This window comes from Elgaria multicarinata, chromosome 1 (genome assembly GCF_023053635.1).
Source record: "Elgaria multicarinata webbii isolate HBS135686 ecotype San Diego chromosome 1, rElgMul1.1.pri, whole genome shotgun sequence".
Taxonomy (NCBI): domain Eukaryota; kingdom Metazoa; phylum Chordata; class Lepidosauria; order Squamata; family Anguidae; genus Elgaria; species Elgaria multicarinata.
Window position 1 is genome coordinate 174,821,391 of NC_086171.1, and position 144,179 is coordinate 174,965,569.

At 41.8% G+C, this 144,179-nt stretch overlaps 1 protein-coding gene across 4 annotated transcripts; it reads right to left on the minus strand.

Annotated features, from left to right (window-relative positions):
- Positions 1-10,923: 10,923 nt before the first annotated feature.
- On the minus strand, positions 10,924-85,260 carry SLC16A1 (solute carrier family 16 member 1). 4 transcript variants are annotated; one of them, XM_063143338.1, is made up of 5 exons: positions 85,090-85,260; positions 43,527-43,783; positions 18,668-18,811; positions 16,168-17,034; positions 10,924-14,816 (listed from the first exon to the last, which is right to left on the minus strand). In XM_063143338.1, the coding sequence occupies exons 2-5, from the start codon at positions 43,741-43,743 to the stop codon at positions 14,539-14,541; spliced, it is 1,506 nt and encodes a 501-aa protein (XP_062999408.1). In that variant the 5' UTR covers positions 43,744-43,783; positions 85,090-85,260; the 3' UTR covers positions 10,924-14,538. The 4 variants fall into 4 exon arrangements, with proteins under 4 accessions (XP_062999408.1, XP_062999382.1, XP_062999390.1 ...); XM_063143312.1 differs by lacking the exon at positions 85,090-85,260 and adding an exon at positions 71,350-71,467; XM_063143320.1 differs by lacking the exon at positions 85,090-85,260 and adding an exon at positions 71,247-71,337.
- Between the last annotated feature and the right edge of the window lie 58,919 nt (positions 85,261-144,179).

Sequence of the window (144,179 nt, forward strand, 5' to 3'; positions counted from 1 at the left end):
TACCCTGAAGCTTCTTTCAGGTGTGCAACATTACCCAGAAAAGAATGCTCATGGCTGCCCTACACAGTTATATACACACACACACACACACACACACACACTGTTTACCTTTTCCAGGAAACTTTTCCCAGGACAATGTATAATATATATATATATATATATATATATATATATATATATATATATATCGTGTTTCCCCGAAAATAAGACAGTGTCTTATATTAATTTTTGCTCCCAAAGATGCGCTAGGTCTTATTTTCAGGGGATGTCTTATTTTTCCATGAAGAAGAATACGGTACACATTTATTGTTGAACAAAAAAAAAGGTCTTATTTTCGGGGGATGTCTTACTTTCGGGGAAACAGGGTGTGTATGTGTATATATATATATATATATATATATATATATATATATATATATATATATATATATATTTATATTTTTTGGAGGGGAAACAGGACAAAAAAGCAATATACTGAAGGGATAGGTAATCTAAAGCAAGGAAATGAATAAGCCCTGTTGACGTAGGAGCTTAATGACCAGCTGGTTCTTATTTGTCCTGCTTTCCTGCAGCTCCCTGTAGACCTAATTTTCCCAAGACACAGGGCTTTGGGTAAGCGGCTTTCTCATCCTTCATTTTCTCTGGGCTCAGTCAGGCTCATTCGCCTAACACCCCACACCACCTTCATGCAGAACACACTTTGGATGCAAAAGATTGTTTGAAGAGCAGCAGCCCAGGGTTTCAACAAAGAGCTCCTGACTCAGCAGAGGTCATACCTTATGGAAAGTCTAAACCAACGGCCTCCCGGCTCAAGAGAAAGGCGGCCAGGCAAGAATGCCAATCCCTTCCTTATGGCCATCACATGCATGAGCTCAGTGCTCCTGTCTTGGAAGGGGATTGAAGTGCATTATGGTAATGATTAAGCTGATTTACAATTGTTTGAATGCCTGCCGGGGTGTGTGTGTGTGTGTGTGTGTGTGTGTGTGTGTGTGTGTGTGTGTGAAGGGATTGGTTGGGAAAAGGTCACAAGGACAAGTTTCTTCTACGTATGCCAGAAAATGGAGCAAGAAAAGTGATGCCATCTTCAAACCAAGCTTTTGTTTGAACAGAATGCAATGAATATGACAGGCTGGCAAGAATTAGTGACAGGAATCAGTTGCAGAGAGATGGAGATAACAGTCAGGTGTGGTTACAGCAACTCCAGCAATGCATGTGTGTCATCTTGGTAAATGAGACGTTGCCTGAGCACGTGTTACAGAGAAAGCTTCAATTTCAGCATAGGCAGTCAGACAGGCCAAGCTGCATGTTCGGCATGACCTAGCAACCACAGAGGGGAGCTCCCATTGCCAAAATGAGCACCAACTATAGGAAAGCACATTGAGAATGCATGTTGTTTGAAAACTCACACACACACACACACACACACACACACACACACAGAGAGAGAGAGAGAGAGAGAGAGAGAGAGAGAGAGAGAGAGACCTTTTAAAAAACCTACCTAATTTATATGAAGAGAAAGATGAAGATCAAGGACAATTCCAATACCAAGCTAAGCAACGAGGTGATATAGAGGCCCACTTTCCCCTAAAATCCAAAACAATTCTCCCCAAAACCTGTACGTCAGTTTAAATTCTGCTAGGAGACATATTCTCCAAATTTTACCATGCAAAACAAAGGATGGTAATTTGGCATAGAGAGCTACCTCGGAAACCCATAAAATGAGCCACTGTACTTCATCCTGTTTTTGTAAGTTTACATTCATTTTATTTATTTTATTTTTTACTTAAAAACATTTTTATAGTGCCACCTTGCTATTTCTGGCATCGTGGCACTTTACAATAACACATAAAACAATTTCCATTAAAAACCCTCAACCCACATTAAAATTTAAACCACCCTCCCCCCAAACTCTTGTGAAAGTAAAAACGCCTTACAGAGGCGTTTAAAACAATTGATAGTAGGAGCCTGTCTAATCTCTGGTGGCAAATTGTTCCACAACCAGGGACCAACCACTGAAAAAGCCCTGGCCCCCACACATTCCAAATTGTAGCGGGGGACCATCAGGGCACCCTGTTCCTGAGAGCAAGTATGCCAATGGTGGGACACAAGAGTGAAGTGAGCACTCAAGTAACCAGGGCCCAGGCAGTCCAGAGCTTTATACATAGTTAATAAAATCTTGTAGCGCACCCTAGCAGCCACCAACAGACAGTGTAGCTCTTGAAGCACTTAAGTGATAGAAGACCACTTCGAAAGCCCCTTGGCCAATATTCATCAATATTTACTTTAGATTGTTATCCTGCCAGTTCATAGAAATTTGCATGGAGACATGGATCAACAGGAGACCTTCAAGCTCAGTGAAGTTTCTAATGTTTGCTTGTTTGGCTTTGTTCTGAAAAGTCCCAGTACGATAGTGTAACCAATGCCCTCCTCCTGTATTATGTATTTAAGAAATGGATCTTAAAAATTATTAGGGGGTGGAGGATATGGTATCAGTTTTATTTGTCTCAGAAGCCTTTCCAGTACTATCCTTCACATTTTGAAGAACTTCTCTCTGTAATTATGAAATAGGAACTGAACGCTTAAGTTAAGGTTCTAACAACATTTAGCAGAGATACGTAAATCCAATAAACACTTCTCAGATTTGACCGAGTTATTCTGAAGGCCTAAAGAGGGATATGTAATGAGAAATCAAGAATTAGCAAGGTTCTAAGGGCCATTCTTCACCTTATGGCTCCTGTATACAGTTTCAAACAGCACCCGCATGGTAGCTCTTCCATGTGGCAAGCTATTTGTGTGTGCCGGCTTGCCCAGCCACATGGTTCATCTCCATACGAAACCAGGCTCCTTGCAGCAATGTGAAGATAAACAATGTGTTGGAAGTAGCATTTCATTTCCACTCAGAAAACACTCAAATGTGAACAAAAATGTGTTTGCATTTTCCGCGGGGGGTGGGGGTGGGGAGAGAAATGTCACTTGTTTCTGAACTTGCAAGCCCTTTTGAAAAATGCACATTTTTATGCTTTCCTGAATGTGGGGAAAGTGTACATTTTGGGTGCACACTTCTCCCAACTGAAAATGCTTTTTAACTGCAGCTGGTAAAATGGTCTATGACTGATAATGCATCTCCTCAAACTAGGCTAAGTTGAATCCAGGAACTGGAGGAAGAGGGCTCTTTATAATGTCACAAAGGACAAAGCAGGAGAGGAAGAATGGAAACTTATGTCCTTTCCTGTCATTTTATAAGGCCAGAGGAACAATGTGACCTGGCCATCAACTGCAGTTCAACTAGCTTTAGACAGGAAGATGTTTTAAGGACATGCCACTTCTTGCATGCACAGAAGTAAAAGGCAATGTTGTGAAGAGCGCCCTTTTGCAACAGATCTAAACTTTACAGGAAGAAATAATAAATATTAAAACAGTGAAGGGGCTTGCTTGAAAACTGCATGTGTCAGAAAAGGGTTCTAGGCCAGTAGGAATCCACACTAGAATTTCACAAGCCTGCAGCAAAGCCACAGATTGGGGGATATGGTTTCCACCCTTTCATTGCACCCATACATCAGATAACCCTCACCACATGACTAATGGGCTGACTACTGCCCGGGGAGAGGTCAGGCCTAGCAAAGTTCTCTTCACCAAGTTCTCTTCACATGGACCAGCCCAAAATCAATTTAATCTGGAGGCGTTGAAGAAAGATGACTGTGGAAAGAGCATGCTAGTTGTAAAGCTACAAACCATGTATACCACATTCCAGCATTTTGTTTTTAGCTCTAAGTAAGAGGAGGAAATAACTGATGATAATTTCACCAGGGCGAGCGGTTATTGCCCTTTGTGGTCTATTGATTAGTTGTCCGAGTAACAAGTTGCTAGTGCTGGCTTTACCAATCTTTCCCCCAGACCTGTGAGCTCCTGAAACAAGACTGCATGCCAAATTAAGTACAGGAACAAATAAATAAATAAATAATATTTCTTACCCTCTTCTCCGATTGGATCGAGGCAGGGAACAACAGCAAGCATAAAATACATAAAATACTAATTAAAAACATAGTATACACTATTAAAAAATATCCTGAAAGCATACTAAAAGTATCCTAAAACTCTACTGGATAGGCCTGCCGGAAGAGATCAGTCTTAATAGCTTTCTTGAATGCTAAACGGTTGTTCCTTAATCTAGTTCATTCTAACCAAAGATCTTAAGGTAGGTGGATATGAAGTGAGTTTGCGCACCTGTGGGTTTTTTTTAATGAATGTTTTAATTTAAAAAGGGGGGATCCTGGAGTTCTGCAAGTTAAGACTCCGTACTTTCCATCTCCCGCCTTTGCAATAACCACATTCAAAGCTTTAGCCATCTGCCCAGTTTCTCCCTTCACCTTCACCAAATTATAAAAAGGAAATTCATATTATAATATCAGCCCATTGACAATTATTTCAGGGCAAACACCCACAAGTTTGTGCCTGGATGGAATAGTGCTGTAGAGGGTATTAGCCATAATGTACAGTGACTTGGTGGGAATCTACACTGGTGTTATTCTAACGTTTTGAATGGGTTACTGTGACGCACGTGACCCTGGGTCTCCAACGTTGTAAATGAGTTGTACTTACAGGTTCTGTTTCTTAGTTCCAGCGTGGCTGCAGATTCATGTGCCTCCTTATACCGGTAATTCTCCTCTCCTTTTCTCAGAGCTGCTGGGTTTGCTCTGCCCACTTCCTGTTCTCCTTCGTTCACCCGGTTTGCTATCTTATCTGCTACAGCAGATAAATCACACCAGCCTTATACTGTGCAATCACTGACAATTGCATGCAAAGGACTCAGAAGTTTTCCACCTTAGAATCTGCTTTTATTTTGAAGTACTCCCATGCATCCTGCCTTAAAATTTGAATCAAATTGGGTCATCGGTTGTTTTTTTATGATTTTTTTTAAACATTTCCCCCCTCTTTGCAAAGGAGCTGAGGAGCGCTCAAAGGATCGCTGTAGCTCCCTGCAGGAAAATTAACAAGGGTTCCAAAGTCCAAAACTCATGACCAGCGGGGCTAAAATAAGGCTGCTGCTAAAACTTTTCAATTTGGTCTCCCATCCCAACCCTGACCAGACCAGACCCTGCTTATTTATTTATTTATTTATTTATTACATTTTTATACCGCCCAATAGCCGAAGCTCTCTGGGCGGTTCACAAAAATCAAAACCACAAAAAACATCCAACAGGTTAAAAACACAATTACGAAATACAGTATAAAAAGCGCAACCAGGATAAAACCACACAGCAAAGTTGATTATAAGATTAAAATACAGAGTTAAAACAGTAAATTTTAAATTTAAGTTAAAATTAAGTGTTAAAATACTGAGTGAATAAAAAGGTCTTCAGCTGGCGACGAAAGCAGTACAGTGTAGGCGCCAGGCGGACCTCTCTGCTTAGCTTCAGCAAAGTGGCTGACTCCTATGCGTTCAGGCAATTCCCTGGGACTTGTGTTAAGATGTTTTGGGAGGGAGGGAGTTTGTGTGTGCTTATGACTATTGCCCTGCCCTGCTCTGCTGGTTAGGAATGAGGCAGGCAGTGGGCGGAGCAAACCCAGCAGCTCTCAGAGAAGAGGGAGGGAGAACAACGGAAGGCTTGAACCATGTGCCCTGCAGTAACATTATAGCTACAGAGAACCGATACAGAGAACAACGTTAGAAAGGGACACTAGCAACGGTATAAGACTAGTGTAGATCTGGCCAAGTGGCTTGCCTCTGAATGGGCTGCTTAGCTTTAGAAACTTCATACATTCAGTGTTTTTTTCCTCCTTCTTCAGAGACTTCAGCCCAAATTAACCATGTGATTCAAGAAGTCCATGATTGCATCTCCCACTATTTTGTTTTTAATGAAATGTAAACAAGAAGTTAGAGAATATTTTAGCCATATAGCCCCTTCCCCCTGCAATTTTGATCAAATTGGCAGCCTACTGCAACTGTACTTTAGTCTTTTTTAAAAATGGAAGGGAATCCAGTCTCATCTGTTGTATTATAGATAGCAGATGATGGATAGGAGCTTCAAACACAATAGAAATGAAAGTTTTGTTTAAACCAGAGTTCTGTAAATGGCCTTAGCCTTCATATAACACTTGAGACTGTAGCAGCACCCAAGGCTGGCATTCAACATGCATAGGTCACACCAAGCCAGAAGTGGCCATGATATCAAGCCAGACAAACAAGCTATGTAATTACTCTTTCTACAAGCATAAGGAAGTCTCCTAGATAGATGGGGGAAAGGAGGGAGGTAGAAAATAGAGAAGTATTTGTGAACTAGCCTCAGCTTTAAGAATAGCCTAGAAATAAATGTGGACAATGCTGGTGAAAAAGAATGTTTATATGATAGTTGCACAGGATATGCAATAATTTTCCATTGCTATTAAAAGACCTATCAAAATGCATTCCTCCCATTTGTTAGAAACTTGTCCTAAAGACATGAACACTTAATCCTCGCTGCTCTGCTGTCCTCAGCTCTCCTAGTACAGAGGCCACTGGGGTTGTTTCTCTTTTGCATCTTTATACTGCAGAGTAATGGAATGGCACAGAATAGTTCCTGCACACCTCCATCACTTGCAAACTTTTCTGGGGGCAGGGTTGGCAGTGGGAGGAGAAAGAAAATCCTATGATCCACTTTATGGAAAGGATTTGATAGGACAGCAACAAAAGGAATTTCTGGCAGCAGCCCTGGAAAGGGTTTAATAGGACAAGCTGCAAGGAATTCCTTTCCAGTGGTTTCATCTGTGCAGCTATGGAAGGAATCTTAGTGGCATCTTTTCTCTCTTTACCTCTGTAAGCATCAGTAAAACAGTTAACAAAATTATGTGAAACTTTCTGCCCTTTGATACTCTGGTTTCTTAAGATACTCTGGTTTCTCAAGTCATCTAGGTTTTTCTAAAGCATCAAGCTAGGAAATCTGTTCTGCTAAGTCGTATATCAGCACTTCTTAGCTTAATACAGTTAAAGAATCACTCAGTGGTGAGAGCTGTAACTACAGGAACGTGACAGGAAACAGGCCGGAAATGCAACCACTACAAATTTATAAATAATAATGTACTAGGAGTATTCAAGAGCCTCACAACTGTCTTACAACCACCTTGAGTTACTTTGCCATCTAGAGAAGATAAGGAGAAAGCAAATAAAGACTTATTTTAGTGAGGGAGGGACTTTTTCAAATGCTGAAAATAAAAAATTCCAAGTATCATTTATTATTGCTGTCAGCGCAAAATACTGAAAAATCAGCTAAGGAAAACAGCTAGTCAGAACCAACATCCTTCTAGGTTTAAATAACTACATTTGAAAGGACTTCTCTATCTACGTAGCCATGAGAATCTGATCAGGAACTGCTATTGTGCTCTTTAACCATCTTTGGCAATGGAGAGGTTGTTAGCTTTTCAATGTTACATTACTCTCTGTTCATTCTTTCAGTCTAGAGCTGTAGAGTTGGATTCCTGCCCGGCAGCATGGCCTAAAGAAGCAAAGGAGGACAGATGTACTCAGTTACTAAGCCTCCCAGTCTCAACAGATCAGAGACCAAGATAAAGGTATGCTCTTTCCACACCTCCTCTCTCCACTACATTTGCTAGCAGAATGTTATCTGTTGGGACAGTCAACTACCAGGGTCAATACAGATGGGTTTTGCTTGAAGCTCCATAATCGACATCTCTATTACCAGCACAAAATGCCCACCAATGGAGAAAGCTGCCCATTGCATCACTCTAAATCATATAATAGTATAGTTGGAAGGGACCTATAGGCCATCTGAGTCACTGGAAGGGGCGTATAAGGCCTCCAAGTCACTGCTCCAAGCATGCCTCATTCCAGTTAGATTCATTCACTCTAGATAAAGAGGTGTAGAACCACCCAACTCCATAGAAGAGGCTACCCAATGCAACTCTGCTTGAGTCACTGCTCCAAGCATGCCTTCTTCCAATCAGGAGGCATGACCAGAACAGTACCTTGTAGAAAAACATAACAGTGGGTTCAACTGAAAGTAAATCTCCATTTTATAAATTGTATTTAAAAAGGGGGAAAAGCACAACTCAACTACAATTTTGGAAACATTTTAGATTATGTAATTATCCAGGCAGAATTCAAGTATTTTCCTTATTACCTGATTCCCCAACCATTTTCATGAAAAACATGAAAATCTTTTAAGAAAAATAAAATTCTGTATTTCCTGAGCCCACACTGTTCCAGTTGGCCTCCTCTAAAGGAAATTTTATATTTTTAAAAATCTTCTTAACTTTAACAGCACCTACGCTCTGTGTTCTTACCCAATGAAACCATTAATTCCAGGCAAATAAGTGGGAAAGTAGTGTTACAGTATTATGTACTTTAAAAAATCCACACATATATAGTGGCAAAAAGTTTGGACTGGGAAATTATATGCATTCGTTAGAACATGTGTTGCAGCAATGAAGTTCTGTGCAGTAGCCAATCCCCCCACCCTAAAAGAGACTCTTCCTGTGCCTTAAGATGCGATATAGTGAACCAAAGTAAGTCACTTTGACTTCAGTGGGGCTTACTCCCAAGTAAATAGGTACATGATTGCTGCCTCAGAGGAAAGGGATGAGAATTATAACTCTCAAATGGAAGAGTTTATACACAATGATCAGCTTTTTATAAAAGTATGAGTTGGCGAAATGAAGACTATCCATCATCTTGCCCTTGTTACCACAGTCCATATCCTACCAGTACGAACAAGAACAACGTTACGATTTTTAGTGAAGACAGCAATTAGATGTGCTACATACTTAGTGGCGTCAATTAATGCAGTTCCCATGACTCCTTGGCTCTAGAATACCAAAAAAGTTTGTCAGAGACAGCTGGTATTATCCTCCCTTCAAAGAACTTATCCCTTTAATACAGACACAAAAACAGGATATGGGAGGCAATCATACTGATACTTAAGATTTAGAATAAGGCATAGATGGATCACTGTCTGGAACATTAACCTGGGTCTTGGAAGCCTGGAAAGAAGTTTCCCATCTCATCTTGACAGTATTAAAAACAAAGGGCCGGTTCACACAATCAAAAGAATCCACCGTGGCTTGTTATGAGCTGTGAATCACTGCCCAGCCTTATCGTGTCATTTGAAGCTGGGTGGCATGGCTCATTGGGAGGGTTAAACAACTATCAAATAACTTTACAACAGGCTGTGGGTTATTTGAGGGTTGCCACCTGGTTCAGACAAGACGATAAGCTAAGTGGTGATTATGGACATGCATTGGCACACTCCACAGCTCAGAACACAGCATGACTAATTTAATCCACGGTGGCTTCTTTTGATTGTGCAAACCAGGTCAAAGATTCCACTATACACATAAGGTTGATTAAACATACTTGATCCTCTCTTCTCCTTTATCATTTGTGGCACATGCTAGGGATTGTACCCCAATAGCTATTGTAACATTCCATGTGTGGTAAGCAGAGTATAGTTAAGATAGTTTCATTTAGAGATCTATGAGAATTTTGTTTCAGTTTGAATGGGATCACGTTTCTCCGAAAATATTTGCAAATTCCCAAACTTGAATTCATGTAAAAAATTCACATTTTCATGCTATGGTCAATGCAGAGAAAGCCTGTACTTTCCATGTTTGAAATTTGTACTTTTCCTTTTCAAACAAACTCAAAAAACAGATTGCAAACAAGAATGGGAACAACCTGAACCAAGCTTTTTACTGAAGTTCAGAGAATTTCAGCAAGCTGGAGCATCCCTGGTTCTTCCATCCCATTTACCTTTAAAACATTACACATTGCAAAACCATTCCCAAGGCCTTACCTTGAATTCTCTTAGGATGTAGCATCATGAGCCAATAGTAGCTCCATCCTAATCTCTCCACTGAAAAATGTTCATGGTTACACACACACACACACACACACACACACACACACACACACACGCTGCAGTAACAGCAGCAGTTGTTTCAACCTTAGGTCATGCTAATTCCCAGCCCTGGAACATGTAAACAAGGGTTCTCTTGTGTCATCACAGGGAGCCCTATCCTATACATTGCAAAGCACAGGATCAGGGTCTGATAGAACACTTTTTACAATAATCTTGGTTTATCCTCACAGGTTTGTGATATAGGTCATTATTATCCCGACATAATAGAACAATAACAAAGACAGGGCTTCTTTAAAATCCTTGACACAATGAGTCAATGGCTATGCAGCACTTGGAATTGGCAATTTGTTCAAAATTCAGTATTCTCCAGTGGACCATATCTGCTCTCAGTTTATCAGGTACTTTCATTGCAAACTGGATATCTAGTTGAGGCCCTAGTAGATGGTTAAAATTAAATAGAGCTTCGTGATTAAGGAAAAGTAGTTATTTTAAATGCCCAGTCAATGGGGGTGCCTACCCCCTGCCAATTCCTTTCTGTCCTATTGATTCTCTTCCACAAATGGTGAGTCCCACCAATTCATGGCACAAGTGGCATCCACCGCTTATGCAAGCGCTTATTTAGCGCTTCCTAGTTGAAACTCCAAACGAGCTCCTCTTATGCAAGCTCTGCCGACTTGCCTCTTTTCCGAAATGAGTGTTTCCACTCGTTTCAAGTTGACTCAGAAGCACTAAACCGCAGTTGCACAAGCAGTGGTAGCTGCTTGTGTGATGGAATTGGTGGTGTGTAAGAGAATCGACAGGGCCATAAGTGCCCCATTGCATTCTACTCAGAAGCAGAAAAACTGCCTTTGGAAACAGCATGTTCCCTACATTATTATTTATTATCAATTTATTATTACAATTAATTTTATTATAGGCACTTTTACCCCCCTCTTCAAACCTGACCCCAGGGTGGCTGTAACTGCAATGCTTCTAACTTTCCCAGTAAACATAGAGTTGAGACCAAATGCATTTAGATGCAGCTGCTATCTTCATGACTACTTGTACTTATAAAAACATGGACCACACTGGAAGCTTTTCGAGGTTAGTTTATTGCAATGCGAACCAGTTATTATGAACTCTTGACACATGAACATATAACAACTTGGTTTTACACTGTCACAGCTCAATACAGTACAATAAAATCTGTTTATACAAAATACTCTATTGGCTTTATAAACTTACTCTAAAGTATGAAAATACCCTGACCTTTTCCTTTTTTGTACAATTTAGAGCAAAATGAAATTGCAAAATTAAAACAAAAACAAACCAATAGCAAATTCAGCAGCCAAGACAACAGAACAGAGGATTTCACAGTGCATTGTTTAATACTGTCAAGGGACTTCCAGAAACTTCTTTAACAAAGGAAAAGTCATTTGTCAGAATCTAAGTATTTGGGGTGGAGGAACAGCAACTGCAAAATCAAATTTGTTCAGCTTTATTTATAAACCTTAAGTCTGGACCAATTATCAGCACTATCATTTGCACAGCACTGTAAGCAAGTAGACGGAATTTCCAGGAAACTGTTGGAATTCTCTCTTCAGTATGGGCTCAGATATGGCCATTTTACTTCTATTAAAAATGTCAAGGTTACACAGCAAAGGAAGATCAGTAGTTTAAACTTACTGAATTCCGATCCTTTAAAATAAACATAATCTTTTCAGTGGCAGGGGGAGGGGGGAGGCCAGATCATCATGTTACAATTAATTTTTTAAATATGTTGTATGGGACTTTTGTGGGGAGTGAAGCGTTCTTAATAAGACAATAAGTTTTATTAGCCATTACTTACTTCGACATTCGTAACAGCAAAATACCAAGGACACACTCCTACTGCTAAATATTTGTAATTGTATTTCTATCCATTATTTTCCTATAACCTACTAGCTTCCATAGAGTGAATGGCTCATGAGATCACAACATATCTTACATGCTACAGGGATAATTCCTGTTGCTATCTCCTTGCAGAACACACACAAGCCTGTGCTATTCCTCTAGGTTCTCTCAAGATCCCCACACTATAATCTGCAAAGGGGAATGGAAATGATGGCATGAGAAAATGTTGAATCACAATGAACCTACTTTTACCTGGAACAAAATGGTCCCTACAAAGGAACATCCTGTGTTCCTGACATACTGCTAAAGTGCTAAACACACAGGAAGTTCCTGTGCAGATGTCAGCCACTACCTGAGAGAGGGAAACCAAGAGAACTGGAACAATCAGTGTTTAAGCCTTTGTTTAAGAACCATCTTCTCTAAATTATCAGGCCAAAGAAAATCTTAGGAATATTAAGAAAATTTATTAGCATTTCAGCAGCCACTGTCTAGAATGGAACAGCAGTTTGTAGGGAAATAAAAGTCAATTACAAAACACCACTGCACAATTTGACCCATATCAGGCCAGGTCCAGATTCCCAAAACATGCTCCAAACCTTGAAAAAGTTTTAATTTTTCCATATCCCAAATAGACAAATTAAATACGACAACATGTTACTTGCTTTATACATTGCCAGAACTAGACATTACAGAGCTCCCAGTAAAAACAGTACATCTTCTCTTCATCTAGTACTTCAAATCACACAATACTATGTCATTGTGCTATATGTTTCTTGACTACTGCAAACAATAACCAATGAAATGGAACAGTGTGGGGTAACTGGAAGCACAATGACATCACATCATGGATTTTGTGTTACTAGATTTTACTAGAGGAGGAGATATTGAGATTCAGTTTTCAGCATTAGCTATACATCCTCCATAATGTCTGGTTTTGGCATAAGCGTGTCTGAATTTTAAACAGTTAACCCTCTTAAAGGTAGTATGCAAGCAAGGCACATCAGCAGTCACATCAACATACACCATTCACACAAGTGAGCATCAGGTACATTCCAAGAGGAGACCTGGAATTGTTTTTCTGTCAAATTATTCTCTTTGCAGCCTAACTTTCATAGGATTAAATTACTCATGACGTCACATCTTCCTGGAACATAACTTTGTATCTACCTCCTTGCAAGACCCATGAGATACATGTCAATGTACTCATGCACTTTGGAATGTGGCTGTGAAAAGTTAAGTGCTATATAAATAGTTAAGTAGGAAAAAGGCCATCAGCATTTGGTGGATGTGTTATACAAAAGAGTTTATTTGAAAAAGTCAACGTCTTACAGAAATATTGATTAGGCTTCAGTAGATTTGGCCTGTGACCAGAAAACTGTTCTCTCCTTATCCTCAGATGTAAAGTATGATTTTCACCAATACTAATAAAAAATAAATACATACATACAAAGGATTACCTGACAAAGTGTTTTGCAGCTGAGCACCCTACATATCATTTTAAATCCTAAGCTCATTTGAAATGAGGGCAAAAATGGAAAACATTAGGAACTGAAAACAAGTAATATATCTGTCTGATTCAGTTTAGCGTATACATGCTGCTGTTCAACAAATCTATCTAAGCATAGTTAGAAAGAGGTAACTGCTCTGGCAGTGTAGCTAATGATAAGACGGTGCTCTCTGGGCACCATTTTCTCCAAGCAAGGCGCTAGATTTTTTCCCCCTTAGACAGATCAATACTGAGAGGAACGTGAATATGAAAATGCATCCCTTTGGAAGCAGTGAAGTTGGTAAGATGCAGTCATTGGCAATGATGAAGACCACAAGTCTGATCTTAAATACGCTTACCCACTTCTAAGATGCATTTATTTCACTGAGTCCTATTTCCAAGATAGCATGCTTACGATGACATCCTTAATCTTTCCTGTTCCAATGCACAGAATGAGTCAAACAGATAATGAAAAAGGTATACATTTATATTATCTCAATTATAGTAATGACATGCATTCTGTAATCAGCTCACACTCTTGCACTGATGCCTGTTTCATTTCATAATACATTCTCTCAAGATAGACCTTCGGCAGATGACAATCAGAAAAATAATGATTAAAATGTAGGCTCAACTCAATAGTAAGTCAAGTGAAGACAGTATGAAAATGTCTCTGCATATTTTATTCAATTTTGAGACCTCAAATTTAACCAAGGGATTTAAACAAACCAACCCTGCAACAATTAGAAAAAGTTTTCAACAGCTGGCATCCAAAACATTAGGACTGCAATACTATTTATTAAAGATCCACCAACTTTTTCCTCAGCTGTGTCCGACAGATATTTGTATTTCTATCACAAGTCTGTCAGCAACAGAATTTAGAAGCATGTGAAGCAGTGTTCATTTAACACTCAACTTTGAAACCTACTGAATAAAAAAGTCAGATATCCTTTACAGATATAGCCCTATCAGACTACAAGTCTACAGTAAGAACAGAATGTAAAACGGAATTAAGGCTTTGCCAGAATAGCCTAAATGTGGAAGCTCTAAGGCACATATTAGTACATTCACATTACTGTTGTTAAAAAAAAAAGCCAGAGTACAAAAAATTCCCTCCCTCCCCACCAACCCCCAATAAAAAGATGGCACGGCCCACTGAGCTCTGTTACTCCTGTCAAATGCTGATAAAAAGACAATTTGCAGCTGTTCTTTTTTAAAAAATATATCACCTGATTTATACTTCTCACCACTGTTCACCACCAGCAGTGCTTCCCCCACCCACGTTGATAACTTTTTAACATAACCTCCTGGATTTAAGATACCAGTCCCTCACATGCGGCTATCTTCCTCTTTTATACCATCTTCTGCAGTTTTCTGGGACAGATTAGCCACATCATTACTTGGATCCTTTTGCTTTTCAGCCTCGTCAATGTTAGTTTCCTCCTCTTTCCCTTCAGGCTTCTGCTTATCCTCAGCCTTCTGTTCCTTTGCCAACAGCCGGTAATTGATTCCCATCCCAATAAAAAGGAAGATCCCAGAGACAATCAGGATGATGCCACATGCCCAGTAGGTATACTTGTAATCGTCATAGATGTCATTCAGTTTACCTAATAGGCAAAAAAAAAAAAAAAAGGAACATTATTAGACTGTCCACTTTTTAATTATTCAGAGTAAAGTTAATGCTAAGCAGTATGGCAACTACTTCCTCTCCCCTTTAGTTGGTTCCTTAAAATCCATACAGGTACATGCATGGTTAATGCAAGCTACATAATGATGGATCAACTTCACCATGGATCAACTTCACCATGGATGCATAATACATGGTTGTCGAAACTCCCATGGGCTGATGAGATCACTTTTCTGATATTTGTATAGTGGCAGAAGAAGCATAATTGTCGGATAATCCTGACCATTTCTAAATTAGTATGTGGTGTCAGTAACGAGCTGGATGAGGGTGAACAAATTGAAGTTTAATCCAGACAAGACAGAGGTGTTTATAATTAGATGAAACACGGATTAGGAAATAAGAATTCAACCTGTGCTGGATGGGGTTACACACACTCCCTGAATACTCAGGCTAGCAATCTGGATATAATCTTGGATTCAGCCCTGATCCTGAATGCCCAGGTTTCAGCAGTTGCCACAAGTACATTTGCGCAGATGAGGCTAGTGTGCCAACTGCACCCACTCCTAGAGATGTCTGATCTGACCACAGTCACGCTTACTTTAGTTACATCCCACTTAGACTACTGCAATGCACTCTACATGGTTTTCTTTGAAAACTGTTTAGAAGTTTCAGCTGGTCCCGAATGAGGTGGCCAGACTTTTGACTTTTTACAGGGAGTACGGGACTCCCTTGGTACAAACAGCTTCACTGGCTAATGGGTCTGTTTCTAGGTATAATTCAAAGTGCTGCTTATAATCTATAAAACCCTGTATGGCTTAGGAACAGGCTACCTGAAAGTCTGGATTCTCCCATTCAAGCCTGCCTGGGTTTTATGATCTTTTGGAGAGGCCCTTCTCTTGGTACTGCAACCATCAATGGGGAGAGATGTAGGGGCTCTGGACCTCCCTGCCAGGAGAGGCTAGGTTGTTGTCATCCACTGGAAGGCAAAGTCATTTTTATTCATGCAGGCCTTTAGCGTACAAGATGATTTGTTGCAGAAAGGAGTTTTGAATTGTTTATTGCTGCTTATTTCTGTTATTGTTGTGTTCTTAATTGTTTTTAGTTTATTTGTTTTTATGTTATGCTTTAAATAAGATTTTGATTTTAATCTGGATTTTATTGTTAGCTGCTTTGAGCACCATTTTTTGGCAGAAAGGTGGGATAAATAAATAAATATTTTTTTTGAAGTTAGAAGTACAATTCATCTTTCTAACTACCTCTTCTCATGTCATACCAGTAGACACAGTCTCACCCAGAGCACCCCACAATTGTAATACAGAAAATATTCTTACCTAGGAGAGGTGGTCCCAAAAGCACAGGGCAACATTCCACAATAGTCACCAATCCAACAGCACTGGAGAACCGTTGAGTCCCAACTAAATCCATCAGTGTTTCGAACAAGACGGAGCTGAGCCAGCCAAAAGCAAATCCAAAGAAGCCAGCATAGATGCAAAAGCCGGCATAGGTGGTGGATAAAGGGGCCATAAGGTGGCACACTCCATTATAGACCACAGACACAGCAAAGAAATACTGGATCCTGGGCCTCACCCACTTGGTGTTTGCTACCAAGCCCATGGACGGCCTGGCAACCATGTCTACAAAGGCCAGGATGGATAGCAAGAAGGCAGAAGATTCTTTAGAGAAATGCATACTCTTTCCATAATTACTGAGAAAAACTAAAGGAGTAAATAGTCCAAAAAACATGACTACATTGCCAAACAGGTAGAGTAAGAAGCCACGATGTGTAAAAAGAGAAATATCCAAAAATTTGTTAATAGTCTGGAAGGCTGTGCTTTTCTGCTTTTTAGTCTTCCCAGCAATAAGGTCTACACTGACATCTCCTGCTCCTTCTTCTCTTTTCACTTTGCCAGCCTCCTGCAACGCTTCCTTATTAACATCTTTCTTCTGCTGCTCTGGCTTGGGACCAATTGGTCTCATCAGAGACCCAGCAACACAACAGTTCAACAGGAGGCCACCAAGGATTAAGAAGCTCCCTCTCCACCCAAAAATGCTGTAGAAATATTGGTTCAGGGGAGCCAGTGTAGACAAGAACACAGGGCTCCCTGCCATAGCTAGTCCATTAGCCAATGGACGCTTTTTGTAGAAATATTTGCCAATCATGGTCAAAGCTGGGTTTAAATTAAATGCAAGTCCAAGACCTAGGAACAGAAATAAATACATGATTAAATTAAAGGCAAGAGAACTGCAGCTTTGCAAACTTTGTTTTAGAGAATATATTTATACTAGAGTAGGCTGAGCAAGAGGAACTGGGTTATGCTCTTACTGGGATTATAACAGCCTTCTGTAACTTGGTACCTTCCATATGTCTTTGGACTACTACTCCCGGCAGTCCTGAACATTGGCCAGGCTAGCTCGGGCTGATGGGAGCTGAAGTCTAAAACATCCTGGAAGTGCCAAGTTGGGAAAGGCTGGACTACAGTATTATTTATTTATTTATTACATTTTTATACCGCCCAACAGCCAAAGCTCTTGGCTATTGGGCAGTATAAACTCTTAGCTACTATCTACTCTATCTATGCACTCTATCTACTGCCTTTAACTATTAGGAGGTTGGGGTAGAAATTTCTGACCCTGCTGCTGCTCCCTTGTCACATTTATGAAATCAATACCATTTCAAAGGCTTCACAGTACAAGAGGTCATGGTTACTTCTACATAGTGTAGGGACACTCTGGGAGCTCCCCACACTCTCTGAACTTTCCCCGCTCCCACCACTCATCCCTGATCAGTTCGCAAATGTAGAGTGCATCAGTTCTTCTTATCGAACAAGTGTCCTTCTCATTTCCTAGGAGGGGTGTCTGCAAGGTAAGAACCAGTGCAATTAGTCAGAATCCAGTGTTAAAAGGGGTGGCAAGGCCTGGGAGCCATGCCTGCTTCTCCCATTGCAGGAGCTCCTCCCACTAGGAAATGAGAAGCCACTACAGAGGCTTCTATGTCACTGGTGCAACGCCTTGTTTCTCAAAAGAGGGCAGTTAATGGGTGACCTTTCATTTCCTAACAAGAGAGGTTCTTTAATTTCAATTTATTTATATTCCTCTCTTCAACCCTGAATAGTTTCCATGGCAGCTCACAATTCAAAACCATTTAAACAGTCAGCAATATTAAAATACAAAAACAACCAAACATTAAATACAGGTAATTTTTGAAACCACATAAACAGAGAACCATTTTTATCTGTAAAAAGCAGATAAAATGCCTAAACACAAAAGGTCTTCATCTTATGCTAAAACGACAACAAAATTGACACCAGATGAGCCATTCCAAAGCTGGGGTGCCACCATAGAGAAAGATCACCATCCACCTCTCCTCAGATAGCAGAGAGGTCTGAAAAAGGTCTTCTGAGGAAAATCTAGTTTCAGGTGGGATCAAGTGGTCCTTGAGGTAGACAAGTCTCTCCCAAACTATTCGGCTGAGCCAGGGTGTGTGGGTGGGAGGGAGAGTAGAATTGTGAACTTTCCTTGGCCAAGATGTGGTATCATTGCAGCAAGGAAGGAGACGTGCCTTCCCTGCAAAAGCAAATCCAGGGAGAAACTGGTCCTCCAAAGTCAAGACACTGGGCAAACTGGAAATCGAGCATGGACTTCACTTATCAACTCCCTAAACTGGCTTCTGGCCTCCAAAGGTCTATGCAATTATATGCTATAATATAACTGGATTTATTTTTCCATAGGCTACACTAGATTTCTTGTATCATAATCAAATCCAGCATCATTCCTTCAGTGTTATGACCATTAGCCAATAAGAGGGACATGACCAATAGCTGTGTCACTTACCTCCCACAACCCCAACACAAAAGTAAAGCTCTTCCACAGTATTACAGAAAGAAGCTGCAATCAAACCACATCCCGACAGGCAGCCCCCTGCCATCATGACTGGCCGACTGCCATATTTGTTCACCAGGATGCTGCTGATGGGACCTAGGAGAAATTTAGAAGATAATTATCCAGATGTGAAATATGTTTCTATTTTTTTCATTTCTTGCACACTGGAACAGGTATATGCCAAGCAAAGTATGAACCGGATACTACTATACATGGATCATTATACTGATTAGCTAGTTCATACTGGGATGATTCACATATTGCATTGGATCCTAAGAATTGCAATTGGAGGTTTGCTTGTGGAACTAGGCTTTCCCACGGCAACCCACTGTAAAGCTACTCCTGAGGTTTGGATGACTTTTGGGGATGGCATGGGATGTGTTGTGGAGGGACAGAGCTGAAGGGGAGGAAGTCAGGAGATACTGAGGAGCCTATTACTTTGCAAGCAGCTCTTTGGGCCCAGCCTGTTATGTACATAAGTGTACACTTGAAATGTAGAGTGTGAAAAGCATGTCCAGACAAGCTGTGCAAATCTGAATTTATTTTTATATTGCACATTTCACACACTCACCAGAGATGAAGTGTGGCTCTCTTTTAAGTGTACCTTCAGTGGCAACTGAGGTTTGTCACTGAGGATTTTTTGAAAAAGTTTATAGATGCAAATGTTTATCCAAAGCTAGTTTCCTGCGGTCTTTTTTGGTCTATAAAGCCACTTCAGCCTATGACCCAGTTTGCAAAATTAAAACATTTATTTTATGTTTAAGCCATGGTGGTGTGTTTAAATTGGCAGCACATAACCATGACTTGTTTGATCATCTGAACAGGTCCTATGTCTGCATTTCTGGCTATGTCAACTCTTCAGAAACAGAAGAAAACTAATGGAAGAATAAGATGTCACAGAAAAATCCAGGATCAAAGCCACTCCTAATGCAGTGCACATGTCGATAATCCACCCACACCACCTGCAAACTGTGAATGCCCACTGTATTCAAACTGTAACTGTGCAATGGATAAGTTATACAGTGTACGTGCACCAGTGTGCAACTGATCCAGGGACTGGTGCTAGTGTTGACATGCCACTAGCAATTGGAGAGGGGGGGGTTAAACAGCCTTCTACGTCAGGCCATTATGATGTATTAAAATGTTTCAGCACACCCAAGGTATAGAGCAACACAATTCAAGTGTTTTACAGTGCATGATCTGTGGCTGGCAGGCCAGTGTGGCCCATGGAAGCCCCACCCACTTTCTCTACATCCTAGCTAATTAGGGAAAAAGAAGTGACCTGAAGCAGCCAAGATCGCAACTTCCTAATTGGATTTGCTGGGGTGAGATTAGGAAGCCCTAGGGTGGGATCAGGACAAAGCAGCCATGAGCATTTACTCACCTGTCACTAATAGTGGCAGGGAAGCAGCCACAATAGCTGTCGGAGAGGAAGCTCTAGCCTCCTTGTCCTTCAGTGACCCCACAGCAGCCTCTCTCTCTCAACCCAGCAATCTTGAGCAGGATTACTATGATGATACCAAGATAAGTGTTTGTATGTGTACGTGTATGGATATATATGTATGGTGCCCGAGCTGCCACCCAGCATTGCATACTGACCTCAGGACAAGAAAGGGTGTGCAACCCTGTAGTGAAGCTTTAACTTTCACAACACTATTTTTGATCATTTAGGACAGATTGTTGCCCCACTTCAGAAACAGTAATCCTTGTGTCAAGTAGGCTTTGCATTCACATCAGTAAGTGTAAACTTAAACTAGATATGGGTCCACACATGCATCTAATGCAGAAAGCAAGGGAATTGGGACACTGTTTCCCAGACCCAGAAATCTGGGGAGAGTGGTGGTGGCTAGGCTTCCAATTACTATGGAGAAAATCTTAAGACCATACTTGAAGATACTTATGTAAACTTATTTCCCCGTATCTACATGGAACGTCCAGACTGTTTGAGAGTGCTGGAGCAAATCATAAGCAGTATTGGCATAGATCAAGCAACTATGAATAGCGAGTTGATCTAGGCCCTCATCTAGATGAGAGAGAGAGAATGAAAATGAGAATGTTTGTATCAGAAACTCGGTCTTGTAATATGAGACAGAAAGTAGTGCATCATCCTATGTGATACGCTCTCTCAAGAATTACAAGTTCCTGAATTCCTTAGTCCCTGCTGGCAATTCCTATGCATAGGCTAGAAGAGCCGGAGTCTGGCATGCAAATGGCAACAGGAAGGCAGGACATGCACCAGAATAATTGGGAACATTAATATTCCAAAGGCAATGAGTGGCAGTGTTGCCAATAGAATTTACAGGTCTCAGAACACATATGAGTAAATGTACATCTCTCTGATCTCTAGAGTGTATAGAACTGACACTATATTCCAGAAATAGGGAATGGTCTTTAGAACATATTTGTCAGTGCACTCATGTATAATTAAAATTAGGGATGTGCTCCGCTCCGATTAGGAGCGTAGAAGCAGTAGCGGATTGGCCTGCTCCGCCTTACCCAGAGGCGGAGTAGGAGCGGACCGCGGACCCCCTAGAAGCAAGGCGAAGAGAAGCGACCATTTTTCGGAGCTCCGAGTTCAGTCGGAGCGCTCCGGTCGCCATCTTGAAAACATTTCGCCATAGGATTGCATTGCGGCAAATAATCGCGCATAACTACGTTGTTTTTGAAGCTATCGTTCTGGAAATTCTTGTGCACAGAGAGTCGTGGATGGGGGTCATTTTGAGACCACTCTCACCTCTCTGCGTGCTGTGGTTCACGTGCAATATTTTTTTTAAAATCGGGTCAACCGCGGGGCTCAAACTGCGTTTCGGCTTTTCGCCCATAGGATTGCATTGAGGGAAAGAATCGGGGATAACTGGGGGGGGTTTAAGCTATCGTTCTGAAAATTCTTGTGCACAGAGAGTCGTGGATGGGGGTCATTTTGAGACCACTCTCAACTTTCTGCATCGTACGGGTCGCGGGCTAGAAGTTTTTTAAAAATAGGGTCAACCGCGGGGCTCCGTTTCGGCTTTTCGCCCATAGGATTGCATTGAGGGAAAGAATCGGGGATAACTGGGGGGGGGTTTAAGCTATCGTTCTGAAAATTCTTGTGCACAGAGAGTCGTGGATGGGGGTCATTTTGAGACCACTCTCAACTTTCTGCGTGCTGTGGTTCACGTGCAATATTTTTTTAAAAATCGGGGTTTGGGTTTTTTTTTTTTATTATTATTATTTTTTTGGAAGCGATGACAGGCACATTCAACTCCCAATCCTGATGAGAATTCATCTCCTCAGAAAGCATCCTCCTCCAATCCCAGCGTTGGAGGGGGGACTAAGGCAGACCCACCCTGAGAACTTTCTGTTTTGTGTCTCTTTGTGGGTTGGCGTTCGTGGAGGGAACACTTACTTAGCTAGTGCTCCTGCTTTGGAGATAGATTAATTTAATATAGGTTTAGTTTGGCGCGTGTGTGTGTTTGTTTGCTTCTTTCTGACTTGTAGCTTAGTTTGCCCTGTGTTTTCCCCTTACTTTGATTTAATATAAACTTTATTTTTGAATTTTGGAGTGTGTGGTTGGGTTGGTTGCCCCCCCCCCTTCCCTGTATTAAAGCCTGACTGTTCTGCTTTTGTGAAAGCTTTCTTTTGAAAGCATACACACACTTTTTGTCCCATTTCCCTACATTTATATTCTTAAACATATTTTATTATATTCTTTCACATAGTCCATTAGTATATATTCTCATACATATTATATTAGTATTCATATTTTGTTCTTCTTATAGTAGTGGTTGGTTCTTTTTCCCCCTCCCCTCTCTTAAATCCTGATTGTGTTTCCTTCTATCTTCTATATACCAAATATACCAAAAAAATTGGATTCTCTTTTTCTTCTCTGTGTAACTTCGACGGAGTGGGCTGCTTTTGTCAAGTTCAACAGGCAGCCACAGATTGAGCATTTTGGGGAAAGCATACGCACACCATTTCCCTATTCTTAAACATATTATTATTATATTCTTTGACATAGTCTTAGTAGTCTATTAGTATACATTCTCATACATATTAGTAGTAGTATTCATATTTTGTTCTTCTTATAGTAGTGGTTGTCCCATTTCTTGTCCCATTTCCCTACATTTATTAGTAATATTCTAAAACATATTATTATATTCTTGTAGATATTCTTAGTAGTATATTCTCATACATATTAGTAGTAGTATATTTTATTGTTCTTGTCCCATTTCCCTACATTTAAACATATTATATTCTTCTTATACATATTCTTAGTAGTACCTTATACATAGTATTAGTAGTATTAATATTTTGTTAGTCATCATGAAAAGAGAAAGCAGGCGTGCTGAAAGCAGCAAGGCTCAGTCTGCCAGCAGGGCTTCCTCTCCTCCTGTGAAACTCAAACGGGCAACTCCTTGGCTGACTGCTCCAAAACAGAAGCAGGACAAGCAGCAGGCAGAGCCACTCTCTTCTGCAACTTGTGCCCGGCGTTCTCTTTTTGAGGGTGGGAATGGGAAAAGTGCCCGTTTGCAAGAGGCACGTGGCAGCAGTGCCATTAGAGGAGGAGGAGTATCCCCAACTCCTTCATTCTCCTTTCAGCCCACGAGCCCGCTGATGGACCTAGACGAGGTCCTCAGCACAGTGGAGGGGGGGGAGGAGGAGGAGGCGGTGGGCCTCCAGGATGTGGGGGCTGAGGAGGAGCAGCAGCAGGCCGAGGCTCTCTCCCCAGTCTCATCCCACACCCCTGTTTCTGTGGCAACACCAGAGAGCTCAGGCGGGCAATTGGTGGTGTCACCACAGAAACGAAAGACAAGCATCGTGTGGGACCACTTTGAGTTGGGAGCGGATCCCCGCTTTGCTGTCTGTCGCCACTGCAAACTCAGCCTAAGCAGGGGTTCATCGACAGGGCATTATGGAACCAGCAGCATGAAGATGCATCTTCATAGGCAGCACCAGGCGATCTTGCTGGGGAAAGAGGCGGGCAAGGCGACTGGTTCCAGGGGAAAGCCGAAGGCTGCTGCTGGCACTGCCACTCTAAGCTCTCCATCTCCCATCCCCACAAGGGTTAGGCAGGCAACCCTGCAGGACATGGGGTGGGGGAAGTATTGACCCACAAGATGGCGTTTTCCAATGCCCACCCAGGGTGCTACTGTGTTGGGGCATCTGCCGGGACTGACTCCTCCCCAATACTAGATCTATGACATGTCACTCTGCCTGCCCCTCTGCTAGCCTGTCCTCCTCGGTGACCGACTCGCTGGGATGGTTTGCGTTTGCAATGCGTGACTAACTGCAATGCTGGCTTAGAAACCAGCCATCACTTCCTTGTGCCCCCAGAAATGCCCGCAGCCTGCCTGCCTGCCTGCCCGCCTCCCCCGGGGTGCTGCTGTGGTGGGGCATCTGCCAGGACTGACTCCTCGCCTACTCTGCCTGCCTCTCTGCCCGCCTGGTGCCTGGTTTGCTCCCAATCGTCCTCCTCTGTGCCCCTCAAGGCGTAACTGCTGGCTTAGAAAGAAACAACCAGCCATCTTTGCCTCACTTTGCGCCCACTTATGGGTTGGTTTGCTATGCGTTAGTGCTCAAGCCATCCTTGCGGCACTACAATGCATGCTGCCTGCCTGCTTTCCATTGATGGTGCTATATAAATAAATAATAATAATAATAATAATTCTCCCCTTCCCGCCTTGCAGCGATGGTGTATGTGTCTTGCTTTGACTAAGGGGAGAAGTCCTTCCTGCGCTCACTTAGACTTTATCAAATTCAATAATCCCTTTTTCAAATGTGCCAGAAGATTTAGGGTTATCTCGTGGCATGTTGGGATTGCCTTGGAACTGGCCCCATTGAGCTGTCTGCAATTGCAACTTTAAATCCCTGACATACTGGAGTGTTCAAATTTCAAAAGTTCCCCTAACATCAGGGGATGATGGGATTGCCTTGAAACTTGGTGTCCATGGGGACACATGGGTAAGCTGTCATGGGACCAAAGGATAGGTTTCTAACGTGCAAATTGACGTAGTTGTAGAATGGGACTTGATTTGGGGTGAGTTAAAAAGTTTAAGCCGCGCCAAAAATCAGGGGATGATGGGATTTGCTTGCAACTTGGCGTGCATGTGGACACATGGATAAGCTCTCCTGGTGCCGAGTTTGAGGTTTCTAACATGCAAATTGACGGAGCTATCCCAAGGGGTGTGAATGGGGTGCCCGATTTTCATAAATTCCCCAAAAATCAGGGGATGATGGGATTGCCTTGAAACTTGGCGTGCATGTGGACACGTGGATAAGCTATCATGGTGCTGAGTTTGAGGTTTCTAACGTGCAAATTGACGTAGTTGTAGAATGGGACAATTTGGGGTGAGTTAAGCCATGCCAAAAATCAGGGGATGATGGGATTTGCTTGCAACTTGGCGTGCATGTGGACACATGGATAAGCTCTCCTGGTGCCGAGTTTGAGGTTTCTAACATGCAAATTGACGGAGCTATCCCAAGGGGTGTGAATGGGGTGCCCGATTTTCATAAATTCCCCAAAAATCAGGGGATGATGGGATTGCCTTGAAACTTGGCGTGCATGTGGACACGTGGATAAGCTATCATGGTGCTGAGTTTGAGGTTTCTAACGTGCAAATTGACGGAGCTATCTAAAGGGGTGTGAATTAGGGTTATGGGAGGTGCGTTAGAGGGTAGAGCCGCGCCAAAAATCAGGGGATGATGGGATTTGCTTGCAACTTGGCGTGCATGTGGACACATGGATAAGCTGCCCTGGTGCCGAGTTTGAGGTTTGTAACATGCAAATTGACGGAGCTATCCCAAGGGGTGTGAATGGGGTGCCCGATTTTCAAAAATTCGCCAAAAATCAGGGGATGATGGGATTGCCTTGAAACTTGGCGTGTGTGTGTATACGCCCATGAGGTGTCATGGTGCCAAACGTGAGGTTTCTAACTTCAACGGAAAAAAAGTTGTTTACTTTTTTAGCTTTCAATGCAAGCCTATGGGGGGGCAAAAACGGAGCTCCGGATCCGATCCGGAGCTCCGGGCGGAGCGGAGCGGAAGTGGGCGGAGCGGGGGCGGGGCGGAGCGACCCGCTCCGAAAAATGGCGGATCTGCAAGTGAAGCGGAGCGGGGGGTCCGTGCACACCCCTAATTAAAATATACATGCCATACTGACATGTTTGGTAAGAGGACACAAATCTTCCAGTTTTTTCAGAACAGACAAAGCTTTTGATGGAGAGGGATTGGCTCCTGTTAAAAGTATGTACCATGCCCAGAGAAATGATCCTTGGGCACTGCTCAGATGTACATCCAATTTATGGTTGTGATTCTTAATCTATGCCCTAATACAGGGAAGGTTATGTTCCTAACACTTGCTACACTCTTCCTGCTGATGAAATAATGTTTTGCTGGCATATTTGTAAAGAATAGATGAGTAGAAGCATAGCAATTATTTAAATCCCATCCTACTACATTTAGAATATATTTGGTCTGGTAGATGGGGTGGAGACTTTTTCTAATTTAAATCATCAACAGCAAAAAAATATTCACATATTTTGGAACCGTAGTTCAATTGAAGTGCCCCAAATATATTGTGCACAGGATAGCTATAGCTGTTTGGCAAGTGAGATTTTATTCTATATAGCTTTGATTCTAAACCAAGAGTTTTTAAATCTGGTTGACAGCAGAGTTCCTAATCTAAAATCAAAGGAAGAGAGAGTGGGGTGGAGGGGAAGAAGAAATCCTTCTTCTTACACTCTCAATTTTGGAAAAAGAGCCATACACACATATACTAAACAGATGTTATGTTTAAATATACATCGCCAATAAATGAGATTAGCAGGACAGGGAATAAATAGGACAGTTTCTGATCCAGGTGGGCATCAACTGTTCCTTAAAGACAAATTGCCTAACATCTGGACTGCTTTACCATGCCAGCTGTGATCAAGTTTAGTTCTTGAGGCTTTCAGTAACAGCAGCAGCCAAATTAAAGTCAGAACTTCATTTGATAAGACTCCAGAGGGAGCTTTTCTATCCTGGGAATTCCATGCTTACCCAAGTACTATGTATGTTCCTGGAGAAAATTCTCTATAAGAGGTATTTTCTCTCTCATTCTCTTTCAGTATAAAAGAAAGGTTGCTACTACCCAGTTTAAGTTTCATAGGGTTTTCTTCAGCTCACAGAAAAAATATGTTTACTTATGCCAGTGTCCAAACAGAGGCTAGACAAGGTTGGGTTACGATGTATATTAAGAACGTATCCACATAGCTGAAATACCACCAGATCACTCAAACAGTCTGCTCTAGAACTGGCTTAATCACATTAGCATTCAGTGAACAAATTGCAAAATGAAGATCAGGTAGCAGAATGGTGCAGATACACATGAACCACTTACCATAAGCTAACTCAGCTAGTAGCAGGGTTATTCCTATGGCAACTCCACACTGAAGTGCCTGTGTGGGTAAAACCCCTTGCAGTAAACTTTCTTGTTCACTGAATGCATAAATGTATTATGTTAGCTCCAGGGCAGCTCCAGGAATGGTGAATGAAGAGCAGTTAGACAATGTCCATAGCAGATGAACAAAACAATTGTAATTAGTGTATAAAATAGTGGTTTCGAGGTGGGGTTATTTTAGTTCTGCTTCTGTACTCCAAAGCAAAACAAACTAACAATGATAGCACATCCAGTTTATTAATTTATAGATTTTTAAAATTCCTGATTGGTTCCTGTTCCTGATTGATTCTGGCTCAGTCTATAAGTGGTATAGTAGCATACTCTTAATAACAACTGAAGCTGATGTTTTATATTAAAATGTTTCAAATGTTTTAAAATCTGTTTACATATTTTTTAAAAAATCTATACATTTATAAACTGGCCGTGCTATTGTTCATCAATTGCTTTATTTTGGAGTGTTGTGTCATCTGCATCTCATCACCTATATATCAGTTTTACTTGAGTATCCAGCTCTTAGCCAGTCAGTAGCTGTAATCACAACTCAAATCTTCACAATCTCTAGCCAAATTCTTTTATGTACAAATTGTATTTTTTAATTACCATCCAAAGGTTTTAATCTGTTTAATCTACATGGCAGTATTTAAAATACTTCATTACAGAAAGGCCCTAAATCCAAAATAAACAGTGATTAAGGGCAGACCAAATGTTCTACAGACACTAAAGCTTGTTTACATAAAACTGAATGGGCATGTCCTGAATATTAACTGATCAGGTTTCTCCATTAACAGATAGCAAGATTGTCAACACACATTGGTACTCGGCCCCATTGTGACCCTTTAACCAGGATAACTAAGACAAAGCTGGTCAGCTTTGTAAATAGCATCTTAGTGGGAAAACAAGGCATTCTATAATCTCAGCAAAGTTTCAACTGGATGTCACCTGTCCCATCAGATGCCCTTCTGGCTGCTTTCAGGAAAGCATGCAAAAAACACAGAAACAGCTTCACAGCATTGAAAACATTTATTCTCATAAATGACTCAATTTTAAAAAATCAATATAAAGTCTTTGATTTGATTTTACAGAACAGTTACCATTGGGAAAGCTTAGAATTAAATCTAGGTCTCTCAGATTCCAAGCCTGAACAACATGAAGCTGCCGGTTATCAAATCAGACTGTTGATCCATCCAGTATTGTCTACTCTGGCAGCAGTTCATCAAGGGCACAAAGACCTATCCAGGTCCTGCTACCTAATTCCCTTTAAGAGAGAAATCCTATGGTCATGGGCTAAGTGGCCCACCTAGCTCAAATTAGCACAAAAGGAAGAACTAGAGGCAAAAATGTCTCCGTCACTCCTCCCTTCCTGCCTGGCTCTTATTGGGAGGACTCTGACTGAGCAGAGGGATCTGATATCAGAGCCCTCCGTCTAAAGAGCGTCAAGCCCATAAAGCTCTTAACTAGAGATTCCAGGGACTCAGCATGGAGCTTTCTGCATGCAAAGCATGTTCTCTTCCATTGAGCCATGGCACTTTCCCCAACTCCTTTTCTCATGACAAATGGTACCCAAATTCTTTCTTGAAAAGCTATTTTTGACATTGTGCTACAGAAATGGTGGTTAAAGATTTAGGCAATGGATGTGCTGCAACTACTATTTTCTGTATAGTCGACTAGTATCAAGACTTATTTCTTTATCGAGTACTACAGTCACCAAACACCTAGTCTCTCCCCCTTCCCTCACTACAGTATGCAAATGTCTAGTTGAGCCAGTGTGTAGCCAAAATCACTTGATTCAAACCTTGTTTTAAACAACAAAGCAACACTGGGACAGTTCCAGCAGCTGTGATACACCTGCACACAGCACACAACAGCTTATGGTGTCACATGAATATTAAAGTTCTGTGTCTGTTCAGAGGACACTACTGAATTGTACCATATTATAAAGCAGTTAATTGACATAATTCAAGGCCAGCTGACATAGAATGAATATATGGCCAAATTATATTTGGCTTCACAGTCAAATCTCACCACTCCAAGGAGTGGCTTGTGTAAAATTTTACAGAACATGAACTTTGACATATTGTGATTATACAAAGCTCTTAATACCGCAGAGATTCCACCATGCTTTTAGTCACTGCTAAAGCATCTTGGAAAAAAGCCTTGTCGTTTTCTGTGCAAATGTCTAAGTTTAAGAACAAGCTTTCAGTTAACTAGAGCATGAATGGAGAAACAGTTAGTGCTAACGAGCATATAAAGTATGTTACACTTCATCAAGGACACTCACAAGCAAATACAGGTCAAGAACCAATTCAGTGAATGGTTAAGCATTGGCCTATGGAAATTTTGAAAGTATAAACTGGCTTTGCTACTGAACACCATTCTGTCCCTACTTTAGAACAGAGTTCTCATTTGCCCTGTAATTCCAAGCAGATTGGTGGTGATTCCTTCACCCTATAGAGTATAAAGAAGACGTGTCACATGGGCAGGCAGGGAAGGATAGCAAACGTTACTGCTGCAGCAGCACAACAACACCCCAGCAGTAACAAATACTGTTTAACCCTATTGAACATCTTGTCAGAAACAAGCCAGATCTATATTACCATGTGCAGCCTTAGCCACTTCCTAAAGAATATTACCCCAATTCTGTGCAACACAATGTGAGCAGGAGTATGCCTAGAGGCCCTTAAGATGTTTTGGCCTACAACTCCCATTAACACATGCTAGCATAGCCAATAGTGAAGCACGATGGGAGTCACAGACCAAAACATCTGGAGGGCCACAAGTTGCTCACCCCTGCTAGAGATGGAGACCTCTCAAAGTTCACTGCAAGCTTCTAACATGATGAAGGCAACTGCATAATGGTTAGGGTTATCAGGTAGTTCTTGTGTGGCCTTGGCTCATAAATGCAGTTTGCTTACCTGTAACTGTAGTCCTTTGAGTGGTCATCTATGCATTCACACATATGGGGCTCTGCGCCTGCTCTGAGCTCGTTTTGGGAAACTTCCATAGTGGAGACATTTGTTTTTGGTGGTAACCCCTATGTGTGATGCACAGAGACCATGAAGAAGAACTTTTTTCTTATCACAACAATAAGCAACAGTAGTAGTACTTTTGAATGGCAAAGAGGTGATTGTTGTGTGTATGTGTTTTTAAATGGTGATTCTGCACCCAGAACATTTTTGTTATAGCATTTCTTGTTTCATCCCTTGTAGATCTAGTATTTACCACAGATTTCCTCTGAATGGAACTGTAGGCGTCTAGCTTAATTTATATTTTTTCTAAAAGAGTGCTCAGAAAGCTAGAGTACTATCCTGGCTGAGCAGGAGGATTGTAAAGTGAGGAGGTGCAAGGATGGAAAAAATAAGCTATTCGCGGTAGCTTATCTGTCCAATCATGTAGGAGATACTTGTAAAACATCATGGCTTAAAGTGACATGCGACCCCACCCACTGCTTGGCAAAAAGGTGCATATACCCAGGTTTGGGTGGGGGAGAGACAGACACCTTGAGGTGGGTTCATGTTCCAGGATTCTAGAACAATTGGGTCTAGTTTCTGCTTTCAAAGAAATTAATTGGCCTGGGGAATATCAGAGATTCAACATCAGAAGAAGGGGAAGCTCTTAATAGTGAAGAAAAAGAGGTAGGACAACAGCTGAAAAGAAAGACTGTGCAAGGCTTCAAGAAAAATCATGGAATTAGTTATAGCATTTCTTCAAATGCAAGCATTTTCACACAAAATTCTGGAAATGGAATACTAACCCAGAACAAAAGACAGAAGACAGTGAATGCAACATGTTCTTTGCCTTTTTCTTGTGTGAAAATCAATAGTAGACAATGTGAACCATTTTGTCTGGATGAATTTAAAAGACAGTAGAGCTTCCAATAGTACAGACATGGAGGAAAAGAATTCTTTGATGGATTTATTTTTTACCGGATCCATTAGTGCTCAAAGAGGTAACACTGCTTGCATTGTAGCTATACAAGAGAGACTTTATCAACCGTTTAGCATTCTTGTTGGTTGGCTGCAGATTCATGAATATGAACTCAAGCAAGGTCACAGGCTATTGGGAGTAAGTAGTCAGGAATCTCCCTTTTGCAGACAGAGATTTAATTTAGTCTGAAAAAAGCAAGTTTTAAGGCAAAGTGTCCCTATTTCCTAAAATAAGAACAAACAAAATCCCTAAGAACAGTTTAGTTTTTCAGTCTGTCCTTAAAGAACCTCAGAACTACATGATATTGAGGTCAAATTGGTTACCACCGGAGTTTTTTTTATATACTACTTTGTGACCTAGATTATTGCTTAATTCTTCCTTCACAAGGAATAATGAAGCACACACACACACACCCGGGGGGGGGGGACCCTGGAGAAACTGTAATAGGAAGCTGACCTTACCACTGGTTCCTATAACAGCAATGAGAAGCTTTTCTTCCCATGTACTGGTTAGGTAATCACTAAAGTCATTTCCTGCTGTCATACTGCACAGTTAAAAGAGTTGTGTTACTTTATCACCACCTGTGGAAATTAAACAGTTGTATAAAAGCACTTGTGTGCTCTCTGTCTTGGACAAGTATTTCCTCTTATGGCACCTGAAACCAAGATCTTCGCTATGCTCTTCCATACTCCAGAACAGATTGTCTCTACTAACAGGGATAGTACTAATCCTTTCTTACTATTTTTCTTTCTTTCCTCTCCTCCCATTGTTTAAATTTATATTGTATGCTACTTGAGACAAAGGCCTATCTTTCCTATAAATTGCCATATAAACTCAATATAAAGAAAGTAGTTTACAGGTGGGATTGCTCCAGCTTTGTCCCTGGAGGCCCAAGTTGACTTGGGCCTCCAGCCCAAAGCACCTTGCATCAGCTAAGGCTTGTACACCACCTCCTATCCCTCCTGTGGGGGATAGCTTAGCCGGTTATCCCTGTTTTGGTTAACCTCCAGAATAGATAACTGCAATGTATTATACATGGCGACTTTGAAGAATGTTCCAAAACTGCAGTCAGATCACAATATGATCATTAGGCTGGTAAGTGGGACTAGTCAAAGGGAACACTGATATCTTGTCAGTGCTTAAACAGCTCCATTTGCTTCTGCTCCATTTCTGGATACAGTTAAAAGTGCTGGAACTTAGTTTTAAAGTCCAGTATGACTTGTAACTAGGTACATGAAGGTTGCCTGTACTAATAAGAGCCTGTACGTACACTTTGACCATCTTCAGAGTCCCTCCCTCTGGGTGCTCCTGCCTCCTGGATTGATCTGAGTGTGCCTGGGAAGAGGTTTTATGCCATTGCAGTGCCTCCATTTGTGTAATGTTCTCCCCAGGAAGGCTCGCCTGGCATCTATATTATTGTATTTTTGGCACTAAGCAAATACTTTATTTTCCCAAGTTTTTATTCTGTGAAGAAATAATTTTAACTGCTGCCATTTATCTTGGTTGTTCTTGATGATACAAGCTCTTTGACAGTGGAGCAGACTGCCTCAGAAGGTGATGGCCTCTCCATCATAGAGGTTTTTGAGCAGAGACTGGATAGTCACATATCAGTGGTTCTGTAGTAATGGATTTCCAGCATAAGCAGGTAATTGTCAAAAAATAAAAACAGACACATCCAAGTGCTGTATTTTGCTAATGTAACTCTATACCCAGAGAGGCTTCTTTACAAGATAGGAGTGTGAAGCTCCAATCCTCAGGCTAATCACTGTTGTACAAACCACCTCTTGCAATAGACCACTGGTGAAGCAATGCTCCAGCCATAATTTTACAGGGACCATTCTGCAGTAAAGGGGGATAGTTATATAAGATGTCTCATTCTGGGGACCAATGAGCATTGTTGGTCAATTTACTTATTTTTTAAAAAATGAATTCCTCCTTTCAGACTTCTGCAAATGAACACTCAAGGAACAATTTCTCTGAACTTTTAGAAACAAACAATTACAGACGTCTCATTAAGGCAGTTACAGTTTGCATGCTTGTTATAACATTGAAGCAGGGAAGTAAGCTTCTTGCTTCGCTAGCTGAGTGAAGACAAAGCAGAGACTGTTCCCTTCAAAGGAAATGTCTCATGCTCAACCCACAAACGTCACTTGCTTTTGAGGCAAAAATGCAAAATGAAGTCTGCCTGTTTACCCACCAATGTTGCAGCAGCACTGAAGCTACAAACAGTCAGTTCAGCTTCCAAAGAACGCCTGAAGGGAAAGCACCAGTATAAGCAATGAAGGGAAGAGGAAATTACATGAAGAGAAATGTTTTCCCATGTTGGAGTACTTTTATGAAATTCATTATAAGAGTTTTGCTTTATAAAACAAGGGCTAATTTTAAAATATGAGGAAGTTATCATTGCTTACTACAAGCTATGTACCAACTTATATATTTTTCATTACAGACTATGACATATATGTATGGAGAAGAGTGCTGTCTACTTTTTAAATTGATACCAAGTGTTCCTGAAGATAAAGAAGACTGTGCTTCATATACTGTTTTCCAACAGTTAATATACGATTCGGTTTGTCCCATGAACCTACCCGTACACTATGCTCAACATCTAAGTTCCTCCTCCAGGGGGTGCCTACTCCAAGGGAAGCTCAGAGGATGGCAACAAGGGAGAGGAGAGGGCCTTCTCAGTGGTGCCCCCCCCCAAAAAAATATGGAATGATCTCCCAGACAAGGCCCGCCTAGCACCAACATTGTTATCTTTTCAGCACCATGTCAAGACTATTCTTTTCTCCCTGGCATTTAACAGCATACACTGAGTTTTTTAATTGACTTCAGATCTACATTTAGGCCTGGCTGAGAGTACACAGTTGCTTTAAATATATATTGTCTTTGTATGTTGTCTGTTTTTAAGCTTTTGTGGTTTTAAATTTTGGATATCAATTTTTAATCTTCAACATTTTAAAATCTGTAAACTGCCCAGAGAGCTTCGGCTATGGGGCAGTATGTAAATGTAATAAATAATAATAATTTTACAGATCATGTTATATTACTCTTTGAACTAAGTAATATGCAATGTTGATTTTTATCAACTACTTTAGTGTTTTAAAGATATGAATTCATTCGTTTTATAAAACCAAATGGATTGTTTTCTACTTGCCCTGAGGAACTCTCCGAACTCAATAGAGTGGACCTTAATAAGTGACTGATTCCTACACATCATTGAGGCTTCTTTTTTCTTCTTCATGCCATGCATCAGTTTTGTAGCTAAATTGCCAGGATTAAAACTCTATTAGCAGTAGTTTGGGGGGTGGGGCGGTCTTACTGGTAAGCTCTCTACTGTCCAAGTAGAAGACCATATCCAGGGCCTGGCAAATGGTATATCCCAGATTTTACATTGTACAATAGGAAATGAATAGTTTGAATATTCTGATTGCATGATCTAACTTTTTAGGGGTTTCAGATCAATAAAGGAAACAGCTGAATTGGCAGAGAGAGAGAAAGGGAATGATACAAGCAAGAAGACCGGGAATAGGAGTCATGAAGAAAAAATGCAGGTTGCTTACCTGTAACTGTAGTTCTTCGAGTGGTCATCTATGCATTCACACATATGGGCTCTGCGCCTGCGCTGAGACCTAGATCGGAACCTCCAATAGCTAAGCGAAACGCTTTTGGGCGGGAACCCCTCCCCCACGCCACTGCGCATGTACCGTGGGTTCCCGCCCTTACCTCAGTTCATAGGAGTCTGACATCGTGCTCCCATAAACATGAATGTAATTAATCAGTTTCAGATGTATCATAACACATATATACAGTGCTCTAATAAAGAATAACATATGCCACCAAGCGGGGTTGGTGGGTGGGTTGTGTGAATGCATAGATGACCACTCGAAGAACTATAGTTACAGGTAAGCAACCTGCATTTCTTCATCGTGGTCTCTATGCAACACACATATGGGCGAGTAGCAAGCTGTCATACCTTGGAGGTGGGTTGGTGCATCATGTCCCCGCCTCAGAGCTCCTCATGTTAGCTATCATCTCAGGACTTCCGAGAGCACAGCTCTCCCGAAGGTGCAGTCCTGACGGGCTCAAGTGTCCACACTGTAGTGCCTAATAAACGTGGATGGAGTAGACCATGTTGCGGCCTTGCAGACATCTGTCAGAGAGACTCCTCTGCTGAATGCAACAGACGTCGCTACAGCTCTAGTGGAGTGAGCTTTAACTGACTGTTGCAGTTCTAATTTCGATAGGGAGTAGGCAAGATTAATTGTCTCTACAATCCACTTTGATAGTCTCTGGCATGAGACAGACAAACCTTTAGATGGCTCTCCGTAACAAACAAATAACTGCTTAGTTTTCCTAAAACTTTCAGTCCTAGCTTTGTAAAAGGCGAGAGCCCTCCTTACATCGAGTGTATGGAGCGATGCCTCGATTGCCGTCGTTGGGTTCGGGAAGAACGCTGGGAGAATAATGTCCTGGGAGACATGAAAATTCGATACCACCTTAGGTAGAAATGAAGGATCTGTGCTTATAACGACTTTGTCCCTATGAAACTCTGTAAAAGGTGGATCAATTCTGAGAGCTCTAAGCTCGCTTGCACGTCTCGCCGAAGTGATGGCTATCAAGAAAACTGTCTTGAATGATAAGAGCCTTAGGTCAGCTGTAGCCATAGGTTCAAAGGGTTTAGCAGTCAGAGACTGTAAGACCACAGATAAGCTCCATGATGATACGACGTTTTTAACGGTCGGTATCGTATTCTTCAACCCCTTTAAGAATGTTTTCGAGAGGGGGTGTGAGAAGGGCGAGTATCCCTCGACACCGTCATGAAACGCTGCTATCGAAGCTAGGTGAACCCTGATCGAAGACAGCCTTAGACCTTGTCGGTAAAGTGACAATAAGTATTCCAGTATTGTAGAAATAGGGCATGAGTTTGCTGTCTGATTGTTCTGCGAAGCAAATGTCAGGAATCTTTGCCACTTCTTAGCATAAGATTTCCTCGTCGATGGCTTCCTTGATGCCATCAGTATTTGATCAACTGTTATATTTACGGTACCGAGGGAGGCGTTGGAATTATCCTCCACGCCGTCATTTTCAGTGTTGATAAGTCTGGATGCCGAACCTTGCCCTGGTGTCGAGACAAGAGTTTCGGTATCGACGGAAGCCTGACATAGTTGTGTCCTGATAGTCGAAGAGCATGTGGAAACCAGGCCTGTCTTGGCCACCACGGCGTTATCAGGATGCAGTCTGAATTGTCCATCCTGATCTTTGCTAGGACTCTTGTTAAGAGAGGGAATGGAGGAAAGATGTATAGGAGTTCTCCTTTCCACGTTCTTGTGAAAGCGTCTCCTAGTGAGTTTTCTCCTTTTCCAGCTCTGCTGCAGAACCTGGAGCAGACTGCGTTTCCCTCGGTGGCGAAGACATCGACAGTTGGATACCCCCAGCATCGAAAGAGGTGTTCCCTGGTATCGACGTCGAGCTCCCACTCGTGGTCGGTGTGGAAGGACCTGCTGAGTGAGTCTGCGATGACATTGTCCTTCCCTGCGACATGAACCGCCACAAGGTAAGTATCCCTCTTTATACACCAATTCCATATTCTGGTTGCAGATCGAGTCAACGGGTACGACCTGGTTCCACCCTGTCTGTTGATATAACAGACTACCGTGGTGTTGTCTGTGGCAATTAGGACATTTTGGCCCTCGATGATCTGGGCAAAAGCCTTTATCGCATTCTCCACTGCCAAAAGTTCCAGGTGGTTGATATGTTCTTCCTTCAATGAGGGGGGCCATTGCCCTTGTGCAGTAAGGTTGTTGCAATGAGCTCCCCACCCATCCATGGAGGCATCGGTAGTGATCGTTACCGAGGGCGACGGTCGTTGAAATGGGACGCCTTCTAACAGTTTTCCCATTAAGCGCCACCATTTCAGAGATGCTCGTACTTGTCTCGGGATGGAAAGAAAGGTTCTGTGAGCGTTGCGGCGAAGGTCGAACGTTCTCAGGAACCATCCTTGTAAAACTCTCATGCGAAGCCTCGCAAACGTGATGACAGACGTGGTGGCTGCCATCAAGCCAAGCAGCCTTTGAATTGTCCAGGCTGAGAGTCTTATTTGCTTCTCGATATCGACGATGAGGTCGTGAAGCGTCTTTGCTCTGGCCACGGGAAGGAAGGCTTTGCCATCCAGGGACGATAAGGTCACCCCTATAAAGTCTATCTTCCTTTGAGGGGTTAGGATGGATTTCTCCTCGTTGACCCAGAGGCCTAACGAGCTCAATAAATTGAGGGTCGTGGATATGTTGTCTTGTAGCGTGGGACTGCTCTCCGCTACCAGCAGCCAGTCGTCTAGATACGGGTAGATGAAGATTTGTTTTTGTCGTAGGTGGGCGCAGACGACTGCCATCGTCTTCGTGAAGACCCTCGGCGCCGTCGAGAGTCCGAAAGGCAGGACGGTGAATTGGAATTGTTGAGTTCCAATGGCGAATCGCAGGTAAGTTTGATGCGACTTCCTGATCGCTATATGGAAGTAAGCATCCCTCAAATCTACCACCGCGAACCAAAGACCTGCATGAAGGAGTTGGAGAACCGAGGAAACCGTTGTCATACGGAATTTCTTGGGGCTGATATAGTTGTTTAGATTTCTTAGATCCACGATAGGTCGAAGACCACCATCCTTCTTCGGGACCGTGAATTAGCGGGAGAAGAATCCCTGGTTGATTTGATGTGGTGGCACCGGAGAGATAGCTCCCTTCGATAGGAGGGTCTGAGCTTCGAGAAGAAGAGGTGCGGACGGTGCCGTTACTTTCGGTCCCGAAGGAGGAGGAAGGACATCGAATTCGATGGCGTAGCCCTCTTTGATGATAGTGAGCACCCAGGAGTCGGTTGTTATTGACTCCCATTGATGGAAATGGGGTGCTAAGCGGTTCAAAAATGGTGGTAGATTTGGGGTACAGAAGTCAAACCCGCTGTTTTTTGCTAAAGTCAGGTTGACGTTTATCTCCTTGAAATCGGCTCTGAAAAGGCCTCTTTTTCTGTAACTGTTGTTGTTGTTGCCTAGGTTGAGGTTGGTAGTATGGCCTCTGCTGGTATTGTTGAGCAGGTGGTTTTGTCCAACGACGTGGTTTGTACTGTTGGGATGGTGCATTGAAACCCATCCTTTTAGCTGTTGTATGGGCCTTATAGATGGTATCTAATGCCTCATCTGTCTTGGAATTAAAGAGTCCTTCCCCGTCAAAGGGCAGGCTCTCAATTCTGTTTTTGGTTTCAGTCGTCAAGTTAGCAGATCTCAGCCAGGCGTGCCTTCTTAAGGCTATGGCGCCCATCATGGCCTTGGAGTGGCAATCAGTCTGGTGTCTCGACAAGTTGCTGCCTAGCTATGGCTGATGCTTCCGACTGAAAGACTCTGGCTAACTCCCTTTTGTCTTCTGGAAGGTGATCGCACAGTGCTCCTATTTTTTGCCAAAGAAATAATTGGTATCGGGCCATCGTTGCCTCATAAGTGGCTGCCCTGATACCAAGTGATGAAGAGGAGTAAATTTTTCTCCCTGTTACATCCAGTTTCCTACCCTCCTTATCAGTTGGTGCCGAGTGGGTTCTCTGTGATCGTCCTTGTGCCGATTCTACCACTATGGAGTTGGGTTTTGGATGTTGCAATAGGAAACCCGCATCCTTGTCCTGAATCCTATACATAGACTCTAACTTTCTAGAATTGGGCTGAGTCGATGTTGGGGTTTTCCATGCTAGCTGGGCAGTTTGTATCAAAGTCTGTGGCAATGGAATGGCGATCAGTGTATTATCGTCTGTATGGAAGACATCGTAAATTTTGTCTTGCACTTGTTCTTCCGGTTTCTGGATATCCAATCCCAAGGACTGAGCCATTCTTAGGATGTGCTCGGCAAATCTCCCTGTGTCATCCGATGGAGAGGCTGGATCAGTTGTGTAGACCGCGTCTTCGGGTGATGGGATCGACGGAGCAATCAAAACTGCAGATTCCGAGTCGGAAGGGTAGTCATTTTCCGGTGAAGAGGGTGCTTCGGCTTGTAAGTGCTGTTGAATAGGCTGCAATGCTTGGTCTTTTTTTATTATTTTATTTAAGGATTTTTATGCCGCCATTCAGCCAAAAAAGGCTCTCACGGCGGCTTACAAAAGTATTTCTTGACAGTCCCTGCCCACAGGCTTACAATCTAAAAGACATGACACAAAAGGAAAGGGGATTGGGAGGGAGGAGGAGGAGGGGGAAAAGGAAAGCAAACTCAGGCACTACAATCTTAGTTGGAAAGTTCAGCAGTTACATTTGGTAGCAGGAGGGAGGGGGCTCTGAGCTGGAGCTGGACCCAGGCACGGTGGAGAGGTGCCTGGCTGCTGCTTCCTCCCTCACTGGTGGCCTCTGCAGAGGCAGTTGGTAGCAGGAGGAAGGGGGCTCTCAGCTGGAGCTGGACCCAGGCATGGTGGAGAGGTGCCTGGCTGCTGCTTCCTCCCTCACTGGTGGCCTCTGCAGAGACAGTTGGTAGCAGGAGGGATGGGGCTCTCAGCTGGAGCTGGACCCACGCACGGTGGAGAGGTGCCTGGCTGCTGCTTCTTCCCTCACTGGTGGCCTCTGCAGAGACAGTTGGTGGCAGGAGGGAGGGGGCTCTCAGCTGGAGCTGGACCCAAGCACGGTGGAGAGGTGCCTGTCTGCTGCTTCCTCTCTCACTGGTGGCCTCTGCAGAGATGTGGTGCTGGTCGATGCAGAGACGTATCGTCTCGACGTCGAAGAGTAGATGCTGATGATGAGTGGTGAGATAATGGTGGAGCCTCTGGGATTCGACAGACCCTGGTTGGGGGCGGTGGATAGGCAAAATATGCGTCCGGAGGGTATTGGGGCCTTCTTCCATCGGGGAAATAGTCATACGGTCGATAGCCCTCCCAGTCGTAGTACCGGTGTTCGGGTCTATAGTAGGCAACTTGAGATGATCTATCCCATTCTGATCTGGGGGACTGATGTCCTTCTATTGCGGCTACTGGTCTGGGAGTTAAAGGCCTAGGTATTTCGGCAGGCTCATCTGTTGTTGTGAGGCGTGCCGGGTCTCGTGTTGAGGCCGCTGAGGCTGAGTCCCTAATCTCCCCCTCCGAGAGGCTTGGAAGTTCGTGCTGTCTCTGTACGGTAGGTGTCGGTACCGTAGTCGGTACCGAACGTTGGGTCGGCACCGAGGGAGTTGCCGTCGCTGTCGGTAGCGAGGTCAGCATGGTACGACTCGTTTTGGGTGTTCCCAAATGCCTCGGGGAGGACTTGTCCAGCCTTTTCTTCTTTTTCTTTCTTCTCTCCGTTTCGGAGGATCTAGGAGTCCGGGCTTTTATGGCAAGATTTTTAGCCGCGGAACTCGCTAGCGACCGTCCTGGCGTGAGGGGTATCTTAGCCCTATAGTCAGCCACGGTCTCATCTCCCACGACGAATGAGCATACTTCGTGTTCGGTTTCAGAGGTCTTGGTAGATGGTTTGTCCATTTTGGCCTTCTTTGGCTCGGTGGCCCGAAGTGCCTTTTCCCACAGGATAGAGCGAAGTCTGTCTGCCCTATTCTTGCGCGTCTGTTTTGTAAACGCCATACAGTGGTGGCATGATTGTACTTTGTGGCTCTCTCCTAAGCAAAGTACACACAGCGAATGCCCGTCCGTGGGCGGGAGTTTAGCTCCGCAGGACACACATTTTCGAAATGGGGCCTTTACTGCCATTCGCCTCAGGCTGAAGCGCCGAGCTAGCTGAGAAACTATACTACTATCTAATAATTTATTTATTTTTATGGTGAAAAGGATGAATAAACTTGGAGAAGAAATAGAAATAGAAGAAATACAAGGTAAGTTTTTTCTGGAGGTATTGATTCTAGCGTCTAGCACGATGGCGGACGGAAAAAAACTGAGGTAAGGGCGGGAACCCACGGTACATGCGCAGTGGCGTGGGGGAGGGGTTCCCGCCCAAAAGCGTTTCGCTTAGCTATTGGAGGTTCCGATCTAGGTCTCAGCGCAGGCGCAGAGCCCATATGTGTGATGCATAGAGACCACGATGAAGAACAAGAGAATATGTGGAGGGGAAAGAGGGGGGAGGAAATAAAAAAATCCCATCCTCTGACACTTTGGGTTGGAGACTGTAATTAGGGCACTGCACCCTAGGTCCTGACAGTTATTGATTTCTCTGCTTTTGAACACTGCCCTCTACTCCCTTCTTCCCACTGACCACTTCTGAAATAAATGGGGGAGCAGAATCATTCATGAGAATTTGGTGAAGCTTATACAGAAAGACACAAAGCTCCAAGGGACAGCAAATGCTATACAGGCATTTTGGGTTTAGGAACAATCAGTAGGAGTGTTCAACATTCCACTGCTGGATCTTTACCCAAGGATTCATTATTTATTGCATTTATATCCAGCCTTCTTTCTTCCAAGGAACCCAAGGTAGCATATATAATCCTCCTCCTTTCCATTTTATCCACACAACAACCCTGTGAGGTAGGTTGGGCTGAGAGTCTGTGACTAATCCAAGGTTACCCGTGAGCTTCCATGGATGAGTCAAGACTAGAACCCAGATCTCCCGACAACCAGCCCAACACTCTAACCACTACATCACACTGGCTCTCCCAGTGCTAAAGCCAGGTCTTTGGCTTCTCTTCGGGAGACATGTAGATGCACAAGGCTACAAACTTGTCCTAAAACAAGACCAATTCCGTGACTGCCCCATATTGCATTCAAAAAATTCTAAGATTCTTTGTTTGGGTGTCTATGTTGAATGAACTATCACTTTGTCTCAAAACTTGCAAACAGGCTGGAATTGTGTCTGTTAGGTAACATTTAAATTACATATTGTGTCACCTTATTAATTTCTATACCAAGACTTTTCTAAAGAAGGGCTTTTCCCCAGTTTGATACAGCCAATGAAATGCTGACAAAATACATGCAGGCCTGGTTCAGAACCACATTCCCAGTCAAATAAACATGGTTTGCCAGAGTGCAAACAAGCAACGAGTTTGAGCACTTTCTCCTCCCTTGTGTGCTGCTACATCTGAACTAGGAAACTGTGGTTTAAGTGTGCCTTCCAACTCAAGATCAGTTTGATCTCGGTTTGTAGGAAGTGCTTTCCTGATTCAGTTATTGTAGCTTCTATGAAGCTAGTCACACAAGGGGAGGCAGCAAGAGAAGAGAGAAATGCTTGTTTCTAACCAAATAAACCATGGTTTACTGGACTGGGTATGTAACATCTGAACCACACTACTGCCTTAATGATACAGTATATATCAGCAAACCTTATTGGCCACACTGGCTGGGGATGATAGGAGTTGTAGCCCAGCACATCCTGGTCACCAGGACAGGGAATATTATATACCTTTGCAGGGTAATGCACAATTCATACACTCAATTTCTCCATCTCTCAGACTCTTTTTTTATCGTGCTTTATTTGAGCCTCTTAAAGTGGCTAACAGTATCTCACACACATACTTGGTCACACATGTATTTCATGCTAAGCCTAATGATAGGAATACACAGCCTATGAATAAGTTTCTCTGAAGAACAAAGTATGAAATTTATAGTGAACTATTAGAAGAGCAAACTAATTGTTTATTCTCAACCAACCTCTGCAAATTAGAAGCCCCATCCTGCCTCTCCATTTACTCATTGTATAACAAAGTAGATTTTCTTTAAACTCAAATTTGATCAAGCTTTGTTCTGACTTCATCATATCTTCTATTTAAATAGCTGATACTGTAGTAAAAGTTGTGCTTTGAGATAAACACACATAAAATGATATTACCAATAGCTTAAATTTTCACAAAAAATATTAATTAAATTACTGTAAATCACTCTCATAGTGAAAAGCAGCAAAAAGAAGAGAGATATCTGAATCTTGTACTTTAAGGCAGAAACTTTCACAAAACTCAGTTCTGCTCCAGTTGCCAGAAGCCAGAGTGGAGAAAATACATATAGCCATAGCTAGTGTACTCTATACCAGGTCATGTTTCTCACACTAAACTTGAAAGAAGAACTAATAATTCTGAAAGCCAATGCTTTATTTATCCTGCACATATTCTCCTTTGATTTTCAAAGCTGAGCAACCATTTTCTTTCTTATCCAAGTTAACTTAGAAAGTAGTCATGCGCTTGCCTTAAGTACTCACAATAGCCTTCTGGAAGATGGTGTCAGTGTGTGCACGGACACTCTTGACACTGCAAAGATTGTAAGTTCAGAATTTTGAAATAATAATTCCCTGGAAATATTTCATTTAGAGCTTTGCAAAAAAGCAGGACAGATTAGCCTCAAGGTTTGTTTGTTCTTTCATTTGGTTATTACAATAAAGTTTATCCCACCAATGTGAAACGAAATTTAAGGTACCTAAAACAAATCTATTAACAATGTCTTCTTTCCTCTGGCTAAAGCAGACTAAAACAGAAACATCAATTAAGTCAATCCTCCACATATGGTGCAGTAAAAGCAAGCAGCCTTTTCAATTTACAAACTTACCTCCAGCATACATAACTGCCAGCATAATGGAAGAGATCCAGGACACTTTACTGCTAGATGCATCAAAGATTACTTCTATCTCTTTAAAGAATACTGTAATGGATTTTGGGAATGCATAGGAAAAGCCAATAGAGATAAAGGCACCAACAACTACAGCCCAGCCCCACCCTCCTTCTGGTGGTGTGTATCCCACGGGGCCTCCAATTGCTGGTGGCATCTTGATTGAAGTGGTAGTAATTCAATTAGTAATCGATGATCTGCAAAAAAAAAAAAACACAGAGCAAATTAGTTAGCATGCTGATGAAGAAGACGTAGCATTCTAAAAACTCCTATCACTATCCAAAAGCATCTAGGAAAACTGGCTCATCTAAATGAAATCCAACATTTGAATTCTAGCCCCAGTACTGGTTTTTAGACTACTAGAAAGCAGACAGAAAGTCTTCTGAAAAGTATTAAAATTCATTGAAATAAAATACTAGCTTTTAGGCTGCTTTGGAATGTAAAACTACAAGAACACTCCTAGCCTTCTGCAGACTTGTGCACATCCTTTTCTCTCAATGTGGCCATAAGGAGGTTTAGAGCCTGTTCACACATAATAACAACCCATTGTTTTAAAAACTAATGGTTGTCATGCATGAGTGGACAGGCTGTCTGCAGTACACCTGATTTTTGTTTTACACCACAACCCATGAAAGGCTCTTTCATAGGCTGTGGAGCATGATGTGTGAACCTGGACCACTAGGCTTTCAGAGGCTAAACAACCCAGCGATTAATCAACAACAAACCATGGGTTAACTCCTGGGTTGTTTAGGGGCTAAGCAACCTGGTGGTCTAGGTTCGTATGCGATATTCAACAACCTATGAAGAAGCTGATCATGAGTTGTGCAATAAAAGTGGAAGAAGCGGTGACTCATCTGTTTTTAAACCAGTGGGTTGTTGTTATGTGGAAACCAGGTCCTCTTAAGTGTCATTCAAACCCTAAACTATGGTTAATCTTAACTATAATTAGAGGAAAACAAACCAGCTTCAAAAACTATAGTTTGAAGTTGATTTGTTCCTAACTACAGTTAAGATCAACTAATTTGCCTAGGCTCAGTTCTCACAGTGCCGGGCCTAGCCCAAGCACTGTGGGCCCTATGGTTTTGGTGCCACAGTCTGGTTCAGAGTTAGATAACGATGATTTAGAACCCAGTCCAGTCATTGGAAGACTGGGGCCTGGGAGCTCAGCATTGCCTAGCTTCCCATCTGACTGCAGGCTGAAGGAGGGTGACTCTCTATCAGCCACAATTGCAAAATTCAGCCTTGAGTGAGGCCTCTGATTTATAGGCTAGGAGGACTTGCTCTCCATGGTAACATCTCTCAGGATTTTCCAAAACACCACACACAGATACCCGATGCTCATCTATTGCCAATAGCTCTCAATGTTGCTATTGCTCACCGATTCCTGTACACCTTTTAGAGTCAGAGGGATCACATTACACCAGATTACTGTTCCTCTGTACTTGTACACAGAGAGGTTTTTCCAGCTGCATTTGAAGAAGACTACTACTGACAGAACTAGGAAGCATTATGATGATTAATAAAGATAATTCCTCAAGCTATAGAGTGTAACATGATTATGAGCAACAGTCTGAGAAGTTTAAATTAATAAAATTACTGCACCGGTTAGCTCTATACTATTTCCTGAAAGAGAGACAAGGAATCCTGTAGCATTAAACTCCATTCTTGATGTCAAAAGAATGTTGATTAACAAATGGCTGATGGAGACTTAAAAGGCATTATCAATCCAGAAAGAAAGGCTTAAATAGTAATAAAGAATCTGAGGGGACAGTCAGGAACAACCTCCCTTGTGTAGAAAGATCAAAATGCCCCAATAACACAACCTTTACACTCACTCTTGAAAAGAATTCTGAAGGTCAGTAAATGAGTTAAATTTATCAGTGACTGATAATAATGGAAAATTTCAATAGGTGCTTACGTGCCTTGCACAGGCTTCAAGAGATCTAAATTCCAGTCTACTTGGAATGTAGCCCATGCTGCAGATTTCCCACCAACATAGTGCCAACACTGGCACTTTGAGGGACACTAAAGATGTTCATGGATGCCGCAGTACATTCTCACATGACCTGCTAGCAAGATTAGAGGCCTTTATTGTATAATACTCTAAATATCATTAGTTATAAGCACTCATGGCCCATTTTAAAGTCCAGCATCCAAGACCTCATTTTGGAGTGATCCCAAAGTACTTAATCATGCTGAAGATTTATCAGTTGCCATTGTTTTAAAAATGGGGCAGGTGGAGAGTGAACAAGTCCATAGTAAATGTAGGCAAACTTGTTTTCTGGAAGAAAAAAGAGGCATAAGTTGACAGAAATAAAAACTAAAGGAGAACTCTATAGCCCCAAATTGCATATGTACGTGTGGATCCCCAGAAGATCAGCCTGGCGTGTTTTAACTTCAGGACCAAAGACAGTTTATTAACAAATGACACTGTACAAAAATCAATATACAAAATCCCACTATGCTAGTACCCTAGTATTTATTATTTATTTGTAACGTTTATATGCAGCTAAATATAATAGAATCTCCCAGCGTTTCACAATGTTAATATACATGCAAGCTACATTCCCTTGCATGGAGTCTGCACAAACCAGGCCAAACAAAAAGAAAACACTGTTTTATGGTTGTGTGACCAAGGACTTATGTAAGCAGCATTAGAAAAAAGAGGGTACAAAAGGATAGTTCATGAAAATAACATACATAGCAACATGATGTAGACTGAATGGTTTTCTGAAGTTACAATAACAGTGTTGAATGTTTGGCTGTTGTTTTGCTGTTGCTCCATATCGGTTTCTCCATTATGCAGAAACACCTAGCACTATTTGACATATTGTGGCAGCCATACTCATATCACATTTATGACATGTTGGAAGTGAGCTTTTCTTAAAATAACCCTCTCATTTCAACAGATATTACGACTAACAGCAGACTTCAACAACATAAGCCAAAAGTAAGCTGCAATACAGAAGGAGCACACAGACATATCCCGTGCTATTTTCACTTCCTCACTCTTACTATCTGTCATTAATACTGAAAGGCCTAGTAGTTTAAGAAATTATCAAAATCAAAAGGCAAGCTTTAAAGAAGACTCTTGACAATACAGATATGAGGATCAAAGCTCACTCTGCTTTATAATCATACCAAGAAACAAGGATTCCACTTTCAGTCAGCTCCATATATAGACTCTGGTTAGTGTTGTAGTACAGAGATATCATTATTTATTTATTAATTTATTAAAGCATTTGTATCACGCCTTGTATCACAAGGTTCTCAGGGCTGCCTACAGATAAAATTATACAACAATATAAAACAATAAATATACACAGCTAAAAACAAATTAAACCATTAATCAAGCTAAAACCAGTATAGAATTTAAAAGCAATTAAACCAATTAAAACAGTTAAAACAATGTGCAAGCTTGGTGAATTTAGCCATCAAAGGCTTTGCTAAAAAGCCATGCCTTTACTTGGCGTCAGGCCTCTAAGGGGAGGGTATTCTACAGTTAGGGTGCCACAACAGAGTCCCACAATAGTGTATGTCTTATGTTGGTGGGATGCAGAGGAAGGCTCCTCCAACATATCTCAAGTCTTGGGGTAGGCATATATAGGGAGAGGTGCTCTCAAGTATTGAGGTCCCAAGCCGTTTAGGGCTTTAAATGTCATTACCAATACCTCAAATTCTGACTGAAAGCATACAGTAAGTGTTATATGGGCTTTGTGGGATGTACCAGTCAGCAGTCTAGCTGCTGCATTTTGCACTAGCTGCAACTTCCAAGTCATCTTCAAGGGCAACCCCATGTAGAATGCATTGCAGTAGTCTAATTGGGAAGTTACCAGTACATGCACTACTGTGGCTAGGTTATCCCTGTCCAGGAAAGGCCATAGCTGGCAGATCAGTTGAAGCTGGCCCTGAGTACTCTGGGCCACAGAATCCACCTAGGCCTCCAATGACAAAGATGGATCTAGGAGTACTCCCAAGCTATGCACCTGCTCCTTCAGAGGGAGTGTAACCCCATCCAGAACAGGTCGTTTACCCAGTTCCCAGACTCAGGAACCACAAATCCACAGAGCTTCCATCTTATCAGGATTCAGCTTCAGTTTATTGGCCCTCATCCAGCCCATTTCAGCCTCCAGACACTGGCCCAGCACCTTCACCACCCCAGCTGACTCCAACGACAAGGAGAAGTAGAGTGGAGTATCATCAGCACACTGATAACCCTCAAACCCCAAATGACCTCACCCAGCAGCTTTATATAGATGTTGAACAGTATGGGGAATAGAATAGAGCCCTGTGGCACCCCACAGCTTAATAGCCATGGGGTGGAACAGTAATCCCCCAAAACCATTCTTTGGAATCGGCCGTGCAAGTAGGAGCGGAATCACTGTAACACAGTGCCTACTACTCTCATCTCGCTGAGCCGATCCAGTAAGATACCATGATCAATGGTATCAAAAGCCGCTGGGAGATCCAGGAAGATCAACAGGGTAGCACTCCCCCTATCTTTCAGCCAGAGTAGATTGTCAGTCAGAGCAACCAAGGCTGTTTCAGTGCCGTGCCCTGGCCTGAAACTAGACTGAAATAGGTCCAGATAATCAGTTTCTTCCAAGAACATCTGAAGCTGCCCAGCTACCACATGCTCAAGCATCTTACCCAAAAAGGGAATATTAGCGATGGGGTGGTAGTTCTCACATACCTCTGGGTCCAGGGTGATCCTCTTCAGGAGAAGATGCACAACAGCCTCTTTCAAGGTAGCAGGCACCACCCCCTGACAAAGTGAGGCATTTACCACCCGCTGGACCCACCCAATCAGACCACCACAGCTGGATCGTATTAGCCAAGATGGACAAGGTGGGACAGACTGATTCCAGCTGATCCCAGAAAGCATGACCAGACGTGGCACTGGACACCTCCCCAGGCTCTGCGATAACTGTGGCATCAAATTCTGAGTGAATACGAGCAACTTTCTCCTCAAAGTGCCTAGTGAATTTATTACAGCAGATGACCGAGGGTTCCAATCCTGGTTTCTCTGAGCAGCCTTTTCCCAACAGGCTCTTCACCACTTGGAATAGTTCTGCTGGGCGGCATTTTGAGAATGAAATTGAGGAGGCATAATAAGATGCTTTTTGCCATCCTCACTGCCACACAATGAAGAGTCTTTGCTAACCTTCTATCGTACTCGCTCTGAGACCTGCTCCACCTGCATTCTAGCTGTCGTCCATCCTGTTTCATTACCTGTAGATCTTCTGTAAACCAAGGTGAGTTACAGGCTCCTCAGCATCGGAGTGGGTGCTCGAGAGCGATTGTTTCAATAGCCTTTCCCATCTTACCAATCCATAGTGAGACCAAGGCCTCAACCGAATCGCCAGCCATATCAGACGTAAAATCCCTCAGAGCATTCAGGAATCCTTTGGATTCCAGAAGTCTCTGTGGGTGGACCATCTTAATTGGTCCCCCACCCCTGCAGCCAGGCTCTGCTACCAGCAAACCAAATTTCACAAGCAAATGATCTGTCCATGACAACGGGGTTGTTGAAAGTCCCCTCCCCCCAAAAAACAGATGATTCCCCCATCCAACCAACAGTAAAAACCAGATCTAGGGTATGTCCTACCACATGTCTTGGGCCAACAATGTACTGAGACAGCCCCATAGTTGTCATGGTAGCCACGAAGTCCCAAGTGAGCCCTGGCAGGACAGCCTTGGTGAGGGGGGTGTTATTAGGCATTCTAGAAGTTGCCAAATTTAAGATCTATCTGATACCCTTACTGGGAACATTGAAGAGGAAGAATACCCTCCCACTTAAGGCTATTTTACACATTAGTTTTCCTACAGAAATGTGTATAGAAATATTTGTTTATTTATTTATTTTATTTGTATCTTTCTACCAAGAAAAATGACACTCATGGGGGAATAAATAATGTCTAAATGTTCACTTACGTGAACATCCTACACCCAGCACCCTTCCGTATTCCTATAGCAAAAAAATAACATTACATCACTGTATATTGACATATTGCTCAGATAGGATACTTCTACACTAAGAACTTAGTGTGCAGTCGTCATGCTTTGCCCTATCGCTTTTTATGGGTGCTTATATAACACAAGCATTAAATTATAAAGTGGGTTTTCCTTTCTTCTTTCTTCAGACTGAAGAAAATTCAACTTGTAACATTTCCCACTCTGTCTGGAAAACATGCTACGTGTCAGATGTGCTTGGCAGTTGAATTAACAATTGCCAGACATGTGTAGGTATTAAAGAAGCCACATTCACAGTAATTAAGACTGACAAGTCAGAAGTGACACTGCAAACATCATATCTACCAGACTTCGGGAATTAACAGCCAGAGGCAAACACAGACTAGATATTGGAACAAAGAAAGGGAGATTAAATATTTAAGCAAGGAAGCAGTAGCACAAGTCCAGCTGGGGAAAATAAGGAATGCCCAGCACGTTACATAATATCACTAACTGGCCATGTTTACTCATCATGCTAAACCAGCCTTTCCCAACCTGGGGCCTGCCAGATGTTTTGGACTACAACTCCCAGCTTTTCTGACCACTGGCCATGCTGGTTGGAGCTGATGGGAATTTAGGTCCAAAAACTCCTGGAGAGCACCAGGTTGGAGAAGCCTGTGTGGAACCATAGCTTAGATGACATGAATGAGCAGGAATGAGTTGCAGAAAGTCTTTTGTTTTGACACCCCCTCTCCACACACAGCCGTAAAGAGTTTGGAATCTCTCACTTCTGCTATTGCTTAATTATAGTGCCATCTGGACTGATAAGCTGTGGTTAACATTACATATGATTAGTTTCAAATAAGCCATCCCCAATTCATAGTTACTTAAAGTGACTTACTTGAAATTAACCATTGCTAAAATTAGCCACACTTCTGAGTCCAAACATGACAAGCCGTAGTTAATCAAAAACAGACCAGGAATCTTCCAAACTCCTCCTTACTGCCACATTAATATTTGAGAAGAAGCATGTGAACCTGAGACTTCTTGTGGCTCATTCATATCATACTAAATTATTCTTTAACATGACATCCAAACCAGGCCACTATGTCTATTTAAGAACTGAACTTTTCAGAATTGCACAGAAACTGTCATTTCCAAAGTATTGCAAATACAACTGAAATAATTATTTGGCACAGCAGTCTCTTTACAATGCTCTTTATGTAGGCCACAGTACTCAAAACTAAGTCTGGGAGGGAACATTCAGCGTTTAAATAACAAGGAATAAAGTGCAGCAGATTTACATCTTGGAAATACTCATTTTGGTTTCCCACTAGGTTAACTGATTGAAAACCACACCACATATATATATACTGCTCTAGAAAGTTACTCCTTGAATTGATTCACATTCAAGATAGTTTTGCACCATCCTAGTTAGAAATATAAGCACATAATTATTTGGAGGAACAAGCTTTTTGTTCCTCCAAATAATTATGAGATAGTATAATGTTATACATGAAGGTTTTAATTAGTGCTGTCACCTAGTAAGAGAAAATGTGCAGAACAGCTCTATGCACATTTACTCAGAAGGAAGCATCATGTGAACCGCCCAGGGAGCTTTGGCTATTGGGCAATTCAGAAATGAAATAAATAAAATGTGTTCAATTGGCTTACTTTTAGAAACGTGTATGGAATAGCCATAGTCAAGTCAATGTACACATTTTAATACACTAAGATTTTGGGGATAAGAAAGTATACTTTGTTTCCAGAAAATCAGTATGTGTTGCAGCAAGCACTATATTGGAAGTCCTATCTAAGAGAAGAGGGAATACCTCTTCTAAGATGGGCAACTACCACTCACAGGTTGCTTAAAATGTAATAAATTACAGTATATAATAATTTAATATAATTTATATAATTTATAATTTTTATAATTTATATAATTTATAAAAAAAACCTGTTGCATAATAGATTTTAAAAGACGTCCCCAATTAGTCTAACTAAAAATCCCTGAGTTTTTAAATGAAAAGATTTGTAATCAATTAATATAGCCAATCAACTGAATGTTACAGCCTTATTTACGCTGCACTCTCCAAAGCTGTATTCTCTTACCAACACTTTTTCTCCCTGCCCACACTAGATTACACAAGTTACAATGGGCTAGACCATGTCTGCCTAGATACATCAAGCAGCACAGCAAGTCAGCAGCAGGGGTTTTTTTTCCCCATCAGAAGAAACCAAACAACTGCTTCCTCATGTATTGGTCACATTTGCTTCCTGCCCTTCCTCCAAAGAACTCTGGCATAAAAGACTACAACATTCAGTCAATTGGTAAATCTTTCCAACCACCTGTGAGGGTAAATTGGGTTGATAATGGTTTGCTCGGTAAGCAGTTGCTTTTTGCTTACTTTATGTAAATTGCACTTGGAATTTATTTCCCACTTTAACACTATATCTCAGAAGAAGAAAATCCTGGACTAATTCTCTCATTCATTTTTTTAAAACTGACAAATAAATGCAGTCTCAGAAACCTGCTATCTTGTTTTCAGCACTAGGGTCAAAGTTTAGTGTTAGAAAGTGTTCTTTTACAGACACACCACCAGCTCTTGTTTCAAGTTAGCCAACTAACTAAAGTCATGTGTTTTGAAAGAGACTTTCTGATAACAGGAAGCAACAGGCAGAGCCAAGTCAATGCTTTAAGTTCACTTTTGGGAAGCACAAGTGACATTTTCTTGAAAAACATTCAATCAAAATGCCAGTATAAATCAACAAAAGATTATGAATTCTCATCTCTACTAGCCTGCCTACTTGTGAAGTTTCCTTCCTAGAAGTATTTTAATATACATTCAGTTGAACAAATATATTAACTGTGTGCCAAGTACTACAAATTCTGTGCCCAGAACTATACAATTAGATATATAGTTTACCAAGTAATATACACAATTTACTATTGTTTTAATATTTTTTTACTTTGAAGACTTTGGGATATTTTGAAATGAACTGGACTAACATAGGGAAAGGGGAAGAAGAGATGCACATACTTGCAACAGAAAGCCAGGAGGACAACAGAAACTATGAACTATAGGGAAGCATTGATTGTGTTCAGACAACACAATAACCCACAATAGGTTAAATAAACCACAGCGGTTTATTTAACCCACCGTGGGATATTATGTCATCTGTCAGGTAATTCTTAACCCACAATGGCTTATTTGGCCCAAATAACCCACAGTCTGCAGAGAGGGTTATTTAACCGGTTGTGGGTTATCATATAATCTATTAAGCATCATGGGTTAATTGGTTCATCTACAGTCACGTGGCAATTGTGCTTCAGTTTGCTGCCGCCACTCTATTTCAGCAGTGGGGAGAAATGCGCAATTGGGCACATGGTAAATCATCTATCCCAGCAATGGCTATAGGGGAAATGCGCAATTGCACTTTGCATCGTAGTGACACAGACAGCACTTAAAGATGTCTATGCCAGCAAACTTCCAAGGATTTATTTGTGCCACCCCCCCTTTTAGATGAACATGAGATTTTCCCACAGGTGTTTCCGAACTAGCCCCTGCTGTGATGTATGAATGGGTGAAACAGCGCCACTGCATGGGCGGGAGGGCTGTAGTGGGAAGGGGGCAACAGATTAGGCACAGTAGTTTAATAAGCTACACAACTTATTATGTGGTGGGGCATCGTGGACTATTTCAAAAACAAGCTATAGTGAATAGCTTATTAACCCATTGTGGATTAAAGTGACATCCGAATGCAACCATTGTAACTTGTTCAATGACCTGCACCCTTGACTTGCCCTGTTTTCTGACTACCTCCTGTCCATTTTCAAAATTCTTCCTCTGCAACTGTGAGGCCAAGAAACTTGATTTAACACACTTCACCTTATACAGATTTCATGGAAGTTAAGAAACTTAGAAGAAAGTCCTATGCCAGATCAACACAGTATGACGCATGCAAAATAATGCATACCTCTTTATGGGGCAGGTAGTTGGGAAATAGTCTTTTTTTACCGTTCCTGCGTGGTGCAGAGTGAAGGGGACAGAGGTATGAAGCAGCTCTCAGTTGCCTAATATTTTATCAAACCCTAATCCAGTCTGCTATAGTATTTATTAACAACTAGTGACCTCTCATGTAAGCAACTCTTATCACATCCTATGACATATTTACTTGCATCTTTTTTTTAATCTAGAAAGACGGTGTCCTCCCATTATTTGGCAATTATTTTGCTCTTCGTACTATAGCTAAAGCCAACACAACTGCCTTGTTTGACTTTTTGTGTAATAGCCTTGGACCAAAGTTTTCCAAAGCTCCAATAGATGCTATTTGTGCATAAGCCAGCTAATGAATATGGAAAACAGTATAGTATGCCCACGTGCAGAAGCCCAGCTGTGCATGCCATTCACAGCTTTGACTTTTAGTAATGCTAGTTAGGTACTGCCTCGTAGGATTGCTCCATAACTTGGCAAGACCAGTCGCTTGAAAGATTAATAGTTAAAAGTAGCAGATGCTTGTGTGTTCAGTTTACTGCTGCTTGTTGCCATCTTCTCAGAATATCCCACTGTCCTATTCATTTACAGAATATGAAGCCTCACCATATGTTTCAAACTTTAACTAGAAATCAGTTTTCTTTATACTTTTGTGCCATACTATACTCCGACTCCTACTGCCAGTAGCCTGTAAACCCACCCACAAGGATCCATGCCAATAGATAATTTTTTCATCATTTGAGAACCATTTTAATGCTGCTTGATAAATAGAATCTCAAACATTCCTTGTACTGAAAAAGGGAGTCGACCAGTCATACATTCTCTCAAGTATAACCTATTTATCCTCTTTTAATTGAATTTTCATTAGATGTATTACAGGCAAGATGCCATCACACAGTGTGCACCGCTGTTTGTCTGCCCACACCATACCCATCTTGGTTGGTTATGAAGTGCAGAGGGAGACTTCAAACCTATATGTTAATATACATATTTCTCCATCAGAGAAAGACATTCCAGAAGAATTGAACAAGAGCAGTTGTTAGGTCTCTGCTAAAGAAAGCCTTCCTAGACCATTGTGAACTGGGAAATTATACAACAGTATCTAATATCCCCTTTCTGGCCAAATGTGGTGGTACAAGCTATGGACAAGGACCTCCTGGAACTTGTGAACAGAATGGATTTAATCTGGCTTCCAGCTAGGCTTTAGGGCTAAAAGTGCTTTCATTTTGCAGCATTTATTGGGAAAGACATAGGGGAAGCATAATCATTTTGATGGCTTTAGACCTATTAACTTTTCAGTACACTCAATCTTGGTATTCTTCTACACCAACTGTGCAGATTAAGCGCTAGAGGCACTATTCTTCAGTGTTTCCACTTCTGTAATACAAAACGGTTGGTCCAGAAGATGGTACTGGGAGACCAGTGCAACTTTACAGGGGAGTTGTCTTGCAGGTTTCCACAGGGTATTATTTTGTCTCATGTGCTTTTAAAGATCAACATGAAGCTTCTGGTAGATGTTCTCTGGGGATTTGGGTCAAGGTCTTACCAGTATGTTCCCTTTCAGTATTCTCCTTTTCATCAGAGCCTGAATTTCTAAAACCTCAGTTATGGAATGGATGGAAGCAAACTTGATCCAGAGAACATATTCTCACAACACATAGGCCACAGCACAGGGTAGTAGTGGATATGGTCACAGTTGCCTAAAAGATCAGATACACAATCTAGGACTTGTAGATCCAAATTTGCTCCTGGTGGCAGCCAAAGCCATATATATGAACTTTTGAATGCTAGCTGTGGCCCTTCCTGGAAAGTCAGGGCCTTGTTACAACTTTGCCCAACTTGTTACTATTTCAAACAAAATTAATTGTGCTGGTCTTCACCTTTAAAGCCCAACAGTGCCCGTGTCCAGGTATTTGAGAGAGCACCTTCACCTTATGTATATCTGTAAGCACACACACATACATAAAGTACATGCACACACTCACACACCCAGAGTTATGACTGAGTGATAAGGCCCTACCAAAAACAAGGCTTTTACCAGCAGCTCCCCCCCCCCCCCGGGAGAATGCTGTCCTGAAAAAGCTCAACCAAATCTTTTTCACTGGCTCATTGAGGTAAGATTTTAGTTCATTATTGTGACCGATTGTTTTTTAGGAATTAGATAGTTATTGCCTCTAGTATTATACATTATTTTTTAATGTTGTGTCACTGTTCTTTGTATTTTATCATACATTGTAAGCTGCTTTGGACACAACTGTCAAAACTGTAGGCAGCTGTGCCCCAAAAAAACTTTTAAAGTCCAATTAGAATACATTACCCGGAAGATGTAGATATCAGCATGGCCATTAACTGGAAAATATAACTTCTAAGGTACATTTCAAACTCTATTCCTGAAATCCAGTAACACATGCTTTACATACTGAAGGTTCCAAGTCCAGTCCCTGCAACCTCCAGGTAGGGGTGGGAAACACCCGTCTGAAACCTTGGAGAACCACTGAATATTGAGCCAGATGGACCAACGGATTGACATACGACAGCTTCGTATATCCAAGGCTACCATAGATGGCTTAAGACATTTGGAGCCCAAAAGAACATTCAAATGAAAGTTATAAAGGTATAAACTATGTAATTATCAGAATACCTCACTGTCCTCTTCATTTACTGACTATGAAGGCCTCACCATAGGTTTTAAACTTGAACTAGAAATTAGTTTTCTTTAAAAATCTGTGCCATTTAATAGCACCCCAAGATCTACCACAAGGCTAGAGCCAGACTTGCATACTACCCTTATTATAATCCTAGTTCTTTCCCAACTTTGTTGCCCCAGTCCATGGTGTACAGCTGACAACTACTACTACTTATGATGAACATAATCATCATCATCAAAGCTCTACTAGTTACCACAAAAATAAACACCCGTAGTGTACATCCTATATATTTATGCGAGCTTTTTGTCAGAGCTTAAAGGAAAGTGAGAGAGCAATCTACAGTCCTATATGTTTTGAGTCCCAACATGTGGCTGTGGCCATCACTGTGCCTGCAGACATTAGTGTCTTCCAGACTCCCTGCCCCCCCCCATTTTTTTTAAATTAAAACAATTAACTGGCATGATGGTGTATTACAAAGTGCCATATTTATTTCCAAGTTTGGCCCCATGTGGCCCCAGAAGATGCTCTGTACCACCCCCAGCTTACCTTTTCTTTTTTTCTGGGTGGCTGTGATGCTTCAAAACAAATCTGTGAATCTGTCTTATCAACTTTGGCAGCCATTTTGTGAATGGGCAAACCACCCTTCATTGATGTCATTTGTGAGAGTGCCTGTAACATTCTCTAAATGTGCCCACCAGCATGAAAAGGCTGGGGACTCCTTAGGATTATGGCCTTACTCCACTTAAGCTAAGTGAGAATGAACAAAGATTTTATGTTAGAAAAGATCTTAAATGTTTCTGTAAACAAACCTGTCACAATTTAAGTGATAAGAGTTGGTTCACTCCGTTTCTGTTCAGATTAGGGCTAGGAAACCCAATAGAGTTAAGTTGTGTTTAAGGAAGTCAGTTTAATGGAACCCATTAAATTATACGGACTCATTATTTACCAGATTCTGACTCAGTAATATCAGAGCTCAAACAGGAAAATATATCTAAAGTTCTACTGTGAGACTAGAATGGATAAATGACATCTTTTTTCCAGCAATAACTCTCATCCATATTGTGAGCAAGGCATTTCCCCTATCAGTACACGAGGGGGACCAATACTGCCTTTGCTAAACAAGATTGGTTTACATAGTGGGTCAGAATAGGTTTAAATGGCTGTGTGCACTTTTCAAATGGAGCTGTGTCACTACACTATCTACAGAGGAAAGCCTCCCCTCAAATCCCCTTGGCTGGGAATAAAGTCTGGCTGTGCCTGGTATACGTGACTATCCGCGGCTTGTAAGGGCTCTGCACGACACAATAGGCAATTGAAGGCATACTTGGTTATTGCAGTGCTCACAGGGTGAACTAAGGTCAGTAGCAAGCAGACAGAGGGCTACTGAAGGTTTCTCATCAAGTGGAAGCAAGACAACATTCCTTTTCATGACAGCCATAGCATATTCCACAATAACCAGGTCGTCCCTGTTGTTTAGGCATTCATTTCATTGAACTGTGGGCAAAGCAAAGACATCACACTGATACTTCTATGAAAACAATACCTCATCTTCCAATAAGAACACAATTTCTCAACACTTTACATCATAGCCTGTCAGGTTGCTTAAACACAGCAAATAGAAGCATTAAACACTAGAGATCAATTCACACATCTTTATGCAGGATTCGCTGTTTTAATGGCATCAGTTTGAGCTACTGCCCATATTTTTCTCAAAACAGTATCTATGTGACTCTGTTCATTTCCCAGCCAATGGAAACCAAAGAATTAACTCACATTAGAGGCTGGGTTTTGTTTAAATGTGAAACAACTCCTTGAGAAGCAGAAGCATTTCTGGGCTCTTAAGTTTGTTTAAAGTACCAACTGCACAAGAACATATAAATTATAACCTGCCCCTCAAACAATTCTACAGAGAAGTCCTTGAATTCACTTTCATGACAGGACATTGTTGAGATACTTTATTTAACAAGGAAGGAAAGAAGAAAGAAAGAAAGAAAGAAAGAAAGAAAGAAAGAAAGAAGACTAAAATGATACTCATGAATTATTACGTTTCTGCGAATGCCAATAGCTGCTGAAATACTGTGTAGGTGGAACTAGGGTTTGATTTGTTTTTTTACTCAGATAATAAAATTGGGATTTTTATCTGGCTCATACTTTTTCTTCTAGCACATGTAACACATTTTAAAATGGGTTCTTTGAGAGAAAACAATTTATAAATACATATTTTAATGCAAATTTTAATTCAGATTTTTAAAACAAAATTCTCAAATCAATGCAGAAATGGGATTGAACAGAGTCATGGGTGAACACATGCAAAGCAATGTAGACTTGGTATAATGTGATCCATCCATCCCTCATTGCAAGTAGTAACCTTTCTAGTAACTTCTATCAAAATTATGCTTTAATATAAGTGTCACTTCCAAATTCATACTTATATAGACATGGATCATGTCCTAAGATGTGTGCACGTAATAACTGTTCAATAGGCTATTAAAATGCACCTTGGGAAAAAGTCCACAAGTCAGGCAATTAACCACACATCCTGGTGGTGAGACAGACAAGCTAATCTTAATCATTATAGAATAGCATTTACATGAATCTGATGTTCATCTTAAGATGCAGGTCTATAAAGTATCAGAAGTGACCATATCACAAACCACTGAACAACACTGGCCCACACAGTGCTTAAAAGCTAAGTAACTGTGTATATTTATTTAGAATATCACATGAGATTCCAAAATTGTGTACAATATAAACAATAAAACTAACACCCAACAGCCATAATAAAAGACAACAAAAAAAGATTTCCATTAACATTTCAATTAGAAATGGACATTAAGAACTAATATAGAAATCAAAATACCTGGGTGAAAAGATACATCTTAACTTGGAAGTGAAAAGACTGCAAATTAAGCAGCAGGCGTGCCTCTTTTGGGAGCATTCCAAAGCCAGGACACCATTACAAAGAAAGCCCTCTCTCTTGTACTTACACAACTCATGTCCTATAAGGAAGGCACTTGAGGCAGGGCCTCAGCAGAAGATCTTATGCTACGAGAAGGGTAAGTATTTGGGTCTCAAGCTATTTAGAACTTTAAAAGACAACTCAAGTACCAGCACCTTGAACTGGCACCATAAACAAATAAGCAATCAGTGAGGTATTTTTAAGATTAGAATGATGTGAACCAACTCAGCCGTGCCAGTTAGAAATCTGGCAGCCAATTTCTGCACTAACTGGAGCTTCCAAGTCATCTTCAAGGGCAGTCCCGCATATAATGCATTGTAGTAATCCAACACAGAACATGGATCACCATGGCCAGACTATCCCACTCTGTTTTGAAATGTCTGCAGCTGGTAAATCAGCCAAAGCTGGTAAAAGGGCCTCTAGTGACAAAGCTGGATCTAGAAGCACCCTCAAGCTGCGAACCTGTTCAGAGGAGCACAACCCCATCCAAACTAGGCTAAACACCATTCCCCCAACCCATCTACCCACAATGCCTCCATCTTTTCAGGATTCACTTCAGTTTATTGGCACTAATCCAGCGAATGAAATACTTATCAATTCTTAGTGTCAACAATTGGACTAGAAGATTTTTCACCTCATAGATTTGTGTGTTTTTAATGTTGCGTACATCATCATGGAATCCCTTGTGGAAGAAATTCCATTTTTACATTTTAGAAATAAATAAAAATGTACTAAGAGTTTTAGTGACAGTAGTAGTAAAGAAGCTTCTGGCAGTGATTAGCTGAGGTGCTCAGAACAAAGAAAAAAGGCCAAGAGAAGCCTGGGGCCTAGAAGATGACTATTGTCACAAAAAGTTGGCTGGAAGAATGAGGGCAAGAGGAGGAAAACCAGAAAAAACAGTATAATCAGGGGAAAGGTGCACATAGGTAGGTACTGCAGAAGTGAGAGAGGCTGAAATTCATCTATTGATTTGAAATATCCAGCCAAATATCTGGCTTCAGGGATCAAATCTTGTTTTATGATACATTTAGTTATACAGCTGAATTAGCTCTTTTTCAATTATTGTACAGTTGGCTTGTCTGCACCTTCATTGCATGTGTACAACCCTGGAAAACATTACAAGAAGCAACATGCAGCATTTCCAAGTGGGAGGAGCTATAGCTCACTGGTAGAGCACATACTTTGCATGAAGAAGGTTCTAGGTTCAATCCCTGGCATCTCAGGTACAGCAGAAAAAACTCCTGCCTGAAATCCTACAAAACCGTTGCTATTCGGCATCAGCACTACTTGGCAAGATGGACAAATGATCTGACTTTGTATAAGACAGCTTCCTATGGTCTTAAGACAACAATTAAGGTAATTTGGTCCAAGTTGTAGACCCCCAGACAGAGAGTCTACTTGTTTTGAAGGAATATAGATGTCAAAGCTCAGATATGAGAAAATCACACAATGCTTATATCCATTGAAAATTAGTCTGAGATTATGAAGTACTCAGATAGAGACAAACTTAGGAGAACAAACACACTCTCCAATCAATGCAAACAGAAGTCTAGAGCCCTAATCAGGTGTTATTTACAGTAGTTAATAAGCAAGCAGGGATAAAGTTAGGCTGAATAGATCCTCTCCCAGTGACATGTGTGCGACCTAGCCCTCCCCAGGCATCTGTGTATACACACAGGAAGTGTGTATTTATTTCTGTAGGAAGGGGGGCTTCTTAAACACACGGACTTCCACATAAGCATGAACCCCAACAGCACAAGTTTCATGCTCACATGGAAGCCACTGCATGCAGAGCTGTACACATGAAAAAACCCTTCCTGCAGCCATTCACACGGCCACCAAGCAGAGGAACTATGTGATATATGCAACATTGAAGGACAGCTACTCAGCAGAGGCCCATCCACACACAAACATTGAGATAACTACAGTTAAATGATACCTGAAAAATGTCCTACAATTTCCAGCATGACTGGCCTGAAGGGATGCTGGGACTTGTATGACTTCTTTCTGTGTAAACATACATAGGATTGTGCCCTAAATAACAGAAACCAACATGCTTCCAATACCATGACTGTGACCAGGAACTGGGAAAGCTTTGTAGGACATATAGTTTGCAACAACAGCGTAGGCAATCAAGAACAGAGACAGCCTGCTTATTCCTTAGTTTCATAACAAGCAAGGGTGTGATTTAGCATGAACAGTGTGCCATTTCTTTTTATACCAAGTGTTCAAATTCCACAGAAAATGAAATGGAAGTGAATCAGGTTTTAACTAGCAAAACTGAATTATGAAACACCATAACCAATCAAATGTATATTTTGTTCAATATTTTTCTATGAAGCATCTCAATCAAGAGATCAGGATTAAACTACCATTATAACCAAAATGGGAATATTCACACCACTTCCAGGTGTGGTGCATTTACAGTCTACTCCAAAGTTCACTCAGCAAGTGAGCATACCCAAGTATTATCTCAATACAGGGTACCTTTATTTTCATGCTTTTCTCACTAATCTCAGAAGAAAGTGTAGAATATATGCAAGAATTAGAACTACTTTGTATTTAAGCACTCCCCTGGTAGCCACACGCAACGAAGAACTGCATGCAGGTGAGAATATGGAATTCAATACAGGTTAGTGGGCTGGTGGAGGAAGGATGGAGCTCTCTGTCCCTCCAGTGTGGCCAGCATAAAAACCAAATGGGTTGTTTGAGGGATGCCCTCTCCTCCATGTCCAGCATAAAAATGAGGAAGACTGCTTGGAGGAGGGTTGGAGCTCTCTGTCCCTATTCTGCCAATTCTCAGCAGTCTAGTAAAAACTCTTGTAGGCTCATTTACAAGGCTGAATTAGAATTAGTGGCATTCCCATTGCTAGTTACAATTCAGGAAGGTAGCTCATGTCCAACATTTCTTTTCCAGTAAAATTTTTCACAATACTACCATTGATAAATGATTTTATACCAAAATAGGACTGTGATATGTTAAGGCAACCCCTTTTCATATATACTGTAAGCCAGTAAACATTCAGGTTTAGTCATTAGTCAAGCTAGCCTACTAGTACTCCAGCCTTCCCCAACATGGTGGCCTCCAAATGTTTTGGGACAACAACTCCAAACACTTCTGAGCATTGTATACGGGCTGGACTGATGGGGGTTGAAGTCCAAAGCACCAGGAGGACACCAGATTGGGGAAGTCTGATCTATTCGATTTGTCTGAGATCCTTTTAAATGAAGACCTAATAAAGGGGATTCTAGTCCTTGAAAGTTTGAATGTTCACAAAACTATTGTTATTTTGTTGTAACAGAGCTAGCCCCCTAGAATTTAACTAGAGATGCCATGGACTGAACCTGGGATCTTCTGCATGAAAAAGAGAATGAAGTCAGTGTTCTACCACTGATACAGGACCTTTCCCCATTGTAGATTTAATTAAGTATCCAATACATCCCTTCTTAAAATTAAAAAGTTTGATGTTCCCTGGCACCATTTCTGAGTTTATTACAGCTTATGAGCCACTACATCTATCCACTACATCTATCTTTCTATAAAGGAAGACATATGGTAGCGAAGGCTAATTTCATGACAGAACGTTCCTGTTTAAAAGATAACAACAATGTAGAACTACCCAGCTTGTTAGGCAAGTCTCCTGGATTTGTTAAATGGCAGGACAGTAAGAGATCCACAGTCTTTTAATCCACAAGAGAATTAAGAGTCTTCTCTGCCTTATTAAGTCTGAATTCTAGAACACCAATTCAATTCACTCCATGACTTGATTCCTGATCTTTACAACTCAGTTCAGCTTATTTAGCTAGCTCAATATGAGAAAAGACAGGCAAGAGTTACTAATTCTTTATATTGTCCAGCTGCATTGTGCAAACAGCTGCCCATTCCAGAATTATTATCTATGCTTGGAGACACTAGACCTTCCCAAATTACTCATTTAAATGGAAGGGGTGTTGTTGTTGTTGTTGTTTTTAAAGGAACTTTAATTGTTTACGCCTCCAGTAACAGGGAAATTTCAGTCTGTTTTGTAGATTAATTATCCTATGAAAGAGGAATGTTTTTATAACACCCTATGCAACTTGACCAGCATCATCTTAAATTTAGGAGGTCAGCACACTAGCAGATTTTAATCTATGTAGTTAAATATTCTATGACCTAATTTAAACAACACAGTACATTGGTGGAAAACCTGAAACATTAAAATGCATAGGCTTTAGGACAGTCTACGTACTAACATGAACGCTTAAACATTAATTGGTCAAACAAACAAATCAACTAATACATCCATTGCAAATAAAAATCTAATCTTTCTTAATGTCCAGTCCTTTACTCTGCCAATCATAAGAGTCCTACTGCCACAGAAGGGGTACTTGCCTCCTGAATACAGTGCTGTGACCTAGGCTCACCATATTGCAGCATAGTAGCTCCCACTGGTGCTGCTTCATAAAACATTCCTGTCATGCCCCTGTGCAAATCAGCTGTGCAGCCTAAAGGTTTGGGGAGTGGGGAACAAGGAAGCGACAGCACAAGGACATGGGGGCAGGATGTGCCAATATCCTCTTGCACCACACCTTAAGAGTAATAGGAACCAGGTGCCTAGTCACCCTGAAGAATAAAAATCTTGTGTTTGTGTGTGCATATATTTCAATTACGTATAAAACTGACTTCTAGAACTTTAGAAAGGGGGAGAAGAAACAACCAGGGAGGCAGACTTCAAAAAAGTGCTTAAAGGCACAATCCTATGCATGTCTGTTTAGAAACGTCCAACAGAGTTCAATGGGACTTACTCCCAAGTAAGCAGGTACAGGATTGCAGCCTACAGCTAGGACATAGCTGGAGTGCATTTTGTATTCAACTCTTTTGTATATAATTACTTTCTCAGAGTAAACAGGTTTACTTTTACTATTTTATTTTATTTATTATTTATTTATTTTATTACATTTATATACCGCCCCACAGCCGAAGCTCTCTGGGCGGTTTACAACAATTAAAAATGGTAAACATTAAAAGTATACAAAATTTAAAAACCATCAAAAACATAAAAAACAGTATAAAAACAACAGTATCCATTTAAAAACAATAATTCTGCGTACATTTAAAAACAAACTTAACATTGTTAAATGCTGTTAAAATGCCTGGGAGAAGAGAAAAGTCTTGTCCTGGCGCCGAAAAGATAACAATGTTGGTGCCAGGCGAGCCTCATCAGGGAGATCATTCCACAGTCGGGGGGGGGGCAACCACTGAAAAGGCCCTCTCCCTTGTTGCCATCCTCCGAGCTTCCCTCGGAGTAGGCACTCGGAGGAGGACCTTAGATGTTGAGCGCAGTGTATGGGTAGGTTCATGTCGGGAGAGGCGTTCCATCAGGTATTGCTGTCCCAAGCCATGTAGGGCTTTATAGGTTAAAACCAGCACCTTGAATTGGGCTCGGAAACATATAGGCAGCCAATGCAAACGGGCCAGAATCGGTGTTATATGCTCAAACCTCCCTGTTCCAGCTATCAATCTGGCCACTGCATTTTGCACAAGCTGCAGCTTCCGGACCGTCTTCAAAGGCTGCCCCATGTAGAGGGCATTGCAGTAATCTAATTTGGAAGTTACCAAAGTATGGACTACTGAAGCTAGGTTATCCCTGTCCAGATAGGGGCGTAGCTGGGCCACCAACCGGAGTTGGTAGAAAGCACTCCGTGCCACCGAGGCCACCTGAGCCTCAAGTGACAAAGATGGTTCTAGGAGAACCCCCAAGCTACGAACCTGCTCCTTCAGGGAGCAACCCCATCCAGAACCAGTTGAACGCCCCCCCATCTGATCAGAGGAACCACCCACCAGCAGCATCTCAGTCTTGTCTGGATTGAGTTTCAGTTTATTAGCCCTCATCCAGTCCATTGTCGCAGCCAAGCACCGGTTCAGCACGTCTACAGCCACACCTGATGAAGATGAAAAGGAGCAGTAGAGCTGCGTGTCATCAGTGTACTGATGACAGTGCACTCCAAAACTCCGGATGACCGCACCCAACGGTTTCATGTACATGTTAAACAGCATGGGGGACAAGACCGACCTCTGCGGAACCCCATACTGGAGAGTCCACGGGGCCGAGCAAAGTCCCCCAAGCACCACCTTCTGGAGCCGACCCGCCAAGTAGGAGCAGAACCACTGCAATGCAGTGCCCCCCCACTCCCAACTCAGCCAGACGTTCCAGAAGGATACCATGGTCGATGGTATCGAAAGCCACTGAGAAATCAAAGAGAATCAACAGAGTCACACTCCCCCTGTCTTTCTCCCAACATAGGTCATCATACAGGGCGGCCAACGCTGTTTCCATACCAAAGCCAGGCCTGAAACTCAACTGAAATGGATCCAGATAATCAGTCTCATCCAAGAGTGTCTGGAGCTGGCCCGCCACCACCCGCTCAAGGACCTTGCCCAGGAATGGAACATTTGCTACCGGCCTGTAGTTACTAAGATTTTCCAGGTCCAAGGAAGTTTTCTTCAGGAGTGGTCTCACTACCACCTCTTTGATGGTCTTGGACCACTCCCTCTCGTAGAGAGGCATTAATCACCTCCTTGGCCCAGCCAATCACCTTACTTCTCTATTGAGGGGGCAGGAAGCCTTTTGAGTCATTATTTCTCTCTTATGGCTCTGTTCCACTTGCCTAATGTAGGATGTCACTTCTAGTTGCAGTGGCACTAGATTTTATATTGTGGCACTAGATTTTGTTTTGTGCCATACTATATGACGAAGCACTCCAAAATTGGGCTGTCAAAGTGTTATATAAATCTCTTCTAGAGTGTTTTAGTATTCAGTTAAATCAAGAAGATCAAATCAGCTCATTTTAAATCTGTTAATCCATGAGCAGCTCTAGATTGCATGAGCACAAGATTCATGGATAATACACTGTAAAGAGCAGGAAATTTTGCTTGAGCAGTTCCCATTGTATAGGAAAGCAGTTTCATCTGAAAGAAATTTCAGGTGGAACCACTGTAAAGTCATGAGAGTGGGAAGAAGTGAATGTATCTTTAGAATTGACTTCGTGTTGATAATTATGAAAGTGCAGAACTGCTCAGCTTAAAAAATTCCAAATATGGGAGGGATGAAAGGGGGCTACATTATCTTTGACTAATGGTACATGGTGGTGATACGGTCTAAACCTCACTGCATAATCCATCACTGTGAGCCAAAATAGATACAATTTAGATAAATTAAATGCATGCAAGATGGATGGATGATATTCTGGAGGTGACAGACTTGACCTTGGGGAAGCTGGGGGTGGCGACAGCTCTGGCGTGTGCTGGTCCATGAAGTCACGAAGAGTCGGAAACGACTGAACAAATAAACAACAACAGCTTTCTTTAAACTTTTGCCAATGGTAGTTGTGAAATGGGGGAGTCCTAGACTGGGACCATGGTATAGGGTGGGGCAAGTAGCCCCTTTTGATCCAGGGGTAACATTGCTCCCCCAGGACCAAGCAAGTGGCCCAGATTCTGGGGGGGGGGTGGAGGCACCCAAAGCCCACCTCTGCCATGAGATAATGCATCCCTGCCCGACTCATTTTCCCTTTCTCCATCCAGAGAGGCACACAGCTCAGCTTCTATCTTCAAAAGCTGAAAGAAGTGGAGATACATTCACACAACTCAGACATCATGTCTAGTTTCATCCTCATTGTCCATAGTTTGCAATCCACTTCCTGGTTTGCTCTATTTCCACAAAAAGAGTTGATGCTTCATTCCAGGGCTACAAACCTTTCCATGATCAGCCCAATCTAATATCTCAGTGTCCTCCTTCTCAGCTACTGCCCCACCCATTGTGGGATATTTTATTCCTACCAGGTTTGGAAAAACTTGCCTACTCACATGAGACACCACACTAAGATTTCGTACTATTTTCTTGGGTGGAAAGGAAGTGTCCCTGACCTTGCTGAATGTCAGCCGCAGCACAAGTTCATTTCAAGGTTCCCTCCCTTCTCTTTTAAATGTATCACAACAGTGCTATTAGTATATCTATGGATGAACTGGTGCAATTGTAGAAATGCAAGATGGAGCTGGGGGGAGGGGGGATAAAAAATAAAACCATGGTCCTGAGATGATATTCATACCAGGATCACATGGAGCAAAAACTGAGAAGAAATGTGTCAAAGTACACTGATACTGGTTTTGCTGTTTGCATTCTTTGTTTAGAACTCAAACAACAAAACCAAGGAGTGTGAAGCACTCTGTCAGGATATGACAAGCTTTACTGAACTACCCACTACAAGATATGTAAAGCGAAGTGGTGTCCTTGTTTAGTAAACTGAAGAAACAGGGCTGCTGAAAATATATTGAAGATGCTAAGTCAGGAACGCACATATACAGGAACAACACTCAAGGACACAAAGTTTACTGATGCAATTCAGGTTCAATCCTACCTTGAGTTAACTTAACAAAGTATGAGTCACTATTGAAAGTTACACCTGATCAGCATATTATTGGAAGGGTGGCTGCACTCCTACACACACACACTTGGAAGTAAGCTCCATTGAACACAGCAGGACCTATTTCTAAGTAAATATGTACAGGATTGCACTAGAATTGCATCGTGGTTATGATTCACTGTTTTTAACTTTTGTAAACCACCCTCAGAACTTCAGCTATGAGGCGGTATATAAATTTAATAAATAAATAAATGATTTAGAATTATGAGAATTTAAATGCTTCTTGACACAGGTACATCCACAACAAAAATGTTGTCAACAGTACTGGGAATGTGGACCAAAGGATATAAAGGCTGTCTGAACTAGGGCTGTCCCTGTTCTTCACTGGCTGGCACCCATTCTTCCACAAAACGTTTTGCCTGCTACAGCAAAGTGCAAAAGTATTTACTATGTAGTTTAGCAGGATGCCTTAAAAGAATAAGCCCACAGATTTGAAAAAGAGAAGCCTTTCTTGAAAATTGTCAATTTCAAATCTAGTAAACAGGTGCTTGACCACCATCAGCATGGGTTATTTATGGAACAAAGAAAGAAAGCATTAATCAACCCATACCAAGATACAGAACCCTCCAACACTACAATTCAAGCATTTCAAGTCAACAGCCATTCAACAAATGGCTATTTACATTATAGGCCATTCATTTTCTATGACATTATTGTAGGTGTCTATATACTCAGATAGCAGTTTTTGCCTCTGGTTCTATTTCTGCTGGCAAGTCATTCTCCCATATTGACTACTCTGTCAATAGAGAAGAAAAATCTCATCATCAGGTTTGAAAACCCCATGGTAGGAAAGAAACTGTTATAAGTAAAGGTTCCAGAACATAGTAATAAATGACATACAAGTAATCAAAAACACATTTGCTAGAATAAAGGTTCCTATTTAAATAAATACTGAAGTTGTGATGAGGAAAAACAATTTAGAAACAACTTCCTCTGTATGAAAATTTACTGCACTCCCAAATAAACAAGACATTTAATTCATACAGAATACACAAATAGTATAAAACTGAAAAAGTAAAGTGATCTACCACAATCATCTTTTCTCTGACAGACTTTTGCAGTCATCATAGGAACATAGGAAGACGCCTTATCCTGGGCCAGACCATTGGTCCATCTAGCCCAATACTGTCAACACTGACTGGCATTAGCTCCCCAGGGTTTCAGGCAGAAGTTTTCCTGACCTACTTGGAGGTGCTGGCGTTCGAATCTGGGCCCTTCTGCATGTAAAGCAGATGTTCTACCACTGAGCCATGGCCCTTCCCTATCCTATTTAGAAAATAACTAGGGCTGCAATTCTATGCATACTTACCTGGGAGTAAGTTTCACTGACTACAATGGGACTTACTTCTGAGTAAACAGGCATAGGTTGTGCTGTAAATCAATTACAAGAGAAAAAGGTCTTGACCCACCTGTAGTCACAGGCAAACAATATATATTGTCAGTTAATTAGAAGACCAACACAGCACAGATTTACATCCAAATACACATCAGCACCAGCAATACACACAGATCATTGCCCTTTCTGCATCTGCAATGGGCAGAATGATAGGACTGGAAAAGCAAGCTAATTTTGAAGGGAAAAGATCCAGTCCTATTGTAAGCCACATGGCCTTCTGTAAAACCTTTTAGAAAATATACAAACATGGAAATCTTTGTAACATAGTTTCACCTTATAGAATGGAGGTTCCATGTGACAAAAGACAGTTCAAGTTATGTAAAAAACAGTTACCAAGGAAGGTAGGGAACAACTGTAAGGAATAACTGAAATATTACAATGTTGTGTAGATGTCTTCATTCAAAATTGTCAATGAAGATCTTGATTTAAAAAGCAGGGAATTATGAATTCTGGAACTTAGCCTATACTGCAGACTTTATGGCCACTTAATTTTTGAATGTTTCTGTTTCTGCCTCTATCCCCTGGCTCTTGTAGCACCTAGCCTGATGAAGTGTTGTGAAGAACTTGAAAGCTTGCATAATCTTTTGAGGCATTTTGTTGATTCTAGGAAAGACATCTTTCCTGGGTTTGGAATGTTTTGCTCATGGATCAGCACAGCTATCATTTTTCAATTCCCTGTAAAGACGTTTAACTGTCTAGCCACTTTTGTGCCTGAACAAAAACCAGGCCAATTCAGCACAATTGTTTCTACACTCAAGAATGTTTTTAACATCTGGCACATAGTATCAGCACTCTTAAGGTTCAAAAAGTCACCAAAAGGCAGCACAGTAAACAACGCAAGGCCTTTTATGTGAGAAAGTTCCACTTGCCCCAGTCCAAAGTGTGCCATTTTGAAATTTTTATGTCTTCACACAAGAAAAAGACATAGCTTTGTTTCGAATGGATACATGTCCTTTTCCAGAACAGGCAGAATGCATTCAAGGACCAATTTTTGTTCATTTGCCACAAATGGCTCTGCAAGCAGTCCCACATATTCACACCATTACATTTCTACCATACACTTGGTATCAATCTCATTCTTGTGTTTCACATTAAATAATCCACTGATTATAGACTAAGAATGAATTAACTCGTGCTGATCATCACTTGGTAGCTACGACATCAATGTGCAAAAAAACACAAAGATAGAACATTTATTTATCATCTCACAGTACCTCAAACCATTTTCAATGAAGGTAGCTCACATATTGAATTGAGTATTATGAAGTGACGAAACATTAGGCCAGCCTTCCCCCACCTGGTGTTTTCCAGATTTTGGGACTACAGCTCCCAGCATTCCTGACAATTAGCAATGCTGACTGGAGCAAATGGAAGACAAAATTCTAATGTAGAGGATACCAGGTTGGGGAAACCTGCATTAAGTGATAAGCACTGTGAATCAACTCACACGATCACTAAACAATAGGAACTCCACTTCACATATAAGCATGTACTGAAAGACCAGAATTGTAAGTATAATAAGACACTAAAGGTTAAATAGCAAATTATTTTGAGTATACACTGAAAATCATTTTGGAGACAGTTGGCAAAATTACTGAGTATCTGCTAGATATGCCATCTATATACAAAAGCAGTTATTCCAGCACTCAGATGCATGTGAACAACACCAGGGAAGTCAAATATCCTGTGATCTTTCAAATGCATGAACACACGTGCACGCACAGGCACACAAAGCAAGCCATGTGCCCGAACTACCCATGTTTAAGATGGCCATTCGTTAACCTTTCTCGGCCATAACACACACACCCGAAAGCCGCCTAACCCCCGCCCCATGATGAATTTTTAAGCCTCTCTCCCCCAGGAATCACCAAGAAGAGTGAATGGTCCCACACACAAATAACAATCCAATAAGGAGCAGCGAGGGAGCATCCATCATGGAATCCCCCCTCCCGCAACGGCCACCGTGGCAGGATGGCCACCCACTCCGAGCCCTTAGCCCCCGGGGCTTTCTGTCCCTTTCATGGATCTATCAGTAGGAATCCCCTTATCTTCGTCAGCTTGGGACCCTCCTCACAAGCCCGTGTCAGCTCCCTTCACCTCGTGCCCAGCTTCTTGTCGCCCACCTCCCTCCATTTCCCCGTCAGGGTTCCACCCCGGGGTTGGGGACAGAGCGAAAGGCCCCCTCTCTCCCCCACCCACCCCGACTGGGAGATCACCCGCCCACGGTGCCCCGAGCCCTTCGCATACGGCCCCGCTCTGCGCCGCCACGTGGAGCTCCTCTGCGTCGAAACGGCCGCTGGTGAGGTGAGGTGGCCGTGTCACCCCGCCGGCCTCACATGCCAAGCCCTACCTGTGGCATATACAGCCAGCCTGACGCGAGGCGCTTCTTTTCTTTTCTTGGCTTCCCACTTCTCTCTCTCTCTCTCTCTCTGCGTGTCTTTCTAGCTCACCCGCCTTCCCTTCAGACACTGTCCAATGCTCGACTCCGAGCGCTCCCGCCCCCTCACGCACTATAACGGGACTAGCGGGGAGGAGCTGAGGCGAGAAAGGGCGGGCTTTCGTGGTAAGAGTTTGTGGACCAGCGGACACCCCGCCCCTCTCCCCGGCTCAAGGAGAGAGGCGCCTTTGTGAGAGCGAGAGCGTGTCTGAGGGAGCCTCGCGGGATGGGGGGGGGCAGGGGCGCCCCTTCTGAGGAAAGGCGGGAAGCAGGGTCCCCCCCCGTTCAGAAAGGGGCGGGGCTCAACTGGAGATGGTGCTTTCTGCACGTAGTGAAAGGCCGTGAAGAGCCGGGGATTCTCTGGCCAGAAGCAGAGAGGGGACTTCCAGAAGGGAGGGAGGGAGGAGTGATGCTGCTCTGTGGCTGAGTCCCTTTCAGTTCTCTTTATGGCCGCTTTTGACCTCCTCAGGCCGACTGACCCTTTTAATTTCTTTCTAGAAAAAGAGGTACTGAGCCTCCAGCCTCAGCGTAGTACTTGGAGGCGCGCTCACAATTACCCGGCCTCTCCCAGATTAAGTGCTAAGTGTCGTAAGTGGTAAAAATACTTTGTATATACTCAGGGGAGACACACACACACACTCCATTTCATATTTTGTCAGGAGTCAGCTCTAGCTCTGAAAATGCTTCCTGGGATACGTACTGAATCAAATTACCTTCCCCAACCCATTCTTGGCCTTTAAAAATCAGTAAAGGGGGGGGAAGGTCCCAGTAGAAAAAATGCATATTGCTCTATGTTTGTTGCTGCGGGATGGATGGGATCCAGCTGTCATAGAATCATAGAATAGTAGAGTTGGAATGGGCGAGTCCAACCCCCTGAAGGATGCCTGATCGTAGCATTCTTAATTCCCCATAAATTGTATCCTTTCTGCACTCAACATCTATGTTTTCTCAAAACATTTAAGGGGGTAAACCCCATTGAACACAGTGGGACTTACACCCTGAGTAAACATTGCTTATAGTTGCTCTGTTAGTCACTTGCTCTAAGAACATATGAGCCCTGCTGATCAGACCAAAGTCCAAAATGCTGAAGCTAGAAAAACAAAGTAAAAGAATATCTTTGAAGGTGGGCCTTGAGAGCAGGAACAACCTTTTATAATAATAATAATAATAATAATAATAATAAATTATTTCTTACCCGCCTCTCCATTTTGATCGAGGCGGGAAACAACAATAAATATAAAATACATAACAGGGTGGGTGGTCTAATGTTTGGGTGTGAACTCTATAAGAAGTTCCTTAAGCAACAAGATCTCAAATTAAATCATTTGGGATGACTGGGATCTAAAAGGAAGGGAATATACTAAAGGGTTGATTCAGATAGTGGGAGAGGGATAGGAAATGGGTGTGTCATTGAGAGGAATGTGACAATCATCGTTGGAGTTCAGTTTTCTGGGAACATACCACCTTGCACACAAACATACACATCTACATTTGAGATTAATCAAGCAATGATATTGCCATGGAGTGGTGGAGGTTAATCTCAAGATTTGCTATGGAAATATCCATTGTATGTTTGCAAGCAACCACAGCTACAATCCTATAGTCATTTACCTCTGAGCAGACCTGTATAGGATTGCATTACAAAATGATTGTGGAGGTGGTGTGGCTGCATGAGATGAAGGCAACTGGTCAAAAAGGAAAGCTATCCTGGGGCTTAAATAAGGCAGACAATTGTGGCCCTCACTTCATACCCCAGTCATTTATTGGCTGTAGCCTGTGCTGTTTTTTAGCTCCCTGTAGATCCCTTTTAGTGCTAATCTATCTGGCTTGGAGCCCTGGATTCCATGAATGGGGTTGGGTGTCATAGAGGGGGCATGTCACATTCTTAGTCCCCAAGAATGGTCTATTATGGGTCTTTCTTATAGTAAGAATACAGCTCTTTGATGCCAGAGGCTTGGGTTCTAGTTTTGCAATGTCACCATTTTTTCCATCTAAATGCATTGTTGCCAGCAGAACAGGCAAAAGTTCTATTCTTTGTCTTGTAGAGGCCACCTCAGCAACTCTGGGGGAGCAGGAATCTAATGTATATCTCACTGAAGTAAATGGAACTTTTCACTTAACTCCCAATGATTTTAGTTGGTCTATTGTAACTATGTTGAAGTCTGGATCCAACCCCGTACAAAATTGGACAAAATATCTCTCCTTAAGACTAAGGAGAAAAAAGGGAAATACTGTTTTTTAAAAAAATAAAAAATGAATTTTGGGTTAGAGTTAGGGAAGTCTGTAATTGGAGAGGAACTGTAGAATGCACAGTTACAAAAATGGAGATACTTGGCTTAGCAATACTACAAACAAGAAGGATCTTGGAATTGTTGTAGATCACAAGCTGAATATGAGCCAACAGTGTGATGTGGCTGCTGAAAAAAAGCAAATGCTATTTTGAGCTGCATTAATAGAAGTATAGCTTCCAAATCACACTCAAGATGAGGCACTGGTTAGGCCTAATCTTAAGTACTACATGCAGTTCTGGAAGCCACACTTCAAGAAGGATGCAGACAAGCTGGAGGGGGTTCGAGGAAGGCAACGAGGATGATCAGGAATCTGGAAACAAAGCCCTATGAGGAGAGACTGAAAGAACTGGGCATATTTAGCCTGGAGAAGAGAAAACTGAGGGGAGACAAGATAGTACTCTTCAAGTACTTGAGAGGAGGGCCAGGATCTCTTCTCGATCATCCTAGCCTCCGTCTTTATGGCGGTGTTTTGGCACTGCAAGTCACCTTGCACACGCACTTGCGTTCCTTCCCGACATATGCATGGGAAGGAATACAAGTGCAAACTTTCCCAGTGTTTAAAAAGTAAAAAAGGGCGAAGAAAAGAACAAGGCCATTTCAAACCCCATTTTTATTTTATTATCTCTATCTCTGCAGCTGCGCAGATACAGATAATAAAAATTAAATTAAATGGGGGAGGAACGGGCAGCCAGAGGGAGGATGCAGGAGAGGGGGCATGGATGCAGGGTGAACCACCTCTCCTCTCTTCCCCCTGGCTGCCTGTTCCTCCCTCATTTCTTTTTATTATCTATATCCGCGCAGCTGCAGAGGTACAGATAATAAAGTTTAAAAAGGGGGGAGGGATGGCCCCATTCCTCCCCCCCCTTTTCTTTTTTTTCTTTTTTTACTTTTACAGGTGCGGGGCCACCAATGGCGACCAGTCAGGAGCGCCATAGGCTCCATTGCCAAAAAAGTCAGGGTAAATGCCAAACTTTTTTGTAGCGGAGGCTTTCAAGCTCAAAAGTAGTCTGTCATGGACATAATCCACAGTTGGACAGTACCTTTCTTAAAGTGAATAAAGTATATTACGTCTGACCACTAGACATTTTTACACCCATTCCTGAACGCTTCTGTTGTTTGAAATATTGCAACTATGTTTAAATAACAGGCACTGATCCAGTCAAAGATGCTATTTTTTTACTCTTTTCATGGGACTAAAGTAGCATCAAATATCCTAAGGCTTCCTCTTAGTTTTATCATTTTCCAGACAGTTAAGGAATAATTAATAAGGGTCACCAAATCCAGCACATCAATAGTATGTTACATGGTGCCTCTGGGAAGAAAAGCACCCCCAGACATATTTACTGGAACCAACCAAGGTGCCCTCCATTCCTATATAAAAATAAATAAATAACATAATTTCTTAGCAGCAGGAGTTTTTGTGAAATCGGATTTTGTTGGTACTAAAAAAATTGTGAGTATAAATAAGTTGTTAGTGTGTTTGGGCTCAGACCCCACCTTGTACTCAATCATTTGGGCAGTTTTTTTGTAATTTGCTACACCTACCATGGCAGTCATTTTGTGCCCAGGACTGCTTCTCAAATTGCCAAATGTGAATTAATAAAAAATAATACTACAGCCATTGATTATAACCACCACAGAAAAAAGATATAAACAAAAAGTACAATAAAAACACATCAAAGACAATGGTTTATAATCAAAACTTATCACTTCTCATAGAAAGTAGAAAATTAGCTCAACATTTAGCTGTTGAAAGAGAAAAATCCACCACTGCCAATAAAACTGCCTTCCTGTGAAATGTAAACAAAAAACAATTTAAAATATTCAAAATTGTGAACTGCCCAGAGAGCTTCGGCTATTGGGCGGTATAAAAATGTAATAAATAAATAAATAAATAAATAGCAGCAAGCTAGCTAGCAGAGATATACAGTGATCTTGGTCCCATCCTCTATAGCAGCTTTTGCAGCCTATGCCATATGCAATAACTTACCACACAATTTAAGCAATAAGATTAAGTAATTTTTATTGTATACCATATATAATAACTTTGGCATGCCTCTGCTGCTCCAGTAGTAAAGTTTCATTAAGCATTACTCCCTATAATAGGTCATTTTTTAAGCTTTTCATCTAACTATTTATTAACAGCCTCATCCTATGCATATTTGCTCAGATGTAAATCACAGGTCACTGTATCTAGTGGTTCTTATTTTTAGTTACAGGTAAGAATTTTTTAATCTAAGAAATACAATGAAAATGTATTTTTGAAATGCTTTCCAATGATTGTCAAAGGGTTGTTTGACATGTGCTTTCTCTTCATTTGTGATTCACCTGTCACTGTAACCTGAAATTAGTTGAAGCAGACTTATTTTACTTTTTCCAAAGGATAAGTGTTTAATATCAAGTGATTTGTAATATCTAGAGAACGAAACAAGGAACAAAAGTAGTTAAGCAGTGACACTAAACAGATGGGAAATGGATCTTCTGCCACATCAAAGGGAAAAGTCATCTCTACAGCAGGCATGATCACTCAAGGTACGCTTCATAAATGTTAAGGCACTTAATGATGTTGAGAAGTGAAAACAGGACCTTGTATATGGGACAATAACACAATTATTCTAATCTAAGGATTAGAACCATTCCACTCATCCTCCACTTTAAAAATGACACTAAATGTAGATGTAGTTTCTTCTAAATGTTTTTATAGAGGTTTAACCCATTAATATGTCTTTTATTCCTCAATACTGATTTTAAAAACTTTCAACGGCTTTCTCTAAGCCTTTTCTGGCTAGTTCTGGGTCACACACAGGCCATCAAGATCAGGCAATTACAGGCCTTTACCAGCAAATATAATATGAATATCTAACAAAGGGATATAAATCTAGATTCATATACTACAAACCCTAAAGCTACTACTTTTGTTTGTTACTAACAGGGAACCCTAATATCGAGTGGTGAGTTAAATTAGGAGAAAGAAGTGATAGGACTAGATTTAAATCTCGAAGGACCTGGGCTCTTCCATTGGGTAGCATCCTAACAAACAACCCCAAGTTAGCAGCAAGTAAAGAAGCTGTGCACTCTATTAATGGCTTATTGAAACTCCTGGACTAAGTCACTCTGTCTCACTATTTTTGCACTTCATTTAAACATAAATAAATAAAATTAATTTGTGATATTTGTCATCCCTCACTTTGTTGAGATAACAAAGAGTCTTGTAGCACCTTAGAGACTAACAAATTTATTGTGTCTTAAGTTTAAAAAGCAAAACGGCACATGCCCAGAATATTTATTTTAAATCAGAGTTGACAAACAGTTTTATACCACAGGTTAGGAAAAGTATCACCAAGTCTAAGTGGTCACTGGCATGGTTATCTAGCAGTGTCAAGGAAGCTATTATAAAAAGAGGGCTTCAGAAAATGGAAGTCTTGCCCATGTGAGGAAAATAAATGAGCACAAGCTCGCACAAAGGCAATGCAAGTAGACAATAAGAGATGCAACAAAGCATTCTGAAGAGCATATTGCAAAAATGGCAAACAATAAACAATTATTTAAATATATCAGAAGCAGGAAACCAGCTAAGGAAGAAGCTGGACCGCTGGATGACAATGGAGTTAAGGGAGTACTAAAGGAGGACAGGGAAAGAAGCTGAATGAATTCTTGGCATTGGTGTTCACTGCAGAAGATCTAGGACAGATACCTGTGCCTGAACTGAAGCAAATGGTGGTAACAAAAAAAATGAAGTTCTCAACCTTATTGACAAATAAATTGAAAGCAAATAAATCATCAGGCCCAGATGATAACCATCCTAGAGTTCTCAAAGAACTCAGATATGAAATTGCTGAGCTTCTAACCAAAATATGCAACATGTCCCTAAGCTTAGCCTCTCTACCAGAAGACTGGAGAATGGCCAATATAACACCAATTTTTAAAAAGGGATCCAGGGAGGATCCGGGAAATTACAGGCCAGTTAGTTTAACGTCTGTTCCTGGTAAATTGGCTGAAAGCGTATTAAAGACAAAATTAGTAAGCATATACAAGGACCAATCCTTCTGGGGGGAAAAATCAATACAGCTTCTGCAAAGGCAAGTCCTGTCTCACTAATCTTTTAGAGTTCTTTGAGAAGGTCAGTAAGCATGTAGACAGGGGTGATGTGGTGGACATTCTAAAAGGCTTTTGATAAAGTTCCTCACCAGACTCCTGAGCAAACTTAGCAGTAATGGAATAAGAGGAGAGGTCCTCTAATGGATCAGTAGCTGGTAAAAAAACAGAAAGCAGAGAGTAGGTATAAATGGTAAATTCTCCCAATGGAGGGAAGTAAATAGTGGGGTCCCACAGGGATCAGTATTGGGACCCATTCTTTCCATAAATGATTTTAGGAGTGAGCAGTGAATGGGGAGGACAGAGAACAATGCACATTGCTCTGAGCACCTTGTGCAGGGAATGAATTAAAAAAACTAATACATAAAGACTACTCTGGTGTAGGTTGAGACTGAGAAAGAGTGGTGTGTTCTTTTTATATAGCTAGAAAATTTTGATATACCTAGAAAATGGGGGGGGGGGGGGTTGGACAACATGTACATTTAAAGTTAATCTTTAAATGCCTTGCCTCCACAAAGGTGAAATCTTCAAATTTGTAAATGTTTCACCTCAGAGGAACAATACATCCAGTTTATCAAACCATAGCCATAAAAAAAGTTCTAAACTGATCATTACTTTGACTTGAGACAGGACTTCCTTGTTGCTTTTGATCCCATGTCAGTTACTCAAAGGAAACAGTGGAGAAATTCAAAACTTTATTGTACCTGTTATTTGGCAGCAGTATGTCTTGATCCCGGCTGAAAAAGTAGAAGCCAAGAGAAAAGTTCATGCTCTTTCAAACTCACTTCCTTTTGCATAGGGGAAAATGTGCTTTATTTATTAATTAAAATTTGGGTCACCAATGCTTCTTCTGTTGGAGAGAAATTGTCCAATATTTTTTTCCCTCACTCACAATGGAGTTCAGGACTAAGGTGACTGTGGTGTTACCCACATTCCTATTCCCTTAGGTATGTCTGTGTGAGTATGTCTAGAGAGTACGGAATGTTGGACTGAGTGGTTGTGACTGGTGACGCTGTGGAAAGTGGGGAGTAGTTATATATATGGGGGAGCTGAGTGGTCTGAGGTGTTTGGTTGGTGATTGAGTCTGGAGGGTAGATGTGTTTAGCTGTGTGATTTCTTGTCAGGAGTTGTGTGAGGAGTGAGTGAAAATAATATCATAAGAACTAAGGATTGTTATTATTAGATTGATTACTACCAGTATTCTTAAGAATAGGCAGGATTTGAATAGAATTTGAAGGAACTAAGAACTGTAAAAAACAATAAACATTTTCTTTATTTTGCTACTATAAAACCATGTGTCAGTTTGGCTGTGTGTCCTGCTCTATTGGTTCATAAATAAACACTTTACATTAAACTTTCAGCCTACTATATTCACAGAAAAGCCTTTTCCAAATCTCCTACCTTTTCCTTCTGCTATAAGGGAAAGTTTCTACTTTTCTTTTTACCCTTTCCTCAGGTATTTAAGTGATGCTTTTTAGCCTGAGGGAGGTGTGCGCATCATACTATTTCCATAGTATGAACTGGGCAGAGATCTAGAGTTATTACCCCCATGATTCTGGTGGAGGTTGAGACTGAGAAAGACTGGTTTACAAGAACCCTTCAGTGAGGTTCAGTGTTATTATTCCCACATGTCATATTGGAGGAGGAGAAGCTGAAGCTAAGAGATCATGATTTACCCCCCTCAAAAAACCATTTTGAAGTCTGTTGTGGTTATCCACATATTATATATTCATGTTTGAAACATACTTCCTGATTATGATCTTCACATTTTGTATGGAAGCTGAGTTAATCAGTTGTAGCTTACAACTATTCTCTAATCAAGAACTGTCACCTACTCAGTCATTTTTGGCAAAATATGTCACAGAACTCTGCAATATTTCATACCCACATGATATCAAGATACAAACAAATGCATGAGTTATATATATCTCATTAACATTGTACAAGTGCCTAAATCATGTAAAATCATCAGTCACATGAAAAACACACTTCTACAAAAGTTATCTTACAAAAGCACATCTCAGCTTGCAGTAAAGTGTAATATAGTTAAATTCCCCCCTCGACTTCTCCACAGTCAGGACTTAATTGTAAAGAGTTGTCTTGTGGCCCATTCACTTGCATATCTTTCAGTGTAAAATGCAAATCGCCAAATAAAACAAACCCAGGAACATGTCTGGTGTTATTCTTAATTTTCTATCAGATATTAGTTTATTAAACTATTTCATTTATTAAAGTAGATTGGATACTAAACAATTAGTTTATCATTTGATTAGTGAGTTCTGGTAGATACTTCGGGCTGATTGATTTATTGATTCACCAGATAATAAAAGCTCCCTATCCTAAGAGGTCAGCTGCAGGGTAATACATTTGACTGATTATTCAGAAATCCATTATCAGAATAAAACATTCTTTACTGATTTTTTTTAAAATGAAACCTTTTATTGGTAGTTAATGTTTATCATATCCCTCCCAAGTGCTGTGTTAATTAGTCAAATTATAGCTTAGGACCCAGGCCCTTTTTCTATTGTGTTTTCCACCTACTATCAGTTTCACAAACATTTCCTTGTTCAAGAGGAAGCCAATCCTTGCTGAGATCTTATCACAAAATGGCCCTTAAGTCTCTGTATCCACATACTGATGACTCCAGCTTTTATTTTATCAGCTACCTTTATACCAATGCCTGTCAGCTAGACACAAAGCAGTTTTCTATCCATGTAAGACTTAATATCCAATGGACAGTTAATTCATAATTCAAATTCTTTGCACATGGGTGAGGCAACTAAAATATAGGATGGAAGAAAAAGATGTACGTGAGAAACAGCAAGTTCATCCAGCACAAAGGAATTCTTAGCTCTCAGTTGCTCCTAATCTCTGTGCCACAGTGCTCCTCAGCAAACGAAAGAATCCATAAAAAATGCAAGTGCTGAGCTGAAACAGGCATGTTTTGTGCCTTTTTTTGCCCCTTGTGTAATGCACCCCTCCTTATTTTTAGATTTTATTTATTTATTTATTTATTTATTTTGCATTCCTTTGTAATAGTATGCAAAAGGGGGATGTCAGTGAGGGAGGGAGAGGAAATGGGTCCTTGTTGCTTAGGCAACTGAGCTAACGCTTTTTGTCCAAATCATCTTCTCCCAACCTGAACATACCCAGATGCTACAATCAACATCTGGGGGGGGCTCTGAGTGTGGCAACAAGGCAGAACACTTTCTCAGTGGTGGCCCCCCAACTGGAATGAGCTCCCCACTGAGGCCTGTCTGGCACCGTCATCTTTTCAGCACCAGGTAAGGAAACACTCTACTCCTAGGCATTTAATGGTATATGATGGGGCATCTATGTCTACTGTTTTTGAACAGGTCTGTTAGGGAATATATTATTTACTTAAATTGCTTTTATCTGTTTACATTGTTTTAATTTTTTGTTTTAATTTTTTTAGATTGTTTTTATAATGTATTTTTTAAGGCTGCTGTATTTTTATGAATTGTTGTAAACCACCCAGAGAGCTTCAGCTATAGGGAATAATGAAATTATTATTATTAGTAGCAGTAGTAGTAGTAGTAGTAATAATAATAGGCACAATGGAACTTCTGAGTAAAATACACATAGACTTACGTTGCACATCAACCATTTTGGGATTAATATGTTTAGCCATGGCTTTTTTTATTTATTATTTATTTATTACATTTCTATACCGCCCAATAGCCGAAGCTCTCTGGGTGGTTCACAAAAATTAAAACCATAATAAAACAACCAACATGTTAAAAGCACAAATACAAAATACAGTATAAAAATCACAACCAGAATAAAACCACGCAGCAAAATTGATATAAGATTAAAATACAGAGTTAGAACAGTAAAATTTAAATTTAAGTTAAAATTAAGTGTTAAAATACTGAGAGAATAAAAAGGTCTTCAGCTGGTGACGAAAGGAGTACAGTGTAGGCGCCAGGTGGACCTTTCTGAGGAGCTCATTCCACAACTGGGGTGCCACAGCGGAGAAAGCTGTGAATATAATTTAAGAAATAATAAGAAATAATTTATTTATTATTCAAGCTTTCTAATAGTAGAAAGCTATTTGACTTCTGTGCTTTATCTATATAGGCACAGTTGTACCTATAAAAATTTGCTGAGGTTTTGTTGGGGTATATCATGTCATTGTTAACCATTAAAGCAGACTCTCATCTTCTCTTCCTGTTATTCAGTATTTAGGAGTATTTCAATAGTTTAATAAATAACAACAAAAGTAACTGTGGACTTACTATGACAATTCAGCTGTCACAGAGATAGCCCCTATGTCACAGGAATGCATGATAACCATCAATAAGCTTACGAGCCTATGATTTTGTCTGCTTCTTATCATTTGACCTCACTGAGAATTCAAGTTAAATGCATTACATTTTCATTAAGTTGAAATAAGTAATTTGTGGTTGAGTGGAGATCTAATTGTATCCTCATTTTTATAGCCTGGTACCTCTGATTATTAGACATACAGGACATGTTTGTATATTTGTTTTTAGCATTCACCTGTATCTTACATACCAAAACCAAAATAGGCAATTCTTACAAACACTTACTTTAAGCAGATGTTTTATATGAATATATTCTTCAGGGCATTACAAATTGGATGCATCTCTTTGAAGCTTATATCCTTAATGGAAAACACAAGTCTTCTAGGTCAAATTAACAGAAGAAGTGGATAGTGCCTTGACCAAGACTGTGTTCAGACAACACAATAACCAACAGTGTTCAAATAGTCAATGTTGGGTTATTTCACCCACCGTATGTTATTGTGTTGTGTGGCAGGAGTTTTTTAACAAACAGTTGGTTATTTGGCCAAAATAACCAATGCAAATAACCAACACTGTGCAAAGTTGGCTATTTGAACTGCCATTGGTTATCGTGCTGTGTGGAGGGCACTGCTGGTTATTTTGTCAGCCACAGAGGTGCAAGGCAAGAGTGGTCAAAGCAGTGGCTGCCGCTCTAGTCCAACCAGCAGGAAAGATTTTCAGCAGAATTGGCTGATGGGATACTAGTGGTAGGACTAAGGGGGAAGGAGGAGGGAATGAGTAAGTCAACTCAGCATGGAATAATAGTCAACTCAATGCTGATCCTAATCCACACCATAGTTGATTATTATGTTGTGTGGGGAGTACCCCCTAGATAAACAACCATTTAGTTTATTATTACCCCACCGTTGACTATCGTGTTGTCCGAACAAAGCCCAAATCTACCCAGTCATAGCTGAGTCTTGTATCTATACCTCATGAATGCAAGTTTCATGTGTAATCAGACCACACAAGCATTTGTTGTTTCTCATTTTCTAAAATATTGAGTGACTGTACCAATTCTGCATATATACTTAGCATTGTTTCAAAGGTGCTGATGTTGTTCCATATGGGACTAAAGAAGTCTGGCCCTGGCAAACAGTACCTGGATGGGAAATTATTTGGGAATCTCATGTATGCTCTCACTGAAGAATAGTTAATTGGTATTAATAGTAATAATAATGCTTTCCTCCAACTTACCTAACCACATTTTTCATGAAATATCTGCTGATTTGCTTTTACTGAACTCAGATGGGCACCATGGTTTGCTGTGATCTATTAGTTATTCCAAAGAGATCCGGTCCTGTTATGGCATTGAAATAAGGGTTGACAATTATTAGCAGGCTCTGCAGTTGTTTTTGTTGTTAAAACTCATGCAAGTAATAGTAATTTTTCCCATATGTTCCAAATGCCACAGCTCCTTCCCCGCCTCCTTTCCTGATGGTTAACGAAGGAATTGGCATCCTGACTAAGACTATGTGATCTTGCCAGCTGTATCTTCCCTCTCTACCATATTCTGTTTTCATTCTTTTGCCTTATTCAAAGGGCAGGCCGCATGTGTCGCTACTGGTATATTGATGCTGGCAAGGTGGGCATAGATAATATATAACACTAAAAGCCTGACATGACAATTTCTTCCATGTGAATGCTACTAACATTGTTCCCAGGGAGAAATACATGTGAAAAATGATGTGTCTGAAGTGAAAAACAGTGTGAATGTTACAGTTGAAAGATCTGTGTGCAGAAGCCAGCAGCAGGCATTAACATTGTCGTCATTATTATTACATTTTCCTCTTGCAAGGAACCCAAAATAGTTTATATGGTCTTCTTCCTCTCCATTTTATCCTCACAACAACTCTGTTAGACTCTGTTAGACTAGGTTAGACTCTGGCGTCCCCGGGGTCGTTCCTGCTCCCAGGATATCCTGTGTGTCATTTACATGAACAGGGATGACCCCGGGATGATCCCGGGATAAACCTTAGGTCTAGCTAAGGCCTAAGAGTCAATGACTGGCCCAAATTCACCCAGTGAGCTTTATGGCTGAGTGGGACTAGAATCTGGATCTCCTGGGTCATAGTCCAACACTCTAAGCACTCCACCAAGTGAGAAGCAGTGTGGTGTAGTGGCTAAGGTGTTGGACTGGGAGTCGGAGATCCGGGTTCTAGTCCCCACTCGGCCATGGAAACCCACTGGGTGACTTTGGACCAGTCACATATTCTCAGCCCAACCTACCTCACAGGGTTGTTGTGAGGATAACATGGAGAGGAGGAGGATTATGTATGCTGCCTTGGGTTCCTTGGAGGGAAAAAGGTGGAATATAAATATAATAAATTTTTTATTAATTTTTGTGAACCGCCCAGAGAGCTTCGGCTATTGGGCGGTATAAAAATGTAATAAATAAATAAATAAATAAATAAATAATAAAAAATATATAGAATTTCACTCATGGACCTTTCTAAAGCCACAGATTTTTATTTATGCCCATGTTTTCTACATGTATCCCCCAATGGGATTCATTCCAATAGCACTTCCAAAGAGGAAAATGTTACATTGGAATTGATTGTCAGTGTAAATTCTGGAGCAGAAGTTTTGCGACCAAGTTATAGCACTTGGGCATAGTGCCACATATATAGGGAGTCTAGCCAAGGGGCATTTCAACTTTCTCTAAGAGTAGCAGCCATGCATGAGAACTAGCAGAGGATTTTGAGCTGGGAAAATTAGAGCTAGCAGCTGGGGGGCATGCATAATCGACAGCCAAATAACCCAATTACTGTGCTTGAATGAGAACTATTGCTTTACTTTGGGGCATTATCATTTGGGAGATGCACCACTGATTTCCTTAGTGGAAATCACCTAGACACCCAGATTTTCAGCAAGCTATTGAGGTGTCTATTAAAAATGTAACTCACTTTAATTCTTCAGAAAAATCCATAATAACTTACCTGCCCTTATTTTGGTACCAAATGAGGATATTGTCGTTTCTGAAAAGTCAGGTGGCATTCAGAAATGCCCCTACTTCTTAATTGTAGCCCACTTCTTACAGCCTAAGCTCTCTTTTCTCAAAAACCTTCCTGGTGAGGGAAAACCTAGCCTCTCCATTTCTAAGATAACTGTTCTCAGGCAAGAGAAACCAAATGGTGGCTATATGAGGCTGCACATGGGTATTAATTGCACAGATCTCAAATTGCAGTTGTTTACGGTGGGGGGTCATCTTTCTCCGACTATGCTGGTTAAACCGAGTAACTCCTATTTCAACTGTAATTCTTTATTTAAATGCAGCCAGCACAAACAAGACTCAGATTTTAACAGATGTTAAGATACAATCTATTCCGTGTGTGTGTGTGTGTGTGTGTGTGTGTGTGTGTGTGTGTGTGTATTTTACTTCCTGATTAACTTTCCCCCCTCCCTCCCTCTTCTTATTTATGGTATTCCTACCTCACCTCACCTTTGTAAAACTTCTTCCTATCTCAGTCCCTTGATTTTAAATTTTAGGAAAAGAAAAAAAGGTAGGGAAAGAAGGAAAGAAAGAAAATGTCACCATAATGAGACAAGGTAGGAACAGTTTTAAAGGAAGGCAAAGCCAGGAGACAAAAAAAGCAAGAAGACAACTGCAGATGTTAGAACTGGTATAGTATACTGGTTACAGTATTGTACTAAGATGGGATCAAAACTCCACTTAGCATGGCTGGAGAAAGTATTGACCATCTCAGGAGGCTCACTAGCTAGCCAAGATTCCCAGCTTTCATGTAAAAAAAACCACCCAGGTTTCTAGCCCTTGTAGTAGAACCCAAAATATGTGACAAAATCTTCACACTCAATGTCCAATTGTTTTCTGAGAAATGAGCCTGCTACCACCTTCCAGTATATTTGCCAATGAGTGAACTCACAGCTATGACTAATGTTTAGCTAATGTGAAACCCATAAAAAGAAGTTTTTCAGACTAATTGTCTGAAAAAGAGACTTCCTGGTTCATTTTGAAACTTTGCTGGGGTGGAAGGTGGTCTACAAGTGGCTTCATTCAGAGATGACAGGCTTCTTCAGTCTTTTTCAGTAGTTAGTGTAGAAAGCCTTGGGGACCTGTTTACACAACCAGTTATCCCAATACTGATTGGAGAGAAATTATTTCTGTAAAACTTTTTTTCCTCTGTTTTATTTTTGGATTTGCGTATTGTTGTGTATATTATTTGTTTTCAAAATAATTTTAAAAGGAACAAAAAACAAGACATCCTTGTTTTCAGCCTTCCAATTAAAAAACACAACACAAAATGAAAATGGGAAAGGGGGAGACAAGGAAAAAACCAAACTCAGGCACCAACCTGTTCTTTCATTTCTTATAATGCATAGCTAGGATGGAAACAGTTCAGATAGCCATATGAAATTGCTGCTACTAGGTGACAGTTGAGGGAGAGCCAAAGGCAATTGGCATGGAATGGCATGGCAGAAACACACTGAAATTTTTTATTGATGAAGGCAGAGTCTGAGCGTTGATTGTATTATCCTCTTTCCTCTGCCCTTGTTTTGTGCCAACTGCCAAATAACCAGAGTTTGCTTTAGCCTTCTTTTATATCCCAGGTGAAATATTAAGACTATACGCTTCTCTTGCCCAGGGCTTTCTTCACTATGCTCACTTTTGCTGAACCAGGTCCCTATTGTGTGCTATGTCTTCCAAGAGCTTTGTTGTGTCTAACATTTTACTGCTATTTTTATTTCACTCAGTCTTTTGTTTCAGGATGTTTTCCAATATTGCTACCTCCATGCTGTGAAGAACAGCTCCTCAGCAGGCAAGACTTTCTCTTACAAGATTCCTTGCTGCTTAAACAGTCAACAAACTTTCAGATTCATTCATCTCTCTATACAGGAAACCTCTTTCAGAGCCTGTTTCTAGTTTTCTCTTTTGGTCCCTCTAGCCTAGCCATGTAGATAGTCATAGCTTAGAATAGCCCTGGCTGATAAAACAGGAATTCAGTATCCTCTTTTGGCTATCCATTAATTACTTCTCTCTTGTACCATGCAAACACCAGCTATGGCTTTGGGTTATTACGTGCAGCACAACATGTTTTGATTTACTTGTCCTTTCCTATCAACAGTGAGCTCGTGTGCTCAGATGTGAAGAATTCAAGCAGCTTTACAACCAGAAGAGAGTCAAAGACTTCAGGTCAGCTGCAAATAAGCCACTGCAAAGGCAGAAGCAACAAGTCCATATGGTGCAAAAGCATAACAATGGCCAGGATTTGGGGTTAAATTTAGGTTCCAGATTATTTATTCATTCGATTTATACCTGCTCAAGGGGATCTAACTAGGAAGCAATGAGATATTTCTAAGTAGAAGAAATCATGATTGTGGGCATCCTAAGATTCTAGAAGCCAAGCAGGAGGCAAAGTGAGGATCGGAAGATATTTATTCACAGGCAAAAAAGCACCATAGCCCAAAATCCATTGCTTTGCAGATAATCTGAACTACCATTTTGATATCTGTTTTTCCATTAGTCACAAGAGCACAGCTGCCAATGATTTAAGGTGTAGGTGGCAATATCTGTGACTTTCCACCTGAATTTGTAGACATATTTGAAAATATTCAGTTTGCCTAAGACTGCATTTCAGAGTAGCTCTTGGGTGCCGCATTCGAGTGTGGGTGGGACCAAAGGCAAAAGGGACAGGCAGGGGCAATTACACCAGGTAACTAAGCCTTAAGAGAGGGATTGTTTTATTTTTTTCATTTCTATACTGCCCAATAGCGGAAGCTCTCTGGGCAGTTCACAAAAATTAAAACCATAAGCGATGCCATAAAATATGAACTATATTTCAGCACAAAAGCCAGGAAATCAACAAATGATCAGGAGAAGGGGCTGGGACCAGAGGAAGAGGTTCCGCACCTCTGGCCTAAGAGGACCAAGTGCACTATTACGGGTAATACAGATGTTTTGTGGTTTAAAATTGTACACTTTTAAGTGTTTTTATCCTATGCAAACCGCCCAGAGAACCTCAGCTATGGGGCGGTATACAAATGTTAATAATAATGAGAAATGCCACCAAAACTATCTTGCAGACCCTTCATGTATTGTAAACTATCAGTCTGCTTTGTACTACAGCTGTTTTATTCAAATTTTATATAATTCCTTCTAAAGCTGCTCGATCTTTTGTATATATGCTCAAGACTTTTAAGAAATATTCACCGAATCCTATACTCCATGACCTGCGGCTTCTCCAGCCATTTAGTGCTTATACTCTCAACCCAGCTCATTTTATCTCAATTTATGTATCACTACATTACCATACAAATATGTTCTTAAATCATTTAACAGTATGTTTGAGAGAGGAGGTGTAGAAGAATTGGGCCCTGTCTACATGCCGTACTGAAGGCGCATGCATGCGCGCCCCCCCAGTACGACCCCAAAACGATGGTGTAGACGGCAGCCCAGAAGAGACGGAGGAGGAGGAGGCTGGGGAACCGGCCGCGTCCTTGCCGCCGCCACCGCCTCCCCACCGGCCTCCTGCTGCTGGGGTAAGAGCGACCCAGGTCGGAGAGCTCGGCGGAAGCGGAAGCCGAGCTCTCCGACCTGGGTCGCTCTTACCCCAGCAGCAGGAGGCCGGCGGGGAGGTGGCAGCAAGGATGCGGCCGGTTCTCCAGCCACTGTCTACACCATCGTTTTGGGGTCGTACTGGGGGCGCATGCATGCGCCTTCAGTACAGCGTGTAGACAGGGCCTTGGCACCAGTATCATCAAGAACAGTTATTGAACAGGTGCTTCTGGCAGTTGTACATACTTCTGTGTCAGTCCTGCTGGTCTTGCTGCTGGGAGCTAGATTTGGCTTTCTCAGGAACTGTTTGAAGTGCTACAAAACCTCTGGTCAAACCTAGTTTGACCAGAGGCAATAGTATGACATTAATTTATTGTTTTCAAGGTTTGAAAATGTTAAATTAAGTAGTTCTTAAAAGCAACAATGTGGGCATCATAAGCAATAACAGCTCTACAATAATGCACCCCATGTCTCTGAAGAGTTGCCATCTGTACACAGGCTTTAGAATTGGACTTGATGACTCTTGAGGTTCTCTCTTCTCACTCTAGGAACACTCTGAACATTCTGCTCTGGATTAAAACAATGCCACCTGTACATTTTTCTGGTGGATCTCTTAGCTTCTGCTTTAGAAGGCTATGGGGGGCATGATTTGGCTAAAATGGGGGGACTGAAATGTAGGTCTTGTAAATTTTGCTAAGGCTTCACATTCTTAGCACTGGATTAAAGGACTGCATTTATTACTAGGTCCAGCCTCAGTCAGTCGATCTGTATTCTTCTCTCTCTCCTAAAAGGAGATCTGGAAGTATTGCCTACATATTGGCTACTCTGAGCCTTTCTGTGCTTGCAAACAATCTACCAAGCTTCGGAATGAACTGCATGAGAATTATTTCACATTCGGGTTTCTTTCCTTACATGAAGATAACTTCCATGGGGGAGGAGGGGTGGATATGTACACCATGTGTGAAAATCACATGAGTGTTTTTACAATAACCACATCTATTTTGAAGCATCTCTCTCTCTCTCTCTCTCTCTCTCTCTCTCTCTCTCTCTCGTGCTTGGCTTACTTTATAGTTAAGGATTGAGACTGTAGCAGAAACAGAGCTTCCAGCCAAGGTGGGCCAATATGAATTAATCAATCCTCTGAGGATGTGGTTATACCATTAACTGAGAAATAAGGAAGGACAAACCTGCTCTTTTGAAATACAGCAAACACACAAAAAGTGCTTTTGTATCACCTTAAAGATTTATTGTGGCATAAGATTTCATGGATAAACACACACAAAAAGGCTTTTGTGGCACCTTACAGATTTATTGTGGCATAAGCTTTCATGGATTGGAGCCCAATAATACAGATGCCTGAAGTGTTATTTTCAGTTAGCATATTATGTGAGGAACACATAGCACAGAGAGAGAGAGAGAGAGAGAGAGAGAAATGACTAAACAGTGAGGCCAAGAGGCCATGACATGGAAGAGATACAGTCAGCGGCAGTTTTATGCAAAGCTCAAATGTATACAAGATAAGCACAGTGACCATTTAAAATCAGGAGTAACAGGTGATAACATATTCTTCTCAGCTCTGCTGTGCTAATTCATCAAAGTTTCAAGCAAGAGACTTATGTTCATGTAGTAGCTGTAGCCATAACTGCCAGGACTATAGGTGGATGGGGTGGTAGAATAAAGCAATTCCAGATTGATTAATGAGTGGTGTCCTGTACAGTTAAGGAATGGGTAATGGGATCACTGGTTTCCACTCTGCAAAGGATTGGCAAACCCTGGGGCAAAGAATGTTCCAGTCCATTAAAACTTTAAAGAGAGGATTATGGACCTGGAGTAGATTGCACAATCCTCTCCTGGTTCTGAGATGACAGTGGGATGCATCTGGTGTATCAAGGGTTTGAAGATTATGGATCTGAAGTGGATTGCACAACTCTATTTAGGCTCTGAAATGGGACCGGAATGCATCTGGTGTACTAGGGATTTGACAAAAGTGTAGCTAGATATTTGAATTGTTTTAGAAAACTCATAAAAACCTACAAGAGATTCCAAAAGTAATGAAGGATAGGTTAGTATATTCTGACACTTCTCTTAGAATAAAAAGAAACAAACTGCTAGTAGTGGCAGAAGGTGATCCCTCTTCAGTGTGTTTATTGCCAATTTATTACTGCAATGTAAATCTTTTGCTAATTCAACAGATAATTAAATATATCATCTTATGCATCTTCCCACTTGTATGCTGCCTGTGTAATTAAGCCATAAAGTGATCATCATGTGGCAAATTTCCATATATGGAAAACTAGGTCTTGCAAGAAAAAGATGGGTGAACACAAAAGCAAGATCACCTATGAAAGGACTGGTGCACTGTTGGTTAGAGAGAGGGTCTTTTTTCTTTCTTTCTTTCTTTTTAAAAAAGAATATAATTATAAAGCCACTGAGTTTAATTTGGAACAACAGAAAAGTTCAATAATAGGAATGAATAATTCGTACTCAGGAAAATTGCTTCTTCAAACTTTCCTGCATGGTGTGTAGGATAATGGAATTGATTTTCTAGAACTAATGTTGCAAAAGGACTTTGTTTTGTTTTTTGCTACATTAACCAAAATATGTCTGAAATGGTTCTAGTACACCTGTTTTACCAAGAACAGTAATAAATTATTAGAATTTATGTAATTTTCTGATACTTTCACCCCACCCACCAATTTGCTCGACAGTTTGTTTTTTAAAAAACAGACTAAATATTGTCAAAAAAGAGAGCAATTTAGTTAATAACTCCCATGTAGTAAAGAGTTAGATTGAACAGTTACTCAACACTTAGTAGAAACGATTGAATGAACAGTAAAGAGAGTTTATACAGACTTTGGTGTGACTATCAACAGATGGACTGGGTGCCACATAATTTAAATTAGGTGTCACATAATTTAGCTTCACATAGCTGTTTAAAAAGAAATACCCAAGGTAGGCTAGGTGAAACTGAGCCAGATCAGGACCACAGCATGAGGAAGGGGGACTTTGTTCCTTCCATGAACCCCACACAGATTCACACAGCCCCTCCCCTGGTATTCACAATGGGAGGAAATGGGAGCTTTCCTTCCACTGGAGGGGGGCTGGGCGGGGGTGTCAATTCTGATCTGATTAAGATTGTAGTAGGGGCAAAGCCCCCCACTATGCTTTGTTCTTTATCTAGCAGAGCTCCCTATGTATTTATTTAAAAATTAGCTAAGCAAAAAATGATGCCTAATTTGGCCCTAAAATTGCGGCTTTGTCGATTGCCAAAAAGATTTTTTAAAAAAATTGAAAAAGAGCTTTCCCAAATTATACTTAAAATACTATGCATATTTAGACAAAAAAGTCCTACAGCTTCCAGCTGGTGAATGCTGGAAGTTGTATGACTTTTTCTTTCTTTCTTTTTTTTTCTTTCTTTTTGGTCTAAACATGCATAGCCTTGAAGAATCTTGTGCATAGGAGAGATGAGATGGTTTACTACATGAGATGTTTTGAATGCTGAGATAAGCAATATATTCAAGATCTAAATATATTGATTTGTTTATAAAGACATGATTTTCCTTATAGATAGGTGCTATTGCTGTTCTTGTGAATGAAGTAGCTGGCATGTAAACTAAGTATACCAGTATTATGGTTGCTAGTTAGCAAACCATTCTTTTGTTTTGCAAATTTCTCAGTAATAGCCCAGATGGTCAGTTGATGTCCCATCAGTGGGAGCTAATTGTTAGGAGATTGTTTCCTGATAATTGAAAAATCTGTGTATTTTTGAATGGCAAAACCATTAGAGCTTGTAGGAAGTCATATACACATACAACTGAACAAAGAGAACATGGTGTCTATGTGTGCATGTGCAAGTATTTGTGAATGTGTGAGTGAATAAACAGAAGTTAGCAGTTTGGAAGACACACATACACACACAGAGAGAGAGAGAGAGAGAGAGCAAGCAATCTGGGAATTAACTTAAACTGGGGTAGAGTGTTGGATGGCTCTCCTAGGACATAATCCCATGTTTTCTAATTTTATTGCAGGACACTTCATAGCACAATATTGCTGCTTTCATTTGTTACCTGTCTGGAATAAGGGTATAGCCTTTCATAATTGCTTTTTGGTCAGAAATCTTAAACATGATAGCTCTTTCTCTCCTGTCTCCCATTACTGCTGTCTTCTCAGGGGCTGTTCAGACTTTGGTCAGCAGACATGCTATATAGAGAGCCCAAAGGTGACAGTACAGTCCTTAAATCAAGGATTTGGAGGGATGGTTCTGCAGAACCTGGGACTCTGTGAGAGCTTCCAAGGGACAAGAGATGTCACCATGCCAGCCAGTTGGAGCTCCCTTCTAGAGACATGTGGTGCTGGTGTGCTAATGCTACAAGTGATTCAACCAGTGCATGGTGGAGAATAATTCAAATACAAGGAATATAAGAAGCTACCTTACACTGACCCAATTCACATGATTGAACAGCCTGTAATTTGTTAATGGAGTGTTTGGGAGTGTGCGGGAAAGAGAAAGCATGCACCCTCCCAACCTCTAGCCCACTTCCATTCTGCTAAACAACCCAGGGATGCTCCCATTCCTGGGTTGTTCTCCATGATGTGCGAACCTGAAACCCCGGGTTGTTGAGGAGAAACACCCCAGAGTTGTAACACAAGAAGAAACCATGGGTCCATGGGTTGTTTATTGCACTGGCAGTGGTCAAGTGGTTGGAAGCCAGCATTCATGCTCACTCCAACTCACTTTCAAATAACTCACAGTTAACAAACCATGGTTTGTTTCATCATGCAAACTGGAACACAGGGTCAGACAAGTGGTCCATCTAGCTCAGTATTTCCTACATTGAGTTGCAGTGGCTCTCTAGAATTTCAAACAGGATTCTGTTCCAGCCCTACCTGGAGTAGGGATTGTATGCCAAGCACATTCTCTACTACTGTTGCGGCCTTTCCCCATTACTGCCTGTGTGCAGATTATCAGCACAGGTAAGTACTTTATTGTAGCAACTGCAAATATGCACGGGGTGAGTACATTCGAATTAACTCATAAGTTACCAGAACAGGCCCAAATCCCATTCTTCAATTGGGAGTTTCTAGGATCTTAAAGAGGAAATGTTCTGATATGGTGTCATGGCCACTCATCCTTCAGAGTGGCCTCTGTCTTCTGTTTGTTAAAGGTAAGATCTTAGGGAGGACGAAGGGGCTGTGCATAGTTAATGATTTGCCAGGAACGGGTTCAGGCCAGTTTAACCTTGGCTACCTTATGCCAACCCAATATTCCCAATTGAAGAATGGGATTTGGGCCTGTTCTGGTAATTTATGAGTCAGATCATTTGAGCATTAAACCATAGAGATTTTAATCCAAACAAGGAAAGACTGTACTTTTCTCAGTCTACAATCCAATTCTTACTTGAGAACAGATTATTTATTGGCCACACTGGTTATTCTAGCTTCTAGTAGTTAGAGTTCCTAAATTGTACTTGGAGGATGATGCACTGGTTAAAACAATAGTTTATTTGGGGAATTTGTGTTATGGTACCAAAATGTAGAAATTAAATTCTTTATTGCTTCAGGATAAAATCTTTGGTTTGGATCTAAAGTTGCATAGAGCAGAAGAGTGGGAGGCAATTTTCACTGCCATCCTCCTACAGTCCCATATGCCCCCCCCAAAAAAAATCTGCTCTGAAGTACTGGGGGACCCTCCAAAACAGTATATGAGATGTGAGAAAAAGGGAACGCTCTAGAATTATTATTCTTTCAGATTGATAATAATTTGGAAGTAAATAGTCTTGCAGTCTAACACTCCTTATCTGTTGAACATGTGAGAAAATGCAGTAATGGATGATTGAGTGGCAAGCAAAAAATGGTTAAGGGAATGCATTAAAGTTAATGTATTCCCTTAACCATTTTGTGGTTAAGCAGCATGGTTTGGCGTGTTGTCTGAACCAGGCCTTAGCCAAGGATGGAGGCAAATCCTTCCTGATACTTATTTATTTATTTATTGCATTTCTATACCGCCCAATAGCTGGAGCTCTCTTGGCGGTTTACAAATTTAAGACAATTCAAGTATAAAACAACAGTATAAAAGCATAATATAAAATACAATATAAAAGCTCTACCAGATAAAAACAGCAGCAATGCAAAATTACAAATTTAAAACACCCAAGTTAAAATTTATTTATTGACTGTTAAAATACTGGGAGAATAAAAAGGTCTTCACCTGGCATCTAAAGGCATATAATGTAGGTGCCAAGTGAACCTCCTTAGGGAGCTCATTCCACAGCCGGGGTGCCACAGCAGAGAAGGCCCTCCTCCTGGTAGCCACCTGCCTTACTTTCTTTGGCAGGGGATCACGGAGAAGGACCCCTGAGGATGACCTTAGGGTCCGGGCAGGTACATATGGGAGGAGGCGTTCCTTCAGATAGCCTGGCCCCAAGCCGTTTAGGACTTTAAATGTTAATACCAGCACTTTGAATCGGGCCCAGACCTGGACTGGTAGCCAATGAAGCTGGTAAAGGACTGGCGTGATGTGGTCTCATCGGCCAGTCCCTGTTAGTAACCGTGCTCCCCTGTTTTGTACCAGTTGAAATTTCCAGACCGTTTTCAAAGGCAGCCCCATGTATAACGCATTGCAGTAATCCAAACGAGAGGTTATCAGAGCATGGATAACTGTAGCTAGGCTATCTCCGTCCAGATAAGGGCGCAGTTGGTATATCAGCCTAAGCTCATAAAAGGTACTCTTTGCCACTGAGTTCACCTATTTGGTAAATGTCTAATTAGCATTAACACCCAAAAGATGACTCTGTGTGTTGGGCTGAGGATGATCCTCTGAGACCACAACTTACACACATTTACCTGGGGGTAAGCCCCATTAAACTCTGTGGAACTTGCTTCTAAGTTTACTTGGATAGGACTATGCAGCAAGGCTCCTAGATCAGGATGATGATATCTTGTTTAGTCTCTTTATATTAATTTTATATTAACTTTATACTAACTCTTTCCCAGTCTTTAATTTCTATTACCAGAATCCATTGTTTCCATTCTTGTGAAATATTTATCCACAGTACAATTTCATGTCCTCATGTAGATTTAGTATGACTAACTCATAGATCATTATCACTTGCTTGCAGTTTCAGGATTTAGTCTAATAACAAAATTATTAAATATCTACCCATCATAAAGATAAGATGAGTTCATAGTTGAAATCAGCCAAAAAAATAAAGGTTCAGTTCATTTATTGTGGTGCTAACTTTTTAGCATTATGGTGCTAACGTGTTTAGCAACATTTTTCTCCAGATAGGGAATACAACCTTTTAATCTCTGTGTAACTATTGTGCACCAAAATTCTGTATTCCTTTCAGTATCTAGGAAATACAGATATCAAAAAAATTCCAGTATCAAAAATTATGCCAGCATCTCTCATCAGTCTATTATACTATGAAAAAAATTTCAGCAGGAATGCTGGCATCTTTCTCAGTCTCAGCCAAAAGGAGACATTCTTCTGGCAGCACTCCTGAACTACAATGCATGATTGTTACCAGGCAGTTGCAACTTCTTTTATAGCAGGGGTGGGCAGAAGGTAGATCTGAATGTACTGGTAATTATTGGGGTTAATGCATAAAATTGGCAAGGGTTTTTGACTCCCAGTTGTTTAAGAGCAGCAACAAAATGATCCCACACAACTCATAAATTATAACACTGAAATTAAGAAAGCTTAGATATAACCAAGAGTAAAATTTTGCATAGAAGGAGTGTGAGCTCCATTCAGTTCTGTTACAAATTCTTCAGCTCAGAATTCTTCTGCACCAGGGTCAAGTCGGTGGGTCTCAGGGTTCTAGTAAAAACAAAAGTAAATCTCCACAAATCTAATATCTGCCCACTCCTGTTCAGTTCTGGTATTCCTCCTTCCTACTATGCAAAAACAAGCAACTGCTGGAATTTGCTGACCAGTTTCAGTGAGGACAGCCATGTTGTACAAATCATACTAATTCATATATCCAATTAGTTTCCCACTAATATTCCACTTTAATTCATTTCTATGGATTTCAAATTAAGTATTAATCTTAAATTGACCTACTGGAACATAATAACCTGCATACGAACGGTGCAAACACATCTTAATCCTCATAATACTTTGATGCTATTTACAAATCATTCCTAAAGTAGCTTTCTGTTGCCCACACCTCAATCACCTTTCTATTAAACAGGCTCCCCACACCAAGCAGCTTTCTCTTACACCATATGGTACTAAACTGTTGATGCCCTTCTGTAGCTGTCAAGAAGCTGCCTCCTCTAGCTTCAACCTTAGTTTCTTTGTCTTCCTCCTTCAGGGGAAGAAAGCAAACACAAGATGAATTCAGTCCACTTCTGGATGGTACAAAGTTGGTAAGGACTGAATTGAAAAGGCAATCCAACATTCTTGCAATTTAGTCAGATCCAAAGATCACTAAGAGCTTCTCCACACAAGTGATTTATTGCATGGTCATGATTGGTCACTCATGGAAATTTGTGGGTCCTTTTCATGATGTTGTCAACTTCTAGTACCTCTCCCGCCATTTTCAAGTGGGAATCCAGCATTTTATAAAACCCTGAAAATGCTGTAATAAATTGAAATTGCATTATAAAACAGCTCCATTTGCTGGCGGTAGAATTGAAACATCTGGGAAGGAACTGGCAAAAAGAGGGGCAGTGTATGTATTGTACCGATCATTAAACACGTGAAGACTGCAGAAGACAAAGCCTCAGTAAGGCGGGGGGGGGGGGGTGTTGCTAGCTGTGGATATGCTTTCAATATAGGGAGATTGCAGTGGTCATTAGTGCTGCTTTCCAGATTGACCGTGATGTTAGGATTAAAACCAAGGTTTTCGGTATGTCAGTCATGGATTCAGGCTGTGTACCACACTGGTTGATAGCAAATGGGGGGGAGGACAACAACACCCAGCTAAATTTGCCAGATACCATTGAATGTATCTTTAAGAAGGATTATTATTATTATTATTATTATTATTATTATTATTATTATTATTATTATTATTATTAATTTATATAGCACCATTAATGTACATGGTGCTGTACAGAGTAAAACAGTCACAGCCCACTTCCTTTCCCCTTCCAAAAGGGGGACTCCATGCATTCACTAACCTGTGGTTGTGGTGCATGCCAGCACATGCTGGGCAGCTTGTGAATATTCAAGGTGTGCCCATGGCTTGTCATGTCCGAACCTGATGGAGCTGAGTTGTGCAAGGGTTAAAAAAAAAACCTCACGTAACCCTAGAACAGGCCATGGGATGTTTAACCCTCTCACAATCCATTCCCACTAGGTTCAGATGACACAACAAGCTGCTTAAATAAGCAATGTTTCGCAGTCCCCCTCCCCATACAGACATATGCACACACGTGGGAACTGATCAGGGACCAATGGGAGAGAGGGGAGATGCAATCATTCGTTGCAGAAGCACTTCTGAGTGCAAGTAGATGGAGCATTTTCTTTTAGTCTAAAATAGGTCTAGTTTCCATTGGTATGCAGTCCTGGGATATGCTGTTCCACAAGCTCTCACTCATCATCATCACAGGCAAGAAGACTGAAGAGGCAATTTAAAGCCATAAAGTCATAAATAGCATGGAGTGTATAGCATCACAGCAATTAAAACAACCCTGAAAACAATATATAGAAGCAACAATAACAACAAAATAATCAGCCAGACAAGTTACTTGTTAAAAGCACAGGAAAATTTAAAACATCTGGTCCCAAAATGCCTTCCAAAATAGTCACATTTTTCTCTAATGCTGAAAGTTCATCAAGCTATGAACTATAAAGAAAGCATGAAATGCATATCTAGACTACAGATTGCATTGATTTTATAATTTAATTGTCAGAATTGTGGAGAAGCCAAGTTTCATCTTCACAAATTCTGGTTTAGAAAATGCCATGTTCAGACCTTGTTACTAGCAACCAGAGCATATGTGCAATAATGCATGTAGTTCTTTCTTGTGTAATGGAAGTCTCACACCTTTTCCAAACTCTGCCTTTGTTCTGAGTTAAGCATCAAAAAGTATTTTCTTAACAGCTGATGAACTTTTGCCAATTTTCTCTTGATGCCCCAGCCCTCAAGACTGACATCCTGAATCCAGAGGTGCGATAGAAACTCTTCAAATCCAGATAATCCTATTCCCTACCCATTTTGGTTCCTGATAACTACTGTATGGGAGAGAATTGCTTAGCATGTTAGAGGTCCCCTCTAGAAGAGGAAGCACCTACATGGCATTCCTTATGTACCTTAAGGATAGCAACTCCCAGAAGACTATGCAAATTAGAAATGTCCCTCTGTTTACTAAAGAAAAAGGTGGACCAGCATCCAGGTAAAGATAACTTAAGAATTTGGAAGCTTCCTTTTTGCAACGAAGACCTGAAATCTGCTGGATTAGAAACGCCAGAAAATAAGGCAGTATTTGCTAGCAATGCCTATTCTGATGTGACCTTTCCCCCATCTTTAAAATGCATGTAAATTTCTGAATTACTTAATAAATCAACTTTTATTTTCTTTCTATACTAAAAGCTTGTGTCTAAAACGTTTTAAATACACTCTCTAGCCTATCCAGCCATACTCAACTTCACACTATCAGAAAGTTTGAAATCTTCCCTAGAAACAATGGGGAGAATGCACACTTTTTTGTGGAAGTTACTGTCTTTCTGTGCAGGTTATTTTCCAGTGATGGCAGCTGGTTAATTATCTCTAAGGCACTGTTTGATGTTCTCTATATTCTTGGTAACCCAGGGTGTCTCCACAATTAACTTCCTGCAACGCATTCTGGGAATTGTAGTTGTACATGTTGTTTTATTCTATGCATTTTAAATGTTTACAGCACCCTGAAGAAGGCCTTGAAAAGGTACAGGCCGAAACACGTCGGGCTTTACAATTTACAATAAAAAGTTCAGCATCCTGAGAATTCGTTTCTCCCTTCTTTTGACTTCATTGGATGCTTTTCTCTCCCTGCTTTTGCTTTCAGTATTGAAGTAAGACTGAGCCGTCCAGTCAACTTCTCTTTGTGGAATGGAGCAAAATATCTTGGGTATTCAATAGGCATGGTTATTTGCACATGCCTATGTGCAATCTCAGATACAGAAAAAGTGATATAGAAATTGACCCTAGGAAATGGAATGAGTGAGAGATATCGTGCAGAGTCTTGCTGTTACCCAGCTGGAGATCATTAGAATTGGGTTGTAGACCAAAGAAGTGAAGTTGGATTTTCAGAATAGCTCATTATTCACAGTGGAAGCTTTGTTCATTTCTTACTTGTCAGGAGACTACAAGTATCTGGGCCAAAGGTAGTGATTATGAGAATCATATTCAGTCAATAAGATCTGATTAGAATTAATAGCTGGATGGGAAGATTGCCAAAGCAAAGGGTCAGCCAAGGAACATGGGTACTACCAGTAGTAATGTAGGGACAAGAAACAGATAAGATGCTAGAACATAAAGTCCAAAGCTAAGATCAGAAATCTCATTGGGACCTTTCTCCCTGCATCACCAGGACTGCTCTCAGGCAGAGGGAGCTATTGGCCCGAACTCTATGGTACTGTAGCATCATCCATGTACTACTGCTTTAAGCTCACTCAGTCCATGTGACTTAAGGAACCAATAAGGACTTGGCTAGTTTTATGTAATTGTGGCCCCAGATTTAGTTCCTCAGTCTAAGCAACTAGTTCTTAGGAAAGAACTGCTGAATTCAACCTGAGTGTGGTATGCTTCCTGAGAGGAACCAGGAAGCAGTTAAGGGCAATACCCACTACTTCTGGCCTAAGGAGACAGAGAGGAGACAGCCTGGGAGAGCTCAGTGGAAAGGCTTTCTTTGAATAAAACTTGTACACCTGTTTGAAAGGAAGAGTCAGGCCTTAGCTAGACCTAAGGTTTATCCCAGGATCGTCCCGGGGTCATCCCTGTTCATGTAAATGACATACAGGGTATCCCGGGAGCAGGCAGGGATGACCCCAGGATGATCCCGGGATAAACCTTAGGTCTAGCTAAGGCCTCAGTGTGAATCTGTGAGTTGCAGTCCAGCAACTTTGAAACAAGACTCATCTCACTTGCTCTTGTGCCTCATCTGACTACTAGTCAGGGCTGGCACAAGACATTTTGCTTCCTGAGGGAAAGGATAAAATGGCACTTGCTTCCCATTCTATGTATAAATCTAGCTGAACTGGTAGTTTCACCTTCAACACAGGTAATGTGAGTGTAACCTCCACTGCACCAAGGAGCAGCAGGCTAAGCTAGACTAGGGGGCGCAGGGTAGGACTATGGTACACACACAGCTTTAGTTTCTGCCACTCCTCAGCTCCCAGCATCTGTCATCTGAGGCAGTCACCTTACTCTGCCTAATGGTAGGGCTGGCTCTACATTAGCCTAACTTTCACATCTGCCTGTGCCTCTTTGGATCCTTGTCTGCCTATGCTGGAACCAGCCCCCGCTCCAGTCATCCCTGGTCTCAGTGACCTCTTGCTGAGCTTGGCTGAAGCCTGGCCAGACCAAGACAAAGCAGAAAATGAGACTGAAGAAGACATGGCTGAGGTGAGATAAGTTAAGGATAAGGTAGAGTGACCATATGAAAAGGAAGACAAGGCTCCTGTATCTTTAACAGTTGTATTGAAAAGGAAATTTCAGCAGGTGTAATTTGTATATATGGGGAACCTGGTGGAATTTCCTCTTCATCGCAACAGTTAAAGTTGCAGCAGCCCTGCCCTCTTTTAAATCTGGTCACTCTGGTATAGCTCCTGCACCTTTAACTGTTGTGATGAAGAGGGAATTTTACCAGGTTCTCCATATATACAAATAACACCTTCTGAAATTCCCTTCTCTATGCAACTGTTAAAGATACAGGAGCCCTGTCCTTTTCATATGGTCACCCTAGATAAGGGTCACTGGCACTGGAACAAGGCAAAACAATATTAGAAACCCATGCAATGTGATGTGCGTGTCTGAAGGCTTAAGGGTGACAGATAACTATATCTGGTGGGGTTTTAGATCTTTACTGGCCATTTAGGGATTCAACTTCATGCTGACTAGTCAGGGAAAGGGCAATCTTGAAGTGTTAACTCCTCAGATTCAATCCTACACAATGTTTGGGTGTGGTGGAGGATAGCAATAACATGCTTGGGGAAACCCATTATGGCAAACCCTTTGCCATTATGTCCTTGTGTGAATAATAAATAAAAAATGGCAGAGGCTTTGAAATACTTAATCTTTTTTCTTGTTGTGTTTATTAAATGTCATTTATTTAACAGGTATATTTACTAATGAACACATTTAAAAATATCTCTAAGCTGTTCATATCTGCTTGTCCTCAGGCCTTATAAACTTCATCCCACATACCTGCTTCCCTCGGATTATCCCCATAGCACTACGCTTTCGCAGTTGTTGTTTTTGCTACCAGGCGACAGCAATTTTTTGCATACCAGGAAGTAAGTTTAAGGAGGGAAATGTAAAAAAATCAATGGATGACCCAATTTAATTCAAATTTGGTATGCTTAAAGCTCTCCCTAATATCTATTACTGTGCCAATTTTGGTGTCTTTATCTTTAAAGCTTACGCAGATCTAAGCATTTATTTAAAATCCTGCTCCTGTGCCCCAGCGGGGGCTTGGAAGATACACTCAAAAAGTAGGGGCTAAATACGGCGAATCTTTTTGCTTTATTGCAAAATTAAGGCAGGCTGCATGGGAGTACTTCACAATCAAAGCAGATTATAAGGTGGAAAACTTCTGAGTCCTTTGCATGCAATTCGCAGTGATTGCACAGTATAACGCTGGTGTGATAAAGCTCAAAGTATCTCTAAGGGAACAATCCTATGAACCCTAGACAGCATCTGGAGGCCACAAGATTGTTCAGATTGCAGAAACAGCACTCCAGCCCCGGAGCCAAGCACCACACCCTCACCCTCCCAGCCAGTACAGAGAGAACCATACCGGTTGCCTCTCCGAGGTCACAAAAGTGATCTTGGAGAGGAGAGAAAGGGGGCAGAGTGGGAAGGGACTGGGGAGGCCAGCTTAGGAAGAATCCTCCAGCTTCCCTAGCTAGAAGGGCTCAACTAGAGCCCAAATAGATGGACTTAAAAGCCCATCTAGGAAAAGGCAAACTGGGAAGAATGTGGAGGTGATGATTGCCTCCACGCACCTCTCACTTTGCATAGGATACCTGTCAGCCTCCGAGTTTGAAGGCTGATGAGCATCCCAATAGGATTGTACCCTAAGTTGTTATTTAAATACATCCATCCAAATCCTGAAGTGACCCCATGAATATTGAGAAAACCAAACCTTTATCAACTGAAATTCAGTTTAGATTCCCCTCCTATCTATCAGAACATTCTTGTAATATTTGGATAGTCTAACTGAAGCAAAAATAATAGTAAGATAAATATGGTCAAAAAGCCAAAGAATATTGTGGGAGGTTTGCTGCTCTTTGAATCTACTTTCTCTTCTACCATCTATCCTGGGTATCATTCCCTGGAATGCTTCACAGTTCAGGCTATGACTGCTGTTGCCTATATACCTAAAGTGACACCACACAGAGAAGAAGGAGGTAACTGTAGGCTTGGGAGAGTCCCAAGGCTTTGCAGAAGTACAAAAACATTTGGGAAGAAAACCTCCAAAAACTCTTCAAAAACTGTTCAATGAGGCCTCCTCAGTGACCATGGAAAACTGACTATTGTAGGGGAAATGGCACTGGAGGGTGGTGGCTCTGATGTCAATGGGGTGGTAACAACACTCTGGATTTCAGTCAGAACCAGCCAGAACCCTAAAGGAGCTAAGGTGCAAAGCATCAGCCTACACTGGGGAATGGAAAACCAAGGGGGATGGTTAAAGAAATGGATTGGCCGGAATCTTGAAGAGGGAGCAGTCCACACTGCAACATTTTGTTGTAGGTCTCTCTTGTATGACTTTTAAGTCATTCACCTGAATTTTAGACCATTCCTTTACTGGCCTTTTTTAAAACAAAGATTTCTGCTTCTTCAGAACAGTGGTCCTTGACAGAGCAGTGTAGTTATAACAGGGACTATAAATGAGCTGATTCTAGAAGATTTCACTTTCGCTGAACTTAATGTGGTGGTAAAGCTGGTGTTCCATGCCGTGATGAGTAGCATCTCCATGACTGGTGGCAGGCTGTGGCAACCACAGTATACACAGAGAGCAAGCTACTGGCTGACCTGGAAGTCAACACAAAGGTCATCTGGAGGATGCCGGACAGTGCGAGTTGGGCTGCAGCACTGCACAGGGCCCTTTAAAACCCAAGCAAGAAGACACATGAGGAGGAAAGATGGGCAAGATGTGACAGGAGCGAAAGGATGGAGGACAGCAAAGGGACACACACAGAGATGAAACAGGTCAGAAGAGACCAGAGCTGGAAGGAGGCAATAGTGGGACAGAGTAGGGAGATAGGATAAGAAAAAGTAGAGATGTGACAGGAGGAAGCAGTGGAGTTGAGGGTGGACCAGACTAAAATAAAGCTCCCTGAAACAAATAAATGAGAAGAAGCAAACTAAATCCCTTGAGGGATACTAGGAAGAAGGGAAAATAAATAGGCAGGGAGAAGGACAGAGAAAAACCTCCAGCAGGGGCCAAATCACAAGCCATAATGCTCGTATTCTTCCCATGGGCTCCCAATACAAGGCCAATCTCAAACCTCCTGGGAGTGAGATTGATATAGAGATATACATCTCAGCTCAGGAACTCAGTGCCCAGAAAAGCCCTGGCAGCCAAATTGTCAGGACCATAGTGATGTGTCTGAGATGGCAAGAAAACACACTCAGCACACAGTCAGAAGCAATAAAGGCTACGGAGGTCTGTAAAGAAAGATGGATACATTCTCTAACAAATATGATGGCAGGTGGGAAAGCACTGAAAGTGCATGTAAGCTTTTAAGGAGCTTCCTTAGATGGTATTATAGAACTAAATATACTGGATATCAACAAGCTAAGCTACTGGTCTAACAGAGAACAATTGTGCAGAGAGTAGGAGCCAATAGCAAAACAAGGAATTACTTGAGCATTGTATGAGAAATGTGGAATAAGGGGTCCCATCCCCATCCCCCTATCTCCACTTAAATGACAACGCAAACACTGGCATCCTTAACAAGAAAAACACCAAATTCCAAACCTGCCTGTATAAAGGAAATATTTCTGGAAAGGGACCATGGGCTGGGAAAAATATAATGGAAAGAGCAGCAAGAGCTCTCTGCGATGCAGGATGGTGGAATGAGAGAGAGAGAGAGAGAGAGAGAGGTTGAACTCACACATGTGTTTTAAAATAATTTAATGATCACCCAAGAATCTTCCTTCATTTCAATTAATGCACATCGCCACCATGCATAAGTTACAACTTGCCAATTTTAAATGTTACCAGACCTGTCTAGCTATGATAGTGCATTGTTTTAATTATTTATATCCCATCCTTAAGGAAAAAAATAAAATCATACTTTTATGGTGATTAATAACAACAGAAACAAAGTCAAGTTGTTTAGCGAGTCATCAGAATTTTTCCCACGGTAGAGTTGGGTGTCAGCTGGCCCAGTGGGGCAGGCTCTGAAGCCTTTGCCTGTCTCCTTTGCTTTTAGCCCACCCACTGCTATTTTTTTTTTTACCATCCTCCCCTTCTCCCTACAATCTAGTGAAACTGACAAGATATGAAGAAAGCCTTGCGAGTTTCGACCGTCCCTTGTCAGTTATTTAAAATATTACAGTAGAATAGCATACCTCAAGATGCTATTTGTTATTAAAGACTGCACATTTCTAACCTGTACGTGCTTAATGAACATTTAGAATCTCTTTTGGGACAAGCAATGGAACCATGGATAATGGAACCATTGATAAGTCAATGTGCATGAGAACAATTCTGAGGGTCATAGGGAGCATGTTTTTTTTGTCCCCCACTATTTGGAAGCCTTGTTGCTAGTGTTATCTGCACAAGACCAGTGAGCACATCATACTGCTGCAAAGTTTCTTGTTGGCATCAGAGCAACAGCAATGTTTTCCTTAATGGAGATTAGCCTGTTTCAGATGCATAGTTCTTCTGACATATAAAATAAATTGCAAATGAAATTGTCAAAATTTCTTTCTAATTCAGATGTTATTAGCCTTCTTTGGGAAAGCTAATGGGAATAATTTCTCACCCATTTACAGCACAACCATGCCTGCATACATAGCCAATGAAATGAGATTATAGGTCCTTTATCCAAATGATGCCTTTCCTGAAGAATTGATCTTTGCTCAAATTAAACTAATACCAAGCATTACCCTTTGGTGTCTTTAGCCTGGGCCCCATCTCGATTGTGGTGCTTTGGCACTGCGAGGCACCTGGCTCACTTGTGTTCCTTCCCAGCATCTGCATGGGAAGGAATGCAAGTGTGAACTTTCCCCGTGGCGCTGCGCAATGGGAGGAATGGGGCAGGAACGAGGCAACCAGAGGAGGACAAGGAGAGGGACACCGGGCACCCGAACCACCTCTCCTCCCTCTGCCCTCCCTCTGGCTGCCCATTCTTTTACCACCACCACCCCGTTCCTCCCAACTTTTTAAATTTTATTATCTGTATCTGCACAGCTGATGGTTTGGCTCATTTCCCCCCCCCCATTTTTTATTATCTGTAGCTGCGCAGCTGCGCAGATACAGATAATAAAATTTTAAAAGGGGGGAGGAACAGGCCCCATTCCTCCCCCCCCCCCGTTTTTTTTATTTTTATTTTTACAGAGGCATGGGCCCATTCCTGTCCTCCCCCATTATTACTATTATTATTTACCACAGGGCACAAGGCTCTCCTGAGCTCCTGGAGGTCCGCCCCCTTCCCTGTCCAGCCCATGGCGAACAATCAGGGGGACCATCAGCTGTGACATGCCTCCACAGACAAAAAAGTCAGGTTAAGTGCCCAATATTTTTTCAGAGGAGTTTCTGGCATTTGCCCCTGGATGGCTTCGCAATGGCGGCTGCATCATGTAGATGACCTGCTGCTACTGCGAATCCACCCCGGGGCAAACCCTTCGTCAAGACAAGCCCCTGTTTTAAGTAGAATGAAATTCTTGTTTAATCACAATAAGGGCAACCTTGTTGAAACTTGCTTACCTGTATATGCTCTCCACAATGTCACTGAAGACAAGTGTCAAAGGTTGTTCAAACATGCCATTAACCTAAGCCTGAGAATGAACATCACTCTATAATTATGTCATTATTTCTATATGCTGGGGAGTTGATTGTCTTTATATGTAGTGCTCTTACTCTTGAAAATTTGAACATTCAGTGCTGCTCTTTCTGACTTTCAGTTCTCCACCATCCCTCATTACTAGAGAGACATTTAACATGCCTGAAATCAACACCATCAAATTCCGCACTTCTCACTTTGAGGTGCTTATTTTGTGGAAATATGTAGCAAGGTGTTCAACTGAATTTTGGAGTGTAGTTATCTAAATTAATAGAATCAAATGCTAACAAGCTGGTCCTCAAATCAGTTTGGAAGAAAAATAGAGGCACCTCAAAATAAGGTAGTGGAAATTCTCCAGGTATGCAGAAATATAATAAAACAACCAACAGTCTAAAAACACAAATACAAAATACAATATAAAAAGCACAACCAGGATAAAACCACACAGCAGAAATTGATATAGATTAAAGTATGGAATTAAAACAGCAAAGTTTAAATTTAAGTTAAATTAGGTGTTAAAATACTGAGAAAATAAAAAGGTCTTCAGCTGGCGATGGAAGGAATACAGTGTAGGTGCCAGGCGAACCTCTCTGGGGAGCTCATTCTACAACCGGGGTGCCACAGCAGAGAAAGCCCTCCTCCTAGTAGCCACCTGCCCCACTTCCTTTGGCAGGGGCTCACGGAGAAGGACCCCTGTGGATGATCTTAAGGTCTGGGCAGGTACATAAGGGAGGAGGCGTTCCTTCAAATAACCTGGACCGAAGCCGTTTAGGGCTTTGAATGTTAGCACCAGCACTTTGAATCGGGCCCACATGGGTCCCTTAAATTCAATGACCATCCCTACATTTTCCTATATGGAGGACAGTGATGGAAGCCAGAGTTACTCCAGTCATAGGGACTCTACTGTACATCGTCTCTAAGAAAATAAAAGAAAACTCATCCCATTAACAATGCAAGTTATGGGAAACTGTTCCCTGCCCCACCCCAACCCGTCACCTACTGGTTCTCAATTTAGTGTGACGGCAGCTTAGCTAGTAGCTTGGCAACAGGGTGACCTTGTGCTTTGCTGGGTTTTGAACGTTTTATTAGCCACACTGGACTCTCTCCATCTTTCTGCCCTGCTCCTTATTGCTGAGCCCCTCATTAGCGCAATTAATAAGCCGCTTCTGTCAAGGCAATCAAATGGAGGGCTCTATAGCAGCCAAAGGCTTTGACAGATCAAGTAGGGGGGATTCCAGGTCATACTGGGGAATTATAGGGAAGGCTTTCATCTCTTCCCGTGGGTCCAAACAGGACTGGAATTGTGGGAATGAGATTCTCTGAGGTCATGTTTGTTTAATGCTGCGTTTTTGGTAGAATAAATCAGTTCCCCCTGTCATTTTGGATAAACTCACAGGTTCACTGGAGAGAACTTGGCAGGACACCCTGATATTATTAGTGATGGGGTGCACAAAGACCCGGGCAAGATAATGTCTTGGACACAGCTTCCCTTTGAGATCACACACACTCACTATGTCCACAACAGTCCTGCTTGATTGTGGTTCATCCCAGGGCAGGGCCTTAAAGGTGTCATGGACTCACAGTGATAATGAGGAATAATGAACTGTGATGTACTGTGTGTCTTGGATACTGAAGTGATGCCACTAGGCCAATAATCCTAGTGATGCCACTAGGCCAATAATCTAAACATACCTATGTAACCTTTATCGTGGGAAATATGGCCATGCTCAACATTGTAACATCTGGGAGTCTTCAGACCTGCACCCATTCAGGTTTCTTGTTGTCTTTTAATTTCAGTATTTCCCGAGAAAAACCCTTGCAACTAACGTAAACTGAAGACAACAACACCGTAATCACCACCACAAAAAGTCTTATTTGGGTTGTTCCATGTATATTTGTTTCCAGCGGTCCCACAAGGCCTAGAAGTTGCCTCTATGTGTAAACTAAATGCATGGGGGTTGGAGCACAGCTGAATCTTCCCCCACAACTCTATGCATTAGCTAATGCATGGAAATCTGGTGGTGGGACCAACAGGATGTAATAGTATCAGAGGTGGGGCCAGCAGGCATGGCCCCAATTCCTCCTCTACATATTTGGTTTTCACACAGAGAGCAAACATCTGAAAGCAGCTACAGTCACACTGATACTTGGAAGACATGCTAATACCATAGCACCAAAATCAACCAAAAAAGAAAAAAACACCTCTGGTCTCCTTATTCAAATTTAGGATTACATTAGTTTTACATTTTTCCTAGGGCTAAATCCAATGAGCAGACTTCTGCTCCCGCAGCGGGACTCACCCTTGATCTCCTCCCCTCTGCAGTTCCACCCATGGACCCCAAAACTGCTCCAGAGGTTCTCCCAATCCTCCAGAGCCAGGACCAGCTCTGTATGTAGGAAATGCATTTTAATCTGTAAAGTGTGTGTGTGTGTGTGTGTGTGTGTGTGGTCTGCTCACAGTCAAATTTTACTATTTATGCAGAATTCTGATCTTACAATAAAGTTGGAGCACTTACAAAAAAAGGATCCTTTATTTACTGCACCTACAAAAAGGAAAGGATTGAGCCAAATTAGCAGCATTTGTGGTTTTCTGGACACAGCATTCATTATTGTATAATCATGGAAAGGTGGATGTATTTAAGGAGTCTCACATCATATAGAGAAAGTAGCATGCTGCATTGGGAGGGTAAAAGAAGCAATAGATGGAAGCAAAGAAGGACAAGAAATTCCAAGGGCAAAGAGATCACAGAGAGGGGAAATTGAATAGAAAGAGCAGAGATTAAGGTCCAAAGTAATGTGTCAGTAACAGCTCCAGTTGCTCTGTCCCAATCACATTGAAAGCAGCAAATAGGAGTGCATTTTAAAGCAATCAAAGGGGTGCATTATTGCACCTACACTTCATCCCCCCCCCCCCAGGGTCCTTATCCCACCCTGCTGGCCTCTGATACTGAAAGTGAGCCAGGAGGTCATTGAACCTGGGTTCAATGAAAGAGCCTAAAGCAAGGGCTTGCAGGGGGGAAATAGTGGGCAGAGAGAGAGGGTTTAACACCCTCTACCTGCAGGCCATTTGGTGCCTTAAATGGAACACCCACAGCCCTCTGGCATCAGAGCCTAAGACAAATGGGAAGTCATGTGGAAAGAGGAGGAAAGGAAGGAAACGTGTCCCAGAATCCATCTATTAAATTATTGCCCTTACAACACATCTCAAGGAAAGCTCTGCCCAGGGTCAAAATGCTCACAATTTTGCTACCTCCTCTCTCCTTTTGAAGCATAACACTGTGCTGGCTTAAACAGTTTTTCACATTTCAAAGACTGGTTTAGTTTTAACTAGGTTTTATTTTCTTTCTTATGGAAATAAAACAGTAAAGCAATAAAAAGATGTCAAAGGCAGGTCATGGGAGAATAAGTAAGCCGGGTCATGAAAAAGATGGATTGCATTTAAAGCCCACCAAATAAAACAGTGATCAGTCTGTGATAAGATCTCCAAATGCAACTAAAATAAGATGAGGTAAATTCTTAAACTTACTAAATCACTGCAGCAAGAGCCCTTCTATTCTCTAATTCAGCCTTTCCCAACTCCTATTATCCTTGACCATTGACCACACATACTGCGGCTGATGGGAGTTGTAGTCCAAAATCTCTAAAGTGCAGGCATGAGCCAGATACAGCAGGGTGGAATGATGGAGGTATTCCCACCTCCTGCTATATCTTAATAGCACTGGCTTTTACCCTTACCATTGATTTGTATCCAAGACTATCTGTCAATCAAGCTTATTTATTGATTATTTATTTTAAATATTACTTGGCCACCTTTCTGGACAGAAGTGCTCCCAAGGTGACATACAATAATAAGTTTATACCTCACTATTCTGACCCTAATCATTTTCTGAAGGAGGTGGAGATATATATATATAAATATATCTTAAAACAGAGTTAAACACACTGCATCCAAATTTGCAAACAATAAAATATCAAAATAGTTTTGTTTGTTTGTTTAAAAACAACAGCAGCAGCAACTGTATCAAGTTTTGAATAGAAAAATTATTGTGAGTTCATTTTACATCAGCATATGAATGTGCACTCCCTGGTTTGTTCGTTCGTTCTCTCTCTCTCCCTCCCTCTCCTATGAAGGGCAACTTGTAATGTCTTAGAAACCTTCTTGAGTAAGGGTCCCTTCATTACCTAAACATGGCTGATAAGCATAAAGGCAGGAAGCCAAATTCATAGAGGTTACATGCAATTTTGCAGAAACTACACAGATAGTTTCTCTCCTCCTACACTAATGTATGATCTTTCTGCCTGATTGTTGTCAGACAATCGTCATCGCAGCTTCTACGTCCAGCTCTTGCCAACCATGTATCCTATATTTGGCTGAACTTTGCCCTGGCTTTCAAGTATGTGAAACAAAATGGCCTTTGGAACCTGTTGCAGCTTCGGGAAACTTTTAAACCGAAGGGCCATCCTGCCAGCTTCCATAGGACTACCCTATGGCCCAGTTGGAGTACAGCCTTTCACTCAGAAGCACGGGAGTGCAAAGGAACAATTTCTCCTTTGCTTCTCTGGCATAGAACTTCCCAAAGTGGAATTAGCATTTTATTTTTTAAAAAAATCCACAGTGAGTTTTCTCACTTTTTGCAGGATGTTTTAGGCAGGACACTGGTCAAAGACTCAGATCCTCACACTGGTGCAAACTGAAAAAGGAAGATCATAGTATAAAGAGCAAACTCCTTTTCATTCCTCAGTTTATTTTCTTTGGATTACTAAATTCCTCCATGTGGCTTTTCCTAGTACAGTGAACATTTGCTGTAATATCTGATGTGCAAACATAAATAAAATGATGCCACAGGAGACTAAAGTGTAAAACATGTCTGTGTTGTATATTCATTAAGAGCAGGACAGAGCAATCCTAGGCCATAGGATATAGAGGATTTCCCTCAAGATGCGATAGACACATCTATGAGCTAAGGAAGGGGAATCAGAAATCAGACTGTTCCCCGTCCGCAACCCCCTTTTCAACCACCAACCACCATGGAAAGCCCCTCACTCCAGGGTGGAGGAAAATGGACAATCTGGTGGGAGGAGGGAGGAGAGGCTAGGATCCACAGGATCCTAAAGCTTCTCAATCTCCCATCCATACCCACTGCCAGTAAGTGAGCTAGATGGGCTCAAAGGCTCATCTATTATTATTATTATTATTATTATTATTATTATTATTATTATTATTATTATTATTATTATTAAAGAAGGGACAAGAGGAGAAATTGCCTCTGTCATTCCTCCCACCCTGCCTAGCTCTTGCTAGCAGGACATAGGATAGACAGAGAGGAGAACTCCGATCTTGGGCCTCTTATACTAGCACCTTGGAGACCAGGGTATAAATCCCAGGATGGGATATAAATGTAAGAAATAAATAAACACAGTTGACATAACATGGCTCTTATTACAATTGATCTCCAAATAGCTACTGTCCTGAATTGTTTCCTTCCATGCACCAACTCATAGAACACTTTGGTCTTCTGAAAGCTTCAACACGTGGAAGAATCTCAACTCATATCCCAGACTCCTTGCTCAATCCAACTCTGAAGATAGCGCAGTGAACCTTGCTCCAAATGCTGAGGGATTCACAAGTCTACATTCCCCTGAAAAGTTAACTCTTCACTCCATACGAAGTGGCTGTCTTGACTCAGACCTCAGAGGCACAAGATAAAATAAGAGAAAAACAGCCTATTATGGAGTTCCTCGAAATCTAAGTAACTAATGGCAGAGGGACATGGGAGATTATGGAAACCATATGCAGTAAAAATAATACATACATGCATACATACATACATACATACATACAGTACTCATGAAGTATCAGAATCACTATAGATTCTCATCTCACATCTTCAATATATTTTAATCTTGCTAGCTGTGGTTTATTACCTTGGCTTTTAATGCTCTCTGTTTTAAGTGTTTTTAGATTTTACTGCTTTAAGCTGCTGTGGGGTCTTTTTTAGAGACAAAAAGATGTTGCTATACATAAATAAATAAACAGGTAATAGTTCCCTCCCTGCCAATGCTTTCTGTATATAAAGTTTCCTGTAGATATCATTGTCTCACTGTCTCTTTTAGCTAATGGATCTACATAATGGAATAGTGTACAAAGTTCTGTGTTCTAAATTTCCAAATTGCCTCATGATCAAATAGGATGTAAAAATGAAAATATAATCAAACATTGAACAGTCTTAAAAAAAATTTTTAAAGATTTCCCCCCCCTAACATCTCTTTTAGCCTATAATATATTTGGAAAAAATAATTCATATTTAATGGTGAGATTCACGCATTCAGTTGCCTTCTATATAACCTGATCGGTAAGGCAACATACGTTGCAAAGGACATTTTGATGTATTCATGTTTTGGACAAAGTGGTTTTTGAAACGAGATATTATCCAGACTCTTGTCAGTTTAGTTAATGACAGATGCATCTTTATCCCATGGGTGTCATTTGCTCCTCAGTTGTTCCATTCTATATTTATGTATTGTGCACAATGTGTGATTGTTGAATTATTGTTTTACCCATGTATGATTTGCCTGGTGTATTATAAAGAGTATTTTCATTCAGTTGAGGGCTTGTGTTTTTGTTTTGTAGTTCCCGGGGGGAGGGGGCTTTCCCTTTGGGAGTTTGGGAGGTTGTCTTCAGCACTTGGCCTTCATACTGGGCTAAATATTAAATTATACCTAATTTATTGCTTGTAAAATCCAATTTGGAGATATCATTAATTTTTTAGTTCATCGTTTCCACAAAAGGCATTCTTTCCCATTAAAGATAACTACATTGCTCAGATACATCTGTTTGCCAACTAGTATCCATCTCTATCACCCTGGTATCCTTATCTAAGTTTCAGGAGTGGAAAGGAGGAGGAAATGTAATAAACTGCAACTGTAATGCCAACATAGGGCATTTTTATGCCAACAACTTTTGCATATGTAGCCAATTTCTTTTGGAAATATTCACAGCCATGCATAATTGTCAGTGGTGTCCAGCCATTGCGTTGAGTCAAAGAACATCCTTAGGATCCTCTCCGCGTGTGTCACTTGCTGCTTAGATTTGATATGTGTTGACCTCCAGCCCCAAGTGGGGAAAAAATCTGGGCTAAAATGGGGTGCTTGTATTTAAACTATTTTAGCATAGTCTTAGATGTTTGAAGGGCACCAAGAATGGTCCATGTATTCCTAAAAGGAAGGAGCTATTTCCACCACCACCCCATACCCCAAGGAGTTTAAAGTAATGAAAATTGTGTGATAATGATTGGCTTAACAAGATTTCTTCCACAAATGGTGTCTTTGGAGCTTTGTCTTCTTCCACATTTTAATACTAAGGCTATGCCTAAATGGGCTAGAGGCCAACATCCCATTGGAGTAGAATTACAGAATACCAGTGGGTTTACAATCCAACTCATTAAGAGCCTGACATGTTTTGTGAATTAATAGACTGTGATAAATACGGAGTATACAAAGTGGATCTCAAGTCAAGCAAGTCTAATGAAAATGTATAGACTTTGGCATACAAACTACGTTTCTCATGTATGGGGACTTTTGGGGCTTGACCACACTAGATTGTTGATATTGTATCATTCTATCATATATATTTTGTCATATTGATTCCTCTTACTTATTGTGAGCAGACCCACACTTCTTTTCACATCAAGATATTATGTAGGTATCAAGATATTACTTGTGATTTCCCTCACCTTCTGTCTCTCTCCACTCATAGATAATATACAGTGATTCATGAATGTGAATGCTGATGCCACACGCAGCCAGGTCAGCCCCTTGCATGCTGCTGCATTTGCTCACCCTTATGTCAACTGGATTCTGTGCATGACACAGCATCAAGTATGTGATGGCTGTGGATGGTTGTCAACACAACTGGATTCAAAATTATAGGAGCCACATGATGTGAAGGTTATATGGGCTGAGCTTGTAATCCTCCCTTCCCCCCGAGTTATGTTGTGGTCAAACAGGATTTGTAGGTGTAGATGTTAGGGTCATTGCATGAGCAGAGTTGTTCTGAACCACTGAGAGATCCTATTATATTCAGCGGTATATAAATATTACAAATAAAAACAAAAGCTCAAGACTTGGGTCTCCCTCTAAGTATTTCAGGAGGAGAGCGAGTGGGCAGCCAGGTGTCCTACTTTACAAAGTACAGCCCTCTATTTGATGGGCTGACCAATTGAATTCTTATTTAAAATCAAAGACCAGAAGACAGGAGAACAGGGACCTTGAAGTTGCCCATCAAGAGTTAGTATCCGGGCAGCAGACTGAACTGTAGGCACACAGGTCACCTGGTCACAGTCTTCCTCGCTACAGTGAGATGCATTGTTCTTCTATTTATAGTTATTATAAATAGTTATTTCTAAATTTGCATTTTTACATACACATTAGCTGTGCAAATTTTATCTTCTTTTTTTGGTAATGCACTTGCTCTTTTTTGCTGATGGGTAAGTGGCCGTCCTAAATTGGACTCATAGAAATCCATTGTTTTGTCCTCCTCTTCCTTTATGAACACCTGGCAGGCCCCAGGAAGTGTGTCTACTGACCACTTCAGTTGGACTAAAGTAGGAAGGAGAGGTCCTTGGAGCCAAATTTAGGTTGCTAGGTAAGAGGTTAAAACCCTTTGGGGTCATTCCATGAAGCTGATTGGTAGGAGATTTAGGACAGATAAAAGAAAATACTTCATACTGTGGAATTCACTACCACAAGATGTTGTGATGGCCAACCATTTGGATGGCTTTAAAGGGGGATTGGTCAAATTCTTGGAGGAGAAGACTCAATGGCGACTAGACCTAATGCTAACATCCATTATAAGAGGCAATATGCCTAAGTACATGGGCAGGGCAGGATGCTGTTACACACATGTCCTGTTTGTGGGATTTCTACAGGCAGCCAGTTAGCCACTGTATGAACAGAATGCTGGACTCAATGGAGTCTTGGTCTGATCCAGCATAGCTCTTCTTATATTCTTAACACAATGCCTTTCTTAAGACCAGCTAAAAACTAGAGGGTAGTGACACTGGGCTAGATTTCAACCCATTTGTTTTTGTTTTTAATAATTAGTTCTTAAAATCTCAGACAGAAGGAACACAGAATCATTGTACCCTAGTTTGAGGGGGAAAAGAAGGCCAAAAGTAAGTCATGCTTTCTCAGTCTTAGTTCTCCTTGCATTGGAGTACAGCTCTAAGGAGTGATGTTACCTGCCAGGACAACAGGTTAATTGGTGGACTTTTCTTGTTCTGGCAAGTAAACAAGGTGATGAGCTTTCAAGTTTTACTATTGTTTGTGACAGATTATCATAGAGGAAAATAATCAAGCAGAGCCTTTCCTTTTCTTTGATGTGGTTCTATTTTGGTAACCTGGCTTTGCAAGATTGTTTGCATTTTTAATTAAAAGCTAAACGTCACGTTTCAACCAGTTGAAGATCTTTTGTTAAAGGTTAGTGTGTTTTACAAGTTGAACCTATTCAGCTGCAAGTAAGCAGCACTGAGCTGAATTGTTTTGGAGGTCTGTGTTTTTATCCTGGGATGGAGGTGATGATGGCTTATCTCTGGGGGTGTGGCTCTGGGGATGTCATAATGTGTTCCACTTCCTGCTCAGAGGGGGGAATACAGGAGGAGGGCAGGGGAGGAACACTGAGGAGGAGAGCAAGAACTAAGGAAAAATAGTATGGAAGAAGAAAGTAAAAGGAAAGACAGAGCACAGAGGAAAGGAGAAGAAAGGCAGCTAGAGGGGAAGCAAATTTGGGGAAGACCACTGAGATACAGAAGAACCAGGAGAGGGAAGGCATAGTGCGATGGGAAAAGTCAGATAAAAGAACCTTACGCTTTTGTAGCTAAAGAAGCGAGATAAAGCCATCTCCTGATATGCCTACCAACAAGCTGGTTACCAAAGCGATGTGAGAGGCTTGGCTAGCATTTTTTAGGCTTCTACACTCAGCCATGGCCACCAAACCTATCACAGCAAGCCCGTCAATCATCTGCCATAGGAAGAAACTGTACTACAGGATCCATGGCCCACTTTGACTGTTGGACATCACCGGGAGGTTCATGAGAACAGGATTGGGTGGAGGGAAGAACTTCAACCTAACTTGCCAATAGTAATCAACAAGACCCCAGGTAGTGCTTTTATGACTCACCTGTATCCTTAGATGGAGAGAAGATCTGTCCTTACCTGATGAGCCATGAGAGTAACGAGGATGATTAGTAAAATTTGCTTTCTCAGAGTTTTGTCTGTTCTTTTTAACTATGGAGGCATGATGCTTTGAGGCGTTTCCTCCCCACATGGAGGGGGCAGAGCCACCAACACCATCATTTTAGCAATGTAGTTTTGTGTGTGCGCCACTTATCTGCCAAATCTACTTGCTATTTCCGTTATATATAGTGGTGCCACTAAGGCCAAGCCTCAGGGTGCAGGTCCATGGCCCTGCAGTCTGGCACAAATAGCAGTAGCAGCAGATACTCAATCTCCTCCTCCTGGTGCTGTGGTGCCATAGGAAAATGCTGTCATGGAGGCAGGCAGCTGGTTGAGGCTGTAGCCATTTAAATTAAAGAGACTTATGAAAGCAAAGACAATGTTGTTTAATGTCTGCAGAAGGATGGTTGATACATGAAGAAGCTGAAATAAAATCCTGAGAAATGCACAAATTCATAGCCCCCACAACAATTGTGCAGCAATGCATTACTTATGGTGGAGTGGAAGAAATCATGCTCCACTTACTGTGAACTACTTGCAGGACTCCTTCCCCTAGGCTTGGTGCAATCCCATCTGAATTCGTTTTGACTCACAGAAGGAACGCAGTGCCATTCACCCAACTCCGGAAACCACTGCACTTCATCAGTTGATGCTAGGTGACTGTGGGAGAGCATCTGCAGCTTGTCACCTGGCCACTCTCCTAAACTTGGATAATTGCTTGGCAGAAATTCTGCTTCTAAGTGTAACTGGCTTGTGTGTGACAAATAACTTAACTTGCATTGTGAAAAACATAATGCAACATAGGGAGGTCTATTTGAGCATCAAGTGACATACAGATATTCAGAAGTATTTCCTACTCTAAGCAAACATGTATGCATATTTCTGGGTCATCTACTCAAGGCATCTGTTTTGGTGGCAATGCTAGTGATCAGCTGTTGCAAGGCACATCCCCTCCATCCAGGGGAACAAGTCATTTCCAGTTGTTGCCATCTAAAAATACCAACTTGACCACATAAATATAGCCACCATAAACTTACTGATCCCTATTGTAGGAAATGAAAGGGTTAATTGAGTTTTAAGATGCCCTTTGTGCTTTCTGTAGACCCTGCAAGAGGAAGTAGCTGACTCACACATCCCAGAGAGATGTGGAATGGCAGGGAAGGGGGATGGGACTAGGTAAAGGTATCCTGTTTAGAAATGTATCCCACTCCTCTTGTACACAGGTTGTGTAAATGTATCTCACTCCCCTTTTTCCCACCCCCCTTCATCCCACTCCCCTTTTTCATTGTCAGCTGACCCTATGTGAATAAAAGTGGTTTGCAAGCTCCGATCGAGGTCCGACCCTGTTCGAGTCGCACCTCAGTATACTGATAGTTGGTGTCCTCTGCAGTGTTTTTCTACGCTCGTCTTTCGTACCTAAGGTCAGGGACAAGAACCTGCCATATTTCTAACACCTATTATTATTATTATTATTATTATTATTATTATTATTTATTTATTTATATAGCACCATCTATGTACATGGTGCTGTACAGAGTAAAACAGTAAATGTTACCTCACCAGAACGTTAAAGTATATTGTTAAAGAACCAGGAACACTTCTTAGCTGACTACAAGTATTCACAAGATAACGCGGTATGGCCTAGAGCAATATTGGTACATGGCTGTGGGTGATACAGGTAAGTATGCGCAGGAACAAGTGATTAATTGAATGTGGCAAGTGAATACAGAACCCAGCTAGATACCCATGGGTGTTATAGGTAAGTACCTGCAGGATCAGAATGATTGCCTATGTTGTGGATCAGGATGAACAATTATGGAGTTTGTTGAAATAATGCCAAGACTTTCTATGTCCACTCCTTTCTGGATCTGTCCCTTTGCTGCTGTCTGTGCTGGAAGGTCTCTCTTAGCAGCCAGGCATCTGTTTCAGTTCTTTCTTTTTCAAGGTTTCTTTTGAGGTTTACTATCTTCTGGTGTTCGATCCTTTAAGTTTGCTCCCCACCCAGCTGCTCCTCCTGCACTCTATTCCCCCTGGTTTGGCTTCTTCTCTCCTTTCTACACCTAAGAGATATCCCAGGAAAATGGAGGGATCATCCCTGTCTGCTCCCGGGATCCCGTGTGGCATTTGGATGCACAGGAATGATCCTGGGGGAAAAGGCAGGTGGAGAAATGGCGTATGTCTCCAGCATTCAGACTTTTACCCTTTGTTTCTGCCCCACCTCTTCCATTTCTCTCAGGGTCCCTGAGCCATTTAAAGAGCCCTTGTCCTGGTTGCCCTGTTCTTTTCAACCAGCCCTGACAGTTGCAGGCTCTTATTATTGGGTATCTGGGGAAACCTGGGGGCCCGTACAGTGACCCCTGGCTGCTCCTCACACCTACAACCAGATGGAATGTAACAGAGGTGCATCCCAACCTTATCAGTTGGGGGGGGGGAGTGTCTAATGACAGGTGATTTTATGTAAGCAAAGATAAAGTTTGTTAATGCTTGCCTATCCAAAAATGTAAAACCACTTGATCTTGTGATCTCTAAAGCTAGGAAGTGGAGAGTGTTTTTAGACATTCTGTATGCTGGATCAAGAAAACAGGGAGGGGGTAACTTCATAGGATCTAGGGACAAAATTCTCACCTCCGGAATACACCATGGTCCATTCGCATATCTTGCTGTTAAATTCAGCAGCAACAAAAAAACCCACTCTTTCTCTTGAAAACAATGCTTTAATGCATAATCACACTCCTGGAAGCCCTAGGGGAGTGCGAACTTTTATTAATTCAGACACACACACACGCACACTTTCTTTTTAAAGTGGAAGTATGTTTTTGCTGTCACCTTTGAAATTCAGGAGTTTGGCAGCAGTGTCTTGGAGGTGGTGGGGGCCACACACAAAAAGGCCATGGAAAACATGCAGCCCCAGGGTCTCCCACCCCTGCGTTACAGTTTCAGCTGGCTTTTCTTTTCTTTTTTTCTTTTTTTAGATTCGCTTTTTCATTTTAGCAGATGCTGTTGATGGAATTTACCAAAAGCTAAGCAACGGAAACCTTGCAGACATTTCAAAGAAGTTGACATTTTCTTGCCAATTCACTTTGAACTGTTTGCAGGTGCAATGGGCGAGAATATGGAAAGCACTCTGCAGAAGTGGGGAGTAAAACAGCTGCACCTGTATCCAAGTGGTCCTCGGTCGGCAGGCCCTTCCTGCATTGGGCCATGAAGTTCCAGGGATGGATCAGATCTAGATCAAGTGGCACCCTCCTCTCCCACCAGCCAGTGCCTAGGTGGCAGACTGCCCTCAATGACCCTCATTGGATTTGGCAGGGGTGTCAGCCCCTTCGCTACCCCATCATCCTGACCTGGTTTGGGAAGAAAGGGGGCTCAAAAAGAGCAGCTACTTTAGGTTGTAGAAGTTCAGATGCATCCTGTTCGAACCTTTTCTAATTTCAATGTTGAAATTACTGCCCAGTCCTCAGTTCCTGCACACAGCTGCATGCTGTATGCAAACAACTGAGTGCGAAGGTCGCTGGGTTCTCACCTGTGGAGCAGATTATGCAAACTGGGTTGGGGAGGCCAGGAAGGTAGAGTACATTTCAAAAGTTCAAAGCCCTCTTCAGGTCATCAGGCCAGCTTAGTAAAACCCTGCTGCTTAGCCTTCTACTGCCATCTACTGGTTCCTAGTGATATCAAAAGGTTTCACAGCAGCCAATTGTATAAGGCACATTTTCTCTGTCAAGCATTGCATTCCTGCAGGGATAATCTTTGAGGGGCCACATGCTAGCAGTGAGTGATGCTGAAGCCAGCAGTGAGGTACCAGAGAAAGAGCGGGCAGACTACCCCTTTTCTCTCTTTCTAGCACCCCTTCTCTCTCCTTCCCTCTTTTTCTGACACCCCTTCTCTCTCCCTTTCCCTCTTTTCTGACACCCTTTCTCTTTCTGATGCCCCTTCTCACTCCCTCTTTCTCACAAACCTCTCCCCCCTTTCTCTCTCTTTCTGACACCCTTCCTCTTTTCCTCCCCTCTTTCTGAAATCCTTTGTCTCCCTCTTTTTCTGACACCCCATTTCTTTTTCACTCATCCTCTCTTTGCTGACACCCCCTTCTCTCTTTCCCTCTACCTTTCTCTCTCCCCCCTCCCATTCTTAGCAGCCTGCCAGGGGAGGGATGGGCAGATGCCACTTCCATAGAGTTTTTTTGAAATTAGGCCAAGAGATGCATGTGGCCTTAGGGCGAGCGGCACTGCCAGGTTTGGGGTGGATGGATAAGATACCACCCTGACTGCTTTGCTGCCCTCCTATTACTCTTCCCCTGCCCCATCCTGGTCAGTTGCTTGCTTGTCTCTTTAATCAGGTAGCAGCAGGAAGGGAACAAACAGGCCCCTTTCCCTTTCAAAATATTGCACAGAGGTCATCAGAGCAAAGTCCCTGTGCACCCAACAACTACTGTACAAACTCTTCTCCACCCCATCCCGTGTCTCTTTCCCAGCACCAGGAACAAGTATTGATGGGCAGTAATAGTGGCAGGACAAGGCTTGATGCATAGTAAAGGAAAGTGCTGCTTCGGCCAGTCCAAGCTGCAGCAACACACCATTTTAAATCACCGTATTTTCATGTGAAAGCAGCTGTGAGATGAACTATTCGGATGCTGCTTTGAGGACATGCAGCCAATAAGGGCTCTGGAGCAGAGAGGAGGCAGGCCTCTCACCATTCCAGTGTGTTCATTGGCTGTGCACTGCCAAGGCAGCAAGCTGATTGGCTCACCTAACTGCTACTCTCACTGTGTGATTTTTAAATGGGTCACAGCTACAGCCTGGACTGGCTGAAGCACAGCATTTCTTTAATGGATGCCGAGCCCTGCCCTGCTGCTATTACTGCCTCTCTATGGGGCCCTTGGAGTGCTCTCCAGCCTGAGGGACCCCAGATCTAGGTCTCAAAGGCTGCCTAAAACATCCAAAAATGGGTTAATGGAAGATTTATAGCAACTTTGTATAGCAACATTATGGGAAGCTGTGTCTATTTCAGAGTGGGTAACACATATTAATCCTTTCTATCTAGCCATAATATTCCTGTGTCATGAAAATATGCTGTCCAGTGGATATTCAGATATTCTAGAAATGTATTGCCTTTTCCAGACACTGGATTTTCTCCCTAGAACCCCCCACCCAACTTATGCATTTGAATCAACATATGCAGAGCAAGCCTCCAAATATGACCTTGCTGATCTTGGGTGGGTGGGTAGGAAAGTGACTTATGCATCTCCCTAAATATCCATGCTTTGATTTCCACAGGAAACGCTTGGTGGAGTGAGCCTGAGCTTAGGAAATAAAACCTCTGGATTGGACTTCATTCTCTTTTCATACACATGAATGATCGTACCACACATCTGCACCTGTTGTCTAGCAGAAGTCTTTCTAATCGGCAGAATGATACAACCAACTGTCTTACCAATCAGTTGAGCTGCTCCTGACGCTGGATGCAGAAAAGTGCTATTGAATCCTCTTTAGCCAAAAAGGGCCTCCGGACAATGCAGTAACACTGGAGGATTGGGGGATGGGGGCTGAGGAGAGAAGACACACCACACCTCTCTGTCTCTTTCTCTTCCTCTCCCAAACGTCAACAGTAGCAGGGGCTGCAGGGCTGATTAGGATGGGCGGGCAGCAGCTCAGTAGGGGAGATGGCCCCAATCCACAGCTCATGAGGATCCCACTTATCACCAGGGAGGGAACCTAGTGAGTGACAGCAGGAGAAACACTCCTGCTTCCCACCCAGCCTGCCCACCACTGTCCTTGCAGCCCTTCTGTGCCCATGCCCCTCCATGTGTGTGTTCCTGCCTCCCCGTGGCAGGGCCGCTGCTCTCACCTTGCGCACCAACTATCATGAGAGATCGGCTGGAGTACTGTGTAGGAGGGAGCGGCTGGCCAAGCAAGCAAGGGGGTGGGCAGCTCCAGCTGCAGCCACCTGCAATAGAAAGAAGCCACTGGCCCTCCGGGGCAGGGGCAGGGAGGGGGAAAGCAGCATAATTCACTGCTCTTTCCTGCTCCACCACCTCGTGCAGGCACTTTCCCCCACTTCATGTTGGGGCTGGCCATGATCTCAGCCGTCTGCTCAATCGTCCAGCAATCCCGGACGATACCAAGATAAACAAACCTGCCAGGTTCTAAAGGTTAGCTAAGCAAAGGGGGATGTCCCAGGGTCCTGCTGGCATTATGAAGGGTCATTTTGGAGCTTTCTTTGAGGCCTCTTCTGAGGGAAGCCGAAGAAGCTGCCTAAAGATAGTGCCAAAAACACAACTGAAATCATGGCACAGCTAGCACTACTCCGGCAAGACTGGAGCAATACCATTAAGCCCCTAAAAGACTCAGTGGATGAAGTAGCTGCTAAGCTAACTACGTCACAGAGATAGCTGATAATGCTCTAAAATTAGGACTGTCATAATAAAAGAAAAAAAGACCTAAATACTAACCAAATATAAATGATGAACTAAACCAACCAACCAACAGTCAAACAAAAATCTTTAGAAAACAAAACAAGAGAGCCAGCATCAGAATCCATGGTGGTCAAAGAAACTACAGAATGAAAGAATATTATTCAATTTTTGACAGCAAAATAGCACTTTCCTGGACTTTGAAATAATGCAAAGACAGATCATTTGAGTGCATCGAGCAATACATGCCATACTGCCTGAAGGTGCCTGACCAAGAGACATTATTGTACAGTTCTCCAACAAAGCAATCACAGACATATTAAAAACTCCAAAAATAATGTTGGGTGGCAGCAACCCAATACAACTATTGCAGGATTTATGGCCAAAAATTTTACAATGCTGGAAAGAAGCAATGGCCTTCCTGAAAACACTCAGGCTAGATGCCAAGATAACCTTAAACCTGGAGGATAAAGATCCAAGCAGCCAAAAAGAGGAAAGAGAACGGGACGAGGACAGTGATCCAGTAATGCAGGTGAAGAAACAATGCAAGAAAGAAAAAAAGCAAGGTGACTTAAGGCAACAGATATGCTTCATCTTTTTGTGGTAGGGAGAATACAGCAAAGATTGGGTATGAATAAAACTCTCCACAAAGAAGCAAAAAACCTAGCCTGACCCCTTGAAGGCTAGGATGAACTAGGGCAGTGGTTCCCAAACTTTTTCAGGTAACCGCCCCCTTGGTTCCACAAACTCATGCCCAGTGTCCCCTACCCTACCCTATAAAAATCATTATTCAGAATAGTGGTTTTCAATGACCCACTGAGGAAGATAATAACAGTGAAATTCAAAACAGTAACAATTAATTGAATATTTATTCAAAATCCAATTACATTTTTTAGTTTATTCAATTAAACATAACTGATGAACTTGATCCAGTGATATCATCTTTTCAAAGTCTGATAGTCATTTAGCAAGTATATTAGATAACACATTTAGTAACTAGGGTACATTTGATTTGATTTATTGCATTTATATACCACCCCATAGCCGGTATATAAAGCTCTCTGGGCGGTAGAGTACCTCACTATTCTGTAAATTCTTAATGTGATGGATGGGCTTGATGAAGTGATACCAGTTTCCCAATGTCTGGTTTAAAGTCACTTAACATGAGTCTTAAATCACCACGTTTAGTAATCTGTTTTGCAGCCGGCATGGCGGGGCACACCAGGCAGGATATGTCTCTTCATTAGTGTTTTGGTGCTTTTGAAACATTTCAATTCACCGTTAAAAGGACTCTTCTTAAACAGTATTCATACATGTGTGGATTCTTCCCCTATGTGGCTTGGGACCAAACCACCTTCTCCCATAAAAATGTCCCTGGGTTTTAAGACCTTCTAGAGAGGCGCTTCTCAGAAAAGACCACCTCGAGCACCCCCCTGCCTCCACTTTGCCTCTTAGCGCCCCCCTGCTGCCCCCTTGCCTCTTAACGCCCCCTATGCAATCCCACCGCCCCCATGGGGGCAGTACCGTCCACTTTGGGAACCATTGAACTAGGGAAAAGAGGTGGAAAAACTGCTAATCGTTCCACTATCAATAGTCATGTAAATGTAAGTGGAGTACTTAAGATGTCTTTAATATAATATGGAACAAAAGTGTTCAATATAGTTCAAATAAATCTGAACTATACCATACAGTTCAGATTTATTTGAACTATATTGAACACTTTTGTTACATAGTATATTAAAGACATCTTAAGTATTCCACTTACATTTACATAACTATTGATAGTGGAACGATTAGCAGTTTTTCCACCCCTTTTCCCTAGTTCATCATAATAAAACTCTAACATCAAAAAGTAAAAACAATTAATTGAGAGAAATAAAACATGGCTTTAAAATGATTCAAAAGGATATAATCATACACCAGGATAAACAAAAGACTTTACAGTACATTTTTTCATTAAATTCATTTATAGAAATAAGGATTAATTTATAATCCAAAGTAATGTGCTGGAGGACAGAGGGACTGAATCAAAGTGGTTCCCCCCTCCACCACCACCACCACCACACACATTTATTTTTTTACTAAGTAGCTTCACTGAAACAAATGAGGCACAATGCACAATGCACAAAACAGAACAGGAATCAGTTCATGGTTGAAATTAAGGTTATTGATTAGACTGTTGTCCTTTAGTTTAAAGATGGGTCAAACTGTATACGAATATAAATCAATTCAGAATGCAAGAAGAGGAAACAGCTTCCTAAAATGGACAAATATGTAAAGATGACATCATAAGAACATAAGAAGAGCCATTATTATTATTATTATTATTTATTTATATAGCACCATCAATGTACATGGTGCTGTACAGAGTAAAACAGTAAATAGCAAGACCCTGCCGCATAGGCTTACAATCTAATAAAATCATAGTAAAACAATAAGGAGGGGAAGAGAATGCAAACAGGTACAGGGTAGGGTAAGCAGGCACTGGGTAGGGAAAAACTAACAGTAGAAAGTAACAGTAGAAGTCTGCACAACATCAAGTTTTAAAAGCTTTAGGAAAAAGAAAAGTTTTTAGTTGAGCTTTAAAAGCTGTGGTTGAACTTGTAGTTCTCAAATGTTCTGGAAGAGCGTTCCAGGCGTAAGGGGCAGCAGACAAAAATGGACGAAGCCGAGCAAGGGAAGTAGAGGCCCTTGGGCAGGCGAGAAACATGGCATCAGAGGAGCGAAGAGCACGAGCGGGGCAATAGTGTGAGATGAGAGAGGAGAGATAGGAAGGAGCTAGACCGTGAAAAGCTTTGAAGGTTAACAGGAGAAGTTTATATTGGATTCTGAAGTGAATTGGAAGCCAATGAAGAGATTTCAGAAGCGGAGTAACATGGTCGGAGCGGCGAGCCAAGAAGATGATCTTTGCGGCAGAGTGGTGAACAGAAACCAACGGACTGATGTGAGAAGAAGGAAGGCCAGAGAGAAGAAGGTTGCAGTAGTCCAACCGTGAAATAACCAGTGCATGAACAAGCGTCTTGGCAGAAGAGACAGACAAAAATGATCGAATCCTGGCAATATTATACAGGAAAAATCGACAAGATCAGACCAAGCATCCATCTAGTCCAGTATTCTGTTCACACAGTAGCCAACCAGCTGTTGACTAGGAACTCACAAGCAGGCCACAAGTGCACCAGCACCCTCCCACTCATGTTCCCCAGCAAGTGATGTACATGGGCTTACTGTGTCTGGTACTGGAGGTAGTACATAGCCATTAGGACTAGTAGCCATTGATTGTCTTCTCCTCCAGAAAGTTATCTAACCTCCTTTTAAATCCATCCAAATTGGTGGCCATTGCTACATCATTTAAAATAACATGGGGTAGTTAAAGATTGGGGGGGGGGGTTCTTCATGGCACCGGGTTAGCACCATGTCCCTCGGAAACCCCGTGGGTTCCCTCCCTCAAGGTGGCAGCGGGTAAGCCCGGTGCTGAGGAGGGAGTGCAGTGTTTCTGGGCAGCCAACCAGGAACCGGAGCCATCCCCACCCTCTTCGTGGTGGAAGGCGACCAATTGCAAGTCGCTTTCCACTAGGCACCGCCCAGCCGTACCTCTGCTGCAACTCCAGAGTGAGATGAGGGCCTGTCTTGAAGTCGTCTTGCATGTCCTCACCTCGCTCCGTGGAAAAAAGTTAGGGTAAGTTCATGACCTTTTTCCCCCCCACAGCTTTGGCGGAAAGCCCGTGTGTGTGTGTGTGTGTGTGTGTGTGTGTGTGTGTGTGTGTGTGTGTGCGCGCGCGTGCGTGCTCGCACACGTGTGATTGCCACCCAGTGCTTTCTGAGCATTAGACAGTCCCATTCCCTAAATGTTAATAGGAGGGGGTCAGCAATAAAATGCAGACTGATACAGGTTCCTATAAAAAAAAAAAGTCCAGATGTTACATATCTATAAGGAATTCACCATAAACAAAACCAAAAAGATTTATTATTAAAAAGTTTACGGGAGAGGGAAATATATTCCGCTGAAGGAAATTCAAAGTCAAGGGGTCTGCTGATAGTGGTTATGAACAAATGCAAGATAAGAATTTCTGAGATCTCAACAGATCCAAAAGGGCGGTAGATACTTCCTAAAGGTAAACTTAGAATCCAGAAAATAACAATGAGGTCTTGCTGGAAAGATATTTTAGGATAAATGGAAGAACATAACTAATACAGTTTTCACTTAGAAACATGGAGAATTTTAACTTTTGTATGCATGTCAGAACCTTAATTAATTGTAAAACATCATTAATCACTTCTATGAAGTTCACCCAGTGATTATTGTTGATTGTATGTATGTTTATAATGAATGAATATGTAATTGTATCAAATTTGGAAGAAAATCAATAACAGTATTTGTGGGGTGGGGGAGGTACACCATGGTGAGTTAGCATTTCATAAATGACTGATCTACACACCCAAGTCTTCTTCTACAATGACAAAAGGCATTCCAACAGCCTGACGGGGCAAATGGAAGGAGGAAAGTTCACCATTTCCCCATCTTCATGCTAGAAAAAACCTGGTGTGCCTTAATTAGCATGCTTGGGAAGAGGCCTCTTTTGTACAGGCTAATGTGGACAACCCTCTCACCTCGCCAATGTCTGTACCCTTAAGGTCTAGTTGGTTCTTGAGCAGTTTATTTTAGAAAGTACATTCCTTATCTGAAGTGCACGCCTCACAAAAGCTGGCATACTAGTGAGACACAGTGTGAGTCAATATGAAGCATCCCTTCTGAATCCTCATCATCTCATGCATTGGTCCCTACATGTACCCAAACTATCAGTGGCACTGATAGAAACTCATCAGGACAGCCGACATAGCCATGCCGCCAAGGAGAATCCATAGCCACACCTCCAAGGATATGGATATTTGCATATACACCTGAATACACACACACACTTCTCTAATATTTATACTTAAAGATGCCAACACTATGGTTAAAAACTTAATCATAAAACACACATATCCAAAACAAAGAAGCCACTAATTAAATCTCCTAATTAAGTTAATGGGGCATGATTGCAACAGCCCTATGTACTGTTTGTTCAAAGTCTTTCTGCCCTGCTCCTCAGCCATTCCCAGAGTGGCTTCAAGAATCAATAACCAGACAGTCCCTGCCCTTAGGCTCGCAGGCTAAAAAGACCCAAGGCCCTAGGAAAGGGACTGGGAGGGAGGAGGGCAGAAAGCATGATGGTCTTGTTGATTCAGTTGCCTAGATAAATGGGAATATATCATGAACTCAGGTTGGCAGTGTCTGTGTTGTCCTTCTGGGCTAGCGTGATCCTCTGTTCTTTCTTCTCTTCTGCAGTTTCTCTTCTTTTGAGTTCAAGCCTAGCCTGCTTCTCCCATCCCCTCAGGACAAGATACCTGGGAGTAACCTCTATTGACCTCAATGGTGCTTACTTCTGACTGCTACCTTTAAATTGTAAAACACACATTGTTCAAGCTCACCTTTTCAGCTTTAACAAAAGATCTTCAGCTAGCTAAAATGCAACCTTAAGATTTTAATTAAAAGTGCAAAGTATCTTGCAAGGTAGTCTTACCACATCAACTGATAGTATGTAGTAAGAACCTTATCAAAGAAAAACAAAGGAGTACTCAGCCTCTGCTTGATCATACTCTGACTTTCTCTATAGTGCTAATCTATCACAAGCAATAGTAAAACATGAAAGACTTCTCACCTCACTCACTTGCCTGAGCAAGAAAGATCTGTCAGTTTCCCTGGTGCACCTGCAGATGACATCATCTGAAAAAAAAAGTCTCATTCCCCTGGCTTCCGCCTCCCCTACATACTATAACTCATAGGTCATTTCCCACTTAGGAATGGTTTTCTCCTTTCATCTGACACTGCCTAGTCAGGGGGCCATTCTTGATTTCGGTGGAGGCTGCTGGCTCCGATTTCGATGGGGCTGTGATTCTATTCTGGGGTTTAGTCAGAACCAGCAGGAACTCTAAAGGAACTCTCCTTTCAGGTTCATTACCTTGGACAGCTCCTTCGGAGTTCTGGCTTGTTCTAACTAAAGCCCAGAATGGAATCACACCCCACTGACATCAGAGCCAGCAGCCTCCACTGCTTGCATCTTTCCCCCCCTTTTTTTTTTACTCTAGAATAGGTGCCCAGGGCCCTATCTGGTCCTTAAAAGCTTCCCTACAACCCACCACCACCACTACTATCCACAACAGTCCCAATCAGGCCCTCTGCATCTACTCTACCATAAAAATGCAGTTGCGGGTGGGGGGAAGGAGAGAGAAAATATAGCTGCTAGATACAGGTTGAATGTAATCTCTGTTTAAGCCTTGGGTGTTCTGTTTTGCAGGATACACCAAGATAAGGAGGACAGACAACAGCATTTTAGTTTGTTGCAGCAAAACAATGAGGAATTTTGAGGCACCTTAAAGAGTAACACATTTAGGATGGCATATGCCAGGGTGGGCAACACAGGAGCCCACCCTGGCATATGCTGTGATACCCCCAGGAAGAATTTCGTGGACCCCACTGGGTCCACTGCCTCCATGCCACGAGTTCCACTGCTGCCATGTTGCTGGATTCCCAGCAATTCTGCTGGGAATCAAAGCTCATGCTTCCTGCACGTCCTCTTTCCCTGTTCTGCAGAGAAACAGGGCACAGAAGCATCACACACCCTGTTTCTCTGCAGTATCACGCTGCCCCCCAGCCCACCAAACAACTGTGCCATTCTGCTCAGAAACAAGGTGTCCATGTGCCCTTGTATCCCAGCAGAATCACTGGGAATGCCTTTGCACAGTCACTTACGGTGGCTGCTGTGACAGGGGAGGGGTGTGACCCCCGGTGCAGTCCCTGAATTCTCCAAAGTTGCCCACCCCTCACATATGCTTTTGTGGACTGCTGTTGTGCTATGAATTGGTCTGTTGTTCATAAAAACATATGCCATAAAATATGTGTTAGTCTTTAAGATGCCATATGACCCTTTGTTGTTGTTTTTTAAAAATTCAATTATAGTAATTCTTCCTAAGTTTGCATCTATATGTATATATTGATGAGCATGTGCAAATTTGATGCAAATCTGTATCTACCCACCACCACCACGACACACACACACACACACACACACACACACTTGGGTGATGTATTTCCTCATTTTAGCAATCTAGAGTGGCCATCCTATTCAAGGCAGTTGAATTCAAGAGCTCTATAGAAGTACTGCTCAGGAACAGATCAGCTCTTGTGGGTATCTGTCAGCTGTTGGCAGTACGAGGTCTCTAGACTGTCATACTCTTCCCATAGCCCTCACTGCTCCCAAAACAATACAGTTTTTATTCACCACCAGTACCCACGGTTTACAATGTTTTCCTCTGCCATCATATGTGCATATATTATTATTATTATTATTTATTTATTTATATAGCACCATCAATGTACATGGTGCTGTACAGAGTAAAACAGTAAATAACAAGGCCCTGCCGCATAGGCTTACATTCTAATATCCATCAAGCGTGAAGATAACACTTCATACATCTGATAATATGGACTGCAGTTCACAAAAACTTATCCCACAACAAGTCTAATAGTTTTTAAAGTACGATTTTTGTTGTTATTGCTTGAGCAGACTGATACAGCTGTTCTTCTGCGACGTAACATGGAATTTGCACCAGAGCTGGACCAAAATCAGAATGCTCATGCCATCTAGTGGAAAACTAACCAAAGATCTGAATAACATTTTCCTGTTCCCATCAACAAAATAAGCTGGGTCTGCAAAGAAGACAATTTGCATGTGTACAATAGTTTTGAAGGCCTTCTGCTGACTTTCCCCCATTCCTTATTTACAGTGAATATAGATGTAAATCAGTTCACATGTATCTATTTATCTTTAAAAAAAAACAAAAAAAACCCTGATACTAGAAATCATACAGAGCTTTTAGATCCCTCTTCCAACAATTTTATATTAGGTTATATTGCTCTAAATATATCCCATTGTAATCTTGTTCAATTTACTCTCAATATTCCTGAAAAATCATAAGGGGGCACTTGATCCTCCACCTTATTATTCCAGAACAAACAAAAATGGTTTTTCAATAAAGTTTTTATTTCCCTGCCTGCAATTTTTCATTTTAATAATATTTGTAAGTTTCAACATAAACCCCAGGTCTCATATGCTGATCATCCATAATAGCATTTCTAGCAACCATTAAGAAATGAATCATTTTTCTATCAGCCTTCACATATCTAAAGTAAAAGCAAGTGAATCATAAGGTGAAGTACCTCCTGTCATTGCATTAATATTTTCCAAAATCTTTTCTAAAAAGTTGTTAATGTGAGAGGATAAGGTTGAGTCATGGGACCCTGTGTGGTGTGGTCCTAATACCTGACCAATAATGCTATTTAAAAATAAATAAATAAATAAACCAAATACCATCATGCCCCCACTGAAGAAATCCTCTTTAGTGGATGAACTAGAAGTCCCGGAGATATGCCTCATTGAGGAGCACACCATGCCAGAAGACTAGGAGGTGCAGCAGGAGGAGTGGTCATTGGTCCATTTCTGCAAAAGAAGAGAGGCTCTGTCTATGAGATGGCGGCTGAGGAAAGACTCCAATGGGGCACTTAGGCTTCGCTGATTCTCTTACTCCTTGCCAGTTGTTCAATGGTGAGTTAGTGCTATTGAGGCAACCCAAAACAAGCAGAAACACAGGCTGGCAGACCTCACATAAGGGAGCTCCGCCAACCCACCTCCTTCCAGAAATCTGCTCATTTCAAGGCTTCCCCTAGGAAGCACTAAATCCCACTTGTGCAAGTGATGGATACCACTTGGGCAATAGAATTGGCAGGGGCATAAGTACCTTGCTGGATTTTGCTCTGAGCGACCACCAAACCCCAAGAGTACTGGTATCTCAAGTGGCAGGCCAGGACAATCATTGTGATAAGGAGTGCCCAGTGACAGAAGTAAATAGAAAATATAGTATTATATTGAATATGGGGGAAATTAAAATTTACCCCAGTTATGTCACTCCAGATCTGAAGTGAGATCCAGACATCCAAGGCAGGTCGGATGTTGCATTTCCCAGGTGCAAGGCTGGCCAGAAACAATTCATTCCTCTTCCGTTTGCCCCCAAACCCAGCAAGCTGCTGCCCCCACCGGGACTTACCTGACCCAACTGCTCATGCCTGGCAGTTGCCCATCCTCCATGAGCCATCATTTTTAAGGAAGATGGGGGCTCTGTATTATCGTAGATGTAGTGTTGTGTGCAATGGTGGACATTAAGGGCCATTTCTAAGAACATATCCAGAAAAGAATGAAATATGTTATCTGTGACTGGGGAGTTTGGTTGATTTGGCTCACATGGAAGTTGCTGTTCTGGGCCATTTTTCTTGAATGTGGACTATTGCCTGGAACAGGCATCAGAACATGGTTTCAGTGTACATTTTGTGGCTTACTGCATCCCTACCATGCAGTTGTGTCTGACTGGTGAGTTTGGTTCATTTGGAAGTGGCCATTCCATTCTGTTCCGGATGTGATCTGGGCATTATGGGGTTAGTAATAATATAACATTGCAATGGGATTAGTCCTAAAATATTGTTCTCAAGTGTCTCTTATACATGCCAGTATTTTTGGCATGCTTTTCTTAAATAAAGGGGTCATTTCAGCCCATTCCGTTCTAGCATTTCCCCTTTATGGCCGCCATAGTTTGCGACCACAAATATACTAAAAGTAAAGAGCCCCGCAATAACTCTAACAGACTCACCTGGACTCACGGCCGGCCTTGAGCCAACTTTCCCAGTGGCCTTGCACTGCCCCGAATCGGCCTGAGGCTTCAGACCAAATCTGCTTTGGCCTCAAGGTGCCTTGGGCCAACCCAGTGCCACTCTGGATATGGGCCAAGGTGGACAGCTTAAGCCTCGAATTAGCATCAGTTCAGTTTTATACACAACTGTGAAATACTGTTGCACCAAAATAAAGCTGTGATTTTTACCTACGGCAAATGACATTGAAGTGGATATGGAAAAAGAAACATACTCAAATAACCACAGCCACTGAGCTCAGCTCAGCTTGGTGCCCCCTTCAGCACAACTCGGCACCCTTCTCAGTTCAGTGCCTGGGTGACTGTCCAGCTCATCCTCCCCTAAGGCCAGCCCTGGGTAGGAGATTCAGGACAGATAAAAGGAAATACTTCTTCACAGAGTGCATAGTTAAACTATGGAATTCACTTCCACAAGATGTAGTGATGAACCACAGTTTGGATAGCTTTCAAAGCACGTTAGATAAATTCCTGGAGGAGAAGGCTATCAATGGCTACTAGTCCTGATGCCTATGTACTACCTACAGTATCAGAGGCACTATACCTATGTACACCAGTTGCTGGGGAACATGTCCTACTTGTTGCACTCATGTCCTACTTGTGGGTTTCCCACAGGCAGCTGGTTGGCCACTGTGTGAACAGAATGCTAAACAATGGACCTTGGTAGGATCCAGCATGGCTCTTCTCATATTCTTATTGTCTATGTTACAGTTTGCAAAAGAATGTTCCTTCTGTTGAGGTGGATGACATAAGTTACTGTGATCATGAATGTACTAGCAAAATTGTATGTCTCCCAGTGGTGAAAGGAAGCCAGGCACTTTCCGTCTGATTTTCAAACTTGTTTTCCAACATCTGGGGCTGGTTTAGAGAAACAGCATAGCTGGAAATGAGAGGAACTTGGGTTTCAACTGTAAACTTCCAGCAGCCACTAGGTGGCAGCATAAATATAGGTATCTGTCACTGGTATGTAATTGGATGCTCCAGCACACACATACAACTAGGGGTGTGCATGGACCCCCCCCCCCCGCTCCGCTTCACTTCCAGATCCACGATTTTCGGATCGGGCCGCTTCACCCCGCCTCCGCTCTGCCCATTTCCGCTCCGCTCCGCTCGGAGCTCCGGATCGGAGCTCCGTTTTTCCCCCCCCATAGGGTTGCATTGAAAGCTAAAAAATTAAACAATTTTTTTTCGGTTCAAGTTAGAAACCTCACGTTTGGCACCATGACACCTCATGGATGTATACACACGCACGCCAAGTTTCAAGGCAATCCCATCATCCCCTGATTTTGGGGGAATTTATGAAAATCGGGCACCCCATTCACACCCCTTGGGATAGCTCCGTCAATTTGCAAGTTAGAAACCTCAAACTCGCCACCATGACAGCTTATCCATGTGTCCACATGGACGCCCAGACTCAAGGCAGTCCCATCATCCCCTGATTTTTGGCGGGGCTCTAACCTCTAACGCACCACCCATAACCCTAAGTCACACCCCTTTCGATAGCTCCATCAATTTGCATGTTAGAAACCTCAAACTCGGCACCATGATAGCTTATCCATGTGTCCACATGGACGCCAAGTTTCAAGGAAATCCCATCATCCACTGATTTTTGGGGAATTTTTGAAAATCGGGCACCCCATTCAGACCCCTTTCGATAGCTCCGTCAATTTGCACGTTAGAAACCTCAAACTCGCCACCATGACAGCTTATCCAGGGATACATACGCCGCATGCCGAGACTCAAGGCAGTCCCATCATCCCCTGTTTTTTGGCGGGGCTTAAACCTGCAGACCTCTCAATGGGGCCATTTCAAAGGAAATCCCAACATGCCATGAATTGGGGAATAGAGATAAACCTATATGAATCTTCTTCCACACTTGAAAAATGGATTTGGAACTTCCAAAACTCCAAGTGAGCGCAGGAAGGACTTCTCCCCTGAGTCAAAGCCAGACACACACAACATCCCTGCAAGGCGGGCAGGGGAGGAGAGAGGGAAGGCAGGCAGGCAGGCAGCACACATCGCTCCACCACTAAGAGAAGTAGACTGCTCACTTCAACTCATGATAGGCATTGCTCCACCAGGTTACTCTCTTTGGAAGGCTCTGATGGCCTTCCAAGTACAGGAGAGAGTGGGGGCACGTCCACAATGAGATGCCCTAGGGGAGCTCATCCCCTTGCACCACATCTTTTCAGTTGTTCCCCAAAGTTAAGGTGGGTAGCAGTGCTGTGTTTCTATCTCTTATTATTGGCTTAGTATATGATTTCACAGGTTGTGTTTGTGCATTTGGTGGGGCTACTGTTTTAAAAAACACTGGGAAAAGTCCGTTCAGACTAAGAAAGAGAAGTTTCCCAGAATCCCAAGTTACCCGTTTTGCCTATCCCCTCCTCCAACTTTGGGATCATGTGATCATGACCGGGAGTTGACTCTGCCCCTCAGCAATCGAAAACGTAATCTTTTTCCCGCCTTTACCCTACTTTTTAAAAAATTCTACCGCGCGACCCGCACCACGCAGAGAGGTGAGAGTAGTCTCAAAATGACCCCCATCCATGACTGTCTAAGCACAAGAATTTTCAGAACGATAGCTTAAAAAACAACCCAGTTATCCCCGATTCTTTTCCGCAATGCAATCCTATGGGCGAAAACCGCCGTTTGACCCGCGCTGTCCGTTTGTTGACCCGATTTTAAAAAAAATATAGCACACGACCCGCACGACACAGAGAGGTGAGAGTAGTCTCAAAATGACCCCCATCCACGACTGTCTAAGCACATGAATTTTCAGAACGATAGCTTCAAAAACAACCCAGTTATCTATGGGCGAAATGTTTCAAGATGGCGATCGGAGCGCTCCACGGAAAGAGAAGCGCTCCGAAAATGGGCGCTTCTCTTCGCCTTGCTTCTAGGGGTCCGCGGTCCGCTTCTACTCCGCCTCTGGGCAAGGCGGAGCAGGCCAATTCGCTCCTGCTTCTGCGCTTCTAATAGGAGCGGAGCACATGCTTACATACAACCACCCTATGCCACACATAGAAAACTAAACATCAAGGAAAAGGATTTGAGTAAACCTTTCTTGCTAAACTTCTCTTTGTAGGAGTGTTGCTTTTTGCCCCCATGGTAAATCATTCCATCGTGTGACTACCCACTAGAAGTTTGAACTGGTACAGCCCAGACACAGCTTTATAACCTCAGTGGAAAAGTAGACCTGTAGTCCTGTGTATAATTGTTAGGAAGTACATTCCATTGAACTCAGTGGAACTTACTTTCAAGTCAACTTGCACAGGGTTACCCTTCATTGTCTTATTGTTTTTATTGATGTGTAAGCTGCCCTGATAGCCTTTCCAGATGAAGAGTGGGGCATAAATCCTTTAAATATATAAATAAAATATTGGCAGCCAATCTCAACTGTGCTCTGATGCAGCTTTTTTAGGACACAATCCTGTACACACAACAAAGGCACACTGCCTCTGATAACTGAGGTAATATGTAGCCATTATTACTAGTAGCTATTGATAGACTTAACCTTCATTAATGCGTCTAATCCCCTTACCATGTTGTCCACATTGGGAGCCATCACTACATCCTGTGGTAGCAAAAACCATAACTTAACTATGCACTCGATGGGGCTGTCTTCATGGTGCCAAGTTGGCACCACCTCCCTCCAAAACCCCACGGTGGCATTGGGTAATCCCAACACCAAGAAGACAGCACGGGCTTTCTGGTGGCCATCTGAGTACCAGAGCACCAGGTTCTCATTACATTCAAACCAAGCGAGGCTGGGTTGTTGGGTTGGTTGACAAGCCACCCGGATCCCATGGGCTGTTTTAGGTTTGTGGGTGGCTTGTCAACCACCCCAACAACTCACCCTTTCCAGGTCTGCACATAACGAGAAGCTGCAGCGTGCCCCCAAATATTCAAAATGGCCCCTACCACTGTGCTGAGAAGCCCTGCGGGGAAATTCACCCATGGTGGCTTCTTGTTACATGCTGTTTTTAGCTTCTGGGGTGCCTTATTAACCATGGCAACAAGCCACCCTCTATAGATTCACACAGCGTGGCAAACCACACTGACAAAGCGTAATTACGCAAATCCCCCCAGTATGTGACCAGCACACGTGATGGTGGAAATAAACCACTGGGACTTATTTCGCCCTCTGTGGTTGTGTGAACCTGGTCAATGTTTCAAGAACAAGATCTAGAATAAAGTTGATGCAAAGACAGGAAATCATTAAAAAAAACTGGTAAGAGTTGCATGAGGCAAATATTATTTTTAACAGTAGTATTGACTACAGTACAGAAAAAATGTACTGTGCTGGGAGGGAGCGCAGGGAGAAAAGAAGGACACCAAGTGGAAGTTTTGAATACTTAATGATGGAATCAGAGGCAGCCTTGTCCATGGGTAGCTCCCACATTGTTGGGACATTTAAATGATCCAACCACACGGGCAGGACCAGTTTTGTGGGAAAGACACATGCAGTTGGGTCCTGCCCGTGTGTACCTGCATTTAAATGTGCAGGTACACAGAAGCTAAGTTATAGGTGCACACAATATACAAGAGTAGAATGTGTTTATTCTTTACATGGTGAAGTTAAGGTTGGTCCATGCTTCGGGATGCATGAGAAGATTTTGAAGTTCCTTAACTTCAAAATCAAAAGTTTTTTTTAAAACAACAACAAAAAACTTAAATTTAAATCACATTTCACTAACACCTTTATTTGGTTTGTCCAAAGCATGGCTGAGTCTTCACATGTAGGATGAGAGGGCTGGCATCTCATCAAGAGGCTCTGCCAAGTGCATGTTCTATACACGCACAGACACTTCTCCACATGATCGGGGACACGGCCTTGTAGGACTCCCACCCTATTCAAGGGAGAGTCATCAAATGCTTGTTGGATGGCAACAAAGCCTTCATGGCAATGCCACACACACACACACACACACCACCACGAGCCAGTTCAGTCAATGCGCAGAGCCCCAGCCACACTTCTGAAAGAGCCTTAAATGTCTTTTGCTTCCATACATCGGTACGCAGATTAGAAAGGAGTAAGGAAGCAGGAAAACTGGTAGGGCAGGATGTTGTTGGCTGTGGAGTTTTTAGACTGTGATATCTCCCCCCCCTCCAAAAAAAAAGTACAGTCATGGTTGTGTTTGGACGTAATGATAAGCTAGAATTGCTGAGAATTCTGGCTTCTTATTCACAAGCCATATGTTTTTTACTTGTCTAACAAACCCTTGGCTTCAGAGTCCAAAGCCAGGGGTTGAAGTTGTTTTCTGGGTTTGCTAGGGATGTGACAAGTCAGTCCTGGTTGGATTGAACATAATGGGAAGCTTTTGTTTCCCCATTAGTTTAGCCAGTCCTGCTGGTGACAGAGGCCAGGCAGGCAAGCCAGCATGCAGTTCTGGTTTATCATTACATCTGAACACGGCCTCTGCATTATTGGTAACTCTTTTATATGTCAAAATGCCTTTAACTGGGGACATAAGGAGTCCTGATCATGAGTCCTGATCATACATTTCCAACAGCCAGTAAACAAATCATTAAGACAAACTTGTAGCCCTCAAACCGTCTTACTCTGCAGAAGTCTTACAAGGCAATATACTGTAGGAGCATCTCTGGGGTGTATAGGTGAAGTCCAACCTATTCAGCAGACACGCTAGATACTGTGCAAAACCACAATGAAACTAAAAAGGTTTACACTTAAATTACTGTACAAACTAGAATCAGGAGCTGTAAACCACCCATTCTCAGGAAGAAGTACAGCAGGAAGGCACTTTCTACCCCAGTGATTCAGGAAATGCAAGGTTTGGGAAGCCTTTATCAGGGCTTTTAAAAGATGCCTTCCTGGGGTGGGGGAACAATTGAGCTTGACCCAGAAAAGGAGGGAGAAATCAGATGACAGAAACAGATTTCTACTATTTAGAAAGCTGCCAGAGGAGCCAAGCATGTTCATAATAATACTTGGGGCAGGGAATCAAACGGAGGGTGTTGTCACATCCTGGGTGGGTTGCCCCCACCCCTGGCAAGGACCAGAAGGTGGGTTAGCCATTTCCTGTATGTTGGCAACACCTGTCTAGCTTGCCCTGCCAATAAGCACTTGTAGGGAACTGAATGGAATGTTGCTGGGGAAGTTCCTGATAGGGCTTGAACAGCAGGAAGTATCCTGTAATGACGGATTCTCCCAATCCTTCCTGTGGGCAATAGGGAGCACTCATCAGCAAACTTCATTCATATAGGATACTTAGCAGCTGCAACTACAGTTTTTACTCATCTCTTTTTCTTACAAAGTTCACCAAGATAGCCTTTCCAGATCTTAGTATGCTCTTGAATCTTCCCTGTAGGAATCAGATCCGATCACAAATCAGCATAGCTATCAGTATAGCTAGAGATCTCCTGTACAGCATTTCTTTGACAACAAAGGGTGTGACGTTCTTTGCCTGTGATTGAATTAAAAGTAGGGCAGTGCTCCTGCTGCATTTCAAAGAATCTGTGAGAGAAAATGACTTATTTCTCAAACTTACAAGGTTGCACTAGGTTTTATTGTGTAGAGAAGGAAGTTAAAAGATACACAATATATTGGGGGCAAGATTTGGCAAACCCTGTATATTTAGAAATATAACTACTTTTTGCTATGTACTATTCTGAGGGAATTGTTTCAAATCCATTAAAAGAAAACAGACAAACAAAATTACTACATAAGAATGAGTACATTCAATACCATGTGTTTAACTTGGAACTGTCAATAAGGTGGAAAATAGCTACTTAAATGAACACGCATAGCAGCTAAAACATTTTGCAGAAACACTAATGTAACAATAAAAAAGTAAATAGGATAAAATTGCCATTTGTTCAGCAATTTTTCTAGTAACTTGTGAACAACTTCATTACTGTGAGGTGATATCTTATATTGCTTTTCCCCAGCCTTGTGCCCTCCAAGATGTGTTGGACTGTAATTTGTATAATCTCCAACCAGCATGGCCAGTGGTAATGATGGGACTGGTAGTCCCACACATCTGCAGAGTATGAGGTTAGGTTCATTTGGGTTCCATTCCCAGAGCTGTCTCTTCATGTCCTTGTCCGTTAACCTGTCCCAGATAGCTAGGTGCAACTTCTGCTGTACTATTCCATCTCCCCCAAAGAGAGAATGGAGTACAGTCTCCTTTCATGAAATGGCGGAAGCTTATTTCAGGCCTCTGTAGGTAGGCTGATGAAGAGTGACATAATCTACAACTACACTGTGAAGTAAATCAGCAGCATTGCCTCCTAATTGCAGATACTGGACTGAAGCCAAGAATAAGTTAAAGCTAAGGTAAGGTGACTATATGAAAAGGAGGACAGGGCTCCTGTATCTTTAACAGTTGCACAGAAAAGGGAATTTCAGCAGGTGTCATTTGTATATAGGGGGAACCTGGTGAAATTCCCTCTTCATCACAACAGTTAATGTGCAGGAGCTATACTAGAGCGACCAGATTTAAGAGGGCAGGGCACCTGCAGCTTTAACTGTTGTGATAAAGAGGGAATTTCACCAGGTTCCCCATATATACAAATGACACCTGCTGAAGTTCCATTTTCTGTGCAACTGTTAAAGATACAGGAGCCCTGTCCTCCTTTTCATATGGTCACCCTAGCTAAGGTAACTTTTGAACTAGGGACTTAGTAGTTTACCATTCATATAGAATCATAGAATAGTAGAGTTGGAAGAGGCCTATAAGGCCATCAAGTCCAACCCCCTGCTCAAACGAGGAACCCATCTTAAATATAGATATACATCACACCAATTCTAACCACACTCATACTAAGATAATAGTATGAGTGAACAGCCCAGAGAGCTTGTGAACCGCCCAAAGAGCTTTGGCTATTGGGCAGTATAAAAATGTAATTAATAAATAAATATAGTTTCCTGTACTACAGCTTTTGGTTGGTTTTATAGCCAATTGGCCAGAAAAGTTACTTACAGACTTTTGGCTTTCCCTGTAGAGTGAGGAAGTCTTGCAACCTGGCCTGATGTAAATTTACTCAAAAGTAACTCCCACAGTGACTAAGGGCACTTACTCCCAAATAAGTGTGCCTAGGATTGCAACCTCAAACATCCACATTTCAGCAGTACTTTCTTCTACATCACAGCTTTAGATCGGGGTGGCTATTCCTACAGGTTTAGTAAGAAATATTTTTAAAGTTTCATTTAAGAGGGCTACTTTCCATATTATACTTTAACGATATGCTAGTGCTCCCATTAAGCTGCTCTTCTGTCTAAAAATGTATTGTAGAAAGAAGGGACAAAATGAACTGGGTCAGCAAAAGAGTCCGGAAAGAGGCTCTTTGCCAGTGCTATGCCAGCATCTTCCTCCCATCTAGTTATCTGCATTCATTCCAGGGAGGGGTTCAGTAGTTATCTTTCTTCATTCTTTCCATTTTGTTTATACTGACATAGCAGTGATTTGTAAAAATGATATTAGATTAATATGTGAATAAGAACATGGTGGTGAGAGGTAATATCCATTATACCTGGCCTCAATTTCTTTTCGCAAGTATGCTTCTTCCTTTTTTTTGGAGAAACAAAGGCCCAATACAAGCATGAGATTCAAGATTTCCTAACAATGACAGCCTCATAAAGTTCCTCCCTCCTGCACATTTCCTGCATAAATTCCCCTCTTCCTTCAATGACTTGCTTTAACCATGGTGTACTGTTACATCTTCGCTGAGGTTAATGCTATCCCAAGTTAGCTTTAATCAGTATTTGGGAGCAGTCAACCAAGTAGAAACAGAACCTCTGAGAAACAGTACCATCGTTTCACAACTCAGGAAGCCAATCCAAAAGAATGCCCTGATCAAAGGTATCGAAAGCCACTGAGAGGTCCAAGAGAACTGACAGGGCTGCACTCTCGTTAACTCTTTCTCTCTCTGCAGTTCACCCCATAGAGTGACCAAGGCAGTTCTTACCCCCAAACCAGACATAAAACTGAATTTGAAATGGATCTAGAAAATCAACTTCATCCAAGAGTCCCTGGAATCAGTTGGCAACCACCTGCTTGAAGATGTTAGCAACTGATTGGCCCACTGCTGGAGATACTCAGGGCCCCAATTGTTGGTCCAGGCTCAAGAGTTTCGGGCTCAGGCTTCTCAGGTTGGGTGTGTCTGGCTCTTTCATGGTACTCAGGCCCAGAACCTCCTCTCTTGGCGCCACTGATTCCTCAGTCTCTGAATCTATGTCCAGGTCACTGCTGGACTCCGGGGTCATGACACATCTCCTCCTCATGAGATGTAACAAGCCAAGGTGGTCAAGGACTCAGCATACAAGTGGTCAGTCGGGCTTGTACAGTGATCTTGTCTGCATCCTTGAGGCTCAGCAACTAGAACGCTTCCAATTAATTGGACCACACAATGCTCTAGAAGTCAAGTGGGAAAAGACTTCTGCGGAATCCAACGAGACATAGGTTACTCTTTGGCAGTGAGGATGGCAAAGAAGAACTTCTTTCTCACTACCATTTGCAATTCTATTTTCATCTTGTCATCCAGTGGTGAAGAGTCTATTATAATCTGACTCAGAAAGGAAATTGGTCACACCCTCAACAACTTGTTGTGGTGAATTTAAAAGACACTTTGAAGGTAAAATTGCCTGCCTGTTGCATGGACTTTGCCAGCATGGCTTGTGCAGTTCCAGCCTTTGTTCCACTTGCTTCATTGCCCTCAGCTCAGAAGTAAACAAAGGAACCTAGTTTGGCTCTGCCCAGAAAGAGAGGGCAATTGGGCATGAACTGTATCATATATATGCTTGTGGGGAGGGGGGGATGTGGGGGTTGGGGCTGGCCCTTGGCAGACACTCAATGCAGCTTTTGAGGCCAAAAAGGTTGTGTGCCACTGGTTTACACCTACAGTACCAAAGCGCTGCCTCTTTGTGATTTACACTAACTTTGATGTGTCAAATTTTTGTCTATGTGTCTTTTACATGATGTATGCTGCTTTGTGTCCTTCAAAGGCAGCCTGCAAATACTTTCAGTAAATAAATCATAGATAAAAGCATGTTGTGATTTTCTCCATCTGTTGCACTACACTTCATAGCCTCTTATTGAGCCGTGTTTTCTTCTTCCTTCTTTGGTTGCTTCAGCAAAAAGTAACTTTAACCCACAAGCAATTTTTCTGTTTTCCTCAGATGTGAGTCTGATTTTTTCCACTGCGTCACCCATTTTAGTACATCATGACTGCTCGGGTGCTTTCTGACTGAGGTTTCTTGCATCTAGGAGGGCTGGATTAACACAGTCCATTAATATAAGTATGATCTGTGATTTGATGGTTTGAAAGACTTTTTAAATAAAAATTGTTAAGGATTCATGAGGATCTGTGTCTCAGACCTGTGCTTTTGCTCCACAAAACGTTGCTGTGTAATCTATTAACACATATGTGAGCTTTCATGTGATGATAAATTTGGGAGGGGGTGGTTTCATGAGGATCTGTGTAGTTGAGACTTTTACCTTTACTGCTATCCTAAACAGTTTCTTGGAAAAAAGATCCTATTGATTTTGATAACCTTCAAGTAAGTTTGCTTAGGATTGCAGTTTTGCTTTAATTCCCAGTTTATGAGTTACAAATTGTATTTGAAAAGTGCATTTCCTTCAAATAACCACAGGGGTCCAGCAATTGTAATGTTGGGTGGGGGACGCTGGCTGATCTCAAGGAGGGGGTAGGCGGCATCACAGCACAGCGCATAGCTTTTATCGTGCCGGACAGACGGCAGAGTAAACGGGTCGCCCGGGGCAATGCATCGACATCATTCTCACCACGGTAGAAGGGTAAATTAGAAAGCTAAAATCCTATTCACATTTGCACCAGAGTAGTAAGGCCTATTGAAAGCAATGGGCTTTACTTCCGAAGAAACATGCCCAGGATCGTGATTTCAAGTGCTTGAGCTTTGCGATTACCGAGGGTTGGTTGA

What these genes read in the sequence shown, in the direction of transcription:
- SLC16A1 (XM_063143338.1), bottom strand. Translation starts at nt 43,743, where the DNA reads ATGCCACCAGCAATTGGAGGCCCCGTGGGATACACACCACCAGAAGGA. An exon ending in GGCAGTTATGTATGCTGGAG is followed by an intron (nt 18,812 to 43,526) that starts GTAAGTTTGTAA and finishes AATTTCTCCTAG; the next exon opens with GTCCCATCAGCAGCATCCTG. An exon ending in TTGTGTTGGGGTTGTGGGAG is followed by an intron (nt 17,035 to 18,667) that starts GTAAGTGACACA and finishes TTCTGTTCCTAG; the next exon opens with GTCTTGGACTTGCATTTAAT.